Here is a 106793-nt window from a genome sequence, read left to right on the forward strand (position 1 = left end):
TTGAAACCTGCCTGTATTTCCTGGGGATTAGGCATCAGATGGGCGCCCTCAGAGGAGGTCTCAGGTCCCGGCCTCCCTGGATGGCTGGGAAACTGACCCCCATCTGACTTCCATGGTCTTCCCTGTTCCCTACCAGCATGTAGCCCCAGGACAGGACCAAGGCCTGGGCTCTATCCAATAACCAGCCGGCTCACCTTTTCCTGCATGGTGCACCAAATATAGAATGTTTATTTCATGTTTCTTTTATACCTTCAAAGACTTCAGGTTTAGTGTAACTGTTTTTACAGTTTTTCTTCATCATTTCTATCAGAAGTAACAATATGATTACTGAGAGCTGGGAAAATCACTGAAAAAAGACAGCTTGTTTGATTTTGTTGGAGCAATTTTCTTCAGTAAATAAGACCGACATTAAAATGACTGAAATGATCCAAAAACTATTAAACCTAGCCTGATTTAAATGTAAATAAGAGGGGGGACACAAGTATACAGTTGGTTTGATAAGTCTGATTCACAGATAATATACAGATGAGGTTGAAAAGCGTGACATAAACTTGACACAGAGGACGCTCGCCTTCAGAGTAATGTGTTGACATGTGTTGGCTGAAGCACTGAGGCACAATTTTGACCTTTGTGTCAATTTTGTGTCACTTTTTTTTTCTCTTACAGTTTCTCTGCTCATAGAACCATTGGTAAGTGTTGGTAGACCAGTCTGTGTCTTCCAAAGCAATCACACAGCGGTTTTCGGTACAGAACTGTATGCCTCACATCAGCCAGCTTTACCTTGGGACAGCAACCATTCAATCGGGGAATGCCAATTTTTCCTGTGGTTGCCAGACTTCCACCAACTGGTCTCCAGGCCTATGTCATTGAGGCCTAATGATATAATCATACGAGGGAAGCCAGTGGTTGGACACGCCAGCGCAAACAAATTACTGCAACTGTGAGCAATGTTGCCTATGACAAGGTTGCTTTAGTGACAGGTACCAGGTCTGTAGTCAATCACCATCAGCTGCTGTCTTCAAAGCAACTTGGGCATCAAAACAGAGTTACAATTGCAATAAAACTGAATTTGCAACAGAATGGAGTCAAGTTGGCATTTACATGCAGTCTGTTTGCGATAATACAGCTAAAATCCCAAATCGTTTGCTGTTTAGCATACAAAAATTAACATTAACTATTGACATTCAGACTCCAGCCTGAGGCTCACAGATTTGAAATTCAGAGATTCCTTCACAAATAGTGAAGCAATTACTATAGAAACTATCAATTCAACTTTAAACTCGTAGACAATCTGCAACCTTGCTTTTATACAGGAATATAACCAGAAAACCACCAGTTGTTGAGTCCCGCAAAGAAACACATCACAGACAAGCTGCTCACCCCATACTGACTCAGATTGATTACACTTTTGGCAATCTGTCTGTGTTTATCACGTAGACCCAAATTATTTCCAAACCCTAACCAATCTGTCTGAGAGTGGTTGCAGCCAGTCCCAGTCCGACCACAATTGTTGGGGGTGTTGCACGCTCAAACTCTGGGCAAACAGTTGGTCACTGCAACCACTTGGAGTCACTGTGAAAAACACTCAGTGCAATCACTGAGCAACCACCGATTTTTCCTGGGTGCAAGGAAGTTGTCGTCTTGTTTTTACTATAGTGTGACGGAGACATACCACACATTTTTTACCAGCAATTTTAATGAATTTTATATTGCAAATATATTATTACTACTGTACCGACAACATTTGTAGATCAACAATGGATCACATGGTGGTACAATATCCCAGTTTCCTTATTTTCATCTTTCAGCTAATTTTTGATTTTACCTGCTTTACATGCCCAACACCAAACAAGCTAGAGACAAGATAGCACCTGGTGGCTGAAATCAGTTGAGAACATAACTTCAATTTAATTGAATTTAAGTGAAATTTTATTTATATAGCACCAGATTAAAATAACAGTCATCTCAAGGCGTTTTAATGAATTTGTTATAAAGAGCTTTTAATATAAGAGTGAGAACATCAACTATATGACAGTCCCCTGTGAACAAACTCTCCTCTCTAGTAGGAAGAGATCTTGAGCAGTAGAGTCAGGAGATGAGAAAAACAGATGAGAAAAAGGGGAGTTTAAAAAGTAGAGTGAATATTAAACCTTTTCACCACGTGCCAAGTAACACAACTCTAAATGACTCCAAATGTTTTGTGCTTGTTGAACGAGTCGGCAGAAAACACACACTACTTTAAAAATGATGGTGCATCATTATTATGCATAGAGGCTTTTTGCTCAAAACACCAAATGAGTATTTCAGAGGGCCAGCTCAGGTTGAGCTAAGATGGCTTGGACATGCAGGGCAATGAAGAGCAGGGATAGGGGAAGAAGAAGACTACAGAGAAGGTTCATGGATGTAGTGAAGGAGGACATGGAGAGGGTTAGTGTGATAGAAGGGGATGGTAGGTGTAGGGTGAGATGGAGGTAGATGATCTGAATGTGTGGCACTTGTAGGTCGCTTTGCTTTCACTCTTCTGTCCAGTTCATCCCAAACCAGCTCGATAGGGTTTAAGTCTGGAGACTGTTCTGGCCACTCCATGTTTTCAAGCTTACCATCTTGTTCTTTTTTCCTGAGGTAGTTCTGGCATAGCTTAGACGTATGTTCTGGGTCATTATCCTGCAGTAGGATGAACCCCTGATCAACTAGGTGCATATCAGAGGGAACTGGATGGCGCTGCAGGATGCTGTGGTAGCCCTCTAGTAGTAGTTTGGTTCAGAGTGCCTCTCAGTCTATTCAAGTCACCGACCCTGGATCCATCATACGTCCTCGTCCATGTTTGACGGTGGATGCCACACACTGTGGAGCTATCCTTTCACCTACTCAACAGCGTGCAAAGATCCTGCGTAACGATTTCAAATTTAGATTCCTCAGTCCATAATACCTCTTCCAGTCTTCAGTAGTCCAGTGGCAGTGTTTCATTTGTCTTATTCTGACATCTTAGCAGTGGCTTTCTTGCTGCAACTCGTCCTGTCAAACCTGCAGCTCGAAGTCTTCTCTTCACAGTTGATACTGAGACTTGCTTACCACGAACACTATTAAGCTGTTGTCCTGTGAGTCACCTATCATGCAAGCTGTTAACTCTCAGAAACTTGTCCTCTGATTCAGTTGTGGCTTTGGGCCAGACCTCCTCCTGTGACAGTTTACCCCATTTTCTGAGTGCCTTTTAACGGTGAAGGTAGCTGTACTCACTGACACCTCGACTTTCCTTCAAATTTCTCTGTAGGAAAGATCGACATTTTTAAGTGTTACGATGGTCTGTCTCTCTTCCATTGTTAATTGCCCTTTTCTCACCATTTTTGTAGCAACACACTACTTTCTGCAGTACAATATAGTGCAACTGATGCTCACAGGGGTATGGTACCGCAGTGTTTTCCAACACTGCTTTCATGCAGACAGAGGGGGTTGTAAGTAATCCAGAAAAGTTGGAACACCTGTAAGAATTAGTAGCACCAGCTGTCAAGGCTTAATTAACCTCCAGCTTTAAATTGTGTTCCCTGAAAAAGGCCTTTTTGTATAATTCTGAAATGTACATTATTTTTCAGTTTTGAGTAACCTTACCCTTTTTTTTTAACCTCTGGCCGTTCACCACTAACCTTCGTACCATTTTAAGCTATTGATTGGACTTGAACAACTTGACTTGCAATAAGTAACTGGAAAAGTTTGGGTTTTCTATGATTATTATTTTAACATTTGCCTCCTTATGTTATACTTTACACTGATGAAAATGGGAGATATGCGAGAAGCTCATGTGAAAAATCTGTAGGGAAATAAAAGTTAAGCAACGATGACAAACTCATCCTAACCAAAAACAGTTGCTTTAAGTCTTTTGGATTCATGCACAACTTGAACCAATCTTAAACGTGTGACCCTAAATTAAATTAAAAGAGAAATTAAAACTACTCAGGATTTCTTCCAGTGAAAAACTCGTTTGGTCCTCCTGAACACAGACACGCATATGCTGAATGAGCCGAGGTTCGTGAGGCTTTCGCTGTGGCTCTCAGTCAAATCAAATAAATGTAGCGTGTCATCTTTTTGCCATTTGTTCTGCAACACTTACAATTATGCTCACTTTAATACAGTGGAGAGGGATTTATTATTACATCCAGCACACACACACTCTTTTCCAAAGGGGACAACGAAGGCTTCTATTTCAATTAAACTTCACGCTCACACATGCATTTTTAATCATGAAGCTCACAGTTACTGGCAGCATCCCACAGATCTGCATGAAACACAAAATGATCTCAGAATTTTTGAAGGTATTTTATTACCGGAGTGTGTACAGACCTTTTGCAATCATCAATTGTAGCAATTATTTAGAAAGCACCTTACTTTTTTTTCCCATAAAAAGTTAGACTGTTGAAAAGTCTAAATGCAGCAAAACAGTCCGGTTCCTCATATACGTTCAAATAGTCCCAATTCAAATCCAACCTCAAATCAACCGCTGTCTGTGTGAAGAGGTCTGCTGCTGCACAAGAAAATGGCTGAGATGGAAAGTCCAATTTGTGATTATAGGGCGCCATCTGGTGGTGGCTGAATGGAAAGAACCAAAAACCAAAAGCAACAGCAAGACATCCTCTGAATGAGTACATACTGTATGTTTTATGGCTTAACAAAGACAAACACACTTCTACATTTTTTTTTCCTTCCAAATACCGTGCCACTTAGAATCAGTCAGAAAATTAAAATAGAAAATAAAAATCTATGTTACAGTTCATTATTTTACTATAACATTTCACAAATACTCCATCTATATAAACACTTATAGGAACACACAATATGACCCATTGTTGCTCTGCAAAGACCTCCAATCTCCACTTATTGAATGTAAATGTACATTTTTCCAGGTGCAAGTATAAACTCTTAATAGTAGGGTCAAGACATATCAATAAACTCTTTCCAATTGGGGTTTTTCTTGGAAATTGAAGGCATCTGCAGCACACTGCAAAAGCATCTTTTGCCTGTGGAATCAAAGGCAAAAAAAAAGAGGAATTTGCAACACACAACACAAAAACAAAAACTCAATCCTTTAGTCTTTAACACAGGTCTCGTAAAGACCAAACCAAACGGAACTTTTCTTTACACTTTTCATTACACAGTGCGATACCAACAGAAATTATCCAAAAATGTAGAATTAATACCCCAAAAAAAATACAACACACAATTAAGTGTCCTGTGTTACTAAGCACGAAAGAATGAGGGTAGCTGCTTTTATTGACTGTACTGTGTTTACATGCATTGACCCGTATTTATCGGCCTTTTCTGGAAGCCTTTTGTACTTGAGGTGTAGCAATGTCTCATAGCATCTTTTTAAACTGTATATGTTCTGAAAATTAAATCTTAGAGTGAGTGTTCTCACTTGTTCAATCTGTTTTGTGTGGCACTGTGTGTTAAAAGACCGCAGAATGAACAGTGCACGTCTACATTTAAATGCCAGTGATGACAAGTAAATAGGAAATTAAAAACGATATAGGAATTTTACAAACTTAATGCAAAAACAAGTTCCCAGCCTTAAGAAAATTTTTTCTTTTTCTTCTTCTTCTCTTCAAAATTAACCGATCACTAGTAAACGCCGCCTTCTTTCCTTGCAGGTAAAAACAAGGAGGGGAATATTCCGCAATTTTAGCTTGTCTCCAGCTTCGCCATTTCCTGCACGTATATCCCGATGCTCTCGCTGTCAAACAGCACGAAGTAGACGGTCTTGATGGTGGAAGACATGGTGGCCACAAAATAACTGGAGATGGCCTTGAGGATCAGCTGGGCTGCCGTCTGCTTTGGGAAACCATTCCTGACGGGAGAGTTCGCACACACTTAGTGAAATGTGGTCTCACACGCACACACTGCAGAGATTGTCATTAGTGGTAAGGATACACATGAAAGTAGCTATTTACTAGGCACATATTATAGATTGAATTTGGAACCAAGTTTTCCTGCTTTCAACTCAGGCACTAATTTTAAGCTGTAAAAGGGTGAATGGCGAGCTAAAGTTTTTCCTATAGCTGTTCAAACCTCATGAACCTGAACTTTGGCTGCTCCCTGTTATTCGCTGGTTTCCAACCAGTGGCTTCACAAAGGTTGGGAAGATCAAATCTGAGCTGCTGATTATCAAGATAGGAAATGAGAAAAAAAAGGTTTCAAGCTAAATGCTAATGAGAACAAAAGTAAAAGTGCTAAAAAGTTTAGCAGGCTAATTACACATCGTTAGCTAAAAAAGTCAGACGTAGCCAGTATAACATCATCCACTGGTCTTGAAATTGTCGTCTTGTCGGCATTTTGGTCTTTAGATACTGAATGCAGCCACATTTGGATGAGTGGGTGGTGTGGGTTAACTAAAGCTTATGCTAACTATCTTGTTTAGACCTCAGTAACACAGGCCTAAACTGTGCGACCGTCCGACAAGGTTAAAATAAGCGTTGACTAGTTTGGAGTACATGCTGAAGGTTTCAGCATGAAGCAGAGTTAAATCTGTTGCAAAGAAGGTGCAGCACCAAAAAAACCTCCATGTGATTGCTTTAGCAGATTGCTGCAGTTGTCTGTAGTTTGCATAGCATTTGTTGCTTTATTGCTTAATTTTGATGCTACAACATGCAGAGTTACCTTTTCAATCAAACCTTTGTTTGAACCATTGTCAAATATTCAGTAAAGTAATTCTGAGTAATTAATATCAAGTATGTAAATCTAAAATGAAGATTTCTGGCACTACAAGCGGGTTTGATTTCAGCTTTATAGGGGAAAAAAAACGCTTAAAATGCAACATTACGTACAGTCAGGATGTCATGTTGGTCATCTCCATCTTTTATATACAGTCTATGACCTCATTGTGCTGCTCTCAGTGTTTTCTGTGGGATCAAGCTGGATGTGTTCACCTCTGTTGCCAAAGAATTCGTCTCAATCCCCATTTTAAGTTACAAAATAAAAGAAGGAAAACTGTATGGGTACGCACATAAACATGAGCATGAACAATATTTTCTATAGCCGAAGATCCAAGAATGCTACTCAAAGATGTTATAAGGAGATCTGAGACGTTTCTCCCAGCTGGAATGTTATTTCAGGAGAACTCAGTGCAGTTTTTTGGGTTTCCAAAGTGTTCGTATTATCCCCCTTTTTTAAAAAAACACTTTTAGCTTTAGACCAAAAAAAAAGTAAAAAAGTAAAAATGTCCTTAAGTGGATAATCATACTGCATACTGGTGATATACAGGATGTGGACCAGATAACATTACATTTTCTAAGAGTGTCTTGTTTTTACAGGCGTCTTTCATCTGCGTGTTTTCTTACCTTCCACTCCCGATGGAGGGAAAGGCCACAGACTTCAGTTTCTTATCATCTGCCAGAGCGAGGCAGTTCTTCACCGTCTTGTCCAGCATCTCCTCGCACTTGTCGGAGCCCCAGCCTGGACTGTTACAGTGGATAACGTACTTAGCAGGCAGGCCAAAGCCAGCGGTCAACACGGCTGAGAGAAGGGGGGAGGAAAGAATGGTTAATCACTATGAAGGAAAGAGGAGAGGAAATAGAGACACCAGGCAGAGAAGAACTGGGAAACAAGTAAGGATAAATACTATGCTTAGACAACATGCCAACATTTTTAGTCTTGTTGCAATGATGAGACTTTTTTTTTTTTTTTTTTAACACAGCCCGAGATTCATTTAGTCAGAACAGTCAAATGTCAAAGCTTCTTTCACTCCGTTTTGTCAGAAATCAAAACCTACAAGTTGTTTGGAGGCCAAAGGTGCTAAAAGATCACTGCTTAGTGAAAAATCTCAAAAATCTCCAAGATATTTCAGTGAGGTGGGCTGTTCCTCCAGACAGCAGGGAAGAAGGGGGAAAAAAAGAAAAGTAGAACAGCAAAGACGGGGAAGAAAAAGGAATGAAGTGAAAGTAAGAGAAAGAAAAATGAGAGAAGCCTGTACTCTGTTGTTTAACATTTAGCGTAGTCTCCCCTCAAACCCAGCAGCTGTAAAAAGTGTAACTCAGCCAAAGCCTCTGATTCTGTGAAGTGCAAAAGCCTCCAGTCAGAGTTTATTAGCCCACAGCGAATGTGTGACTGGACCGAAGTCAAAGCTGAGGACGAGTTCATTTCCAGATGGCTCAGAGGACGGAGAGACTTCACACAGCTAAGCGAGAGCCAGTCACGCCGCATGTGTGATCTGGTTGTGAGGTAAAGTCGAAGGACGATGATGATTATGGTTTTCATGACTGCCTGCCGAGTCCAATTTGTTTTATGGTTTGGGTGGGAGGAAGTGTGTGTGGTGGTGTTTGTGCACTGCGCACAACCTGCCGATCAAACGATGATGAAATCCAACCCTGCAACATTTATGTGCATTTTCTGCATCTAGGTGCAAGGAACTTATCTGGTTACGCCAATGATCGCTGTCTTTTAATCAATCTGCCACTGAAATATGAACACCATCACATTGCTGCAAGAGACGAGAACCTTCAGGAACCCAGCATGTATCTGTGGGTCTTATACTGCCATTTACAGGCTAATAAAAAAAACAAAAAACACAGGTCTGTCAGTCTTAATTTCTCCTAGAGACCAAATTCAGATGTTTCGGAGAGAAGAACATGCTTTTACCACGTGCACTCGCACATTAGCTTACCCCTCAACCATTTTGTGCTAGAGAGAAAATTCAAATGGTTTCTGAAAAGAGGAAACTAAATTTTTGTTCAATTTTACAGACGAAATTCATCCATCAGTTCTGTATGAAACTGTTGATTATTATATGCATCCACTGGAAACATATGACTGGCATTATGTGCTGTTATCTGACATATATTACAAAAAACAAAACAAAACAAAAAAAAACACTAAATATTTTTATTACATAAACACCTTACATTTTTTATTTACCCTCAGACCTTATTTGTTTCATCTCTGCTGGACTAGGATGACCCATCAAGCTGCCTTAGGGTTGCATGGGGCCATCTAGAGCAGCAGGATGGTGTTTGTGGGACTAATTGTGAATCAAGTGCAGTGGCAAGTTCCTTCATTAGTCACGCAGGAACATGTGCAAGAGTGTGGCTAATTACTGCGCTGTGCTGGACAACAATGGAGCTTTATGGCACTGATGATTAAGCCATATCGAGTTTTGGCTACTTGTTAATAGATAAACCCACTGCTGCTTTTCGTGCAGAGTGTATTACAAATTAATCGATTTATCCTCTAAGAACAGTAAATAGTAAAGATTTAATGAGCCAACTGTTAATCAGTAAAATTATCAGTTTTGCTGTTTACTCAAGCCAAAATTCAGAATCTTGGCTGCTCATTTATAAAATCCTCTATAATCAGCAGAGCAAGTCAGGCTTCGCAGAAACCTAATGAAGAGAAATTTCATGCACTCTGAGCTTTGCTGTATAAATAAAACAATTAGCTTTTACTTACTCAGCTAACGTTTTATTTTATGTTATTATGCAGGCAGCAGCAGTAATTCTAGAAATTACCACCTAAAAATCCCTCGTAATTTCAGAATATTAAACTAAATGAATTACCTTGGGTTTGAATAATACACTTTAGTACCTGCCTGGACTTAAAATGTGAAACTTTGCTTGCAGAGAGACAAAAATGTTGGTAAAAGACATCACTGAGAACTTTTTGGACAGCTGTCCTGAGGCAGGTGTGATCAGCGTGACCACAGGGCCGATCCAGGAATCCCCGTCAGGCTCTGCTGGCTTGGTGTTCAGTCACCTGGTTATCTATTTACGAGCTCCGCACAGAAAGCAGGATTAGGATACTGAGCGAACTTGGCTGAAGGTGGGCAGCATTTGAAAAAGTGAGTGTGAGTGACGAATAATGAGAGAGATAAAGCGAAAGAACCAGAGACAGATGGAGAAAGAATAAGAGAGGCACTAAGAGGGAACAGACTGAAAGATAAAATAATCTTTAAGGACTAAAATAATATTGCTCTCTGAAGGCCAATCCCTGTAGCTGCAGACTAAAGTCGCCAAGAACAGATGTGATGTGCCAGTGCTAAATGTCTTTGATCACAGTCATGACCAAAAGGAAAAAAAAGGTTCCTGGATTCACGGTTTCAAGTTCAACACTGAGCTTTTAAGTAAAGAATGAATTAGTCCAAGTGTGTAAAATCTAGGCTTCCATGTCCAAAGAGCTAATCCTGGCTGCGGTGTCATTTTCTTAAGCTGGAAGGCCAAAAAGACCCTGCCCTGCTCTGCATGGTGTGCGAGATGAGAGATTTATGAGACACGCTGACATCACTGTCATACGAGCTGGGTGGTGCTCGAGTGGATCAATATGCACTTTTCCAACCCCTTTCAATCATGTAATCAGATCAAAGTGTGGAAAAATCGGATGCACAGTGTGTGAATGTTAAAGCAATTTTTAAAAAGAGGCAGTTGCAGCGCATCTTGGTGTTACGCTCATACTTCCTTTCCAGCAAACCAAATGTTTCATTAAAAAGATAAAAAAAAAAATTTTAAAAAAAAATCTAGAAACAACACTGATCAAGAATATTTCTGGATACCAAATTACAATAAACTTGTTAACATCGTTAAAAAGACCCACGAACAGTTACAATACACTTCGAAAAGAAGTGAGAACGAAAAGGTGGCGAAAAAAGTTGTTATTGAGCACTTAAAATGTTGAGCTAATCCTGTGAGGTGACAAAAGTTTTGTTTTGTTTTTTCAGAGTGTGTGTGAAAGCGAGAGATTGTTTATTTGCTTATTCCTAAATAAAAGGAAGACTTTGAAAACACACAAGACCGTCAGGGTAAAGAAAATAACTGAATAATCATGCTGGATTTCTCAACTGACATCATGAACTGGGTGTGTTCAGTGAATCAGTGGATGCCACTTTGATTGATGGAAATCAAAATTGTCAACCTACAGGGGCCCGAGTTCAAAGACACACCAAAAATATTTTGGCAGGTTAGTCAATTTTGCTGTATGGATGGACCAATCACTGACTTCTACAGACATGGAGATGGACCCACGTGTTTATTTGCATGTTTGACAACATCAGGGCGTGCTTCTAACGAGACAATGTCATGGATACAGTCCTGGGGGGGATCTGGAGGTGCAATCTGACAGCATCGGATCGGTCCAAGGATGTCATTCTGATCCCTAACAACAGTCAGGGTGCCGTCGCCTAGCCCGTAGAAGCCTGTGCGTCCCTCGACTATCATTGACCCATCAGCAAACCAGTCATGCTGAATGTTACAGGCAGCACAGCGTTCTCTGTTGCTTCTGTGTGCTGGGAGGTGCAGCAAACCTTCTGGAAAAGGCACCCTTTGATGTATCAGGAGTTGGACTACCTGTGCCACCTCTGTAGGGTCCAGGTATCACCTCATGATATCAGTAGTGACACTAACACTAGTGGCAGCACCTATGGTATGAATTTAAAATTCTTACATTGCTTTGTTCTCAAGTTATTGCATTCACAAATTTGGGTGTCCATGTCCTCGCCTGCCCAGAGGTGGTGCACCTGTAGTTCATTTCTTGTTAACACCAAAGCAGCAACAAACCGCTCTGCCCTTTATCTGACCAGATCAATATCCCAGATTTTTAAATGACTTGATGCCACAGCCTTATTAAAAAGTGTTCCTCTAATTTTTAATCGAGTAGTTTAAACGTTTCAAGTTGTTACTGTACAAGCCAGTAACAAGAAGACAGTGAGAGGAGCACTCTGATGTGATTGGAGGGTAAGGTTAGTGTAGGCAGGTTAAAGCAGTAGACCTCATCCAATCAGCAACTTTTTCAGACTCCAAAGAAAACTAAACTCTGAACCTGCTGGCTCATCACATGGTCTCATAATCATTACCAGAAATTATAGGAGTTCTTGTCACTCTTTCAGGCTTGATAAATTATAATTTATTAAAAAAAACAACAACAACTCAGTAGGATTATCTGGATATTCCATCATTGAGCAGGCATTTAGTTTTAAATTTCTGGATTTGGATCTTGTATTTATTTCTAAGTAAAATATAACATTTCCCCTTGTTCAGCTGATACTCCTCTTACTCAGTGACGATGATGTTTCAGTTCACCGGTGTTGCCAGCCTAGCATCGTGTAGCAGGTTTTTATACCCCTGTGTTTATGGCGATTTATCTTCTTATATCATTAAAATACACCGGCGTTTATTTGAAAAAACATATTCTGCCAAATTTTTATCATTTCCACATGTTTATCTGTATGTGGTGTTAAAATAATGGTGATAGAATGATTTAATGTCTTATTTACAGTACCACAGCAAAGTCCGAGCCAGATCTTTCAGGCCTCTACTTTCTGTGTCCAAAATACAAATAAAAACAATCCTCTGTGCACTTACCACCAGCCACCTCCAGAGGGCCGTTTTTCTTCTTCAGCTCTTGCACTGCATCGGTGAACTCTTTACCCCCCTTTTTCTCCAGAGCAGAGCCTGCGAGGGGAGAGAAGACTGAGGTGAATGCATCCTCACATACTGCAGAGAGAAAAACAGCAGGCAAGAAGAGAGCTGACTGGTGATCATGCAGACAGACAGACAGGCAGGCAGGCAGACACACAACAGACAATGATGCTGTCAATCATTTCCCCCGGCCTCTCTCTGAATCTCTGCACTCACATTTATAATCAAACATACATGTTCCTGTTACTTTCATTTTAAGAGTCTGGGAAAGTCTCATAAATGAAGTGTACGGATTCAAAGCTGCCATTTTCAGAATGACTCATTCTGAGAGTTAAACTAATGTATTAAAGGTTCCGTCTGTAATTACTTCCCTCTGTCCTTCCATAGTGGCTTATATGCAGTGAGGAGAGTATTTTCTTTCACTCTCAAAATAGCAACAAAAAAAGTGGGTGAGGGAATATTATAGTTAACAATGTAAAAGCTTTGCAGCACTGATGAATGGACTTACAGGAAAATAGTCCTAGCAATTTAAGTTTAACTAGGATACTTGATTTCATGTGTATTCATGTCTCACTGACGACATTTATACCACTCTAAAATGCACTCAGAGCTAAAGAGAGAAGAGGGGAGGCAATTTAACGTCACCAGAAGCAGACACATGAATGCTCTGGCTGCAACAATATTAAAAACAGGCAGGGGGGGGGTAAAAAAAAAAAAGATCTGGAAGTAAGAGTAAAAGTCAGCATTTTAAAGAAAAGCCCCTCAAATCATTTAACAGTCATTACAAGAAAAGCAGACAAAGGTTGATGGTCCTCGTAGGTAAAGAGCTAGTTAATATTTGTTCAGTCATCAATCCAAATTGCCACAAATCAACCCTCACGGGTTTTAATATGAAGCTTCGGGAAACAGCGTCTTAGACATTTTCTCTCTTTCTAACCGTCTGAACTGACAGCGCAGTCAGAGAGGTTAAATGTCACAGGAAATGAAGCGAGTCCCAGACTGTCTGCGTTTCAGTCGAGTGGAACAAAGCAACAACAAGCAGCAGCACTGTTTTAGGATCACACCGAGAAAGTGTGTGTATGCATTACTTGATGCACTCAACTGCTCCGTGTGCGTCGCATTTCTGTTCTTCTATAGGACTAAGAGAATCACTAGGAGTAGCATAAACATTGTGCACATTGTCTTTGGTGGGAATAACTATGAAAGGTTGTTGGAGAGAGCGCAACACAAAAATATGCGCTACCCAGGTTAATTGTTACACATTCTGCAGGCCAGCTGGAAATAATACCTGGATGATGTGATAATAAACTGGCAAAGATTTGAAAGTTAGCCGAGACCATGAACGTTTACTGCAGTCCGATTTAAGATTTTGTGGCAAGGAGCCAGACTCAAAGCAGGAGGAATAATTTAGGGAGAAGATATGATATGACTCTGAAAGCTTGTTGAACACGCTTACAAAAAGCTTATAACACACTACGCTCCAGATACATCTCTGAAAAGCTGTCACAGAAGTATGTGGCGGTCCAGCTTTTCATCCACATATAAACCTCACACAGTGTCAGCGCTTCGACCCCTGGTGCTGACGTGGGACTTCGAGGTCACCCAGCTAACTACAGTTACACTGCTTCGCGAATGAGAACGAGCGGGAACCAGTTTCGAAACATTCTGAATCGAGATGAAAACCAAAATTTACATGAAGCAATTGAGTTGAGTGTCCACATTTTGTTTGCCTACTGGCTTCGGTTTATGGAAAACATCGCGTGTGAATGCAGAACATTTTTTTGGCAGCCAACTTTCAGATCTTGGCAGTTACCCACAAGTACCTCATTGCACTAATCTTACAGCCTTTACTTGCACTTTTCAAGCCTCTGCAAGTTAATTTTTCACTGATAATGAAGGATGGTTTTTCCTCCCTTTTTAATTTTTAACCATTGAGCAATTCTGATCATATATTCTGTGGTTATGCTTTAAGAACAGCAGGGAGCTTGGTCGTGGTCTAAAAAGCGCTTCATTAAAGAATAAAAACTGTGCTGCTGCTGTGATGTTTGCCCACAGACTGCAGCGCTGACCATCTGGATATGCAGAGGGAGAGCAGACAGGCAGTCGTGGTGTCTGCAGTGTCAGTGGTTCCTTTACCTACTTCACCACCTGTATAGAGGGAGGAGTTGGTCGGGTGAACGACAGCGTCGCTCTCCACGATGGAAATGTCGGCTTGGACAACTTGCAACTACAGACAACAACAACAGGCAAACAAACATGGTGGTAAAAAACACAGTGAGTGACCAGGAGCAATAAGATGGCAAAAAGAAAAGAAATAAATGAATGAAAGAGAAGAAGAAAAGAGAAAGTGAGCACGCTCCTTATTGGCTGAGGACATCACAGGGAACAAGGAGGCAACTGAGGAAATGGTAGGTCATGTTACAGTATGTAATTAGGAAGCAGGACTGCACAGTTGGCTAGATTTGCTTAAAATAAAACAAGAATAGAGTAAATAATCCAAAAGCGTGTAATCGTCAGGGCGTATAACCACACCCCAAAGTGTTTTTATTCCTACAGTTTTCCAGCAGCAGAATTTAATCCGTCCAACTGTGTCATCCCGAGTCCTGAATGTTATGATCGCACTCCAGGTGAACAACCTCACAGTCAGGCTGAAGTGAGCGCCTAAAAGAGGCTCGTGTCGGGTTTTCTCTCGCTCTACTTCAGTGCACTACCGTGATCTTCAAGCATTACAAAAGGTCCTGCAGCCCTTTGAAAGGAGGACAACCTGGAATGAACCGCAACACATTTACACAACAGGAGGAGCAAGCAGGATCGCTGCTCTGAGGAGCTTTGAGAAAATCCTTGAAAGTCTCCACAGAAATCGCTTTCTTCTCCTAGAAGCGGCATTTTATCCATGCTTTTCTGTTGATCTGAAGGGAAATTTCCACCTTTCTGCTCTTATATTCACAAGTCAAAGAGCAGGAACGGCTACTTTAAGAATCAAAGCATCTCATTGTTTATTCACACTGTGAGCAGTTCTGTTGCTTCCAAGGAGGTGACCATCCAGCAAGCATCGAATAAGTCTACTAAGCAACATTTACAGGAGCATTAACCAAGTAAATTATAAGCATAAATAAAAAAGACGCAGTTATTTAAACCCACACCCAAAAAAAGATCTAATCTAACATTTGGCGTTTACTAAGCTTTAATATAACTGATCTTCTATTTCTATTAAATAGAACATTATACAATTATAATGTTATATTTCATTTACATATAATTTAGAAAATTTCATTACTTCAGTGTTTTCAGACTGCTGCCACAAACGCTGTGTCTCCCCATGAAACCAATAAACAAAATTAGATTATTGATTTTATTTAATTTCCCTAATTTGTGTGCACTAGTTTCATTTCAGTGCATTGTGAGTGTATCTACTTTTAAATGCTAGTTTATCCCACAGTTCTCTTTAGTGCATGTATGAAGGAGGCACAGGAGAAGCCATTTGCTCCATGTAGCAGAAAAGAGGCAGTGTTACTTAAGTTTCTCTGAAACTGTTGACCTAATGTCAGCAGAAAAAAAACTATTAAAGTATTAATTTGCCCCAAACCAAAGACGAACAGCTGATGTCATACAAATCTTATGGCAGGGAAGTTTTAGCTACAGCACTAAACGTCTCGATGCATTCTCAATCATCCAGGGAAGTAAATCTCCAAAAAGTTGATTCTATTCATCTGGACGTAGCGTTTTGTGGGAGAAACGTTTCGTCACTCATCCTAAATTCACTTGGATGAGTGACGAAACGTTTCTCCCACGAAACGCTACGTCCAGATGAACAGAATCAACTTTTTGGAGAGCTACAGCACTAAAGAACCTCTGCCTTTGAATGACAGCTGAACAGTGTAACCGCTGCAGAGGACCACCTGCCACATCAAAGCAATCAACCCAGAGGAAACAATGATAAAAATCTTTTCTGATTTTCCCCCAGTGGCCATGGGTGAACATCACTAAAGCCTTTTTGCAGCAGCGTCAGCATAGAAATGTCTTAATGAACAGAAAATGTAGATAAAAATGCATCTCAAATACCTGCTGATTAGAAATCACAGTTTAATACAATTTATGTCGAAACCACAGACTGGTTGTGCTTCAAATTGCATTTTAAAAACCTGATTTTCACCTTCTGTTAAACCGAAACCTAAAATATCCACTGTCCACCATCTGAACCGAGCTGCTCACAGTGTGAAAGAATGGAACGGGTGGAAAAAGGCCCTCTAAGAAGCTTGAAACTTTGATATTTTTAACCCAGTAAGGATTTAAGTTAGAAGAAGCTGTACTGTTGAACCTTCAATGATTTTGAATATCTAAGCCCACGCGGACGAGAGGGGGTGAAGGAAGGAGGCAGGGAGTTGAGGAGCTCACCTAGATCATCTTTAAGTTCAAGTTCAGCATTGGTGGGGTTGATGACCCCCTCCACGTCAAAGCCAGCCAAGTTACTGACCTCGCTGTGGATGAGGTTGAGCTGCGAGGCGGAGAGCAAGGGGGAGGGAGCAGGCATGCCAAGGAGGAGGTGGACAAGAAGGAAGAGGTCAGGAAGCAAAGCCATTAAAACCAGAGTAACACTGCAGCTCAGCAGGGATACCTTGACTTTCTGGTGAATGGACACAGTGCACTTTGTTTCCTAAATTTAGATTCAAAGCCAATTTTGCACAGGGCATGCAAGAAAACACCTGAAAACTCCCTGAAAAAGATTTAGTTTGCAAACCTTATATGCATTTATTAAACACTACTTTAAAGCTGAATGTTACAGTATCTAGTTGAAAGCCAACTATAAGCACACTGGTCCCTTAAATGACATGATAAAGTGCTTTCATTTGCAACTGTATATTGTCCAGAGGGGATGCAGCCTATGGTAATCTAAATGCAATGACTTCTTTTTATTGAACGCATATAAACAAGCTTATATTAGTAGGATGTCCCGTGGTGTCCCACAAGGTTTCCAACTCCTACATGTCTTGCAATAATCTGTGTAGAGTACAAAGGAGAATCCCGCTGCATTAACTGGAAAAGATAAATTTGCTTCTTTGTTGACTTGATTTTAAAGTTTTATTTCATGGTAGCAGGACCAACAGTTTCAAGAAAATGAATCAAAAATGTCAAGGTATTCCTCTGAATGTTTATCATTTCAAACAGAGTATCATCCAGTAAAAGCACCTCTCAACTTAAGATTCAATAGTCATCTGCTATTCCCCAGACACTATATTTCAGCAACAAGCATTTGAAAGTCAGAGTTGATGATAAACGCCCAGATTGTCCCAAAGAAAAACAGAAGCCAAGAAGATCAGAAAGAACGATAGCAGTTACAACAATTGAATCTTAAAAACACACACAGAATAAAAGACTAGATTTTCTATTAATGACTTCATTATCACAGTCAGTGGGAGGTTTATTGCATTCATCTGATTAATTATCATCCACTGATGATAACTGCCGCTGTAATCTTTGGTCAGCTACACAATCAAGCACTAATACTCTGCTGCTGCCGAGTATAATATTTCCAATCTGCAAATGAAAAGCTGAAAGCTTTTAATATTTTCAGCATCTAATCATTTTTTTTAGTCCTTCACTAAAACACTACAGTACACTACATGCATCATCAAGGAATGCAAGCACTTCATTGTTCTTTGTTCATTGTTACAGCTCATAAAAGATTCACAAGCACGGTGCCAAGAGTCATTATGCTTTTAAAGTACCAGCGGTAGCAGAAGACGGCAGCTAAATCAGGGCAGAATCAATTCTAATTCACTAGCAAGAAAATGTCAAGTTAATTAGTATGAAATGACATATTAGCATCAACATACGCAGGGCAGAACAAAGCATGCAGAGCTGCCAACTGCCAGGTGAAAGCTAAACCCTCGGTCACACCGGGACAGAGAAGCAACTCTCTGGCGCATTTTTCCTTCGCAACCGGTCGTTGCCAGATTGTTGCTGACTGGTTTCCAAGTCTGTGTGACTGAGGCCTGAGGTGAAACCTTAAAGTAAATTACTTCTCCCAATGAGGTTGTTTTTTTTTTGCATTAAAACAGTGTAAGAACGTATTTTATGATTCAAGAATTTGCAAAATAAAAACGAGTTCTACACTTAGTGGACACTTTGTTGGGTAAACCTGTTCTGCGCATGTAGATATGGTCAAAATGACCTGCCGACATTCAAACTGAGCATCAGAATGGTTGAAAGAAAGGTGATTTAAAAGGGGTACTGAATATGGCGTGGCTGACTTCCAGGTCTACCAGGATTTTCCTGCACAAGGATTTACAGAGAATAGCCAAAAAAGAAGAAATATCAAGTGAGCCAGGTCAGAGAAGACTGCGTTAAGCTGATACAAAGGCAACAGTAACTCAGATACACCCTTTTGTTACAACTTAGGGTATGCAGAAGAGCATCTCTGAATGCACAATACATCAAACCTTGAAGTAGATGGGCTACAGCAGCAGAAGACCACACCAGGTGCCCCTCCTGTCAGCTACAAACAGGAAACTGAAGCTTGAGTTTGAACTGGCTCACCAAAACGGGACAACGTGAATCTAGAAAAGCGTCGCCTGGTCTCATAAGTCCTGATTTCTGCTGTGACATTAGGCCTAAAAACAAAAGCATGGATCCACCCTGCCTCATATCGGCGGTTCTGCGTGGTGGTGGTCTAACTGCTACTACTGTCTAATATAAGTAAAGTGTCCAGATGTTGTTATGTCATTACTAATGTATGTTTAATTTGTGATAAAGTACCAAAAAATTTAGTGAAAGGTGAAAAAGGTCAGACTGGTGTTGTTCATTCAAATATTTGTCTACACATTAAAGAAAAAAAAGTTAGCACAAAGGGTAAGAAGAAGGGTCAGATTCATATTAAATCAGCAGTTATCTTCAATCCCCAATGTGTGAAATTAATAAAAAGGGAACCGGTGGCACTTCTTGCATCATTCTTGAGTCATTCATTCTCTAATACACAGTGTCACTTCAGTGCCTTTTATGTTGTGTTTTTTTTGTTTTTTTTAACCTCCAGTGATTTTCATGAGCATCTGATCTGATGACAGTCTTATGCTCTTGAAGTATATTCTGAAAAAAAAAAATCTTTTGAAGGGATTCTGATTATGACTTGTTGCAAACTTACTTTCAGGTTTCAGCTCAGCCAAAGGGTTAAAAAGCAGTTTTTAATGCTAAGCAGGACCAAAGCAATGGGAGCTAATGGATCACAAAATATGTAGACACAAAATATCTCTCTCTGTCATTCATATCTCTATCTCTATCTATCTATACTCCAATTTAAGCCTATTAGACCTTCACGTGAGTTACAGCAAAACTATCACAATGTTCAGTGTGAGGAAACTTATATTAAACAGAATAGCAGAAGCTTCCTTTTAAGAGACCAACTGAATGGCTTAGATGTTATCAAATCATCTTTGACGGATTTCCCGTGTTAGATCTAGTTCAGTCATGAGGGAGCAGCACAGATAAAAGGCTGAATAAAAACAGTCGGATGTAATATGGAGGCAACAGTTTGTAGTCTATTGAGTCTACCAAGAGCCTGAGAGACCCTGTGGCAGCGCATGAACGATTCTTTTCTGCTTCTTATCTGATTTGAGTTATACACACAGAGCATTTGGTTGCTAAAGAACAACAGGTCACAATGAAAACAGAAGAAAACTCACAACTGAAATAAGAAAAACATTATCTCAAGCTGTCCATCCTTTAAATGAAAAGTTATTAAACGCTGACCTCGGCATTGCTTTTTAGCACAATAGAGTCCCCTTAAAACCCTCACCGGCCTTTAACATCCAACATATGGCTCCACGTATGTTTTACTGCATCTATAAAAGATTTGTGTAGACTTTCTTCGTAAGCCTCATGAATCACCATCTAAAACTTGAACTCGACTCTGTCAATTCAGACATGCACTAACCTCAACACGGGTCACCGCTAATTATACAGAGGACTGACCTTTTGACCCAGGAAGAGGCTCTTGGTGGAGAGCACGGTGAAGCTGTCAGATGGCGATCCCTCTGTAGTGCTGTCTGCTGACGCCGCCTTGCTCACCTCACCCTGCTTCTGTTGAGGACACAGAATACATGTTGACATGTGACACTTCACTTCTAACTGCAGCAATAATGCCCCCACCATGTCAGAGGTCAGCTACTGCCTCTGTGTTAAAGCTGCAGATTTTAATAATATCTTGCCTCAGTTTTGTGCCTTCAGTTGCATTTATTTCTGAAAGTTAAAACAGTAAATCCTGCAGCGCCATTAGTTCCCGTTTTATTTTCCTACAATGTGGAAAAGGATGAAATCTCAATTTTTAATAATAATTTCCTGATGTTACCTGAATGCAAATTATTTTGTTCCAAACTTAAGCTCTAGAAGTGTTAAATCCACTCCAGACATAACTGGGGCACAAAGGTTTGCTTAAACATTGTGTATGTTTTGTTGAAGGTTGGGGGTTTTCTGCTCCTACTTGTCTTTCCAAATTTGATTAGTTTCAATCTGCTTGGTTTCTGCTGTCTGCGTGAAATGTAATTTTGTGTAAAGAGGGTGTATTTCCTCTCTTACAGCCACAATGGGTCAAATGTGTGTTTGTGAAGTGGTGCAGCTCCACAGCTATCAGCAGGAGAGCTGCAAGCACTGTGGACAGGAATAGCTTCCCTGCAATCAGCAGTGGAGTGTCTAGCATCTGCCGCTATGGTCAGTATGGATGCTTTTAAAAAATAAATAAAATAAACCCAATAGTTTGGACTGATTTTGAGACGTGCCCGACAATTAAGCGCAGTAACGACCAATGATACACATCAAACAGTTAAAATCAGCTACAGTCGCTCTTAACCTCCTAGGACCTGGCGTCCATATATACACACATATGTGGACATCACATTTTGGGTTGTCTAGATCAAAATACTACATTTTGCTCTACAAGGGCCTGCTATCTATTTAGGAGGACATTATACTGCCACTGTTCTATTTAAATTTTAAATAAATATCATCATATGTGGATCTCATTTTTCTCAGAAACAAAAATTAGGTAAAAAAATAAAATAAAAATAAAAATCTGGCAATTCTTTGTTTTTACATTCATTAGGTCCCAATCAGCCCTAAGAGAAATTAAAAATGCATGGCATGGAAGAGTTCGAGTCTTAGGAGGTTAAAGGCATCAGTCTTGTTCACATTAAGGCATACCTTAGCCTTGCCTCCTGCCTTTTTCCCACTCAGTTTCTTAGCTGTTGTTTTCTTGACCGACTTGGGTTTCTTCTCGGGGGCAGGTGAGACGGGCGTCTCCAGTTTCCCCTTGGCGCCTCTCTTCTTGGCCAGCAGCTCTGGATGGATGTTGGGCAGGACTCCACCTGCTGCAATGGTCACGCCTTTTAGCAACTGAAACAGTTGCAAATGTGAAATTAGACAAACCAAGACAATGTCCATGATGCCCTGCACCACCTGGAAGTTAGGATCATTATTTATAGAGCAGCTCACCTGGTTCAGCTCCTCATCGTTGGCGATGGCCAGCAGGATGTGTCGTGGTGTCACACGGCCTTTTTTATTGTCTCTGGCCGCGTTACCTGCCAACTCCAGAATCTCAGCTACATGGATTTTTTTTTTAAAAGAAGAAGAAAAAGAAATAATCAAGGGTGCTTTAAAAAAAACAGCTTTGTGTCCTGAATGCTGAATGTATGAGTGAACCTGATTAACTTTCATGAGGTCTTCAAAGAGTAAATGTGCCTCCGAATGTGATTTGAAGCAAACATCGGGACAAACATGGGTGATCTCTGAACTGTGAAATCCCTCAATAAACAGATTTCCAGTGCTTCCTCATCAGTATCCTCTAGCAGCACCATCTCTAATAGCAGCTAATCTGCAGCACTTTGCATTCTATTGGATATCCATCTATTGCTATCCAATAGATTTACAAATATGTAAATAACAAAGCATGCATTTGTCACAGGGGTTTTTTTTCTAAAAGTGCCCTTACATACCCCTAAAATGATTTTAAAGTAGTCATTTGGTAGTTCTATTGTCTTGATTCTGGAGTCAGTCCTTGTGTTGCTGTCTGTTAATATTTAACCACTCTCTTCCATTGCAAAATAAATCTCACCAGTAAGATACTCGAGGACAGCAGCCAGGTAGACAGGAGCTCCCACCCCGATGCGGTATTTAGGCAATCCCCTCTTGATGTAGCGCAGCATACGCCCCACGGGGAAGATGACCCCGGCCTTGGTGGACCGCGAGGTCTTGGTCGACTTCTTCTTTCCTCCTCGGCTGGACATGATGCTGTGACTGCTACCAGCGTCAGGCTCTGCACGGGCACATCAGCCACGATCCATTGACAAATCTGAACAACACTGATCTCCTTTATTACAAACTATTAATTTGTGCATGACAAAAAGACCAATACCCATTAGCCAAATAGCAAAAAGATTTATCTTTACGAGCTTCTTAAATTGCTGCAAACATTGCGGACCAGACCCAGTACTCTATTAGGCAATCTGCAAATAAACAGAGTAATCCTTTGATAGGAAAACATACCACTGCTTTAACTTTCTGTGATTGGAGCTCCTTTCTTGGATTTACATAGTAAAAATTATAAATAAATACACAGATAACAAGGACTGGGTGGAACAGCCATTAAATTCCAGACATAAATGAGTTTGATGTCATGGGGGCTTCATAAAGAGGGGAGGGGGGGGTGTTTTTTAGTACACACAGTATGCCGCTTTCCCTCGGGACTCTTACTCTTTTGACCATTTGATGGGAAACTGCAGAGGACCCAAATAAGCCTTTCATTTTATGTCACCATGGGGAAATTGCGCAACCCAAATGTGACATTTTACGGTCTTGACATCTCGAGAGAGGTCGCTCATCAAACGTAAACGCGACACGCACGCGGTAAGGCAATAAAAACTTCCCAAGTCACCCCGCCGCTTTACGAAACGTAAAGATTTACTGCGAGCGAAATCAATGCTGCTGCACCAGATGCAGACACCAATTAGCTGTGTGGTAATCAAGTAGCCCACAGCACAGGCCACGCCACCCCTCCCCAAAAAAAACCCTTCTCCCAACGCAAACACTCCGCGCGCGATACAGTGTCCAAGCCCCCGTTTCCCGCGGCTCTTCAGCTTTTTTTTCCCCACCAACAAACAGCAAGCACGTTTTATTTCTCCCGCAACATCTGCGGCATTTCTCCACTCTGACCAGGTGTAAGGTGGGCTGAACCTCCACTGACAGCTATTTCCGCGTGTCAACAGCCCGCCGGATGTCTTGCGCGCGTGCGTTTAATTCCCCCACAGTCCGTGCGCGTGACTAACGCCAAATACCGAGCTGTCAGACGACCGGAGGACGATTTTAATGCTCGGGTCAGCGGGCTCTACCGGGGTTATTTCCACCCGAGAGTGGCGGCAGCTGCCCGCTCCTCCTTCCCTCCCCTTCCTGCCCGTCAGCCCCAGCAACACGGTCTCCCTGTCGGCCTCCATGCCAGGGAAAGAAAAAAAAAAACACGAAATGGCAACGTTAACGTCTCAGCCGGGGTAACGGAGACCGGCTCGATCGACACGAAACGCCAACACCAGAGCTAACACGGCCGTGCGCGAAGCTGGCGGATTACTTACAAATGCGAGAGAGGAGCGGAAAAATTTTCCTCTCGGTCTCCGGTAACAAGCCTGGGCAGTGTCCCCGTCTCCCACAATCCACAGCGAGTTGAAATATCGGAGCGAGCCAGCGCTGCTCGCAGAGCGCGACTGCTGAGAGCAGAGAGCAAAGCTGCTGAATCTGAATCTGCTGCTGCTGAGATTATCCTTAACCCTTTACACCTTTTTACTTTTGTCAAAAAACACGTGGTTTGAGTGGAAATACTGGACGTTTCCCGCGCACATCGATAATAACACTACTGATAATAATATTAAGCAGATTTAAGCGGAGTCTTTCACTGTGCACCAATTAATCCAATATAGGCTACCTTGATTATTTTCAAGGGTACAAATATTTTCGTCTACATCAGACTACAATATGTTTATCTTTTAATAACTTATTTGAACATCCTTTAAAGACCCTACCTTGTGAATTTATAACAAGTGTCCCACATGGACATCATTCTTGGACGTTTCAGCTAGCTTTTATTTGTTTACCTAATTTCTTTTAATAATGATTTCCCCAATAGTCTTAAATCTGGTGTACTGTTGGATTCATAACCCTTTGGGCAGTTAAATTTCCACCATCACAGTGGATTTTAAATCAAGCTTGCATAGTTGTAGAAAAAAATATGTGTTTGGAGAGATGAAACCCAGGTTAACTTGTACCAGAATGGTGGAAAGAGAAAAGCATGGGGCAGGAGAAAAACAGCTCCTGATCTGAAGCGTATCACATCATCTGTCAAACATGGTGGATGCAATTTTATGGTAGTGGCATGCATGGCTGCCATGTAGAGTTTATTGATAAGGAGATTTCTGTTAGAAGTAGCAGGATAACTGAATAATGGCCAAAGTCAGTCATCCAATAGAGTAGCTTTTTAGTTAATAAATACAGAAACTGTCACACCAACCCTCTGCATCCATAAATCTTCTCTGTGGTCTTCCTCTTTTCCATCCTTTGTCCAGTGTATCCACTATCCTTCCTCTGCACATGTCCAAACCACCTCAGCCCTGCCTCTCTAACTTTGTCTCCAAACTGCTCAACTATGACTCCCAATGAAAACCTTAACTCTGCCATCTCCAGCTCAGCCTCCTGTCTTTTTGTCAGTGACACTGTCTCCAAGCCATGAATCATAACAGGTTGCCCTACTTTCTCTTTCCCTCTTGCTGCCAACCTTCTGTCACAAATCACCTCTGACACTCGTCTCCACCCACTCCACCCTGCCTGCACTCTCCTGTTCACCTGCCTGTCACCACTGCGAACAAGAAGGAGCTTAAAGCCGATCCCTGATGTAATCCTATCTTCACCCTGAACCCATCTGTTACTCCTATTGCACAATGTCTAGCCATCCTCATATATATCCTCCACCATCCTCACACACTTCTCTGCCATTGCTGGCTTCCTCATACAGTATCACATTTTCTCTCTTGGCACCCCACTAGGTCTTTCTTTATCCACAGACACAGTGCAACTCCATCTTTATACTTCTCCACCAACACTCTCAAAGCAAACATCACATCTGTAGTGCTCTTTCTCTGCGTGAAGCCAGACTGCTGCTTACTGATCATCAGCTCTTTCCCATATCTTCATGTTATGAGCTATCATACCATGTCGTTCCTGCTGCTCTGCATATCACCTTTGCTTTTACATATTTGTGCCAGTATGAATGAAAAGGGCTGTGGTTGCAAAACAGTTAATGCAAACCTTTGTTTAAATGTTAAAGTCTGCACTTCGACCACATATTGAGTGTTTGATTTAAAATACACCGATGTGCAGTGTATGATATGAAAACACAACAGAGGCTTATACAGCTTACAATTTAAGCACAGTCCAGAGGCCTGTAGTAATAAGGTAGGTCCAGGAATACAATACATATGTGCACATGCTCCATAATGACAGAAGAGATGATGTAGAAAAAATATAGCACTGATTTGCTACATATTTCAGTTGATGTACATGGACTTTTAACTGTATAATCCTAACGTGTATCTAAATATTACTTGCAGATCTCCACTGGATTTTAGCATCAATGCTGCTCTAACCAGACGGGTGTGCAAAGCCAATGATGTGGTGCAGTGCTCAGCAGTGCTGCAGAATGTTTGCTCACAGGATAGTCTGAGATTCTGTCTGTACGGAGAGAAAAGATTAGCTCATTGGTCCACTTTGTCAGAAATGTAAACAGCAGAAGGAGGAGGCTCAGTTAATAGACTTATGGGCTTCATCATTTGTCTCACTTTGGTCAGATTTCTGTCACTGTTATTGAATAGTATCTTTAATAGTTTAGCTTTTACACGTGAGACCTGAACCTGAGATCCTGCTGTTACCTCTGCAAGACGCTTAAGATCACTGAGTGCATCAGAAAGGTCTTCTTCTTGGGTGTCACTCTTTTTTCCACTTAATCAGGCAGCTCATCACCTGAATTCAGGGGTGTAATTTCCAGGGGGGTTAGGGGGGTTATGACCCCCCCCCCCCCCCCAATAATCAGACCCAACCAATATATATTTTCCAAAGTAAAAAAAATGCCTGAATTACCACCACTGTCTATTGTAAGGTTGACCGAAGCATGCTGTGTGACAAATTTGGTTTTTCAGATTAGTTTTTACACTCCTAGACCAAAGATTAAACACATGTCATCAACAAGTATGAGCTAAATCTTCAGTGCATCTCCTGGTGCTGAGAAAGTTATGCAGCTAATCCATCGGCAGAAGTCCCAAATAAAATATGGCATTTATTAAAGTGTGGGTGATCGTGGCTCAAGAGTTGGGAGTTTGCCTTGTATTCGGAAGGTTGTCCGGTTTGAGCCCCGGCTTGGACAGTCTCGGTCATTGTGTCCTTGGGCAAGACACTTCACCCGTTGCCTACTGGTGCTGGTCAGAGGGCCCGGTGGAGCTAGTGTCCGGCAGCCTCGCCTCTGTCAGTGCGCCCCAGGGTGGCTGTGGCTACAATGTAGCTTGCCATCACCAGTGTGTCAATGTGATTGTGTAAAGCGCTTTGGGGTCCTTAGGGACTAGTAAAAGCGCTATACAAATACAGGCCATTTACCATTTTTACCATTAAAGCATTAATACTCCAACGGTGGAATCCCACCACCATCCACGTGATCTGAATAAAATATTTAAGCTGCAGGAAAAGCATAGAAACAACCATAAAAACAAACAGATAATGCTGCTGACCACCCTTCTTCCAAAGGTTTATCAGCTGTTTAGGTAAGTAGTTAGGCAGGTACCAGAAATCATCTAATATTTCATGACTGTTAAAAACTGTAAATGTGCAAATCAAACCTGAAAAAAGGAGATTTAACTCGAAAATAAACAAACAAAAAAAGCTGAAGGACATTCAAAGACAGTCAAGGCTGTGCAGGACTCACATCCGATGGATGTGTGCACCATACTGATGCAGTGCGCACAGTTTCTCACCAGAGGTCAGACCTGAGCTGTGTAGTAAATTTGTATCAGTGTGAAAATACGCTGCAGGGACCGGATGAAATCGGGCTGACTAGATCTCATTTAGTGCATAAAAATCTAAATCAGACTTAAGATGAGTTTTACAACAAATCTGTTGATCCGTCAAAGTCTGCTATGCAGCATTTACAGTGAAACTATTTGACCTAAACTTGTGATGCATACTTCAGTTTTCTGATAAACCAATTAAGTTATTTATGTGTGTAATATAATAGAAAAGTACTGAGGATCATGTCTCCTCTTTCCTGTGATTCCCAACCAAAAGAAAGACAGAAATAACAGAAAACATAATATAATAACTAATATTATAATTTTAAAAAATGCACTGTAAATTTATATTTATTAAATCAGATCCTATGGCTTGAATAAAATTTGGTCACAGCATGAAGGTGGGAGTAGAGTGAGTGGAAATCTGTCGCCCCCTCCTGGAGGGTCTGAGTCTGGATCTGAAAGTGTAGGCTGATAATACAAATAAATAATAAATTAATTAAAAAATAAAATCTGCCAAGACTTTCATTTAGTTCTGGCTAACTGATATCAACAGTAAAATAGTAAAAGACTACACTGCTGATATCCAAAGGAAATAATGCAGTTGCCAATTTCATCAGTACAGGATATCATAAAATGTGTCATAAATGCATTAATTAAATAATTTAGAATCAAAGCCAATAGATGAATAAAACAGCAATAAATCTTCAGACTACAGATGAGAGAAGCTCCTCCGGGATGTAAGAAGAGCGTCACCTCTCTTTACACATTTTCTACATTTTATCCGCAGAAGTGTTTAAAGCATTTTTTTTTTTACAGTGTGCTGATTGCCTGTTTCACAATGATTGGTGATAATAAAAGGAGCCACATGTTGCTGACAGATCTGAATGTCTTCTTGATAAGGGAGTATTAAATGATAACTGCACGAGCAGTTACAGCACAGAAAATAGGGAAACGTGCATGCACGTGCATCCTGTAGACATTCATGTCATCTCTGTAAAGCTGCAGTGTTGTACATGGAAGTACAGCATTGTGAAAAAGTTTGACCACCCCTCATTTGTTCATATTTTACTAGAAAATTTTAAAAGATTTAGAGATTTATTGAAAAGAGTGCACATATACATGGGAATGCATATACAGAGAGCTTTGTAACGAGCTTGAAAGTAAATATTTAGTACCTTTATTCTTCGTCACCATCTGACATTTGTTAGGCCGCTTTCTTGTAATTTCTTTATGTAGTATTTAGGAACAGTTCTCCGGGCTTCTTAAAGGACATCCAAAGCTCTTCTTTGGTTCTTGGCTGCCTTGTGTTCTATTCTCTATCAGCTGCTTCAATAATGTTGAGGTTCGGGCTCTGGGGAGGCCAATCCATGACTGATAGCGTTCCGTTGTGTGTTTTTGGTTTTTCTGCATTGGCAGTGTGTTTGGGATCACTGTCATGCCAATTTTGTCATGTCAATATTAACAGGAGGTCTCATTTTTTTCTAAATGATAAAGCAATGAAAGAAATCTATCAACATGGCTCTTTGGACCTAAATTGTGATGAATAAATGTTTAAAACTGCAGAAAAAGCTCTGGTAGCTCATCACCAGCCTACCCAGTGATTAAAGAAAATGTATTATCTATTTATTTATTTATTTATGTTACTGTGGAATCATTGTAAAAACCTGAAATATATAAGTAATTGTTTATCTCATTCATAATTACTTTGGTGCCGTGTGAATGATCACATGGGAGATCTTTATTAGTAGCAAAAGCTGTAAAACTTGTGAAAATACAGTTAAAGGTCTAAAGTTTATGCCTTTCATCACATTTTCCAAAGCCGTCCTGTGGGCCAGATTGGAGACAATTACTCTTGTAACTTTCTCCCGACCTCCTCCGTACATGTTGATGTGTTGATCCAGAAATGTTACATTTTGATTCATCACACCATCAGACTTGCTACCACTGATTTTTAGTCTGGCTCTTGTAATTTGGCATACCTCAGAGCCTTTTCTCACTGTTTCCCTTTCTTAAAAATGGCTTCTTGAAAGCCACCCTCACACTCAGGTCATATTTAGGGCCTTTGCAGGATTTTTTTTTCCATTTTCTAAGGTGACTTTCAGATACTGTTTATCTATTCCAGATAGTTTTTTAGGTCTGTCTTTTCCTTTTTTGCACTCCACTTGTCCAGTTTCAGCTAATAGTCGTTTGGAAATCACCCTATTGGTACAAAAACACTATTTTATTCCTGTCAAACTGTGTTACCGTTGGGATTTTTCATAGGTTCAACTAAAGAAAGTACGACTAAATCATATAATAACAAAATGTCTAAAGATAAAATTTAAGATGGGTTCTTGACTAATTTGTTATTATGTGTAGCTTAACACTGGTTCATCCCTTGAGTTTTGTTTGTTTGTTTGTTTTGTTTTAAGCGGTAAGTCTTAAAAAACACTGATATAAGAATTGGATTGAAAAAGCAGCCACAGTCCACAGAAACCAGGTATGCTTTTACTCTACTGGACCTTTGAAACCTTTGAAAGACCTTCAAAATGCCAGAAAGACTGTTGCACAGAACTGTCCTTCCAAACTGAAGGTTGGACTTTCAGAGTTAAAGCAATACTTTGAGTGATTAGATAACAATATACTTTGCCTTTAGGATATTTTTACTATAATTGGAAGAAACAAAAGGGATAGTTACAGGTACCATCGGTGCAAAGCCTTACCTGTTATCTGTGCATTATAGCTTTATTGTTGTTCAGGCGAGGGGTGGAGCAAAGGTACGACCACAGCCACCACAGACTAACGTCTCACCGGCCCTCTGACCATTTTACACAACCAATGGTGAAGCCCATTAGGATCAGCAACTCACATGAACCCCACCCACCAAATTTTCTTTTTCATTGCAGTGTTTTGCAGAACTATGCCTCTATAGCATTTCTTTGTATATGAACACATTTTAACAGCACACCCACTCATTTAAATTGCAACTATGCACTGTCACCATGCACTGCCATGTTCCTCCATTGCCACGATCACTGTAGTTTATTTGGGGTTAGTACTCTAAACTGCACGTTCACAGTTAAAATAAAAATATTCACTGTTAACTCTTGTTTTTATCTGTAAGTTGTAAAAATAAGCGAGAGCTAATTTCCCTCAGGTGGTTTTTACAGTAGGGAATGCTAGGAGCACAATGTGTACAGCATACAGACCCATAGTGTAGTACAGCATTTTCAGACATACCACTAACCTATTAGGAGATGCTTTCTACAGTAAAACACAGTCATATCATATATGAATATATGTAATATTTATGCACCATTCTATCAAATACGCTTTTGATGTATAGAACTTCAGCCACATTTTCCTAAAATCTTCTTTGGAAATTTAAGCATCTCCACTAGAATGTCAACTGGAACTGCCTGCTGGCGCTGTTAGGAAAGAGCATGGTTCTGAATGAAGCGTTGAAGATTTTAATTCAGTTTGAAAGCACAGCTGAAAGAGTTCCAGGTCTGCGTTCACTGAGCTGTGTGAGAGTGAACGTGGCTGCACTGGTTTTAAATGGTTGGAGTTTTCTTGCATTAATGAAATGTTTGTTTTTTTATGCTTTTTTTAAAATCATGTGCCCCCATGCACCTGCAGTTTCTCAGTCATCTTGGTCATGGTCGTCTACAGAGTTCGAACTAAGAAGACAAGTGGAAGAAAAATATGTGCTCTTAATTTGCAAATTATTATTGTTTTTATTCTTGTTAATATTAATTTTTTAAGGGTTTAGGTCATGTTCATTTTTTTTCCATTTTTTTTTTTTGGGGGGGGGGGGATCTTACACATTTAGTTATTTTATTTCATTTTATTTTTTTTGTTGAAAGCTAATTGCCAGCCTATTCATTAAAAGCTTTTTTTTTTCTTTTTTTCTTTTATCTTGGCTGCCTTTGGTTCTGTTTTCTGTTCAGATGATCTCACTGTTCAGGTTAAGGTTCAGGTCCGGGCTCTGGGGAGGCCAATCCATGACATCTAGGTATGCTTTTACTCTACTGGACGTGTGTTTGGGATCACTGCAGACTATGGTGAAAATTGAAGCTGCTGACAGTCAGATGCCTTCCAGATGGTATTGCATGTTGTTTTAAAATCTGGGCTTCGGTGAAAAGTAGAGAGATCAAATGAAATTCCAGATGCATCTCTCAGGTCCTGTGGGCTTTGAGCTTTTCCTGTTTCTTAAGGACATGACTTTCAGATCCTGTTCATTTGCTGTAAATAGTTTTTGGAGGCTTGCCATTTCTTTTTTTCTCCTCTATTCTTTGAGTTTCCTTGTTTTGAGGACACATCGCACACCATGCTGAAAAATGCATTGTGTGCGTATATTAGCGTTTCAGCTAATAATTGTTTGGGAACAACCTTGTGCAGAAATATATTTTAGGTCGGTTAAACTGTGTTCTTTGGCATTTTTTGCACATTTAACTGAGGAAATGAGAATACATGATGTGGTTTATGACAAGCTGCTAATAATAAAGTGCAATAAAGAGAATTGATCCTGCAGTGAACAGTTATTATCATTAATGATTAATCTGGTGGTTGGTTTCTGTTTTTCTCAGCAAATCCAAATGAAAAACGATTTCCTAAAGACGACAATTTTATCGTGTTGAACAAAGTACGAAAATAAAATATCCAAGGACTCTGACAGCGGTATTCACTTAATGAGACAGCTATCTAATGCACTGGATCACAGCACTGACCGGACTCCGCTGTGGTTTCAACCTTCACCTGGATCTCACGTGGACCGCAGGAAAAAAACACGGAGCAGGAAGAAGTCTTTTCCGGGCTTGGGTCAGCTGACCGGGAGTCAGCCAGTGAGAAGTCGATGGCTGTTGTAAATAAACTGCTTCTTTCCAGAGCTGCTGAACAGCAGCGGCCGGTGCGGGACTGTGAGCAACGGGCAGACATGTCGGTGGAGACAGCAGCCAGCGGTAAGTCACCGCAGACTTGAAGCGCTAGCACAGCGTCAGGTCAGGTTTGGTCAGCGTGAAAAAGCTATTACTAAAACTGGGCACAGCCGTCTTTTTCCTCACCTGTAGGCCCAGTGATGCAAAAACAAAGGCACCTGGTGCGTTCAGGTACACGCAGTTCAGCTCGCAATATATAAACTCTGTATAACACTCCTGTAAGGTGCACAGCTGAGCATCATCTCAGTTGTATTAACGATTTTTTTAATATATATATTTCTTTTTAGGATTACATGCCTGTTAGTTTTAGTTGAATAATGGCGTTATAATAATAATATAGATCACCATAATTTGCACGTGATTTAAACTGTGATTTTAAAAAAAAATTCTGTGAAAGTAATTATTAGTTGGATGGATGTTTGTGCTTTTACACCGTTACTGCAAAAAGAGATGGGCCGAGTGGATGTAGGGCCGCCTGATCCCCAAGAATTTCACTAAAAACGTCCACACTCTAATAATAGGATTATATTTAATCCTCCTGTGGTACAAATTTGCACATGCACTCGGATGATTACTCTACACTGGAAAGATACAAAGACGTTTGAGACAAAAATGTAAAAGTTTTTGAGTAATGACAACATTTCAAAGAGAAACTTAATCTCTTAAATGTAATCACAAAAATGTAATAAAAAAATAAATCTCCTGTTATCAAAGAGTCTTATTTTGAAGGACAGCTGGGGTTAGACCACTTTACTTTTCCAATAAACCTTTTTGCTCTGTAATTAGTTATTTTGAGATGGTACACTTCCTTTGGATTTTTTGCTTCCAGAATCATAGTTTGATTTTTTCTTTATTTTAAAATGTGCTTCACTGGTAATTACTGATAGATCATAGTGCCTTACAATAAGCGCCTTGAGGTATTTGTTGTTGTGATTTGGCACTATGTGAATAAAACTGAATTGAAATTGAATTAAATAATTGCTGTAGCATCTACATGTTTTAACTCTTGTATGTAATTTTGTGTTTGCAGGTGCGAGGGAAGCTGAGGAGAGCAGAGGAAGCAGCGGCCGACAGGTAAGAACAGGTCGTCCTTGCAGCCATACATAAGGCGGCAACACAATACAGCGAGTCATCGACAACACAGGCACAACCCTCGATCCGTTATACATTACATGACTTTTTTTCCCTCTTAGCTGTCCGATGTGAATTGCCGGATTACTGCTCATCTGTTTTTGGGGAGGTCGTTGTTATGTGTGTGTTATGTAATGTAATTTAGCCAAACAACTGCAGATACTTTGATGCGTGCAAAGCTTCAAATGAAACCTGTCTCATGTTGCCCTACATATCTCTATATTTCCCCCCGGGGGGAAAGCTGATGTTTGGCAAATCCTTTTAAAAAAAATCAAATCTGGATTTCTCACCCTCCCTGTGGCTAAATACAAGTCAAATTTTAGCTTATTCTATTAGTTTTCTGCATACACTACTTGTTCGTGCATATTTTTCTAAATCACATCTTTAAAGGTTTAATTTTAATTTTTATAGCTGCAGCCTGATGTGTCTAATTAGGAATCTTTCCATCTGACTGCTGTTTTTAAACCGTGACTCCACCGAGACTTGCCCTCTTTGCTGTATGTTGTTGACAACAGGCTTGACCTGATAGGCATGTTCCTTTTTTTTATTTTTGAAACTATAGAGGCAGCAAACAGACAAAAGCAAATACTGGATTGTGTGTATGATCGTGAGAAACTGAGTGTTTTGATCAGTGAAGCAGTAGAGATGGGTTTTGTTTTCATGTGGAGCAGAAAAGCAAAACGACAGTGTAGCTCACAGGGAAATGATAGCTTAGTTACTGAATTTTCAGAAAAAATATATGGGTAATAAATTTAGTAAGCAAAAATGTCACAATAAGTGCACAAGGAAGCATAGGTGTATTTGCATCTTCGTGATCACGATTGCATCTCTAAAAACGACCAGCTGAGGCGTGAGACCAGCACGGCATTTGTGTGACATTGTTCTCTCTGTTGTCGTGGCTTGAATGAGGGCAGCTGAGGTGAAAAGCTGGCATTTAGAGAGTCTAGTGAATGTGACATCAATCCTTGGGCTTACTTCCTGCTGAGTGAACTGATCCGCGTTTCTCAGTGCAGATGCATTTTGTCAGAGTCATCGTGCACATTTTCTGTGTAAACAGCTACATTTAGACCTTTCTAAACAGGTGTAAAATACTGTTATCCTTTTAACTCAGACGCTCTTTATGATGATTGAAAATGCACTATAAATGTGGGCTGTAATTACCTATGTAATAAATGAATAATGCCACACAGTATTTTAAAATACACAGAGTTTTCAGAGTCTTACTGTTTCCCCTCCTGCTGCTTTGCATTCTGGGTTATTAACTTCAGGCAGTTCCTGAAAACCCCACACTCAACAGGAACCACTCAGATCCACAGTGTTCTCATCCTCCTGGCGAGATAGAGGTTTCAGTGACAGTCTCGCTGTTGTTTTTGAGTCATTTCTGTACCAGGAGAGGTTTCTGTGGGGAAATGCTAATAAAGCGAAACATCATGAGATTGCATTCTCATCGCCGAAGCAACAGAGGGCTTCACACAACGCTGTTTCTTTTTCTGTCTCCCAGGAGGGCCCCGGAGGACTGTGGGACTCTGTGAAGAAAGCCGGGTTTGTCATTGGATCTGGGATCTTATTCTTGGCTGCGTTCGGGAACTCACTGACATGGTATGTCACATTTGCAAAACAACAGTTTCCCCTGACATAAACTGGAGGAGTGGCATTGCCAGGTTGTTACGTTATGCATAGTAGAAAGAGGCAGGCGCTACATGACAAGGAGTTGGACCCAACAGATGAGAACTGGATGGGAGGAGTGAGAGCAGGATGGTGCAGAGTCAGGACTGGATAGACAAGGACAGGACAGTACATGTCAGGCTGGTAAAGGGTGTAAAGAGAACACAGCATTACATGAAATTACAAATTTCATCACCTGAAATTGTGTAATGTGTACAAGTATTCAGATTGGAGTCTTTGTTGGACTAGTTGTAGCTGCAGGGTCTCATGTTTGACACACTGTCCATCCCTGGGCGTTTTTATTGGTGGTTAGATTTTTGTTTGGAGGGGCTGCTGGAAAGGAGAGAGCATGCAAGCACAAGATGTGTAGACAAGTGTGTAACGAATAGTTTCCACAGAGGTTTGTTTAACACGTAATCAGTTTTGTGAATTTAAAACTGAGCTGTAATTCTTCCTTCAGGCACCTTCAGAGATTCTGGGGAGCTTCGGGAGATTTTTGGCAGAACTTGTGGACCAAGTTGTACGTGGCATACGAGGGCCACGACGCTTCTTTGTTCTTCCTGGGTAAGAAATAAAACCCGAGTGCAACATTGCAAATGACTGTGGATTTGCAAGCACTGCAGACTGCTTTAAACATGCAAATAACTTAAATGACCTCCTTTTGTATCATATCATTTAGGTGGTTTCATTGATGCATGGATTTTTTCCCCTATATTTTGGATTTATGGTAACCAGAGGAAAGCAAGGTCACATTAGCCAGCACAGAGGAAAAATCATGTTTGTGGAGCACTAAGAACACATTAGTTCAGATTTCTCACTTGCTGTCTCACAGCGAGCAGCTTTTGCACAATAGGTGGTTTACCTCATTCAGATGTTATCTAGAGTATGTAGGACATTAGATGTGTGCTAGGTAGGGTATGTATTTTCAGTTCAGTGTTTTCAGTCCACATAACATCACACTATAATAATAACATCACTATAATAACATTATCAACTATAATATAAAAATTGGGGGACCGTGGTTCAGGGGGTTGGGAAGCTCATCTTGTAACTGGAAGGTTGCCGGTTCGATCCCCTGCTCGTTGTGTCCTTGGGCAAGACACTTCACCTACCACCTGCTGGTGTTGGCCAGAGGGGCAGATGGCACGATATGGCAGCCTCGCTTCCAGGGCAGCTGTGGCTACAACTGTAGCTTGCCAGTGTGTGAATGTGAGAGTGAATGAATAGTGGAATTGTAAAGGGCTTTTACGCCCTGGATTAGGGTGTAATGATATCATCAAGGGAATGTTTCCATTAATTTTAATTAATGAAAATAATAATCTCAGTGAATCATTCCAAAAATTTCCAGATGGAGAGGCGGATCGACTCCAAAATTTAATCACTCCTCGCCATGCTGGAGGTGAGGAGTGATTAACCTTTGGTGATATAATTTAATGCAAACAAACAAAAACAGCAGGGTGCACAGTGATGATGTCATTGTGGAAGATTTTGCCATGGATTTAACTTGAAATCTCCTGATGTGTTTGGAGTTGTGCGTAAATGAACGCATAATGAAGGCCCCAGTTGAGTTAAGATAACTATTAGAGAACCTTTATTTATCTCCATAGGGACCATGCTTATTCCCACTCTGGCCTTTTGGGGGTCAAATGCTCTCCTGCTATGGGTGGACATCACTGGCACACCCTCCTTCATCACCCGCTACCGTATCCAGTTGGACAAGAACAACCCAGTAAGCTCCAGATTTGTTTTAGATTTTGTCTTATCTGCACTGTTGTTTTGTTTTTTCATGCCATCTACACAAAATGTACAAGCTTATGATATGATCACATGATATCTTTTTTTTTTTAAAGTGAATGTGAGATTTAAAAATGAAAACAATTACATTTTAATTTTCAGTCCTGCTATTGGGCATGCTGCTGTAGGCCGCTGCTCTACTTAAAGATCCACACCATGCGCGTGTGTGCAGATGAGGTTGATAACATCTGCAAACGATGTGGCTCTCCACATGCCCGTCTGACCAAAGTCCTCTAACTGTATTTGATTAACAGATGTTGTCAGACACCGCAGAGATAAAGAGGGGCATTCCTGATAACCAGGGGTTACTGTGAAAAGTGTCCTTGTTAGTGATTGTTTTTCCAGTGCACAAACTGGAAACTCACTTTACCCAAACGAAAAAGACTTCCAGTCTTTTGTTTTCACCCTATTTTCTCTCATTTTCCCTTCAGCGAGTGTGTTATCGCTTCAAAAATCACTCCTCCTCTTATTTGCATGTACTCAGTGGAATTTGCCGCTGTTACAGCTCGACGTATATTTCTGCGGCCCTTAAATTTTATATCTTTAATGATGAGGTAATCTGCGAAAAGCTGCTGTCACAGTGTTTCTCAGTGACTCCGAGCATAAATACTGCAGGTCAATGATCGAGAATAGCTGTCCGAACTTGGGATCTACTGGTCATAAAGAAACCAGGATGTGCTATAATGGAACAAGATTATAAAATTGGGTAAAAGTGCTTGTGTACTTTAAAAAGCAATATAACTGGTTAAGAATGATAAAATTATATGACTTTATCAAGTAATGTAACTGCTTATCTAAATTATCTGATCAATGTGTCAGAGCCCATGTAGTGATCAGATTTGCTTTAGAAATGGCTAAATAACAAGTGCATGTCACTGGTGAATGAGAAGAGCTGTAAATTTGAATGTATAGTCACACTATCTCTAAGTGTAGGAACATTTATTTATGTTAAAATTAGACCGCTGGATTATAGGCAACCAACGTTTCCCTTGGCAACAGTGGGGAGAAAAAAAGGGCTTTCTAAATGGAAGAAAGCCTCGTGGAGCTATCTGCTGCAGCTGGTTCAAGTAAAGGGAAAAAGATGTCAAATAAAAGAACATTGAGAGAGAAAACAAAGAGCATTCGATAAAGAGTCTACACAGAAACAAAGTCTGCTGTTCAGAGAGCGTGCGTGCATGTTATGGAAAACACACAGATATACAAAGGTTCAGTGTAAACTTCAGAGACACACTGTTCTCACACTTCATTATGACATGGCATGAGTTTATAACTGAGTTCCAAAGGTTGGAGGTAAAAGGGTAAATTAGCTGATACAGTTATCCACTCAAAGACCACTTTATTAGGTACATCTTGCTAGCACTGGGTTGGACCCCAACAGAAAGGCCATAATTCATCATGACAACAATTCAACAAGATGCTAGAAGCAGTCTGCAGAGATTTTGGTCCATGCTGACATGATTGCATCACTCATGCACATCCATGATGAAAATCTCATGTTCAATCACATATCCAAAGCTGCTTTATTGGATTTTTAAGGTTATAATTAAGATCTGGTATGGAGGCCATTTGTGATGTGTGTGTTATCCTGCTGCACGCAGCCATTGGAAGATTGGTACAGTGTGGCCATAAAGGGATGGGCATGGTTGGCAACAATACTCATCTTGCTGATTTGGTACCGAGGCACTCTAAACATGCTGAGAAAATGTCGTCTAGGGCTTTACACCACCACCACCAGCCTGAACCGTTGATACAAGGCGGGATGAATCCATGCTTTCGTGCTGTTTACACTGAATTCTGACCCTTCCATCTGCACATTTCTGTAGAAATTCATACCAGGCAATGCTGCTCAATGGATATTTTCTCTTTTTCACACATTCTCTGGAAGCACGATCTGATATCCTCGTGTTGGTGTTGTTCCCAGATCATCATACTAAAGGTTGTTCCAGGATCAACATTGCAAGTGACCAATCAGAATGTTGTGATGTCATACTTTTGCGACTTCGGGAAAAAACGGCGTAAAACAAAAAACTGTACTTAAGCTGCGAGAAACCGCCTTTGTCCGCCGATCAACGGACCCTAACCCTGACCCTAACCCTTTAATAAACGCTAAGCAGAATTGATATTGTCCTTGCAACATTGGAATTTCATAAATGCACGAATGGGTTGGTGCGCAAAAGAATAACGTCACAATAATGTGATTGGTCACTTGCAATGTTGAACCTGGAACAACATTTTCATGATGATCTGGGAACAACACCAACACGACGATATCAGATCATCCTTCTCTGGAAACCCTAGATGGTCATGTGGGAAAATTCCAGTAGATTGGCAGGTTTCAAAACACTTTATGCCTTATTCAAAGTCACTTCAGTCGCCTTTCATCCTCTTTCTGAGAATGAACTTCTGCAGATCATCTTAACCATGGATAAATGTGTAAATGCACTGAGGCGCTTTCATGTGATTGGCTGATTAGATAAGTGCATTAATGTGGTTGGACGGGTGTACCTAACAGGGGGTGTCAGATGAGAGTATAAAGACTTATTTATAACACACTTTGCAGCATAAACAGAAACAACAGTATGGAAAAGGATAAGACATGAAATAAGAATATATATCAAGTATTAAGTGAAGATGATTAAATATGCATGATATAGAATAAACTAAATGAATATAAAAATACAAAGAACTGGTTTAACCTTGTTATTGGTCGTTCTTTTAAAGAGAAAAGCTTTCAGTTTTTAATGTTTTCCTCTCTCCTCACTCTGTTTGAAAGTGTCTTTCAAATGAACGCAGTGTCATGCCATGTAAATTACATTTGTCAGTGGAAAGGGAAGCTTGGTAGTTTGAATACTTTTGATACCTCTTTTGACCTCTCCATTTGTCCTCCAGGTGGATCCAGCTAAGCTGCGCCAAGCCTTGAAGTGTGTCATATTCAACCACGTGGTAATCTCCGGGGCCATGGCGGTGGTTGTTTACTACCTGATGAGCTGGAGAGGAAACCCCTGTGGCCCCGAGTTGCCCACCTTTCACTGGGCCCTGATGGAGCTGGCCGCCTTCGCCATCTTGGAGGAGATTTTCTTCTACTATTCACACAGGTAAAGAACATTTATTTTTTACTTTAAACACCCATGACACATCAAAACAAAACATGCACTCAGTGGATCGTTGGCAGAAGATGACATTTCTTCCTCATTTCAGAGATGGAGGCGATTGTGATGTTAACAGTACGCTGATCTCTGCGTTTCTTTCACGTGCATGCAGCCACTCTGTTTTATAGCTATATACTGTTTTAATTCACCATGTTAGACTTTTAGTGACAGGACATGGACATTAGGTGCGATCGGTATAAACATTGCTTGTAGACTCACCCTACATAAAGCAATGCAACCTGCAACATCGTCTATCAGCGTATATCAGATTTTTCTTATGTGAGCTCACAGCCTTTGCCAGCGCCAGTGTTGGGAAGGTTACTTTTAAAATGTATTCCATTACAGAATACAGATTACATGCCCCAAAATGTATTCTGTAACGTATTCCGTTACGTTACTCAATGAGAGTAACATATTCTGAATACTTTGGATTACTTAATATATTATCATGCTGTTTACAACTACATGAATGTACTATTGCTGTGATTTATTACTATTACGGAAGGTCCGCGGCTCCGAACCGTAGTAAAGGGACCTCTGGCTAATACGGTGAGTTCCCTGTCTGGCTCGTAGCCGAAAACTAGCTTTACTTTGTTGTCTGGGTCAACTTTGCTAGCGAGAGACAGAGAGAGGCGTTGAAAGGCTGCTTCAACGGAACTTACTGTTTTTGGAGAAAAACACGAACACGGTGTACAGTCGAGTCTTAATAGCTTACTTACAACTGGGCTCGTCAGGCACTCTTCTTGGCTGCAGTGGTTATTATTATATTTACATGCTTCCAGCTCCCGTTTTTGGACAGTTCGTACTTTTCCTTTTTCTCCCTCCCTTGATCACAGACACATAACGTGTATGGCAGTCCATTCTCCCTGCAGCACGGACTACACTGCCTATGATGCTACATTCTATAGAGCTATACCGGTAGCATTCTGCCTGTTAGCTTAGCACAACAACAACAAAAAGGCCTCTCTCATCCATGAAACACGCAGAGAGACCGTCACCCTGTAACCATGGCAACCGTAACGCTGCCACCTGGAACAACAGAACATAGCTCTCAAACAAAACCCAAACAGTCCTGACCCGCCACAATATGAAACAGGGAAGTACCGCCGTGTAATCCATTTATTTCAACAAAGTAACTGTATTCTAAATACCACCTTTTTAAACGGTAACTGTAACGGAATACAGTTACTCATATTTTGTATTTTAAATACGTAACGGCGGTACATGTATTCTGTTACTCCCCAACACTGGCCAGCGCACAGTACAAACCTTGACGCCGGATAGGGTGCAGTCGTTTTATGCGTTCATTTTGTTTCTTTGATTTTCCTCAGGCTGTTCCACCACCCCAGCCTCTACAAGCATTACCACAAACAGCACCACGAGTGGACCGCTCCCATCGGTATTGTCTCCATCTACGCTCATCCTCTGGAGCACGTGGTGAGCCTTCCTCTTTCTCCTACTCAACAAAGTGAAATGAACTGTTTTCCCTGTGAGTGTCAAAGCAGCTGGAACTATCTCCCATAAACCAAACAGATTCTTATTTATACCTTTAGGAATCTGGTCAGACCTGATCCTGAAAGAACTCCCTGCACTCCTAGCACGTGACTTTAGCACAGTTAGAGCTGAGCGGATTAGTCCCTGAATATCCTTGCTGGCTCGGTGATTGCCACTGTAGTTGATAATTGTGTTAAACAGCAAAAATGGATCAAACGTGCAGATACGGATCACACGTGTACATTTGCTGTAAATCACAGAGACTATTTCATCTTTAAATATGCAAGAGAAGAATAAAAGAAAGAAAGAAGAATTGATAATTCACACTTCCAAGTCTCGCAGCACTTTACTCCTGCTAAGGGTAAGTGTGTTTCTGTTAAACGTGCTGGATTCTTCTCTGCTGTTAGATCTCCAACTTATTGCCGGTGGTAAGCGGGCCGGTTATTCTGGGCTCCCACGTGTCCACCACCTCTATGTGGTACTGTGTAGCTCTGGTCAGCACCACCATCTCCCACTGCGGATACCACCTTCCTTTCCTGCCTTCTCCTGAGTTCCATGACTTCCACCACCTCAAGTGAGTTTACCTGTCCTGTCTTACTGAGGTCCTGTTCTGTTGTTTTGAAGGTGATATCTTAGAAATGCTGCTTAAAAGTTCTTTAACTGGTGCAAATGTTCAGTTGGACTCAAACAGGATCTCACACAAAAGTCTGCTGGAAAGAAATAACAATGACTTTGCAAATCCGAAAGGTCAAAGTTCACAGTAACTTGACCGGATGGGAAGGCGGTGATGCTGGTACAGTTATGTTTACCACACGCTGCTTATCAAAGCAGCGTGTGGTAAGATAAGACCCGTGAAGGCACACAGAACCTTCACATGTGCAAAGACTCGGGTGAAGCTACTCCAAAAACCTCGACGAGATGAAGCTGATAAATGTATAACTTTGAAAAAGGCAATGTTATGTACTGCACTTTGTACACAGTGTTACTCATACAGGAGAAAGTAATTATGTACAGTCTGGGAAGTCTTTCCATGTGGCTTAATATGGCATAAGCAAGACACCAGATTAAGCAAAAAATATAGTATCTTGGTGTTTATGCTTGTATGACTGTGTGGCTCTGAAATGATTTTAATAGTTAGTGGGACAGCACTGTAGGAATAATCCACTATCATTGGACAAGTAAATCAATGAAAATGTCCCAACAAGAGGAAGATGAGTAACACTGAGTTGGGGAAGATGCCAAATTACAGAAAAATGCACAAGAGTATTTGTTGTGGCATGCACTCTATAGCTGTAATATTGTAAGCAGAGATGATATAATAATACAGAGAATTCCCCAACAATCAGATGAAACCCTAAGAGCAAGCACCTGGCGACAGTGGGAGCTAGAAACTCAGTTTTAACAGGAAGAAACGTCCTGCAGAACCAGGCGATGACCGGAGGAACAAATGTTACTGCGTTTCCCCACATTATTTGTAAATTCTATGCAAATGTGAGTTTGCTTCACAAAGCAGAATGTAAAAGCTTCAAATTAGTTTCTGAGTTTTCACTTTGATGCACAACAGCACTCACTGTGCAGTGCAGTGAGGATGACAAACTGAAGTCCACTATTATTCAGCTTTTTATAGGTTTCCTGTAGTTGAGTTGTTCAATCTGAATTTGAAAATTATTATTATTGGGGCAATTGTTTCTAATTCTGCTTGGTGGATAACTAACAGTTGCCCTCACTTGTCTCGCATTCCAGGTTCAATCAGTGTTTTGGCGTTTTCGGCATCCTGGACAGGCTCCACAGCACAGACAGCAAGTTCCGTCAGACCAAGCAGTACGAGCGCCACACCCTGCTCACCAGCTTCACCCCGCTGAACGAGAGCATCCCTGACACACAAAAGAAGGGCCAGTGAGGACCTGCGACGGTCGAATCTTATGCGGGGATATGCAATTCCCAATCGATCTTAAAAACTTTAATTTTTTTTTTTTTTATTTTGAATCTTCAGTCAAGTTTGACTGTCAAAGTTTGCCCAGCCTCTGCAGTCACCCACCTCACTTTTATGTGCTAGTGTGTGGTCATTGCACTTTAATATACAGATGTGATTTTACTTTTAAGCTTGGTTACCTGTTAATTTTTAACAATAAAAAAATGAGAGAAGTCAGGATGAAAACAAGCTTTTCCTTTTTCTTGTCCGTTGTCTTGACATTTGCTTCATTTCACATCTTTGAGTTTAGTCTGAATTACAGTCATCAGTGACTTAAGCTACAGTACATTTGAAGTCTTTCTGTGATTAACGGGGTGAAAACAGGAGTGGACCGCACTCTGCAGTCTCACTGTTTGCTGGCACTCGTTCTGAATGCATTTTTACTTGTACCCAACTGTTAAACCGTTTGAGGAAACCACTACAATTACTTGGTTTGGACAACAAATGCTCCCTCGACGGATGTAAAAGAAGCGATATTATCACCGCAAGAGCATGCAAGACAAAAATGTAAATGTTCCTGTTTGTATCTTATTGTAGTTTTAAATGCAATCGTTAATTTCTAATGAATTCTTTAACTTTTTGTAAGTTTAGTAAAAGCACTTTCACCTATTCAGACTGTTCTGATGTGTTCATGTATTCCAATGTATTGCCAATGTATTCTTTTGCAAATGACAAGCAATTCCTTTGCACTTTGCATATCTGTGGCACTTATACTTTCAGAATATCAATGTCTTTTTGGATTACCAAAAAAGTGATTAATACAGATGTAACAAATGTTCTGATAGAAAGTATTAAAAAAAGCCTGAGGTCTTTCTGTGGGTTTCATAGACAATAGGAATGATCACATGACACCTGGTGTTTGAGGTTTTTTTGTGCGTTTTGTGGTTTTTTTTCTTTATTAAAGGAAAAGCATAATTACTAGAAATTACAAATAACACTAATAGCGAATCACGTCAGCCTACAAAGCAGATATTATGAATATTAAATGTTATAATACAAGATCTCATTCAAGTATTTTACATTTTTCCATTTTATATATTTTTTTGTTCCTTTTTTCCTCGTTTTCATCTTTTTTTTCCTCATGACAAGCCTAGGATACTGTAATGTAATGAACTATTGATGTTCATATACAGTTATTTCTTATTCATATGGCTTTATGGAATTTTGTCCTCCCAGTCTCCAGACATCATAACCAGCCATATTCCTCTGAGCGACATCACATCTTGCTCATTTTCCTCTCTTCCTTCCATATGTCCATCTTTTATCCCGCACAGCTGGGAACTCTGACCAGCTGAACAGGCAGCGCCCCCTAGAGTTTATATGGACAGCAGCAGTTCAATGCTGATAGAGATGGATGAAAACTCCCAAAGCACCTGAATCCCCTCAAATGTCCCGAGACGAGTGATGATCACATCAAAGGCTTTGCCGGCTTTGGGAAATGAGTTTTCAGTTCTGAATTATTTCTTAGCTCTTTTTTTCCTCCTCTCCAGTAAACACTTTGATGTTTCAACTGAAACTGATCCAAATCTCCCTGAAGATAAAAGATTAAAGGGGAGGGTGGGCAAAAAATAAAATAAAAAGCAAGTACAGCTTCACTTTGCATTTTCATACAACTCTAAATTTAAGAGGAAGAAACTGAACAATATAACACTGACAGGACAATGTGACATCCACCTCTGGGGGGACTCCCCCCCCCCCCAAAAAAAAGAAAAAGAAACACAGGCACAGGTGTCTGATGCAGTTTCAAACTGAAGTTATGACTGGAGCAAACATATTAGCTACAAGCACTCAGTAGGTCAGCAGGAAACACTTCTTCCCACATGTCTATTTGCACATGTGCATTTTTTTTTTATAATTTCTTTTAACTAGAATTTGATGAACTTCTGGTTGAGTTCAAACCCAAATATCAAATAATTTTCTTCAGTTTTTTTTAGACTTTGCATACATTCTAATTGTAGAAAAACTGAAGGCTGCATAAAAGAGTAATATTAGAGATGTTTCTCTCATCTTCACTAAAAAGAAAATATCAAATCAACTGATTTCAACATGAAACACTAGAAGCTTACACATTATTTTTTCGTTTTAAACATTGAAGACCCGTTGACGCCCTGATGTCAACTTTCCCTTTTGCGATGTGAGCTACGTTCCCATTTCTGTTTTTATATCAGCCCGACACAGAGCGCTCCTCCAGCATTACAACACTACAAACACTGCAAATTGAAATTAAAATGCATTAAAGATAAATCATGAGACCATTAAAAAAAAAAGTTAGAGTACGTACACATGTAAGGCAAATATATATCTGTACTATAGACAATAAAACAAGAGGTGGGGAGCTGTTATCTTTTCTGTTCATCTCTCAAATTTCACATTTACACTCGTGGAGGAAGAGTCGCTCTTCTGCTTGATATCATCAGATTTGATCGTCCTGCGCGAAGAGTGACGACTCAAAAGGTTGTGAACAAACAATCCAGTCCACGGTGAGGCAAGACGTCGAGCGGTGCGTTTTCTACTGAGCGTGCCCACGCTGCTACATCAGTACCTGCCTGTCAGTGTTTTTGCCTGCACCTTACGTTTGGATCCGTGTGAGAACCGGGAAGCGGTGGCGGGCAGCTCGCTGAACGTCTTAGCATCGTTAGTGTCTCCACCCAAAGCACCTGCGTCACAGGACGACGGTCCTCTTTGTAACCATCGCCTCTTCAAGTAATCCAGATTGTAATGATTTCCAGTCCTGTAGCGTCACTGATGATCAACTGATGGATGGATGGACAAACGGATGGATGCAGCTCATCTGACGGGAAGGTGGAGGATGACAGAAAGTCAGGTAGCACGACAGAAAGTCAGGTAGCACCCAAAGGGAGATCAACCCCAACTCTCCATCACGTTTAAGTGTTTTATTTTATTTTTTTTCGCGAGGGGTGGGGCGCTGACAAACTTTCACCAGGTTGACGTGTTTCAGCACAAAAAGCCACAACTTGCAATCACAGCGATGAATTACAGGACTTGTAACAGACCAAATGACACTTGGAAGACAGATGAAAGGGGACTGAGGGGGATGGAAAATAATTTTGGCAGAGAGCACCAACTAGTGGCCTCAGCTGGAAATGGTGGTGAGATATATGGGTGACTGATGCTGTACAATCGACAATAAGGTGGCGGGCACAACTTAGAAGCAGTAAAACCATTAAAATAAGGCAACTTTCAATGATCTTGTCCATAGCAAGGGGTTGATGCAAGTCTCTCTCTCTCTTTTTTTTTTTTTTAATCATTTGCTTCCTTAAATATTTTCCCCTCAATGTGCAGCCATAAGGTAAATTATTTTTCTCATATATTAGCCCTTTGAAAACTCTCAGGGCGCTGCGGATGAAAAAGTTAGTTGCTCGGTTCTAACCACTTTGGTCCGACTGGATGTCAAAGAGCAGTACGGCCTCCAGCGGGCCGTTACTGGGGCTTGTTTTTGTGTTTTTTTTAGATGCTCAGTCTTGTTCAAACTATTTCCACATCTCAAATTCCCCTTCGTGCTGAAGAAATAGTCATCATTAATCTGAGATTTGGATGAGGGATCAAAGATCTTTCAACCAGCAGGACAGTGACGATCAAAGAGGGTCCCAGAGACAGGGAGGGAGGAGCCAAAAACAAGGAGGGAAGAAAAAAAAAATCCAGAATGTTAAACCTAAACCATCCGGCGAAGGTCTGCACAAGTGTTTTGCAATGGATGGGGTTTGCCGACCCATCCATTGCTTGCCTCATTAAGACAAAAAGTTCAGAAACCTTAGCAGTGATCAATAAACCGAGGCATTATTTATTGTCTCTCTTATTCATCAAACCTTTCACAGGCGCAAAAAAAAGAAAAAAAAAAAAGAAAAAAGATATCACATGCTTGAAATGAAGTGCTGGATGCCCCTCCCCCTCCTGTGGCGCAGAGAGAACCGGCGACTTGCAGACTTGGTTAATTTAGTCTGTGTGGGCCAGTGTGTTTGTGGAGTTACTTCAGTGTTTTGGCATTTGATGCGGGATCAGGAGTGGGAGCCGGGGCTTTGTGGCTGGTAGGTTTGGCATCATCCTTGGCTGTGGGAACCTGGGTGGTGGTGGCGTGGGTGGGGCCTGAGCTGGCCTGACTGTGGGGACGGCTGGAGGGCTGAGAGGGGTGTCGGCGGCGACCATCCCCACTGGACGAGTGTCTTCGGCGACTTCCTTCCTCCATAGGCGGCTAGAAGCAGAAATAATCGCGTTAGATAACACGCCTAAGGCAACAACATGCTGCGCTTCAACAAAAAAACCCAAAAAAAAAAACCCTTTAAGCTCTTATTGATACAAACAGGAGAAAACTTGAAGCACGTAAACTCCTGATAAAACAGATAAAACTTGGTGAATTAGCACCAAGAACAGTATCTGTTTCCATGGGACGCCTCAGTCAGTAAGATCATGATAACAGTATAAGGAAACATGCAAACAGCTTCTGCTGCTCAGGCTCAACTCCATTTTCACATTTCACTTGCATCCATTTGGTCCGACTTTCCTCCCTGTCCTGTAGACGCATTGTGAGACCATCATCCTAAATCGAAGTTTTGTTTGTTTGCAAGACACCCAACTTTGAAACTCTGTCCACAGTGTGACATAGGACCACACATCTTTCATGCTCATCTTCTTTCACCTGTCAGAAGTCACATCATCTTCCTGAAGTTAGTTCGTGAACCAATCTTAGCATTTAAATATCATCAGATTATATCCTTTATTATCACAGAGAGCTTAAATCTGATATGACACTTCATGTGTGACCTGAAATCTTTTCAGGATAATTTCTTATGAACTTTTGTATCTCAGTTAATCTTTCTTACCTAAGAACTGATCATCGATACTGGAAGTAAGACCATGTCTCTTCAGCCCTATTACACACCTTACATCCTGCTTATACCTACAAACTTCAAAGAACATTTAACTTACGTCGATTCTGAAATCTTCGAGGCGTTTAAACTTGCCCAGGCACTCCTGCAGCTTGGGTTCAATCTCCAAGTTCTTGGCTTTGGAGTATTTAAGGAAGGCCCAGAACTTCTCAAGTCCATACAGCTGCCCTGTGGTCAGAAAACAAATGTTGTTAAATGTGACTGTACAGAAGACAAGAGCTTGTTCATATAAAAATCTCTGCTCAGGTGCCTCTGAGAGTGTTTTAAGGTTTCCTCACCAGCTTCGTAGTCTTTCATGGTCTCCTCCTGGAAGTCCTTAAAGATGTCTGGTCTGAACTTCTTCTCTAAACCGTAGCTGTAGTACCTGAACAAGCACTCTAAACCGTACCTGCAACACACGCACGTCGAGAGAGGAAACACAAGAAAAATTATATCACACCGAGCTTTGGAAATAACAAAAGCTAGATTCAGACAGCTGCACAGAGCCCTTTCCACTGTGCTGCCAAAGCTTTAAATCTACTCTTCTCCCCATCACTTAAATCCAACTGTCCAATAGTAATGTCACTGCTACATACACAGGTTGCAGATCTTACCTATATCCTTCTTTTCCATCCTCGACCACCAGCTGTCTGAATTCCTCGTACATTTTCCTGTTGAAGTGGTCCCGCAGGAAAAATGACCAGAATCGGAAGAGCGTGTTCATCTCCTGCGACTGGCCGATTCCCAGTCGTTTCCGCTCTGTGATGGAGAAAAAGTGGTCAAATACATGAAGATAAAGGACATAGTTTCAATTAACTTGTAATAATTAATGCTAAACAGTCTCTGATCAGAACTTAAAGGATGTTTAAAAACGAGGAAACGCACCGTTTAGGCAACGCCGGCGGTACTTGTGGTAAACGTGTTGCGTGAAGCCGTTCTCCTTGAGCAGCTCGTGCGATGGGTGCTGGAACTTGGGGAGGGACTGGGGAGTGCAGCCGATGTTACCCAGGGCGGGGGTGCCCTCCGACGGGCTTGCATTAGAGCTGATAGAGAGAAAGGTGGAGGATTAGGTGGAGATCTACTAAAGTAAGTCCACCTTCAGTAAACCTTAAGTCTTATGATCATTTTCCTGTTATAAAAACCTCTAATACTGAATGAAGACACTTGAAACATCAACATGTCATCTTAAAGGACAGTACATAATATGAATATCTTCTATGCTTTTCCTTTTATGTTCTGGTATTATCAAAGCTGACTGCAGAGCGTGTAACAGAGAGCAGAGGGTCTCACCTGACGGAGGCGGTACGGGACCGATGCTCTCTGGAGTCCATCACCCAACCGACGTGGCACTCCAGGGGCGGGTTGGAGCTGTGCCGGGTCTTCCTCTTCCTAGGCGTCTAAAACGGCGCGGAGAAAAATCAACACGTTTAGTCGCTGAGCTTTTCATACTGAACCCAACAGGTTCTGGGCCACTAAAACACAATTCCAACGTCTCACCTTGGCATCGACGGGCCGACTTTCCTTCACGACTGGGTAGAAGCGAGGCGTCATCGTCTGGTCCTTCCGGTGAGGCGTGCGAGGCGTGCGAGGCGTCCGGGCACTGCGGTAGTTGGGCGAGTCAGGCACGGTAGTTGGCAGCGAGCGAGCTATTGAGGAGGGCTCGGGGGCACCGAAGAGTTTGTTTGCCAAAGCGTCTGTGGGGACTGTGGACGGAGATAGATTTGTTGTAGAAAAGAACCGAAAAACTTCACAAGCAAAGTTTTTAAATCGGCAATCCCGACACACACTTAAACACTTTAAGAGACATCTAATGTCACAACATCTTTGATCTTATAGCTTCATTTATTTCACAGTGTGATGATAATGAACTACAGATAAGCCACAGCTGTTACCACAGAACCAACATGGATTCAGAACTTCTTAATGTCTCTTTAATGCGAGTGATGTTGAACAAAAATGATGACTCAATGAAAATAATGAGCGTTATTAAAGCCGTTTACAGCACATTTAAAGACTGCAGATTTTAACTGGAGACCAGTAACAGTTCCTACAGAGTACCACCAAGTTGCTGGAAATTGGGTCGTCTCTGTCTTGTAAGTCATAAAACGAGACCGCATTTCTGTCATTTTAGGCCGACCTCTGGACAAAACACTCAGTGGTTTTCCACAGTAACGTGTGGAGCGCTGGTGCTTTAACAGAGCATGTTTAATGGCGAGGTGGTGAGTCGATCACAATAAAACTAATTTTAGAGAAAGATCAGAAGAATATGACATTATTTAGAGCAGCATGCTGCCTCTCTTCTACCCAATCCTTTGTCATTCCATCCAAATTTTCCTCTCAAGAAACTGTTCCAAAGGGAGTTCAAAGATTCCTTCAGACCATTGTTCACATAGGACTATGTCGACATGTTGGCATATTTATTAGCACTGTTGAATGTATCTGCTGTAAAATAAAAATGTGATTTCTATGAATCACTGCTCTGGAAATGAATGAAGAGGATGGGCGTCAGCAAAAACAGTCTGTTTCTGTCTCGCGTCAAATCTTTCTTTACACAAGCAGCAATACAATAATTCCCCCAACAACTATGGTTTATTTTATGTTTTTATCTCTTCTAGTTGTGTTGCCATTCTTCATCTGGGTTCTGCTAGGTTGCCTGGTTTTTAAAAATGGGTTCATCTTCTTAGACTTGAGCCCCATCTAGGAATTTTTCCAAGATGGGGGTCCTACTCGATGTGATTTATATCGATAACGATATAAATCACAAAAATGTAACATTTTCTGTAAATTCTGTGAATCTCGGGCAGCTCGACTTGCGTGAAGTGTTTCCAGCTGTGCGTCATGTAGCTGGAGTCGAGTGTTTTAGCCGAAGCATGAAACTATACATTTTTAGACATAAGTTGTAATGGGCTCCGTTTTCTTTGTGAGTATTTATTACATGGCGTGCTGCGGGGAAAAGGCTGTTCTAACGTTTGAGTCAAAGGTTTATTTTTTTTTAGCACCTGGCAGCTCTTTTTTAATTCTCATCCGTAAATAATCTGCTCTTTCACGTGATTCAGTTTATTTTGAAAAGTCTCAACAGGATCTTGAGCTTTATTGTGAAAGGTTTATGTGGAACATATACAAGCGGACACGCGATGCTGTTACCGTGGTTGTTGCTAACCACAACGCATAAAACAGGCGCTTGTCCGTCCGTAGTGTGGTTATATTAAATATAAGAGAAAGAGAGAACTTTAAGAAATTTATATAGCCACTACAGTGACCATCAAAACGATGAGAAAATATACGTTTTTATATCGTCATCCGATATATATCATTATATTGAACAGCCCTAGTGTCTCTGGTACATTATGTGTTAATAACCTTGTGGTCACGAGTGTGGGGTCATGTGGTGCCAGCCACTTGACTCTTTGTTGTGGACAATTTGTTTTGTTTTGGGGGGTTTTCACCCCAAAAGGCATTCCTCTTTTATTTTCACTTCTTTGTACACTCCTTTGTGTTCATTTCAATAGTTTTGGCAATCTCCATCTGGGAATTTACTAACATTTGTGAGTCCTCATATTGATGCTATGATTGTACTAAGACGATGATTGTTATTTTCAATGATAAATTCAAAAACTGCATTGAAAAGGTAGCCAGAAATGCAAAGGAGAATTCAACAGCAGTGAACAGGCCTGTCATGGTATTTTCCAGATGTGTAGTTTTCCTTCTAGAGAGGTCTCTAGAGTTTGTGGCATGTATACAGCATAGATTTCCCTCAGAATCCCCAGATTTGGGTGTGATAATTATTTAAAAACACAAAAGCGTTGTATATTTGGCTGTGTTTTTGAGTCCTTACTCTGCTGCGGTCGTGGGGGGCCTGGTGGGACTTCCTGGTTGGGGTCGACAGGCGGCTCCGGGGTCAAGCAGTCAAACTGTTCACGGCTGATCAGGTGGACCTTCTTGAAGTTCTCCACCTCTTGCTGTAAAAATGAGAAAAATCACATGTTAATGCACGAGGCGTGACAAAATGTCTCTTTCTGGGAACCGTGATACGAAAACGTCACAAATTAATTAAAATATAAAAGTTTAAAGCAAACTCCAGTCTTCCAGAAAAAAAGCACATAAAGTCATTTTCATATTATTTCCCTGTAAACTCCAAAACACCACAGGAAATGTCTCTTACATTCTGGACAAAACCGATTATTAACAGACCTTATCTTCAGCAGTCTGGAGAGTGAGATACAGCTGCAAAAAATAGCTGCTAGAAACACTCTCTTCGCCCTCATATCTGACATCTGACTGCTCTGACACGAGCGCAGCAGCCAGCAGGTTCACATCAACACAAGTACCCTGAAGTTTCTGCACATGAATGCATCCCTAAAGCATGTTTTCTTGTTCCTTCTACAACAAAAGCTAGTTTAAAAATGCCACCAAAACCAAACAGCGGCGAATCATCCTCCCTGCCAAGATCATCAAGCGCGACTCACACTGGCTCTATCCCTCCGAGCATCCTCAGATCTCTGACCTTCCATCTTTAGCTCCCCTGCAGCCCATCAGCTCGAGCCCTCAGGCCGAGGCCTTGCGTGTGGGGTCTATTTATAAACAGCAGCACTCTGTTCCACACGACACAGGATTTGTGCCGGCGAGTACGTGAAGGTCGCCACAAAGAGTTCAACAATGCAACAATGGGCAGCCACGACAACAAAAAACACAAAAACAACAAAAAACTCTGTTGGGTGTTTTGTTTCCATATCCAGAAACAGCTGAAGGATCTACTCATCACCAGGCTGCCATCACCAATCACTCATCACCAGGTTGTGACGCTATCCGACTTTTACATCAGGACGTCGTCGTCTCATAACCAGATTAAGTGCAGAATCAAGCAGAACATCCTCACCTTGATGGTGGCGTATTCGGGCTCGTACGTATCGTCCCACAGGTCCTGCTCGTAGTAGAAGAGCCCGTCGTTGATCACCTTGGCCAGCTCGCTGGTTAACTTGGCGCGCGATGTGTGGTGGCCCGTGCGGTCGCCTCCCGGGTGCTTCCTCAGGTACGGCGGCGTCTGCGTCACGATCAGGATCTTGTTGACGTCGTGGTCGTCGATCTCACCGTCCGTTTCCTCGTCGGACCAGTCGGTGAAGGTGTTGCGGCGTCCGTCCATCTGCTCCATCTCCTCGTCGAACATGAAGTCGAGCTCCTCAGGTTCGTCCTGCTCGGCTCCGTCCTGAGTGACAAAACAAAGCACAAAAATATTCAAACGTTAGCTGATTATGTAAGTTAACTGAAAAACTGATAAAGATTAAAAAGGTGCAGATTGAAAATCACAGAGTTGCAGAAAGATGAAGCTACAGTCTCAATCTCAACAAGACTCTAAATAAAATAGCACAAACACATTATATAAAACACATTTCCTTCCTCACCTTATTTCCTGAGGTAGCAGCGGAGGGTGAGGAGCCAGGCTGGGGCACCGGGGAGCGAATCGACTCATCCTTTTCCTTCTGCTGCTGATGCTGCAATGAGGAGGACTTCATCAGTCAACCGATCAAACAAGGGGAAATAAAGGAAGGAGGTGGTGGAGGAGGGTACGGAAAGCGAGGTTTGATTAAACCAGTGGTTCCCAAACCTTTTTTGCTGGGCCCCCCTTGTTTTACAAGAAAAATGTTCGCGCCCCCCCCCCCCCCCCCCCCCCCCCCCTCGCGCGCACGCACGAACGAACACATCCTCCAACCACACACACCCATATTTTGCTCCATTGTGGTTGATTTCACACCTCAAACATTTAGTAAACAATTAAGCAAATACAAGTAATCTGCAATAAATTACAGGTAGTAAAAAAATAAACTACTAAGTCTTTTACGCTACGTCCACACCTACACGGGTATTTTTGAAAACGCAGCTGTTTCATCCACACGTAAACGGCGTTTCGAATCCCTCTGCAAAATGGGTTCAAAAACATAAATAACTGTAGGATGCTGTTTGTCCGTGATTTGAACCGGGGGAACAAATCGTGGCAGGATCAGCCTGATGTTATTTGTATCCCGCTGTAACTTTACTGTATAAAGAGCCAACATCTCCAAAATGTCAGGAGTAGTTAGTCATTACAACAAGTGTTGGTGCACTACAAATCAAGAATGTGGGATACTGTTTGTCCGTGATTTAAACAGCCCAGCGCTGCTCCCAACAAAGGGAAAACCAATCCTGCAGAGAGACCTACCTCGGCACTTGTGCAGGTGAAACCAAAGGGAAGATTTGCTTCACCATATTTTCTAGTCTTTGGCTTAGAATGAAGTTGGTTTGGAAACATATTCAGCTATGCTTCATCTCCTGCTTTGCGTTTGTGTGGGCGCCCGTGCTAGCAGTGTCCAAGCGTTTTGTTTTTTTTTTTCCCCTTTTCATGCCGCGCCCCCCCTGCAATGGCTCTGCGCCCCCCCTAGGGGGCGGGCCCCACACTTTGGGAACGTCTGGATTAAAGAATGAAGAATGATGTGAAAAGACTAAAACAAAAGGAAAGTGATGCAATGGGGTCATGCAAAAATATATGCTGCAGTTAAAAGAATAAAATAAACTGCAGCGCCTGCTGCTGTGAAGCAAAAGTGATATGACAGACAAAATGAACCTCTAATATAATGACTAACAACCACACATGATCACTTCCCTCTTAAAACGTTTTTAATTCAACATCTCGTTTGTGTTTTGCTCTGAATTTCACCTTTTCTGAGCTGACCTTGGGTCTGGCCGGGGAAGGTCTGGGTCTCTTCTTAACCTCGATCCAGGACTCAGAGTCCAGGTCAGGGAGACTAGCTGAGAGGCCCTTGGGCATGGTCTTGAGGTTGGAGATATCCGGTTCAGCCTTGGTCTGTTGTTGCATTGGTGTGGAGGCCCTGGGCGAACCTGCAGCAGAGAGAAGATTACAACATTAACTTTGATCACCAGGCAAGGATTACTTATCTTAAAATTCTCACTTTCTTCATGTAAATGAGGGAAATGCACGTTTCAAGCGTGATGCAGAATTGAGGGTCAGTAAATGCTAAACATTACAAAATGTGCAGCTTCAGGTCAGAGTGCTCACCTCTGGGCTCCTCAGCCATCTGTCTTGGAACAAACTCGGGGCAGTTGATGAGCTGGGAGAAGTCCGTATGCGTGTGCGGCATGTTTGGCATGTTCAGGCCCGGCAGCGGCCACTTCTCCGGGTCCACCTTCCGACGGATCTTCATGTCGATAATTTCCACTTCCTTACTGTCCTTCAACGCCTGACGGGACAGATGAGGGACCGGTTAGCCCAGGTGATTAGTGGAAATTTGCGACCGTTCATGTACTGACAAGAAACGGGAAAACTACCCAGACTGACTCTGTCCAAAGGTGAAAATATCCCAGTAGCAAATCTAAAGGTCACTAATTAGAGCTGCCAAATATTTGTTGTTTGGTACCCTCGAGCTAGTTCTGGACAGAAAATTGTTTCACATAATGAACTACAGACGCGTCTGGAAAACACAGTTTTAACTTGAACGCTGCTTCACATTATTTTTTATGCAATTTAATTGCTTGTTTTTCTGTCCTACAGCTGCTTTCAGACCAGTTCTGACTGCGTTTAACATGAATTTTTAAATGTCTTCACTGACTGACATCATTCAACCAGTCAAAGAAACGCGCTTACATCCAGAATGATGTTGACGTCGGTAGTGAGGGCCTGAACTCTGTGAAAACTGGCGATGAGTCCGATGGGCAGGAAACCCTCCTGATCCATCTTCCTCCGCAAGAAAAAGTCTCTCTCCAGGTTGTCTAGGCTGAAGTAGTACTCACTGGAAGGAAAAAAAACACAGGGAGAAAAGTGGTCAGCAGATGCTGGTATTTCATGCCTAGTCTTTGACATCAGAGGGACTAAAACTAAAGACGACAAGTAAAGTGAGAAAAGAGACAAAAAACAAAATCAGAGGGAAAGACTGAATGAAAACCAGTTGTAACAAAAATAAGTGATGTAACATTGTCTAGATGTCAACAGTCATCACATATCTTCCAAACTAAAAACAGAGGATTTAACAAGGTTGCAGAGCCTGAGTAAGTTGGCCAAAAATGTATTGTTTCGACACGCACAGCATCTCCAGCAGCAGGTGCTTTACTGGACTATGTCAGGTATAATCTGAACAGCTTCAGTAATGTTGAAAAGAGATACTTTATTCTTATAAATGAAGTAAACTTAACCACTTATCGACAACAAGACTGTCAAGCATGCAGACCGGGGGCCAAATGTGGCTTTCTGAAAGAGTCCAAAATCAACTAAATGTGTGACTTTCCAAAGAGTGAAAAATGACTCCAATTTCATCAGTGAAATGCACTGCTAGTCCTGCTGTGGGGATAACAGTCTTACAACACAGGAGTGTAAACGTATGAAAACTTTGAAGGATTTCTAGACGTCAGTTGAAATCTGAACCTCCCAAGATCAAACTGGGCCCTGAGGAGCTGATCAACTTCAATCAGTTTAACAGCTCTGGTTTAAAGCAGTTGACTGTAATGGGAACAAAGATGTGATGAAACCAGTTTCTTTTTGATCCATCATAGTTTGGTTCGTTGTGTGTGTCCGTGTCACACAGATAATTTGCCTAAAACAAAATCCAGACTATGACACGATAAGGCGGAACAACAGCCATTTAAATCTGGTGCCAGACAAATGAGGTCACAATACTCAAAGAATCTGGAGAGTGAGATGCGACTGCAAAGTGCTGAAAGATGAACGCAAATGATCAAAGCTGATGTTGCAGAATCAGAAATACTGTCTTTTTTCCATGTTTCCTTATCAAGCAAATCACAGTGCAACTCGGCCACCAACCAGATTCAAGTGTAGAGGCTCAAGCTGCTAGTGTCAAGAACAGATGATGTTTAGCTCCATCTCCAGCGCCACACCACAAATGTCTAGTAACAGTTTCTACCAGTAGAACCCATTCAACTGACATTAGTGCAGCAATTTCCCAAACTAAGCAGATCTAATGTTAGGAGGAAGAAAAGCCAAGCCATGAAGTCAAGATGTGACATCATGCAACCTTAAGGTCTGCCATCTTTGCAAAAGCCAATCATTTCATCTCATTATGCTTCAATGCTGAGATCAGAGTTGTGAAAAGTTCTCTCCACCGTCATTTAGTCAGAGAAGAGACATGAAGAGCTCATCACTTCTGCAGCACATCTGCACATAATGTCTGACCGCGTTTACCCCCGACATTGACCTATTCCTGTGACAGAGAAGCTAAACTCACATTTGCCGCTTGATGTAGTCCTTCAGCAGATCCTGATCGACAGAGTAAAGGTCATTGCTGCTCATGTTGTCGTAATAGTAGGTCACTGAGTTGCTGAACTTCTGTCCGTAGGGTCCGTCTTTTACGTCGTAGGACTTGTAGCTGTAGTGATAGTCGTAGTGGCCTTGAAGGGAGAGGAGCAGTCGGTTAGACAGAAAGCGTGCAGCACGGCGTGCATACATTACTCGTGTGAAAGACGGTGCACGGAACAGCAGATGCTCTCTGCGTTTTGAACCTTCTCAGCTATCAGTGCTCACATCGTTTTTCCCCTTTACTATTCATTTCTTGAAAAACCAGCCAATCAAAAGATTAAAATTCTTCCACTTGCTATTAGTAGGCAGCAAAATTGATTGGGAAGTGCATCTTTGTTCTCAGATCGATGCTATCTGATGGCTCTCACATTGAAGACCTGAGAGAAGACTCTTATACTGACACTCACCCCCAAAGCATTCATTCTTATTCAAGTACTGTTAATTTTGTTCTGTTTCACCATTTCTATTAAAAATCCCCTAAGAATAGTTTTTAAATGTTCCATTTATTGCATCTCTTTCGTACCATATTGTCACTTACGCTGCTAGTTATAGTTAGGAGTAAGACTTATCGAAGGTTACACAAGAATGAAAACAGCAGACTGACACTCAGTAAGTACAAGCAGATTAATGAGAATAAGTCTCAAGTTTAACTCAAAAGCTATTCAAGGCACAGCTAAGAAAAAAAATGTGTTAAGATGTAAATCATAAAGAGCGCAGAAGTGAAGGAGCAGTGAGCCTCTTAAAATACAATTACACTGTGTGTGTGTGTGTGTGTGTGTGTGTGTGTGTATTGGCATATGTAGGAGGGCACCCACTTGAGGGCTGAGTAAATACACAAAGACAAAGTTCATGTGCTGAGCATTAACTGAAAGTCTCTTCAGCGCTGCTCAAAGTCAACAACCTCAAAAACGTTTTTTTAAAAAAAAGGGAGAAAAGTGGAAATAAATTTGCTTCACTCACATTTTTGGGCACCGTTATAAAGTTTATGAGTAGCCGGTGCTTCTGGGAAGGAGGGTGTAGGATAAACGGAGGAAAATGAGTACATGAAGAGAGAGGTGGGGGGGCAGGAATAAGGGACGATGTATGTATGAAAAGAGTGAAAACAGCAGGGAAGTGGGAGGGAGACTCTGGCCAAAACCAACAAGCCTTTGGGAAAAATCAGTTTCTCCTGCTGGAGCCAAGGCCAGTCCTCATTCCAACACTCTCTGGTTGTTATTGCACTTTTCTGTTTTTACTCTAGCCTTGGTGGGGGCCAGATCAGGGTCATCAAACACTCGGATTCAGAGCCGTGGCAGCCAAAGCAACCAAAACTAGATAAGACACTGTCTACCTGTACCAACTTAATTCATCCAGTTCACCAGCTTAAATCCTTGAAACGTTGATAAAGAGAAAGTTGCTGTACTCCATGATTGCAGATGAACAGAAGACTGGACTGGAAGTAAAACCCTCAAACTATACTATTAAGACAAGTTCACTAAAGTTCATGGGGAGTCTTTCCACAAACGCTGTGTGGGTAATGGGTTTGTCAAAGCACTCAAAACACTGACATCACCAACCAAACGGTACAAAATTAAAAACTGAGATGTCTCCTGTGAAAGTAATTTTGAAAAGATTTAGCCCAGGTAGCTTTACTTTCAGTGCTGAGATCAGAGTTGTGAACGTTCTCTCCACAGATGTTTAGTCAGAGAAGAGACATGAAGAGCTCATCACTTCTGCAGCACATCTGTTATAGTGATACCAAGCGCTCTGCCATATCACAGCGCCTGCAATAATAGCTGTAAAGTCTTAAGTGATATAAAAATGTTATATAGCGATACCCCACGTTTACGTCCCCTGGTGTGCACAATGGCACGTCCAAGATTGCGGAACACTCATGTGCCTCCAATGATGATTCAGTATCTATAAAGAGGCCTACTTCAACAATCTCCACACACAATACTCTGCAAAAATATGCATGAAAACAGTTCCTGCTAACAGTGAAAAATAAACTTGTTTCGCCACTTGGGGCTAAAAAATACACGGTAGAGTACAGCCAGTGCAGCTCAAATGTAAACACATTCAAACAAGCGTTGCTAGCTGCGGTCCATATAACAGGACAAACAAATGGTGGATGGAAGTTTCTGCTGCTGCTGGTTAAAAAGCTCCAACCAGGATACGCCATCCAAGGAAGAAACGCTTTATTATGTGACAATACTGTGCAGCTCGTTTTCTCCAGCATTAAGAAATCATGTTATACCTTTTACTTAGAATTTCCAGAGAAAACACTACAAGGCTACTTTTGTGCTGAGATGTGACTTCTGCTGTGTCACTGCTATTTCACTATTATCTGGCTACCACCTTGCTTCAGTGCATTCAGACCTCAAATTAGGAAACATGTCATGAATGACAGTGACTCAGGACAAGGTCTGAACATGCCCTTTGTTTACCTACATTTTTTTCTTGTATCAAATTTCCTTGAAATATTGTGATCTCTCTCTTGCACCAGTGCACATTCAATGAACCCACAGTGTACTGTATTTACATCACATTGTCAATTTCAGTGTGTAAGTATCCTGCATGATACTGATTTGTCAGTGCAGTCTGGTCAGCCTTTTAACTTAAAAGGGAAAAAAAAAAAAACTTACTGTGCTTAAAAAAAACAAAAGCGATGTTCATGACCACAAACCAAGAGAAGAAAAACTATATTACTTAGGACACCTGCCTAGCGGTGAAAAAAAAGTGTTCTTTTGATATTTTTGAGTCGTCTAAAACGAGTAAGACGTACCTCTCCCGGCACCTCTGCCTCGTCCCCGACCTCTTCCTCTTCCACGTCCTCGACCTCTGAATCCTCCGCGGAATGGCGCCCCCTCACTCTTCACGCTGGAAACCTCATCGTGGTCGTCACGCCACTCGCGCTCATACTTTTGGCTATGCCAATCTGCAGGGAAGCCAACCATATTCCTGTCAGCAAACACTAAACCAGACTGGATAAGTAGGTCCGAACAAATATCCAATGAGGCGAACTAATTCTCTTTCTTACTAGTTTTCTAAATTGTGATAAAACACATTTGAATACAATACAGCGTCTTCCTAACAGCGAGTAGATTTCATTTCCTGAACACAAGTGGAGTAATACGTGAAGTGCACAGCTGAATAGTGAAGCTATCAAAGCAGAAGTATAAAATTAGCAGTCGAGCATGCACACACACACACACACACACACACACAAATCTCTCCACATCCTGCTGCTGAGTCATGTGCACTTTCTCAACCAGCTAAATGTAATAATATGCTCTGTATTATCAACATCTAAAGACACGGCAGCAAAGCCCCTTCCAGTAGTTGCATATTCAGATGTGCTATCATGTGCAAGCACCAGAGATGACCGCCATGTGGAGCCAACTTCCTACTACCTCTCACCCAAAATAAACCTGTTACCAAGTGAAGACATCACAGACTGACCTCTGAGGTCGTTCCTGGCGTTGGGAGGCAGGCGCGGGTTTTCATTCTGTCTGCTGTTGTTCCTAGAGGCCGAGCGCTCCCTGGGCCCCTCTGACTTCACCTCGATCATCAGAGGAACCCACTTCTGCTTGTTTCCTGTTTTCAAATGACATGTAGAGGAAACACCGTTAAAAGGAAGAACAAATCCACAGACTGTTTCAGATGACTTTTTTTTATTTATTCATTCTTACATCTACCAAATGAATATCTTAATCACCACCATGCTTTTTGTGTTTAGAAACAGCATATCTGTAAGCTAGATGATTGGCTGATTCTAATGGCCTTTAGATATGTGCATGTGATAAACATACAACTTTTATTCTGAAAAACTGATCATCGCTTCCAGGACTTTCATAGATGTAAATGTATCCTGCAGTACCCTGGCTGTCCAGCAGGGTGCCTCACAGAACTGCCATCTGAAAGGACTGCTGGTTGTCAGGGTGTTGTGTGGACATGTGGTTAAGTTTGTGATAGACAGCACGTGCAATAAAGAAGGGAAGTGATGTGTCCCTGCAAATGTAAGAGATGTGGTCATCAACCCTCTTGTTCTTAAAATACTTGGTTGCTTGTACTTCGCAGCAGTTCTTTGTTTACTTATGCATCTCGCTTGAAAGGTAGCTTGTAAATATACTTATATTCCACATTTTGTGGCAATTGCCGTCATTTCCCTTCTCCCTCCCTCCTGCTTATGGTATCTGAAAACCTTACCCATGTGTCCACGTGACAATCAGCTGTCCTTTTAAACTGCAGCTCTGCAAGGCAGCCTGCTGGACAACTAGAGCCAATTAAACTCTACTTAAAACAGAGCCTGTTTTACTCAGAGTCCTGGTGATTTACCTGTGGCTGAAAGCCAAAACCTTTTTGATGGGCACGAAAAACACAATTCATTTGCTTCAATACTGTGATCAGAGTTGTTCAAGTTCTCTTCATTTTACCATTTTAGTCAGAGAAGAGACATGAAACTCATCACCTCCACAGCACATATACAAAAACCGACAAAAGCATCTCCAGGAACAAGAAGTTTTACTATTATAAACCCAACTGCTTTAAAATTGATACGAGTACATACAAATGTGCACTGTATGCACTGATCTTAAATACTGCAATTCAGTGTATAAATAACTTCATTGTTTAAGCCTCTTCATCAATACAACAACTGGCCTGAATTGTTAGGAAAAGAAAACGAACGGGCAGGTCGGTGCTAAAATTCGTGCCAGACCATTTGTATGCCGGTATGTTTTTTGAGGGGTGATGAAAACATGAGAGCCAGGAAACGCCCCCCTCCTCCACACACACGGAGCAAATTCAGCCATGCACACTGAGGGCCAGCTATGCTGTGAAGGTCAGAAAGCACTCGCTGGCTGCCTGGCTGGCACGGTTTAAACCTTTAACTGCTGCCAAAACTGCTAAACTATAACCAGCCACCACAAACTTCTCCTAAATGATCTCTTATGGGCATGAATTTAAAAGGCAACCTGTATTTGACTTCGAGTGATACAACCTTGTACTGTAACTGACTCTGCTTATTTAGATTTGCTCCCACACTACTAACGTGGTTATTACAATTAAAACACGCTTTAAGCAGCCATGAAAGACCCAACTTATCTTGCACTCACTTTACCCTTTACACGGAGTGAACGCATCAAGCGACGCATTTGAAACACTGATAAACGTAGGCAAAGGTGGACTTTTGTTCTCTGATATTACACGGGGAGTACGGCGTATTTGCAAAGGCACAAGTGGAGAGCACAAAATCATCTACCGCATAATGTGTACCCCTGTACTGGTTTGCATTAGTCATCCTTTGATTGGCCATTTAAAAGCAAAAACAAACAAAATAAAAAATAAAAAAATCCAGCAGCACAATCCTAACGTCTTTTAGTTCAAAGTTCTGGAGTCAATACTGCCATTTTTAGAGCTGCTTAACTGAAATCCTTTCATTTGTATTTCATCAACCTTACCACCAACTTTAGCACCAGATACTAATGAAGCCAATTATTTAAAAGCCATAACCCCAAAAGCTCAGAGTGGACTTCAAACGTTTTAATGTCAAAACCAGATTCTTTAGCAAGCACTATAATTATAGACAAATGATTAAATCAGTTTGATCATTGGTCACCTTTTTTCTTCGGTCCATTCTTCTGGGAGTCGTCGTCACCGTTCTTTTCCTCTCCCGAGTCGTCTGACTTGGCCTTCACGTTCTCCTTGCTCTCTTCATTGCTCTCCCTTTTCTCCTTTGACTCCTTTTTAACCATCGTCTTTTTGGTGCCCTAAGTAGACGGGAAACACATTCAAACCGCTATTTAGAGGAGGCGAAGAAAAGTCCATGAAAGGAGACTGAGACAATTTCATGTAAGACTTGAATTATATGGAACTTGCCACAATGAATTCTTAATACACTTGCTTAAGAAATTACACTGGCAAAGATTCTGTATAATGTTACACATTTTTACCATTTGATTTCAGTAAAATCTGAACTGGAAGCATTATTTAAAAACCTTTAACAGTTGGCACTTTGACTGGACAGGTTAGCTTTCAGTAACCAAGGGCTCATTTTCCCTAAACCAACATCACTTTTAGAATCTTGACCTAGAGTTGAGCAACTCGGTATATTGTACCGATAAAGAAGTTTGCAATAAATCGAATGCAAACAGGAAAAAGAAGCTCCTACAGCAGCAGTCTAGTGTGTAAAATCAAGAGGCTTTGGATTAATAAATATTGTGGGATTGATGTTTAATGAAGGCTAAAACTGCAAATACCCACCAGGTCATAAAGGTAATTGGGACAAAGGCAACTTTGCTTGTGGTTTGGGGTTTACGTGACCTTTTTTTGGGACTGCAGCAGAGTAACACACTGCTCCTACTGCCCTACACCCCAGCCTATCCTGGCACAGTAACGGACACTGGGTAGTTCACCATATATAAAGTGGCTCTTCTGGTTATCTTTGCTCCCAGAGCTGATATAGTAGTTTATTCAAATCAGCCGCTCCTCTGTGTTACGACAGCTCAGCTATCAGCAACATGCATATCTGCAAACTCTGGCACTCCTGAGGTCTTTGCACAAGAGTCACGTAAATTTGTGTTAAGTTGGATAAATAAAAGCAAGTTCATTTCCATGAAAACACACACACACACACACACACACACACACACACACACACACACACACACACACACACACACACACACACTTTATTAAGTTTAATATGATCATACAAACTCAATTCAAAGACCAGACCAGGTATTTCTGAACAACAGTAAGAAAGAAAGCAGTCTGTAAAAAAACGCAACATTAAAAAAAAGTGCAAAATATTAAATTATACTACAAAATAAAAGCAATTTGAAATTAAATTACACCAAAAGCTGAAGGAACCCATTTCAAATCTTGCTACTGAAAGCATTTGTATTACACATAACTTTATTTGTTTGTAGCATTAAGAGAGACAACTTGTAATCTGTCTTTTTAACTTTGTATCTCCAACAGAAAATTAAGAATCTTGCAAGGCTCGAACGCTCCACTTTGCTGAAAATAATTACCTCAGGTGAACATAAACCAGATCACTCATAATTCTTAATACGATTTCAGACAGTGACTGCACATCTGACCTTACACACCAGCTACATTCCTTTCAAATATATAACTGTGTACTATGCAAAGCTGACACGTGCTGGGCCTAAACATTACATACTGTGAAGTTTATTTTTGAGACTTACCCTACAATGATTCAGTCAGCTAATATATTATTAACCCCTTTAACCAATGTAAAATTCTTCCAAAGAAATCACTGAGCTATAAAGACAAAAAAAAAGTTAAACCAACTCCAAAAGAATGTTAACTTTTTACCTCAGATGGCATCCAACCCCTATATTATACAATATAGAGAACACAAATAGCACAAAGCAAAGAAGTCTGGCTTTATTGGGTTATCGCTGTTATCATCTTTTGCCAACTCTTTCTTTAGGCCAAGCTTAGAATGAACAAATCTTTTAAATCTAATTTGGAATAAAATGGGATAAATGAGAAGGAAAGAAAAAGAACAAAATCCTAACAGCGCAACAGGTTTTCCGAATTCAGTAGTGCAGAGTTTTGTAGCAATACTGAGTCTGAAAATCACTTTCTGTTCTAGCACATGTAGTACTGTTTTATTCAACAGTCCAAATTCTTGTCTACATTTATCTACTATGCTGTGCCCTTGATGGCAATCTACGATGCTCATTTCTGCTTTTTGGCTCCACTGCAGCAATTTTTATTTTAGCGCCTGTCTCCTTAACACCCCCTCTCCCTCTGACCCCACTTCCGATTGACTGCCCCTCACCAGGCTTCCGAAAAGAGCACAAAACTTGTAGGCTCCGCCTCCTCTGACATCAGATCATAATAGCTTATAAAACCCTTTGACATCAGCTGCTTTGAGCAGCCTGGAGCTTGAACATCTGACTCAGAGATTACATTTACAAATATGCTGACCTCATTATATGAGCTCCACCATCATATGTGACAGAAACAAAGGAACAACACAACAGGCCCCCCTCAAAAACTGCATAATGAATCAAAAACATGGCACCGGTGACCATTACATGACTCAGCAGATGATGATGATGATGATGCAAAATGACACTGACAGAAGAATCATAAAAAAATAAAAAAGTCATTAACTTACTGCTCACTGAGTAATGATTGTTGTTAATGGGAAGAAAATACTGAGATTTCCTCTGAGTTTAAATGGACAGAAGTTGACAGTTTGGCTCATAACAAAGGCTCTCCTAAGGTTACCATGGGATACGGCCACTTAAAGGCACAAGGCTTACCCAGTGTCTTAAAAGAAATGTTCAAAAACTTCTTTCACATACAGAAAAATTACAAATAACAGTCACAGCACAAATGTCTTTAGTCAAAAAGTGAGTTATCTGGATTTTTGTTTAACTCTAAAAAGGGTAAAGCGATACCTCTGTGAGTGTAATGCTAAGTTTTACATATTTCACTTGTTTTTGGTCTAAAAATCAGATACAGTTATTGAAAGTGAACAGGTAGGCAGGCAGCAGGGTTCATGGGTTGAACTTACAGTGAATTTCCATGAGTCTCTGACCTGCCTGACAGTCGGCGGGCAGGACACGGTCCGTGTCACTGCCTCGATCTGAACAGAGGGAGGGAAGAGCAGTTTAGAGAAGACAATGAGGTGGACCATGATGCACAGACAGACAAACACACACGTGCGGTATGTAAAGATGTTTAAAAAAAAAAAAGAAGAAGAAGCTCTAATGCTAAGCAGTTAAAATGGATCAAAGCTTTCTAGCACCTGACCAATTAACCAGTGTACTTCCCAACCCTATAGTTAGAATCTGGTAGTTTTCGGATATAGTGCAGATCAGACCTACTGGGCTTTTATAGCCTGCGCTCCTCTACTCCAACAACATCATGCTTTTTATTGGTGTTGTCAAAAACAATGAAAATGCCAAGTCAATGTTGCACAAGCTGTGGATAATAAGAAGCATCTGCTGCAACTATTAGTCGGCCGAGCTCCCTCTGGGCCTTCCACAGTACAGCCAAGCTCATCTCAGTGGAGACAAAGCTAATGTGTGTCATAACATCAAGAGGTTTTATTGCTGTGAAATCTGTGCAGCTTGGAAGAGGAGTGAGGATACTTTCAGCGATGACAGAATGGTGTGCGATAAACCATTAAAGGATCAGGTGTGAGCGGTTCAGTGAGTTTTCTTAATCAATAACACTGCTGTCTGCATTTTCAGCCGCACAAAGCTAGGATCACAACGATGCTGAGTCATTCTTCCTGCGCTACAGGAAGGCACTGGTGACGCGTCTGTTTCAGCCACTTTCATAATGAGACATTTCTAATCCCGAGCATAGGAACAGTTAACCAAAAACCCAGCCCAGAAAGCAGCACCGCCCTGCTATTTACGGTGGGTGAATGAAAGAAAGAAAATTACAGGCAGGACACTGATGAGATGATAAAAATGGGGTGAAAAATGAAAATACAATCAGGTATAGATGACATGACACCAGAAGCCACTGTGGACTAAACAGTCACATGCATGTATATGGCTTTTCTCCCCGGACTGCAGGGGAAGAGGGGCTTTCTTCTGCCTGCATGACTCAGACAACCTACAGTTATATATGTGGCAGTAGCTACTTAGGCTGCTGCTCTCTAAGAGGTGTGGAGTGGTTCTGACTGTAATGGCACAAAAGGGCTAATAACATGACACACTGAATTTTATACAATTATTTTTTGCAAATTTTTAAATATAAAAACATTAAATTGTAATAAATTAAGATGGATTAGGGAGATTTTTGCACTTCAGTGTTCATCATCATAATTATTCCCCACTAGGCAAGTGGGCCAGTGGATCCAATTTTTACTAGCCCACAAGCCAATTTAATTATTTTATGTACCAATATCCTCAATATAGCAACACAGCATAATTTGTTGATAGTGGAGTACATGCATGCTCCTACAAAAAGCTGGAGTGGCTGTGGTCAGCCTGAAGCAAAAAATCTGAAAGGTTAAAAATCTAGCACCTTCTTAATAAGATAAGATAACCTTTATCAGTCCCACACGTGGAAAATTTGTTTTGTCACAGCAGGAAGTGGACAGTGCAAAAGTTATGTAGCAAAATTAGAATATAATAAGAATAAATACAGTATACAACTGTACAGAATAGAATAAAATAAAATACTATATACAGTAGAATAAAATATAATAAAATATGTTGGTTGTGTTAAACAAACTGATGGTGGATGGGAACAACTGAGAAAACGGCTTTTCTTCACATGTAAACTGAGGGGCCAGTTCAGCAAGTTTGCATCACAGGTCAACCAATAAGTCGCAACGCTGTAAGTGACCCAAACAGGATCTGCTGCCTAATCAACTTGACTAGTATAAGCACGACAACAGTCGCCCCAAAGCATTTTATACTGTAAGGTAAGCATGAGCCAGCAAAATCCCAACAATCACATGACTCCCAATGAGCAAGCATTGGGACGGAAAAAGGGCCTTTTAAACAGGAAGAAGCCGTCATCTGCAGCAAGCGGTTGGGGGTGAGGGGAGGAAGACAACCTCTTTATTTGATGATTATTCTAAACATTTGTCCCAAAACAGAGGTGTGTACACGCTTTTCAGTTTTTCACTGATTTAAAAAAAAGAAAGAAGAAGAAATAAAAAAAAAGTGCAACCTAGCTTGATTAGTATTACAAAACTGTTGCTAAACTTGGATCCAATTTATTCATCTAATTAATCTTACAACAAAAAAGTAGCATAAACCCTTTTATTACTAATTCAAATCTACTTTCAGTGTCTGGACTTTACACTTTGTTAAAATATAGTTGTAATGTGTTTTGTCTAAATGTGTTATTGCACCGCACGTTTCTTTGAATCTCTGCGGGCTGCCCAAACAAGTGTGAAGTACTTTCTGCTTGCATTGCTGTGCTGTAGTTCATGTTGTATCATGGAAGACAATTTTAAAACTTAAAAAAAAAGCAGATTAACTTCATGCTTACTGACAGACCTTAGGTTTGACTTTAACCACAGCACTGGAAAATTAAAGTACACTATGCAAATTCCCCACCTTCTCTTAAATATCAGAGTCCCCTGCATGAGTAATCCGTGGAATTGAGTGACTGATTTACACCTTTGAATGTTGCATGATGGATGGCGAACTTCAGCCCCCCCCCCCTAAGAATAGCACCACCACAGATCCAGGGGTGGCTTCTTCGAGGGGGGATCCCTAAAAGGACATCCTTTCCCAGGCCTTGGCCTACCTCCAGACTCCACCCTTCCCACCAGTCCTGCAGGTTATTCCTGGTGCTGATGATATGACCCACATTTTCGTGCTCGAGGACACGCTCTCTCCTTCATGTTCCCTCAGACCTGCCTGCCTAAAATAGGGGAGGTTACCGGGGGTTGCTTGCCCAGTGACATACTGTCATCCAGAGACCAGAAATAGAAAACAGTTCTGGGGGGTGACTGACTGCTGGTGCTACTCTTGGTGGACACAAATTAGACACATCCCACAGCTGACCTGCAGCTCTAAGGGACAAGTGCAGTTTAGAGGGGAGGGGCTTAGAGTGTCATGGACCTCTGGGTAAAGCTTATATGCAGGCGGGTTTCAGGATGAGTTAATCACTAGCAGAGTAGAGACTTTTTTTTAATGTACATTAATGCAATTTTAACAGACTCCCACCTCCTTACAAGTTATTTTGCTACATGACAGGAGACAGCGCAGGCCCAACAAACCTGTAAACATCCCTCAAATTTGAAGGTTTAACACTAAGGTGCTACTGCAGGATCAATGACTCATTTGGACGTTTTTTAAGGCATTTAAGTAACCAAATAGGAAGCTTGAAGACTCAGAACAGCTTACTCCTAGAAATAGCTAACATTTTAATCACAATAAAACATGCAAAGTCATTTTAAACTCACTGAGTTTAAAATGACTCAGGCCTTAGATACTGTCACAATTTTCTCTTTTTGAAAGAAAAAAGAAACTAATCCTTAAGAGTAAAAAAAAAAAATTGGCAGCTGCTCGTTTTGTGGTCAGCCATCTGTGCTTTGTCTCCACAGATGGAGACATGGTGGCAAATCTTGGCTAACCCACACCTTAAAAGAAACAATCAATCCTGGGGACACAAAGTCAGGGCCAGCAGAAGCAGACTGCTCTGTCTGGATGTGCTGTTTAGCTGGCGTGTAATTACAGCCACTAAAATACCCATTGAAGAAAGCTGCAAACACCCACTACAGCAAAGTGTAGCAGGCTCGACTCCTCATTTTGCTTGGTGAATATTTTTAACTTAAAAGTTACTGAAATCTGCTTCCAACTCTAAACTGTTGCAACGCTTGTGTTCCCTCCGGTCTTCACCTTCTTCCCATTACTATAAAAAGGATTTCCTCCAGACCCCGTAACACCACAGCTCGCTTATAAAGGCTCCAGTTCGTACATTCGTCCCAGAGCAGTCTCTACATGCTCTACCTCAGATTTTGTGACCCTTTAACCTGCAGAAATTTTCTGCAATTTTGGTCCATATTTTTCAAAGACACAACAACTCCTGAACACAAATTTTCAAAAACCTTTCTGCTAATGCTTTTCTCTACAAGACAGATGTGCTCCGAAGGAATGGGTTGAAAGAACCAATTCTAAAAAGGAAAAGTTCTCTAACCAGAATGAAATGACATATCATCATATCAGTCTACAGCTGAAACCTAATGCACCAGCTGAGCGCAAAAGAAAAAAAAAATGCAAATCAGATATATCTCATAGTATAAAAAAAAACCTGTTGCGCACGTATGGATGTCGCGGCTTCTACTCAAACATCAAACAATGTAGTCAGCTGAAACAGAGCTTAATCTCTCCAGTGTATCTTCTACATGTACCAGGCTACAAAAATACAACACGCAGTAATAACAATAACAACAACCACCACCTACCTGCATGTCTTTAGTTGCAATCTCCCCTGGAGTTGGCCAGCTGTTCGTATCTCCGAAGTCTCCAACCTGAGGACAAAAAAACAAAGAAATTACGAAGAAATTGGGGAAAAGAGGGGGAAAAAACCCATCCGATTGCTGCTTTTCTGTTTAAAAATGTCAATTTCTTCAAGAAATAGAGAAAAAGGGAAAAAAGATAAACACCTCTCAGGTTAAAATGCAGTCTAAAAACTGATCATGTCTGAACAGGCAGTACCGCTGTAGTCCTTACACCTTAAGCTCAAGTATAATCTGGTTAAAAAACACTTTACATGAGTGTTTTTACAGCTTTTACTGTTTATCTTCAGCAATGTGTTGCCGGCTGATTGCCAGTTTCTGTCTTTTGTTCCTGGGACTGGGTAGTTAACTCCAAACCAGCCATAAAAAGTTTATGGTCAAGGTGTGGCTACAAACCACCAACTGTAGAGTACTACAGTGTCAGACAAAAGGGGTGGGAAGTTCTGAATGAAAGGCTTCATCTCGCATGCCATTGGTTCACTGCGAGCACATCTGCATTCCAGCATGTGAGAGGAGGTGACTGCACATTTCTCGAGGCATTAAATACCTGCGCTCGAGCTGTCACATGGGGGGGGGGGAAAAACAACTTTCCTTCAGCTCATGTCATAAAATAAAGGCTGTCATCTCATTTACACTCAGCAAATATTTCATTAGATACATTTTTCTAATACCAGGTAGGACCGCCCCTTTTTCCATCAGAACTGTGTTAATAGATTTATTAAGTTTATGGAAAGATTTCTTGGGTGATTTTCGTGCATATTGACAAAATATCATCAGGTTGCTGCAGATTTGTCAGCTGCACATCAAATTTGCACTATTGGGTTGAGATCTGGGCACTGTGGAGGCTGTGAGCTCATAATCATGTTCAAGAAACCAGTTTAGAGAAGACTTGAGCTTTGTGGCATGAAGACTGATCATGATGGAATAGCTTTACTCGAGCAGGCTGCAGTGTTTAGTTTCAACTAGGCATCATTTTAAAGGGGACCAAAGTGTGCCAAGAAATTACCCCACACACTTTACACCACCAGCAGCAGCTGAGACAATTGGATCTACACTTTAATGCCATTAATGCCAGTTTCTGATCCTACCATCCAAATGTCACAGCAGAAACAGACTCAGAACACAGATTTTGTTGATTCAATCTTCTAATTTCCAGTTTTGCTGAGCCTGTGTGAACTCTAGCCTCGTTTTGGTCTTCTTGCCAGGCAGGAGTGGCACCCAGTCTAGTCCCCTGCTACTGCTGACATTTTGACACCAAAGCAGAAAGCCTGATACTACAACAGAAATAAAAAGCCACTTCACCTATTATATAAAATCTTAATTTCTTGGCTGGGAATTATTACACAATGACAGACAAAAATAAATCTTATAAGCTTACTCGATGGGGGGAAAGTGTCTAATTTTTCCCATCAAGTAAGCTAATTTCCCTTTGGACAAATTCCCATCAACACAATCTGGATTTTAAAAGCACTGAATTTTCCTTCGAGATTTTTAAAAACAAATTGAGCCATATTAATACGTTTAGAGCTCGTAATTATTATAAACCCTTTACCTGTCCACTGCTTAACATTCAACACACGGACAAACGCATGCAAAGTATTACCTTGCCACCACGCCTGGCTTTAGGTGGGTTGCCTGCTCTCACTACCTTGGCAGGGCCGGTGGACTCTGTGGGGACACAAAGATGACTGACATTACAACTTGGTCTGCATACATGAACAGAGTAAGACAGAAGCACAAACATTTATATGCATTTGATTAAAAATGAAGAGTCTTGTAGGGAGGAAAAAAACCCTGCATAAGACAAACTTGCTTCTTTCTCCCACAGGTACTCGCTTGCTTGTCTTTCAAACAGTTCAATTTACATTCTCATTACTTGTCTTATCCACCAGCAGCAGGCAGGTTCTCGGTGAATAATCTGGCTTTATGCGTCTTATTTCCCCTTTAATAAACTGCTGTGGTGTCTGTTTTCACATAAACTAAACTACAAGCCGACACCATCATTCTTCTTTTCTGACTCTGTTGCATCCAGCGACATCACTGCAACAAACCCACACAACACAATCACTCGAATAAGCAGCCACAACAGGAGAATACAAATTCAAAAAGTGCATTGAACAACATGTCAAGGCATGTCAGAAACTCTTCCTCTTATATTTAATATAATCACACTACGGACGGACAAGCGCCTGTTTTTACGTGTTGTCGTTAGCAACAATGATGGTAAAACCATTGCGTGGCTCTGCTGTCCGCTTGTTTGTTTTCTACGTAAACCTTTCACAATAAAGCTCAAGATCCTGTTGAGACCTTTAAAAATAAACTGAATCACATGAAAGAGTATGCAGAGAGTTTACGGATGAGAAGCAAAAAAGAGCCGCCAGGTGCTAAAAAATAAACCTTAGTCTCAAATTTTGAAAATAAATTAAAAAAAAAAAAAAAAAAAAAAAAAAGGTGGCCGTTACAACTTATTTCTAAAAACGTATAGCTTCATGCATCGGTTGAAACACTCGACTCCAGGTACACGACGCCCAGCTGGAAACACTTCACGCAAGTCGAGCTGCCCGAGATTCACAGAATTTACAGAAAATGTTACATTTTTGTGATTTATATCGTTATCGGACGATAGAATTCTCATATCGGGATATGAGATTTTGGTCATATCGCACAGCCCTACTGGGAAAGTCATAATTCGACAAAAATCAGCCTTTACAGACGTTTCTTTTAGCTCCTGCACCTGATTAGACATTTTCTCAGCATTGGTAATAGGCCAACACACAAATTTTTGTGATTTATATCGTTGTCAGGACGATAAATGTCTTATATTGGGATATGAGATTTTCGTCATATCGCACAGCCCTAGTGATGGTGATAAAATTCTTGGCAATAAAAGCGAAAGATTTTCAAGAGCTTGAGGTTATGTTAAGTTAAAGTATAAAAACCAACAAATGTTTTATATTTTTCCTTTAAAAATGGAGCACTTAGCATACCGAACACACAAACCAACCAATAAAGGATTAAAATATATATATTACTCAACTGAGGCCTGTCAGCTAATGTGTTGTGTATTTTGTTGGCTCTTCCTCAGAACAATAAAATAAAACATCACAGCAGGATCTGAATTATTCCTTAAAATAAATACATAAAACAGCAGGTGATCTCCATACAACATGACCAGCTCAACAGCAGCACACACCACCATCTCTTACATGAATGTAAATTAGTAGATATAGGATTTAAACAAAGGGTTAAACGCTTAGTAACAAATTATTGCTACAATCCAGCTACAATTACAACAATTATCCATAAAATAAAAAAAGAACACAGAGAACCTCGGAAAGATAGACACAAACGTGTTACCTTAAACCAGTTCTGAAGAAAACGTGCACGTTATTATCAGCCTTTAAAGTGAGTCTGGTATTGCTGTAGTTTCCCCCCCCAATGAAAATGATAGTCACACTCGCCACCTCATTGTCTGGCTCATGCCCTGAAATCAGAGATGTTTCCTCCTTTCCATCTCCTCCTGCACTGTCACCAGCCACAGTGACACGAGCGAGGCAACCAGCTCCCAGGCATCAGTTCACACCAAAGAGTAAATCTTACTAAGCGCCTTGAGGACAATCACCAGGAAGAAAGAGAGCAGGGGGAATAAAAATCCTCTGGCGGATACATCGCCAAAAGCACAAAGAGAAGCAGCATGCCGGGGTTTCAGTAGAGGCGTCTATGCTCTACATGTTAATGACAGCAAGATATTTCCGGTTTGGAGGACAGTACAGCCAAACAGGAATTTCTAGGCCCAGAAAACCTACTTATATTTTCAATGCATATACCTTCTGAATCGCATGTCCACATAACACCCATCACTCAAATCTTGTCTTTTCACCGTTCAAGTAACCGTAAACAAAAGAAACTGTTTCCAACTTAGAAAAAAAAAAGCATCTAACCTCACATTTAGGAAGGAAAAAAAACAAACAAACAATACTTGGGAATCTGTATGAAAATGGCACAAACTTATAAAGACCCAGGCAAACAGTATTGCTGATTTCATTGCCATTTTTCAAATTCCCAACGACCTCCAGTAATGACAAAGCTTCTGGTGTCTAAAAGGTTTGCAGTCACAGTGCATGAATGAACATTTAAAAGTAGAAACAACAGGAAACAATGAGATTAAAACCTTAACCAGTGCAACATGTTTAGCTGCTGTAAAGCAGCTGTGTACAGGCGCCTTCAGTGGTGTCCCCTGACTCCAACTCCAAAGGGACTTACCATACTCCTCGTCTCAAACTATCTCTCAATGATCTAATAATCTCTCAAGGTTAAACACCATAGTGTTTTAAAATAAAATGAATAGTTAGCTTAGGACATGGTCAAAGTTGGCATTGGTTTTCAATACCGATGTTTGCAATTAACTAACCAACATCCAATATCAACCACCGATTTTCTATTTTGTTTTAGCTTTGTTCATTTAGCACCGGAGAAACTGATAAGAAAATATAAAGAACAAACCTCTTGTTTTCCCTTGTTGGTTCATCTCACTGCAGCTGAAAACTGATAGACGGACAACTGGCAAATGAGATGTCTAAGAGCAGGCAGTAGGGTCTGGCATCAACTGTTCTGACGATATAGCCTCAGTTTAAAGTACTTAAAATCTAATTGGTGCTTAGACAAACGGCAGACAGATACCCAAAACAAACCCATTCTTAATCACGGTCCACTTCACAGGTCAGAGCGTTTGCATGTGTTAGAAACAGAACAACACTACGAATAACAAAAGGTTGGGCTGGGTGAGAAACCTACAACTGCTGGGTAGAAACTGACCAAGAACCTACAGTTGTTCCCTGGGTGGAAATTTACCATCAGAAGAGTTTCAACTATTTAATAATTTAATAAATAGAAATATTAAAAGAAATGTGTCATGACAGTGTAAGAAGCCAATTCAGAGGCATACTGAGATTTTAAAAGGCCATTATGTACTTAAAGAACACTGAATGAACTCTAAATGGACACAAATTTACAGCCTTTTATTATTCAGCTCTGTTAAGAAGTGCAGTAAAAGTGTACGGGGGAAGGATGAGGGAGATAAGTGCAAACACAAGAGTCTACAGTATAATATAAGTTGGTCTTATAAGCATTCAGAAAAACAAACTAAAGGTCACGTTTACAGAGAGCATGACTGTAGAGAATTCTTTTCCCCTTAAATCCGCTATAGGTAGTAAATATGATTTTTGATTTGGGTATCTGTCTGCCGCTTGTCTAAGCACCAACAAATTTCCCACGTGTGGGACTAATAAAGGTTATCTTATCTTAAAGACAAAACTAAACATCAAAAGAAAGAAGATCCAGAATTTAACTAATTCTCCTTTAGTTTGGCTTTCCGATTGTATTCTCTCATCTCAATGCTTGCTGTTGTGCAGTCTCTTTTTCCCAGGCTGGGAACGCCGTCATAAGCCGATTCTGAGGCATTTTAAGTACAAGTCAGGATGAGGAAAACACTGAAAGCCACAGCAAATGCTTCGCCAGCTAATCGCATGGAATTATATTAAATTAGCCACTGAATTCAAAATTTCTATACAGAAATGTGTGTACATTACCCATGATGCAAGTTGACCAGTTTGGTTAGCAATTCAATGCTAAAGACCTCAAGATGGTCACATTAAGCAGATGACAAAGAGGAGGCGGCAGAGGTTTTCTTTTTCAACATCACTCTTCAGCCCATGTGGAGCCACAAATATCCTTACACACAGGCTTAATAATCAGAGTTAACCTTCAAATCAGTTGTTTTTAATCAAATAGAGCACTGCAAGCTGAACCTCATGTCTCTTTACTGTCCCGTAGTATCCCTGGACTTCATTTACATGATTCCTGGACTTCAAACTTACACTGTTTGTTTAACTTTGAGCCATGAATTTAGGAGATGGTGCAACACTGGTTTAATTTGAGCTTCCTGACACTACAGTCTTTAACTTTTGCTTCATGCTAGGCCGTTTAGGAGCCTTGTATCCCCCAGGGATTACTCAACAGAAGTTGCGTAGTAAATAAAAAATTATTTCTTGGAGAGATCAAAGATGGGACGCAACATACGACAGCAATGACACAACATGAGCTAACAAACAGGGCGAGGGTGTGGTGTCTTTCTGATCGCTACTACATTTGTGCAATGCCTATTTAGATAAAACGGTATGAAGAACATTCAAAAACCACATTTTCTTTCAACATCAACCAGCCAGGAGAATCACAGTGTAACTGAATTCTGTGAAAGGTGTGTATATATATATTTTTTTTTTATATATATATATTTTTTAAACATCCTTCCTTTAAAAGAACAATTTTGAGGAGCAACAAATTTGCAGATCTTCTCTAATAACAAAGGATTTGTTGCAGATGCAAACAGCTCAATTTTTAGTCAGCCCCTCATTAGCTCCAATCAGAGGACTTCAGGTCTATCTCCCAGGCTACTACTTTGTTTTCATCAATGCAGTCTTTCATAAAGAAGCTGTGTGAAAATAATTAAACAGCTAAATGTTTGCTTTGTGAAACTGGCAGCTTTTTACCCTTAAACAAAAGCTTCTTATAACCCGGTGACGTTTCAGGTGGCGAACGCAACATCCCACACTTAGCAGGCATAAAGTTGCGTCAGCAGCTGGCCGCTTACACTAATCGTGGCTGATAATGTCACATGAATGTGCCAGTCTGATAAAACTCACTAATGGCAGGTGGAAACCGAAGGATTTCTCCAAATAGGAACCTGATTCTGCGCTAACCTGGTTTGCTATTTTAAGCTGGAACCCTCCAGTGCTAGTCGGCCTCATGACCGGACTTTTCAATCATCCTGGCCTGTAGTAATTTTACCACATTTTACCGCCAAAATTAGGAAAATTCCAACAGATACAATTTGAGACACAAGTGAAGTCAAGAAAAAAAAAATCCCTGAAATCTGTTTTGCTGTAATAGAATTTAAACCTGCAAAATCACTAAAAGTAGAAGACTTTTACAATTAATGGAAGAAAACTTTGGTTTATTTTGACCTAGATTTGTACATCCTTGTTCCTGACCTTCATAGGAAAATAGAAATGTGCAGCCAAAAGTGGACAAAGTGTGAACTATTACCCCTGCCTCTTCAGCTAAAGAATAAACGTCTCCACAGAAGATCCCGCAGAAAGTTATGAGACCAGCAACTGCGCAAAAAGCCTGACATCAAACTAATTTTCCTCCAAAAAAAATCCTGCAACTCTTCAATTAAAATTTGTACTCCCCTAATACCTAGGAAGAGCAAATGGCACTCCTCAGCTGGATAGTTTGTTCATGGTATGCTCAGCACCAAAAATAGCTTTAACTGGCCTTATAAGTAAAGATCCAAAGACACATGGATCATTTTCTCGTGTCACATTGTTCTGTGACCAAGTCTCAACTACCAAACAGGATGGAACATATCCTCCTGAACACAGGTAGGCATCTGCAAACACCTAAGATTTCCACCCACCCACCCACTTAAACTCCAGCCACATTTGGGTCAGGTTAATGCATAACTGAAACTCCTGCTCTCCTGTCAGCAGACCCATGTTGAAACACTGACCAGCGTAACAACTTTGCACTTATTTAGTCAAGGAATCCGTGTTAATTCCTCAAGCATTTAGCCCTCTCTTATCTTCTTAGTTTGCTTAGTGTATGAACAATAGTAGTTACAAAAAAATTCTCACTGCTCCTTGTTGTGCATGATTGTTCATTTTGTGCCTAATCACAGGAAGTGGGACAACGGAGGAAACACTCAACTTTCCTCGAGTCTTTCTACCTCGTCATTGTGACAGAGCACTCTGACGTGGCCTCCAACAATCAGGACTCTAGAGGAGCTGTTTCAGTTGGGCAAAAACACCAACTTTTAAAGTGCATTTAAAATCAAAACTCAAAATACTTTATTAATCCCTAAGGAAATTATGTTCTCTGTAAAAAATTATGGTCCTCTGTGAAAGGGGTGATGGCTTGCCCATTTTTGCTATACTCCGTACTGCTTCTGTGATTCATCTGCTTTTCTGGGAAATCAGCTGTTCGGTGGTATTAGGATTATTAAAGATAGATTTGCATGACCATTACATCAGTGAGCGAGTAAGTGCAGAACAGAAGCGGTAAGTGAGAGGAAAAAAAAGTGTGATTTTCTCTGGACGTAGTATCTATTACAGGTTCTAATCTTAAAAAAAAATAATAATTGACAAGTGACATCAGGAGCCAGGTTTACCATTAACAGCATCTATTAAGTTACTTATGTTTTGATTACCCCTCCCTTACCTGTGTAAGTGGTAGTGCCCAGGTAAATGAGGCTGGTAATGCAAAAGCAATGGGATTAGAGAGAAAACGTGGCGTCTTCCTGTAAGTGTGCATTGTGTTTAGTTTCAATTTAGAGTCACATTGTTTGGTTGATGTTTCCAATTTTTCCCCCCTTTTGATAATAACTACCAGATTTTTAAATATCGCTTCGACCACTTCTGGGAACCCAACAGCAGCAATGAACCAGACTAGTTCCTGAAACTGTAATTACATTTCATAGTCCACCAAACTCTGCAAAAAGTGGACAATCAAGTGTTGTTCAGTAGTAAAAAGCAAGCTGTTGAGCTAAACTGCCACCTCATGATCATCTGAGCCGCATGCTAGGAATCCTCCTCGACAGACATGTAAGCATTCCTTACAGGGCTGCCCAGTGTTCAGTGCACGTCACATGATGATTGCAGATGATAGTTTAAGGTCAGAGGAGAGCCTCCCTGGGCCAAGATGTTAGGCAAACTATAAGCTGATGCTCCTCAGGCAGTCACATCGTCAGTGGGTTCATATAAGATGTTCTTTGTGTATCCGACTACCTTCCAGGGAATTTAAGTAATGCAAGCAGTGACTGATTATTGCAGCAAGACTCCGTGGTATAGCCATTACCTTAACCTCTCTACTAATTTAATGCTTCAGCCCAAGAGTACAAACAAATGCAACATTTCCCTCATTAACAATTATTTCATGATACTTTTATAGTTGTAATGTCACTTGAGAAGCTAAAAATTGTATTGTTAACTGTATTAAGGGGACTCAATTTAAACCACAGAAATCCATCACAAATTTCATTGCTTCTGCCCAAAAGCAGAAAAAAAAATAAATAAATGTGATGTGGCCTTGTGTTCAGGTCTTTGAAATATTAAGGACGCAACTGTAAAATATTTTACCACAGGAATTATTGTTGATGTTGGACAGTGTTTGTGGTTTTGTTCACTATTGTTCTGACACAATAGCAGCTGGACAGCATCTTATCACACAAAAGTCACCTTGAAGACGGCACCTGAACGGGCGTGGTTGCACAGGTGGTCACTCCTAATTTCACTAGTGTGACTCTAGCATCAGTTTGAGCATTTAGCTGAAACTGATGACACAACCCTTCAGTTTTCTTCGTCCTGTTTGCGTCATAATGCTTCAGAATTATTACACAACTACTGTAACACCTATTTAAAATGCTCTCATAAGCCAAATTGTAGATTTTAATCTCTTTAATGTGGCCCATTTCACAATACTTTACTACACCACATCAAAAAGTTTCCATCTGTGATCCCAAACCTTCACTCCTGAGCTTTGCTTCATGAGTTTTAAGTGTTTTTGACTTTTGGTAACTTAAAAACCCTCTCTGCAGGTATGAGAGGCTGGTTGTTTTTTAAGTTTTATGGGGCCAACTGTAATAAAGTTCTGACAACTGTGCTACTGAAAGATGGGTGTAGGTATGACTATGTGTTACAAAGAGAAATGGCTAAATAACAGAAACCCTACAGAGAAAAAATGAGTGAAGATGTAAATGGGGGAGGAGGAGAGGGAAGTGTAGGACAATCACGTCATCAGACCATGTGGTGCCAACCTGAAAAAAAGCTCAGAATTAAAAAGAAAAGAATTTTATTTTTCCTGCGCATAAAGAAGAAACAAGAAGAATAAAACTCTGGCGAGAAGAATTAATCCGTGAGCTCATTTTTCATTAAAAGTAAATCAAAATGATACAAACAACTTCACCATTTGCTGTTTGCCGATCCTCAACATCAGCTGTATATGAACTGAGGCAAAGCCACTTAAATACAATCTAAATGCACAACAATTAAACAACGCTGCACTCGCACACAAACAAATGTTAAACTACTGAAAGCCAGTCATAAACTAAAACTAACTGAATTTGACTATAAGAAGGAGTGTCCATATTTTGTTTACAGTGTACACAAGACTAAATTATATGTAGCTTGAGCTGCGCATCAGCTGATCAAAGAAAGCACAACCTGTGGCACACCATTATTCCCCTTTTAAGCTTCACAGTTTGAGTGTTAGACCCTGATGAAAACTCTAGTCAGTAGGTCAAGTTTTTCTTTGCTGTGCTTCTACTCATTTTATTAATTATTTTTAATTTATACTAACAGAGTACCTCACTCTGTTAGTATACATGTCCTAAAAGTTTCTGCTTTTGAGGAGCACCTATCTGGGGTATATGCTTTAGAAACCACACAGCACTTCCATTTACCAAAAAACAAAAAAACAAAAAACAAAAAGACTGCTCCATGCTGATGGCTACTTAAGTTAGCTAGACCTATTCTCATGCATGTTACAGATGAGTCACCGACTGTTACATTTTTAAATGCTTTAAAAATAAATAAAATAAGATAGACAATGAGTTGAAAGGTGAGTCTTCAGAGTCGGGTAACACAGGGGTACTTTCAGCCTCCGGGAACCTTTTTAAGACTTCTAGGAAGCGTTACAGATAATTGTTCCTGTGTCTGCGTGCCAGATACTGGGAAATAGGTCTGTTCGATATAACGATATATATCGGATGACGATATAAAAACGTCTATCGTTTGTTTCGTGGTGTCGCAAAATAAACTGTTTACGGCAATATTTTTTCATGGTTCTGATGGTCACTGTAGTGGCTATATAAATTTCTATAAGTTCTCTCTTATATTTAATATAACCACACTAAGGAAGGACAAGTGCCTGTTTTTATGCGTTGTCGTTAGCAACAACGATGGTAACAGCATCGCGTGTCCGCTTGTTTATGTTCCACATAAACCTTTCACAATAAAGCTCAAGATCCTGTTGAGACTTTTCAAAATAAACTGAATCACGTGAAAGAGCAGATTATTTACGGATGATTAGTAAAAAAGAGCCGCCAGGTGCTAAAAAATAAACTTTAGACTCAAACGCTAGAACAGGCTTTTCCCCGCAGCACGCCGTGTAATAAATACTCACAAAGAAAATGGCGGCCGTTACAACTTATGTCTAAAAATGTATCGTTTCATGCATCGGTTAAAAACACTCCACTCCAGCTACATGACGCGCAGCTGGAAACACTTCCCGCAAGTCGAGCTGCCAGAGATTCACATAATTTACAGAAAATGTTAATTTTCGATATTCGATATTCAAAAATTTAACGATATAAATTTTTGTGATTTATATCATTATCGGGACGATAGAATTCTTATAATGGGATATGAGATTTTGGTCATATCGCACAACCCTACTGGGAAAGTCATAATTCGACAAAAATCAGCGTTTACAGACGTTTCTTTTAGCTCCTGCACCGGATTAGACATTTTCTCAGCATTGATAATAGGCCTACACAAAAATAAAGCACTGGGGACATCCACTTAGACAAAAGTGGAGCCTAAACACAAAAATGGGGGGGAAGAAAGATTTTGACAGAGCAAAATGTGATAAATATGCTGTTTGCAATTTCTCTCAACTTACTACTTAGCATCCACCAATGAAGAGGCTGAAACAACACCACGAGAAAATAAAATAGTCACAGCTGACTGGATTTACACCATTACATAATTTTTATTAGTGGTTTGACGGCAGCATGTAGTTGTAGTTGGATGTTCCCTGCAGGTAGTCCCCGAAACCGTTTGCTCCAGCAGCAGCTCACAACTAAGTACTCATAACAACTGCACAGACTGATGACATCCATTAATACTATAGAAATAGCCCCTAAAGGTTTGAGATGCTTGCACTCTCATGCAAACTGTAATTTGCTCACATGCTAAATGTAAATTTCTTCAAATCTGTTTAAACAGAGGGACGTTTAACTCTTCAGGACCATTAAAAGATTGCTGTTGTAACCAACAGATTATTTTTAGACACAGAATGTAAAATGATTATTTACATACCAATGTGAATGTTTGAGAAGCTCCAGCTGCTAGAGGAAAAAAAAAAACCCATTCACTGCTTAACTGCTTCACCAAGACCAGCGTGCTCTTGTCTAAAGACATTAGTATGTAGTGACTCTTCTCTCAAGCACTACATCAACTACTTCTTTCAATTCTCTCATTTCACCCACTCCTTCTATGTTTATTCCCCACAGTGCTCACTGGAGGTTGTTGCAGCCTGCTGTGCATGCTGGATTGCCAGAGGCTACCATTAACATTAGCCACTACCAACCAACAGTTCAAATCAGCCATTGTCTCTTAAAGTTTCTCCAGTGGGAGCTTCACATCTGTTCATTTTGTAATTCTAATGCTTTACTGTAATATACACTTAAACCTATTTTGCAGTCAAGTGCTCCAACTTGACAAAACAGATTGCTGCACATTTCTCGTCCTCCTTTCCGATCAACAGCCCCAAGAGTGCCTCCCCCCCTCCCCATCCTCACAAACCAAACAACCACTCTACACAACGCACATGCCTCATGGGAATTTGTGTTTGGCCTCCACCTGAATCCTACAGCAGGGAGCAGCTTTAGTACCTGCCGTAAGATCCCACGGGGGCTCTCTTGGTGAATCCTATAAATAAACTTTATGCCACGTCGGCTCTGCAGTCTTATACAAATATAGTCGCAGCGTTGGGAAACGGGCCCATTCCTCAGCCAAACGCTGGGGTTTTTTTGTCGTCTGAATCACACAGGTTTTTCCTCCACTCCCACATGTGTTGTATCATGATTTCGAGGTTGTACATTCAAAAGATTTGTTTTTTTGACTCCATATTTGGCTTCGGGAATTTCCCCCATAACTGTCACATTCTTGATATATGGAGAAAAAAAAGTGTTGAACATAGAATCCCCATTATGATTTCTTTAATTAAAATAAATCCAGGCAGACCTTGTTTAAATGTTTGAGAGACACCACATGCATGCAAGAACCAAATATGGAGGAAACGCGTACAATCGCAGTGCATGCACAGTCGAAGACTCCCTCTGAAGTCTGTAGGGTGATGACATCACAAGCTCACATGGAGTAAAAAGACTAGGAGGCGTCTCGCTCAGTATTCTGTGCTGCATTCGCAGCCAGCACAGAGACACACATCAAATGAAGCTCATGTGAGCAACCCGGGCTCCAACTTCACCTCAGATGTGGAAAGGGTTCAAGTTAAGAATAAGATGAAAACTGTCCAATCGCCAGAGTCACGTATAGGCAGGACAGTGGTGACAGATGATGGTGGTGGTGATAAACAGTAGACAGAGCGAAGAACATGTGACTTAAAGCTTCAACAATTTTTAAATGAACCAAAACCAAAGCTGCGAAACTGTAACAGTAGAGTATCCACAGTATCCTGAAGGGTGATGATCAGCTATGATGAAGGGCTGAACAATTATACCAACTTCAACTGCTTAAAAAGCTGTGGCCACTTTATGAGTGCCTGACAACGATTTCTACATCTCAATACACTGTGTACAGTACTTGAGACACCCCACATTTCTTTACTTTTCCCCCCTTTCAAGGAGTGAGACTTTCTTATTGTTTTAAACGTGCGCTTCAGCAATATTTCTCCATGCTATCCAAAATGTATTCAGATACTTTTCCTTTAGATATCAGCCTTTTCAGTCCAGTTCCTCTGCCTAACGTCTTGCACAAAACTGCCCTATTGATATGTTCCAGATTTAGGTGGAATTTCTGAGTTTCCAGTCAAAATTTTCATCTGGAATAATTGCAACATAAAAAAGGCACCTAAGTCAGTCGATGAACCAACGTTACAAGAAAATTTAAAGTATCTTAAGACACTGAATCTACCAAATAAATAAAAATATGAAACAGTCTGACAGGGACAAAATTAATAAAAATACAGGGCTACAGTCATTTTCCATTTTCCTAGCAAAATATAAAGAAATGGTTAATCGTCCAAGGCTTCACAGAACTATAAATGCCAAAAGTGATTCAACGTTTGCATGAACATTACCACAGTTATTTCCCCCCATAATGTACACACTTCATAACAAAGGAATAAGATGAAATATAACTGGCACCCACCCACCCTTCAAGCCAATAATAAAAATACAGAGGAGCCAAGTCATATTTCAACGTGCCACCAACTGGACACGTCCTCGATATAAACTGTCCACACCCGAACCTTCTTGGAGGGATGTGCCTTTATCACAGGGTCCAGACGCAAGCCGGTGATAGATAAAAGTAACTCGAGCTGGACAACCTAAGAGAGGGACTATAGTTTGTATGTGACACGCGTGTAGTGTGTGGGGAGAAGTGCAGTACAGTGAGTACAACAGACACTAGGCTGCTACCTAGCTTAGCAATGCTACACTTCGTGAACAAGCCATGATGCTCTCAGTTTTGATATCTGGCACTTTTAAAAAGTTTTTTTAAGAAAAAAAAAAACAACAACAACACAGGATTGGTTATGTTGAGACTTCCATTTTCAACTTTTGGTTTTAATTCCTTCTTACTACAGAACAATGTAAAACTGTGCATTACATCCTACTCGTAGCCCAAGAGCACACATGTTAAAATGGCTTATTATGCAGTGGCATTAAAGAGGGAAAAGCAGAAACTCCTAAAATTAGAGACACTGTTACCATATGCATTTCAAACATAAACATTTTTGCCAGTCAACTCATTATTTGACTATGACAGTAATGAAATCTTCAGGGGGAAAAAAGGAAAACTCAGCAGCACCAGAGCATTGAGATGCTTCTGTAGGTTCAACAGAAGCTAACAGAAGCTATCAAATTCCCCCCTAACCTCCAACACAGTCTCATTTACACAAGCTCAGTCAGCTGAGCTCCCATTAGCTCCCATTAAGGACCCATTCAGCAGCTGAAGCATGGTGGCAGCCTGGTCTGCAGCTGTAGTTCCATTTTACCCATTCAACTGTTAACACTTGTTCAGGGATGGCGACCTTTGCTGGCTCCCGACACCTCGTAAAACCCGCCAACAAACAGATCCGTGGTGTGTGACTACACAAGAAGGGGAGTTTTGTTTTTGTTTTGTTTTTTTTTTTTTTGGGGGGGGGGGGGGGGGGGGGGCTCTTCACTAGTGGCATCAAAGAGAGCTATGGGCTGGGACAAATGCAGGAGACAGAGTTGTCCATGCTACTTTTAAAACAGCAACCCCCTACAAAGTGCTGAGCAGCTCTGAATATCCACAGACTACCAGAGTACTTCAGATTTACAACTGAGAGGTGAGATGAAAACCATACCATGCTACAGAAACAAAAACAGCACATAATCTTATACAAATAGTGTGCTAAAAATAAACAATCTAAAGTGGTGACAATAGAAAGTAAATAAACTAAAGGCATGTGATGCAAATTATAAAGAGAAGACAGTTTAACTGCCTTCCTCTACTCAACTACTCTACTTAAAGGTTTCTGTACGTGCTATAGGAATGCTAATGCACTGAGCTCAATCTATATTTGCATGTATTCTGTAGATCTGCCGATTGTTTCCGACTCCCCAACCAAGCTAAGGTCACACCTCAGCTGACAATTACCACAACAGCAAAAAGAAAATAACACTTTAAATCATTTAGGCGCTTCGAGCTGAAAAATGCATAAATCACCTCAAAAATTGTGGCTGTGTACACCAATGTCAGCACTAAACCACAACTCTCCAGGTTATACTTTTAAATGTGCCAATTCTCAAAAACACAAGAACATTTGAGTAATTAAGGACAATTCAAGACTATGATTAGCTGGTGTGTTCATGTTAGCATGACTTCATCACACAACGCAGCAGATGCACAGCACCTCCAGTCCTACTACAACTACGTTTAACTGGAAATAGGTAAATGGAACGCAACATTACACCCACACAAAACTCCCAAGTGAAGAAAAACACCAACTCCTGATCTCTAAATGAGAGAAAGAGTCATATCAATGTTAGGGAGATCCACAACGAGTCAGCCCTGTTACTGTTTCGACACCATTAGCCAACACTGAATTCTCAACAGATGACAGTGTCTCTCTTCCATCTGTGAAGTTGTAAATTTGAAGCTCAATTATAGAAGAGTATACCAACATAACCCTCCAAATTGTAGCTCAGGGAGTGGACGCAATGTTAGGTACAACACAAAGTGCAACACATTAAAGCAACATTTAATACACTTTGATTATTAGACAGCATTAACCTTAAATACACACGAAATATTTGCATTACCAAAGTTTAGCCATTAGTCCGCCCTCAGTTTATTGTTTTCTGACTTTTAGACTACACTAACTACCAGGAACATCCATACTGAACGTTTTGAATCTGTTATTGCCAATCACATTAAAATTATGTAGTGACCCAAAGAATAAGACTGTGGATACAAGTGGTGGAAATTAATTTCCTCTAAAGGGTGTCTGGCTGTTCGGGAAGGGCTCAGTATAGAACAACTCCTGCATATTGAAAGGAGTGAGTTGCGGTGCCTCCTAGATGAAGCGTTTCATATATGTCCTGCTAGGCGGCGGCCCAGGGCAGACCTGGTATACACTGGAGAGATTACAGAGCTGAAGAAGAAGAGCTAAAAGAGAAGGTGGCTAAAAGTCAGGTCTGGGCTTCTCTACTTAGAGTGCTGCTATTATGACCGTTGAAAACAATGGATGGATGGTTGAAATACTAAAGTCATGGTAAATAACTGGAGTGAAATCTCTCCAGAAAACAGCCCTGGTACTGCAAACTAAACTTGTTTAAATTTATTAGTACCAGAAGCAACACACACACAGAGCCAGAACAGAGCAGTGAGGTGTTGTAGGAGGACAGGAAACAGAGTGGTTTAGCCAAAGTGGCTGCACTTTGCTCCTAATTACAGTTCATTTTATGCACTGGACATTGGTCAGCTCTCTATATCACCTTGTTTTTAGCTAATTGATTTTTGTTATCACCAAAACTACTTTGAAAATTAGCTGGAAAAACACTTTTTTTGTTTAATTGCCCTACTTTGCCTGAGAAAGACACAAAACAACATACTACAGATGTTAAAGAAATCTAAAGGTCAGCAGCTTCAGCTTCTCCTAGGTCAGACCTCTCTCAGTAATAGTGAAGGTAGACTGGATTTTTTAAATGTACTTTGCTGAAGTGGAAAAAAGTAAACAGGACAGGAAGTAGAAACAAAACAGCTCATGGGGTTGGCAGGGCTGACAACTGCAAGCCACAAAGTTATCGCACCCCTCACTCTCACCTGGTTTTGTTAAATTTCCTACAGGCAGCAGTGGTGGGGTACACATGCAAATGTGTGCATGTTACAAATGGAGCTTTCATCGTTTCACTGTTTCTCCATCTAAAATATTGCATCGGCCAACTACTTTGTGACAAAAATCAAATATAATCAGCTGTCTGTGAAGATTCTCCGCCCACAAATGAACTACAACTCCACCCCGTCTTGTACTGCAGTCTTTGTTAAGCCACAGAGTTTCTTGTAATGGCTCAACCCGTCACTAGAAAAGAGCCCATCAGCATGAAGTCCATGGCAGTGGAGTCAGACTACGTCCAACTCAAACGAGGATACGATCCTCATTTGATGAGCAGTTTAAATTTATTAAGGACCAATACTGGTACCTGGTCATTTATTTGTCTGGTAGGAAAGAAGAGACAGGAAGCTCTGATTTTTGCGCTACTAGTAAAAATCAACTGAGAATGGTGGTGTTCCAACAAGTGGATAACAGATGCTAAAATCAGATGCCACACACATACACAACCACTGGCACAGTCCCACCCTGCTCCACAAAGAAAGTGAAGGAGATCAAGATATAGTGTACACTGTGGGAGTTTTGACTTCCAGTAGGTCTACAGAGCAGTTGTGTCATGCATGTGGACAAAAAAAAACAAACATACAAACTTCTCCTAAAGACATGCCAAAGGCACTGAAAAGCATGGATGAAATTAAGGAAATCCCAAAAAATTGATTCTGTTCATCTGCACACACTAAATCACTTGGATGAGTGATGAAACATTTCTCCCACTGAAAACGCAACGTCCAGTTGAACAGAATCAACTTTCTGGGAAGTCTCAATTTAAATATACTCAACAAGCCATTGTTGGAAATGATTGATGAGAAAGGAAATGCTTTAAACATTTGCCATATCTTAAGGAGCCCAAGAAAGTGCTTTGGTACACAACACTGGATGCAAACATAATTTGTGTGCTCATGGTAACTCCACAGTGCACATTTAAGCGTGTGGTCATTACTCTTACACGCCAGCCTGGGGGAAACTGGTATGGTGTGCTTGAGCGCCAGTGGTGGTTTGGGGAGTAAACATGAAGCCACACTCCCTGAAGAACAGCCTACAAATATTAACAGTCTTACACTGAAGCTAACAAACAAAAACTGCGCTTTACTAATTTTGATCCATCACCTCTGAACAGAAAGGTTACACATGCCTTTAAATTTCAACCAGAGTGTCGTCTCGTATTTTCTCTAGGACAGCAAATTCAAAGGTCTGATAAGAATGTCCGCTCTGAACTCTGTACGATGACATGGAGCAACTACCCAGCCAGGTCCTTACTGGGTCAAACATTTTATCTCTCACTCCTGTTAAATGTTCATAATGAGTCAGCTGATGATCTGTCTTTTAAATGGTGGATGGTAATGGTAATTATGGCGGTATATGTAACAGGATTTATGTTATGCTACTTTGCATACATTAGGTGTGGTTAGAAAACTCCAGGTAAACTTGACATTAATATGAAACCCAATCACTCTGAACCATGGGGGGAATATATATATATATATATAGTCAAAATCTGCTTTTAACATACAGCAACATACTCCCACTGTGACATGTGGATAACCATTCCCAGTCATGAAGGTTCTAGCTTTATCCATAACAGGATTCCAGGATCTTGTTCAAGGACACACAGAGTACAAACGGCTGATAAGAAACTACAGTGTGATCGCTTACAGGGTTTTAAACTCAATTTCCACCTTCTGTCTTACCAATTTCCATGATGGAGGGGATCCTAGTTTCCCTAAATGACCACTTGAAACTAATCATAAGCCTACTTCTATTAGCTTTTAAGGTGACACTGATGCAAAGCCAGACCAACATAAAGGTTTGCCAGGGTTTGGCAAAGTAACATCGGTTTAACGGCCATCAGAGATGGCCAAAAAACACCCACAAGCATCCCCTGGCTATTTAAAATATCCCACTTACAGAACTCCACTTAAGAGTAGTTTTATTCCCACCAATGGCTCTGACTAGCTAAGGAGCAAAATCTTGACCTATTGTTTTGTTAATCAAAAATCTACCGTTTTATGACAGGAATTGGTCTGTGTGGTGGATCAAACTGAGCCAAAAGTTCTGGAACCACACAACCACAAAGACTTATTTTATCATTTCTTCAATTAATATAAAATAGCTTATTTGGACCAAACTCAGTCCTTGTGAAACATCTGAGTCTTTAACATCATAAATGTGTGTTATTAAAACTATTTTGCAGAAGCAAACACTTGTATGTTGACATATTTTATGCTAAACTTTCTCCAAGTTTGTTTTTGTACATATTCCTTATGTGCTCTCATTCTTCTTGGCTTTTACCTGGGACCTGTGTGCAAAAATTAGTTTCACTTCCTGCGAATGAACATGTTGGAATTACAAAAAAAAAAAACACAGAAGAATTAAAAATTCCTCACGGTAGACATATTTCTATATCACTGCCCAACCCAAAACCAGGGTTTACCTACATCCCCAAAAACTGAAATCTATTTCCTGGGAACTGCTCATAAGTCATGGGGACAAAAACCTGTGACTAGAACTTCCCAGCTACACTGGTAGTGGCCTTGAATCATAAGTAAACAAGAAAACAAAAAGGTTTAGAGCCACTGCCTCAAAAAGTCAACCAGCAAACCGGTTTCAATCAGGATAAAGAAGGGGTGGAGGGGGGCTATGCTGCCTGGCAAGCTACAAACTGGCTCTTCATGTGCTGATGTGACAGATTTAGGAGCAAGAAGCAATCCAATCCACCCTGAGTACAGGCTGAAGTCTGCATGAGTTACACACGCTTTCAGCTCTTGTGCAAACAAAGACTCGGACCTGACTGAGCGGCTGCAACACAGCCGGCGTGCAGGAAATCACACATGGCTGTGAGACATGAAAACCACGTTGCTTTAACAGGACAGGGAACTGTCCCCTACGTGTGCATCACCAATTATCACTCCACCTGATAGATTAGCGACAAGCGGTGTGGATTCTGGGGCAACTTCGTGTGAATTGTCACAGACAAAAACATAATAGTAATCCGTTTTCTGGATCACTGATCGATAAGATAAAATCCACGATGAAATCTGCCTGCTAGCTTCCAGGCTAACGACACCTAGCAGGGTGGAGGAGCATACTAGGTACCGGGTTTTGCTCTGACAACACATGCACGACGTGACAACCGGCTTCTTTACCACGAAAACCCCCGGACCGCCTCAGGCAAGACCGCCACATGCGACATCTGCCCTCTAATGCAGCGAAGTCGCCCAAGCAGACAGCTAGCTAGCTAACAGCTCTCATGCCTTTCTCTAGGGGAACACGTGGAGTGAACACGTGACGTCTCACAACAAACATGCTGGTTTTTAGAGCTTAAACCACCAAATGTTTCAGGTTTGACGAGAATTTTAGCACCGAGGAGGGCTTTCTAAACGACTGAGAGGCTGACGTGTTTTACACGGGCTGATCGGAAGCGAGTATTAGCCACATGGGAGCTAGGCTAACATCTGAATGAGAAGGGCCCGGCGAAGGACTAGGCCAAAAAGGGAGTCCGTGTGCTATTGTTAGCCGGCTAAGCTGCTACACAACCGAGCATACTCGTGCCTTTAATGCTAATTGATGCAATGCGAGAGACATGGGTGGATGTCTCGATCGACTGATGCGGTTGACGCTGTGTCGAAACCGGTCCCAAAAGCAAACAGTAGTAAATACTGGTTATATTTGGCAAGCTTGGTGTGTGTCAGCAGAGCAGAGATGTGGCTGTATGCAAGGGTGGGTGTCAGCAAAAGAAGGGGGAGGGAGATCATCAAGACAGGGGAGCTTATTTCAGTCTTCTCCTCCTAACTTGAAAGTTTACTCTATGCAAGCAAGCATGCACGATGACATTGCTAAAAATTAATACTTCTCCTAAAAAGCCCCAAGAAAGAGACACCAAAACTCTCTCAAGTAAAAGAAAATGCACGATCTGATGACACACCAGTGAGCAACTTCACAACCTTTGCACCACAACACACAGTGCCTATAAAACGTCCACACAAGTGAAGGGCTATTTGGGGTACCGGATACCTGAACTGCACCTTTAAATTTCAGAAAAGCTGCAGGCACTTTGGAGCACCTTTACTTTTTTGGGGGAAGGGTGTGCTCACTTGTGCAATCAACCACCCATGTCCCCCCAAGAATAGCTTTCACTATGAGGTGGTGGAGGGAGGGCTTTAACTCCAAATATAACCAGCCTGCAAAATACCACAGTTAGAGCTTGTTCATCAATTCTGTTGCCTCACTTTTTTCCTTTCTTTTTGGTTCAATAAATCACCCCCATGACTCCCCCTGTGCAAGCAGGACGACCACACCTGTGCAGGCAGACACTAAACACAACACTGACAGCCAGTAAATCAACACATAGGGAGGGTACAGACCGTGGTGTGCTTGTCCATTCACGCTGACCACGGTCACAGCATTCATTTTCCTCGTCCACGGGTTCACCTTGGGCGGGGGAGCTTCAGTAAACTCCTTTTTGTTGCCACCGCCGCCTTTAACTCCCTCCTCGCTTTGCTTGTCTTCGCTGTCACAGCCGCCTTTGCTCTCCTCTGTCGCCCGCTTGGAGGTCTGCTCCTCCGAGCCGGTGGTCCCTCCCTGTCCTGGACTGCTGCTGCCGCCTCCGCCGCTCCCCTGATCGGCGACACCCGTCTGCCGCTTGGCCCCGTCGCCCCGGCCGCTCGCCTCCTCCTTAGGCTCACTGCGGATCACTTTACCGTGCTCCTTCGCTTGAGCAAGCGGGTTGCCGGGTAGGAGAGCCTCCACCTGAGTGGCCATTTCCCACCACCGTCTTTCTTCCCCCCTCAGGATTACCAGTCCTCCCCCCCGGCCCGAATTCGCCTTCAATTTCAGGGAAACGTGAAGTTTTTCCGCAGAGTCTACCGCCTCTGTGTCGCTCCGAGACAAAAAGAGCTTCAGTCCACGACGCGGAGCAGTCAGCGCCGAGTTAGAGCATATACAAAAACCCAAGAAACGTCTCCGGGGCCTCTCAGGATTACAACCTTATCTCCACCACTAGTAGCAACATGGATGATCCCCACCACGCGATAGAAAGGTGCGCGCACGTACAGTGTGGAGGGGGAGGAGACACGTAAAACGCAGGGAGCGCGCTTTTGGGTCAGGTCGACGTGCTGCTTTCATGCGCTTCCTCGTCATAAAACCTCTTAATTTCCAATTTAAAGTGGCTCTTTGTCGGGCGCATTCAAGTGCGATCAGTAACGAAATGTATCACTGAGTCACGCTGTGTGTTTTGGACGAAGTTAGCTGTTGAAACCAAGGACTCACACCAACGACAAAGACATTTTTATACATGAAAAAATAATTAATCATTTTAATGCATTTTTTCCACAATGAAACGGGAATAAAAGTGAAACACATCATTTATATATATTAATGACTTTCACATAACAATTGGTTTAACCCAGCTGTCTCAAATTTTGCTGTTGGGGTGTGACTCAGCATGTAAGCCCACCATGCATGAAGTTACAATATAGGAATGACCAATCAAATGCTCCAAAAAGGTTTCCCATCATGACTTATGACCCTCAATCACATGCTACATAAAAAAGCTAGTTAAACACCTGTAATGTTTAAGCTGTATTTAACTAAGCAAAGGAAGTGTAAAGGCAAAATAAAATAACTTAAAATAGCAGTGCCTGTCCCACAGAAAATACTATCAGTGTGAAATGTGTTACAAACATTCAGTCAGCAAGTCAGCAACGTCTGTTTATATTACTGTTATTGATTTTATACAATTTTATTAGTAAAAGACAACAATGTTGGATGAGATGTCTTTGGACTTTAGGAGGAAATCCAAGCACCTGTAAAGGTGAACAATTAATTTTCCCAAGAGGCCACATGCCAACCAGGGACTGTTGTGCAGGGCTGGACCAATGACCTTATAAGGAGATTAAATAAACTTGTGCGGCCTTCTGCAGTTTCTCATGTGGTATCTCGGAAATATGAAGTGCCCACCCCCTGATCTTGGAGGAAACTTATGCAATTATAACCATCATCACCATCTATCATTCCTTATACCCTCGTCTACATCCACGTCAGATTTTTCCGATAGACTTAAACGCACCGCGGATCTTTTGATGACGTCTGGCTCGCTCTTTGGACGTGTCACCGTTTCATCACCTTTACCTCACTGACTAGCTGACCAAAACACAAGCTTATTATTGTAACAAGTAGTTTACAAATACATGTTCGTGGGTACCACGTGGAATTTGTCCTTTTATATGCTTGTATAGATTGTTTTCTCTTTTTTTAATTTAAAAAAAAAAAGGAAACGAAAGAAAAGGAGAAAAAAGGTGGGCATGCAAACCCCCTTCTCAGAGTTCACACACTATACACACACGTGTGCATACCGGAGCTGCACGTGTGTGCTCCCTCCTGATTTCCCCCCAAAACCCCAAAAAAACAAAAACAAGCTCTTCCTATGAAGTTTTCTACTTTTACCGAAACACACAGATGTCCCAGTTGACTATGCGTCCGTTGTTCTGCGTGTGTTTGTGTTGTGTCTTTAGCGACATTACGCGTGGGTCAGCATTACAGACCTTTTTTTAGCTGGTCTGGTTGATTATATAATGTGCTACTTTATACTCAGCGTGTGTAAAAGCGAGAGTATGGGAAAGAGGGGACGCGCCTGTGCGTTTGGAGAAAGAAAATGATGACTTGTGTTGAACGCAGAGGGGAAAAGTGGCTGTGCATTAGCAAGCTGTCCCTCAGGCAAATATTCAGTTTACTGAATACTGAATACTCCAACATTAGATTAGAGTCAGAGGCTCTGAGATATAAAATAGCAACATAAAATATTGCATTCCAACTCTATAGTAAAACATTATCTGTGCAATATACAGTATATGAATATACTAATATAATATATAAGTACAAAAAGCAGTCATGTAGGGCTTGGAAGTACTTTTAGAGTGTTTTTGGACTGTAGAAATATACAAAACCTGGATCAACCCCGGTTTCCACAATAGGACATAGTTAAAGTTGATTTACTCTAAAACATTTCAAATGAATACAATTTAATTTATTTAGTACTGAATCATAACAGTTGTTGCTTCAGATAACTTTATATTGTAAGGTAAAAGCCCTGCTAAACCACTGAAAACCCCAACAATCAGACGACCCCCTACGAGCAGCAATGGAAAGGGAAAACTCCTTTTTAACAGGAAGAACTCCAAAAGAACTAGAACATTGTATAATACATAAGTTAATGGACGTAAATATCGTATCTATTCGTATTTCTTGCAGCTAAAATGTGAAATGTACAGGACTGAAAAATACAATATTTCCTTTTCAAATGTACTCCCTGGTGCGGTGAAGTGGCAAAAAACTAACCTAATATGATACATATAATATAAATGTGATACAGTGCAAAATACCATTTAAATTATAAATTCTGTACACTGTAAAATAAACATACAAAAGTACAGTACTGTGCAAAACTCTCGAGCCACAACTCATGTCGTTATATTCTGCTTTTAAGAAGCAAGACTTTCTTGTAATTTTTTTAAAGTGGCTTTGAGCAATAGTTCTACAGGCTTTCTGAAGGTCAGTTTTTCTTTGGACATTTGCTGTTTTTTCACTTATTTTCAGCCCACTCCTTACACCTGACTATTTTCAGATGAATGTTTTTGTCTTAAGCCACTAAAGACTGACCTATGAATCATTCAAGCACAAAAAAGGCACCTAACTCAAGGAAAACCAGTGTTGTGTCTGCACAACAGGCAACTTAACAAAGAAACATTTTTACATTGTATCTTTAGAAACGTTGTTACCAGCAGCTTGCCACAAAAACATAATGAACAACGCCAAATAAAACACAGTTTGGCAAGCATAAAATAGTATTTTTTCAAGCAACAAGTTGATTCTCAAAGAGCTCTTAGCTCAAAAGTTGACATATCTGGATATGGTGTGCACAGTGTCCTTAAAAAAATTGAGGAAATTGGAAAAGTGGAGGAAAAAAGAAGAGATGGTAGGCCCAAAAAATATCTACAGTAGATGAACAGTATATTTGTTATATTGCAAAATCTATCAAAAAAAAGAAGAAGCAACAAATAGCAAAACAAAAAATAAATGAAGGGTTTAAAAAACAGCAAAACTAAATCTGAGTTAGCTGATTCTTGATTCATGGAAAAACGCTTTCCAAATAAATATTGCAATCACCAGCTCTACTAAAACACTAACTTCACCAGCTTCACAAAGTGTTTAAAAATAAAACATATGTGTTACAATAATTTATGTGTCAAATTTATAAAAAAAATTTGACACATCAGCCCAGGAGCTGTAGTTGTTGCACACAACCGACAGGATTCCTGGAGTATTTTCTGAGTAAAGCCAGAACTATGCTGTCAGCCAGCACTGATCATGGCATGCACATACTTCCTCTTAGCCTACTAATGGTTGCATTATTATGAAGGGCGTAGCATCAGTTGCTATATTTGAATGACGGGTGTGTGCAAGAGAAAACAGTTCTGCGACAAGAGAAAGTAATGAGAAAAAAAAAGTTTGGTTTGATTTAAATTACACCAACCATATGAATGAATTCACACCCATCACATTCCTGCACGCACATTCTCCAGCTCTTCCTTAAAACGGGTGGTCCTGACTACTGAGATCAATAAAAACTGACAGGTCTTTTTAAAGCTAGCACCACCAATTCTGCAGCATTCATATAGCCATAAATAGTATGCTATTTTTAAACCGACCCAGTAGCAATGTGACCTCACTGCAAAGAAACCAACCACATGTTCATTTTTAACATCAGACTATCTCCCAAATCCTCTATTAGGGATGAATTTTCATCTAAGCTGCCAACATTATTGTGGTTTTTTTTCAGTCAGTGCTTCACCACAGGGAATGCTTTAAAGTTAAAAATAAAAATAAATGCTTAGTGGAAGAGTATTAATTAGTAGCTGTTACACCAATACCAATTTGTGATACCAAAACTGTGAAACTTCAGACACCAGCTTATGTAGACCTAAATCTCCCACGTGAATGAGGGCATGGTGGACAAAACTGGACCAGCTGCTTTTCTCTAGCTGTTATCCACATTATAATCATATAACTGTCAGAAAAGTCAGTCGTCCTGCTTTAGTCCTGCCAGAACACAATGTGTTTAAAAAGTGTGTTCAGGTATGTTAATTAATAAAATACTTTCTTTATTCATAGAGTTGAATATGAATGTTTCCAGCAATACATTTTTTAAATAAGGAACATTAAAGGTACAGTGTGCAAAAATCTCAGCACTAGATGTCACTAGATTGCAGGTTGCAGTCGATTGGATTCTGTTTTCTTAACCCTTCCAGTTAAAGTGCAGAATCCCGGGTAAGGTGGCCACCGTTCTTCTGTAGTGAGTGTGGGCTGTCAGGCCACTCTTCACCTCAGCTGTCAAAACGTGTTCACATCTGTTTAGTTTGCAGGAGGTTGTAAAACTATTGTGTTGATGAGCCAGGGACGTTCGCTTCTGTCTGATGACAGCAATACTGAAATGAGTTGTCGAGGATATCCTGAAGTTTCCTGTCAGTAAGCATCACTGTTTTTGCTACTGTTAGCCAGCGTTTGTGAAACTATCTTTGAGGTGGATTTAACATTTTTGGACTCTCTCATGTCTTTTGTCTTCTTCCTCTCACCTGAGCCTGGTTCTGCTGGAGGTTTCTTCCTGTTAAAAGGGAGTTTTTCCTTCCCACTGTCTCAAAAGTGCTTACTTATTGGGGGTCATATGAATGTTGGGTTTTTATCTGTATGTATTATTGTAGGGTCTACCTTAGAATATAAAGCGCCTTGAGACAACTGTTGTTGTGATTTGGCGCTGTGTAAATAAATTGAATTGAATTGATTTATACGAGAGGGAATAAACCCTAACACAATGTGAGAATGTAATCAAACTGTTCATCAGAGGGAAAATGTGATTTTTGGGACACTCGGGTCTAACATTAGCATAAAGGTAGCTGATAACCAGCTGTGTTGATGTTTAGCCAGTTTGTTGTCAGCTTTGCGCAGAAGAGATGGCCACATGTCTAATCTGCTGTCAATGAGTAATTGTAACAATACTGAAAATAAACAAGCATGTTTTGTGCAAGTTTGTGTGTGTCACAGCCCTGACTTCAGTTTAGGAGACGAAGAATGAGGTGAGGAGAGAAAGATGCCGTTTTTTCTTTTTTGTCCTTTTCCTTCGAGTCTTTGCTTCTTTGATGATCCTGGGCATCTTCAGTCTGAAGGTGCAGATATAAATTAATCAGTTTGTTTTGAAGATATAATTACACACTAATCAGTGTGTATTTATGAGTATAATTTTTTCCCATTAAGTAAACTTAAAAAACAACTGAGTGTACCTTTAAAATACGACATGCCCAGACAGTTACACACACACACACACAAGACAAAGTCTTGTGTTTGAATAAATGCCCTTGCTTGTCTTATAAGAACAGTATGCATGACTGCATACAACTTGATCATGTTGTGGATACCACTAATAACCACACAGGGATGGACATGACACAAAACTGTGACATGAACCATAAATTCAGAGGTCTGAAGTGTTTTAGGTCATTTAGATATCAACAAAAGTGATAATATTTAGCAAAAATGAAAAGTGAACTCCGACAGCATTATACATAATTTCACTTTTAATATATGAGCCAAATAATGTGCAATTCCAGTGGCTTTCTCATGTCGCATGTCACAGCATTCAAACAACACAACAGTGTCTGAATGACATAAATGCATCTGCACAGCTGGATGCAGCCTGTAATGTTGCTTATTCCACAAATGAAAAGCAATAAAAATTGATGACCAAAGGTTTTAATGTGGGGCACTGGGGCGCTTTGTTTACCATCACAATTATAACACTTGATGGACACTTTCCCAATTTATCTCATAAAGCACGAGACCTAATGAATGTTGTGCAGCAAACTTGGATGAAATCAGCATCTAAAACAAACAGGAAGTAGCTTACCTAAGGTCATCTAAGACCCTCCTGAGACATTAAAATAGAGAGTTTATATTATGAATCAATAAATGAAACGAGGGAGGCAGTGATAATTGAAAAGAAAGGGAGTATGAGGAAAGATCCCCAATTCTTTGAACCATCTCCCTAGAATCATTGGCCTCTGAGAAATAGTTTCACCCCAGGCAACTCTTTATCTTTTGTTGTGCGACTCTGGTGTAAACAATGCGACACTTGAAACTGTAATATCTAATCACTGTGTAATTGTAAATGATTGTCTTTGCAGTCATTTTATTATTACACTGACATCATTAATCTCACTTTCTGGTGTCAGGTTTTAACAGTGCAGTGCTGATGCTTTTGTGGTTTTGATTGAAAATAGCACATGACACATCAGCATCAGACCTATGTTGATGATACTTCCTAATCTCCCTCTCTCTCCTCCTCTCTTTTGTCTCTGAAGGGCTACTCAATTCATGACAACAACACAACACACAGCTGAGTAGACATACACAAAATACACAAAATGTGGTAAAAATGTGTGTGACCGATGCTGTCACCGCAGCATCGGTCAGATGGTGGCTTAGTCTGCTCATTAAGGGATGTGGCTTTCTGAGTGTGACTGTGTTCACCAGCTGTGCTCAGGAGGACTACATACAAAGCATAATTAGTTCAGAGCAGTGTAACATGGTAGTTTTGTCATTGTCCTCCAGTCCTCCTGTCCTCTCTCGCCCTTTGTTCCTGCACATCCTGCTACTACTTAAGACAGAAGTCGTTCGGTTGTTGCCTGAGTGTTGGATTACCATGTTAGTGAAAAGTGACTCTGTTTTGCTCCACGCCTACAACTCACCTGTTTCCTCATCTGCACAGAGAGCCTGATGTTATCCTGAGAGCCAGTGATCAACGAATGTGTGGAGGTGAAATTTGACTCTGACCTGTCCTCGACCGAACTCTCAACCTCTGGAAATCCTATTTCAATGTGTGCTCTTTTGCATTTTGGGAATGTGTTTTGCTGCTACAGTTCATGTACATTAAGCTGAAAGAAGGAATTTCTGTTGGTATTATAGGCAAATATGTCACATACCCTCATTGGGCACTTTTTTAGGTACACCATGCGTGTACTGGATTGGTCCCTCTTTTTGTCTCCAGAACTGTTTCAGTTCTTTGTCGTATAGATTAATTTGTCACACAGTTGCTACAAATTTCTGCACATTCATCTCCCATTCCAAAAGAGCAGCTCTTGTTTTAAAAAGTGCTCTTTTGGATTGATATCTAGTAACTCTGGAGGCCATTCGAGTACAGTGAACTCATTGTCATGTTCAAGACACCATTGGTGATGATCTGAGGCTTTTGATGACTCGAGGTGGATTATCAGAAGACACAGACACGGTCAGCAACAGTTCTCAAGTAAGCTGTGACATTTAAACAATTTTTAGTTGGTGCTAAGGGCCCCAAGTTTACCAACAAAATATTCCCCATGCCATCACACCACCATGAGCCCAAACTGCTGATACAAGGCAGGATGGATCCATTCTTTCATGTTGTTTGTGTCAAATACTGATCCTACCATCTGAATTTTGCAGCAGAAATCAAGATACATAAGACCAGGCAATATGTTTCCAAGTCGCTATTGTCAAATCCTCTGCAAATAGCCTCAGGTTCCTGTTCTTGGCTGGCAGGACTGGTACCCAGTCTGGTCCAGTGGTCTTCTGCCGCTGTTGCTCATCTGCTTCAAGGTTCATTCAGAGATGCTCTTCTGCATGCCTTCGTTTATACGAGTGGTTATTTAAGTGACCTCTGGCATCATTAAGTAACTCTAATCACCTTTCTTCCTTATTCTGATGCTGTTTGAGCTTCAGCAGGGTCTCTAGATCATGACTGCATACTTCAAATGCATTGAGTTGTTTCCATGTGATTGGCTGACTACATATTTGCGCTAATGAGTAGTTGAAAACCTGACAAAGTGGCTGGAGAGTGTATTTATCATTGGTCCATGTGTAGTTAGAATTTTAAATTCTGGCTTTTATTATATGTTTGATGATATAAAGTTCAGCTTTTATAAACTTTTAGAGTCTGATGGCTATATTCACATTATAGTGGATGCTATTAGCATTAGCAGTGATCTATCACAGATATACTGATGTTGGCACATACGGTAGTTCTCTGATTAGCATCAGTAAAGAAACATTGTTTTTTTTTAATTTAACATAACAAAATGCAGAAAAAAATGCCAAAAAAGAAAGGTTTTTAGGTTTATCGTTTATAAATTTGGCATTGTTTTTGTGGTGAAGTGGATCTGAATGCACGGTTTACAAGTTTCTAAGTAGTTTGTGAAATATATCCTGGACGATAACATACAATGAAGCCATATTTTTCCTTTTGCAATGTAACTCTTAACATGTTGTTCTAAAACTAATATCGACCAGATATATGAATACTGGAGGTGTTTTTCTCTGAGACACTGGTACTGGCATCTGTCTGAAACATCCAACATGGTTAAATCTCTAACATGTATTTCCACATTGTTAAAAAAGTTACATTAGGAGTAACGCAGTTAGGAGCAGTGACTTAGCTGACTGAAAAGATCGAGGAAGGCACTGACTTTGGAGAATGCTGTGCATAATATAACCTGATCACAGGTCCAGTTCCTTTTCATTATGTTGCTTTCATTCTCAAGTTTTTCCATCCCCGGAATCAAACCATACATGTCACAATAATGGGGCGATCGTGGCTCAAGAGTTGGCAGTTCGTCTTGTAATCGGAAGGTTCGAGCCCTGGCTCGGACAGTCTCGGTCGTTGTGTTTTTGGGCAAGATACTTCACCTGTTGCCTTCAGTTAGGAGCATTACTGGTGGTGGTCAGAGGGCCTGGTGGCTCCAGTGTCCGGCAGCCTCACCTCTGTCAGTGCGCCCCAGGGCAGCTGTGGCTACAATGCTCCAAATAATGAGGAAGGAGGACCTGAAGCTCTCCCAGCTGACTTTGGCCAAGAGTCAGCTGCCCCGGTACACTGTGGGCAGGTTGATAGTCTATCAAAAGGCCGACAGGGCAAAAACGCTTGAAACCTTGACACAATGACTGATGACATGTGACGACTTCCTTTACAGCAGATGTGATCACCCTGTCGTCAGGGTACGCTGACTCTGAAACTAAAACTTCTAATAACTTAAACTTAAAGCTTTTATTCTGTCATTAAACACTGACCGATTGCTGTGTGTGCTTAAAGGCATGAATGCAAAAAGTGTGTGTGTGACAAACAGCAGAATGGCAGTTTGTCAACAAACCACCACAAGGTCTGTTGTGGAGCTGCTTCTTGACTCATTGGCTTTTAGGTCATTGTGCAATTGAATGAAGCTGCCTCTCATTTTTAGGGTCACGTAAACACGTGTGAATGACCGAGGAGTGAGGTGTGATCCACTATCTTTGTTGGCAAACCAACAAAACCCCGCTCTATTAAGTTCCAGCAATCACCACACACCTTCATACCACATAATCTCTGCGCATTTGCACTCAGTCTCCTGTAGATACCGACATACAGACACAGACACACACCGGCAGCCCTGCTCCTCCCCCATCACGGCCTCACACTGTAAACAGGCTCAAATTTTGTTCATTGGCGGCTGCCTATTCTTTGCGGCCGATGACACTGGTGACATGTAAAGCTCTCTGGCATTGTCCAGCTCGCTGGAGCTCTTTAGCAGTGTAATCACCAGTGAAATGGCAATGGGCCACTGGGATGAAAACACAAGTCAGCAGCTGGTCAGCAAATCACAGCTGAAAGCCGTTAAATGGTGGATTTGCCCTGTAAGCAAGACGAGCTCGGGGGCCCTTTGTGGACCCAGTTTGTGAATGCGCAGAGCTGAAAGGATATTTTTTGTAACAGTTAACGGGCATTTTATAACTCGGCCTTTCACACGTCTGACACATCAAGCTGATGAAAATAGTTTTGAGACTGTCTAAGCAGACTTCATGTCAGGGCTAGCAGGGTACTGAAAAGTTTGATTAAGGTGTTCAGACAAGACAAGCAGAATTCTTATCAGAGTCGAGTGTATTTATTTTAATTAAAACTTGACACAAGCTGAGCACCTTCCGTACAGATAAAGCACAATTTCCATATATGACTCACAGCCCAGATTTGCTAACTTTACGCTGACAGTGATTAGAAGATGCTGAAGAGAAACACTTTCACTGTCAAATCAATTTTTTTAATTCTATTTAATTATTTAATTAATTTAGTTTCAAAAACAAAATAAAAAAGATTCAGGCAATAAAGGATATGACACTTACGCCTCTCGCCAAGGCTCCCGGCAGCAGAGAGACAAAACTGTAATTATCGTCTTGCGGTTGCATGCCTCCAGCAGTGAAGTTGCAGTTTACGTCCATTACTGTCCTGACTCATAATATGGTGGAGGCTTAGGAGGAATTTAATACGCGGGCATTAAAGATTAGTGTCACTATTTCAGCATCCCACCAAAGTATGATCGCAAACTCTAAGTATGGTGCTAAATAATGAGCAGAATTATTGCAGTTTCTTTTTCTTCAAACATCATGAATCTACAGTGGTGATGAACTTTAACCCTCTGAGATATATTTAATGTCATCACTTAATTTCATGCTATTTCACGTTTACCTGTAAAGTTGAGTTAGATCTCCTTTCAGTCTTAGTGAACATCTGAGCTAAATTTAAAGTCCAATGGCGTTCATGAATGGGACACATCTATAGACAACCCCCAAAACATAATGATTCCTGCTACAAGAATGAATATCACAAACAATGTGTGTGCCTGGGGTTTGACAAAAGGCAGGAATGTAATATTGAAAATATAAAAGTGGAGCAATTTTAGCAAAATATGCCCCGTCAGTCTTAAAGTTTGATGTTTACATCAGCTGCTGGTCTCATGATTGTTGTTTCTTACAGTTCAGCCAATAAAGCAGACTCTATCAAAAAAAAAAAAAAAGAAATAGAAGGAGAAAAAGTAATCTTTAAAGCACCGGATAAGTATAAAACTCATGTTTTATAATTTCTGTGAAAGGTAGAAGTTAGGAGTCTGAATGTCAAAGCAACTGATATCTTCCATGTGTTTATGGTTACAAAAAAGTGATGAAATTACTTCACTGAAACAGGCAATCAATCACCATGTGGCCACCGCTGCTATCAACTCTCTGCTCCACCTAGTGGCAGTTCAGGACCAGAGCTCTGCAAACCTCTCCACACCAGAATGAGACATGCTGCATTATGATGTACAGCTGTGATGTTAGCCTGCTTTATCTGTTCAAATCCAGTTTTGATGTGTGTTTGGGACCATCGTCCTGTTGGAGCACCCAGATGTGTTCAAGTGTCAACCATCTAGCTGTTCATCCGAGGTGCCGTTGAAGAATTTGGAGGTAGTTCTCCTTCTTCACAATACCACCCACTTTGTATAGTGTACCAGAACAACTGGCAGCAAAATAGCCCCAGAGCATGATGCTGCCACCACCATTAATAAAAAGACAAAAAAAAGAGGTGCTGGCTCGGATGTATATCAACAGGTGCGCCTCAGTAGGGCGAAGAAATTCAATAAAAAAAGAGAAATTATTTTAATTGCTTTACCTTTAACAGAGTGCCTCAGCTACCAGCATGACCCTTGACAGGTGGCATAGTTTTACAAGTTTTGAAAGCCTCACCTTTACTCCACATTTGGCTCGTCTACGTGGGCAGCTGCAAATTTCAGTCGAGCTTGATGGTGCCAGTTTTGGAGCAGGGACTTCTTCATCAGTGATGTGAAATCTACTTCAGTGTGGAGAGTGATGCTGGTATTCCAGCTGTTTCCAATTCCAGGCTTGATCTTTCTACATGGTTTCTTTTAAAGACTCCTTTTTGCATAAAATGATTGAAAACCAGAAGCATTTCATTAGAACATTTTAGAATATCTATCATAGATATATGAAACAGAGCCGTGACAAAAGTATTCTTATATAATGGGGTCATTAATGACATCACTAGTTCACTTAAATTCCTAAAAAAGCACATACCTCAGTGACACAAGGATGCAGAGTATCCACGCTGCAAAAACTGCTTTCTTTGAGCTGCTGTTCAGTTCAGGACGGCTGTTGAGTCACATCGCATTAATACTTGAGGTTCCCACCCTGCCCTAACAGCAATTATGTGTGTTGCCGGAGCTGCAAAAACAAAAGTGATGCAGTTCATAAAACTGTATCGGCTACTGACCTTCCTGCTTAATGGGCTGAACGAAAAAGAGAAAATATTTCAAGCGCTAAGCATCATCATCGTTATCAGCATCAAGTGTGAGCAATGCGCCGCTTCTGTTGCAATACTTTCTGTATATTTGTAGCGGTTGTGACAGAAATATTTTGCCAGAAGCCCACACAATGAGTTCTACAGTTCTAATCAACTTGCACAGTCTTGCCGTCTACGTTTATACTCAAAACCCTTTAAGCAATATGTGTCCTGAGCACGTGCGCGCGCACACACACACACACAGCTCAGTATCTGGCTCAGTATTTATAAGTATGACTAATACACTGTATATGCATAATATCATGCGTGCTTAAACCTGCTTTCTCTGCCTGGCACTGAATAAAACTAATCAGACAGCTTCTTGACCTTTGATGACAATAACCCCTCCTGTGTCTCCTGCAGAGCAGCAGAGGAGCAGTAAATGCAATAAAAAGCAGCTAAATTAGCAAGAAAGCATCCAGCTTCATTAACCATTACACCTAAAAATCTAATCAGTGACTCATTGTGACTCCTCATAATAAGTTCTGTTTGTACTGGAATGTTTTTCCAGACCCCTACAGACTGCATGCCAGATGCTTTCCCGTGCACTTTGTTCCACACTTGTTCATATTAAGGAGCTTTAACATCAGTGTTAGCTCAGAGTGCTGCTGGTCTTGCTTCACTGCACTGGCTTAGTATCAGATTTGGGATTGAATTTAACTTCATGCTTTCTCGGGCTCCACAAAGAGTCTCAGGCTTTCAGCCTATGACCTGCTAGAAGCTAACTTTGGGATAACCGGGCTTTAGTTGTGCTGGAACCTCTGTTAATGGATCAGTTTGACTCATCAGCATTATTAAATGCTTCATTAATGCTTAAATATTAAAGTCAGCATATGGAGTATTTGAGCCAGCCAGTGGAGTGTCATATCGGTCGAGTGGGCTCAGCTATCTGGACCAGCTGATAGCACTGCTGCTCAAACTCCTTCCTAAAAAAACTTTGGGCTGTTTATTTGAATGCACTCCTCATAAATGCATGTGGCTAATTGGATTTGCCACTTGAAGGCCTTAGAAAAAACCCACTTACAATGTGATTTTAAAAAAACAACAACTTTACATTGGGCTACTCTCCTTGAATTTAAAAACAAACAAACAAACAAAACATTAGGTAAAAGCAGAAAAAAGCTGAAAATCAGGTGTTTTTGACATTCTCTTTCACTTTTCTGACAGTAGATCAGAGACACTGGCCACAAAGTTGCACAGCTCCATACCTCCATCTGCTGGCCACATGCAGCTCCACTAATGGCTGTGGGGATTAAGAGATTTATGAACGTCAGGCCAAAATAGATTTCAAACATTTCCAAAGTATTTCATTGGTCAAACTGAAGAGTGACTTATCGTGACGGATTTAGCTCAAAAATATTTAACTTATTTGTGTTGCCTGTATCAAACACATCGTACTAAGTTAGGCTG

General features: G+C 40.9%; 3 protein-coding genes across 12 annotated transcripts; 1 reads left to right on the forward strand and 2 right to left on the reverse strand.

The window, feature by feature from the left end:
- Nucleotides 1–4298: 4298 nt before the first annotated feature.
- macroh2a1 (macroH2A.1 histone) lies at nucleotides 4299–24163 on the reverse strand. Of its 4 annotated transcripts, none has more exons than XM_085174947.1 (9): nucleotides 23996–24163; nucleotides 22486–22686; nucleotides 21867–21973; nucleotides 21576–21767; nucleotides 20352–20456; nucleotides 16782–16881; nucleotides 12330–12419; nucleotides 7326–7500; nucleotides 4299–5836 (listed from the first exon to the last, which is right to left on the reverse strand). In XM_085174947.1, exons 2-9 carry the CDS (start codon nucleotides 22655–22657, stop codon nucleotides 5671–5673), a joined length of 1107 nt encoding a protein of 368 aa, XP_085031073.1. In that variant the 5' UTR covers nucleotides 22658–22686; nucleotides 23996–24163; the 3' UTR covers nucleotides 4299–5670. The 4 variants fall into 4 exon arrangements, with proteins under 4 accessions (XP_085031073.1, XP_085031075.1, XP_085031074.1 ...); XM_085174949.1 differs by lacking the exon at nucleotides 16782–16881 and adding an exon at nucleotides 14523–14613 and having other exon boundaries at nucleotides 23996–24162; XM_085174948.1 differs by lacking the exon at nucleotides 16782–16881 and adding an exon at nucleotides 14523–14613 and having other exon boundaries at nucleotides 20352–20459; nucleotides 23996–24160.
- An 8116-nt stretch (nucleotides 24164–32279) lies between these two features.
- On the forward strand, nucleotides 32280–45304 carry faxdc2 (fatty acid hydroxylase domain containing 2). The gene is made up of 9 exons (XM_085174755.1): nucleotides 32280–32406; nucleotides 33413–33456; nucleotides 35015–35112; nucleotides 35639–35742; nucleotides 36786–36907; nucleotides 39862–40067; nucleotides 41453–41558; nucleotides 42023–42189; nucleotides 43359–45304. Exons 1-9 carry the CDS (start codon nucleotides 32301–32303, stop codon nucleotides 43513–43515), a joined length of 1110 nt encoding a protein of 369 aa, XP_085030881.1. The 5' UTR covers nucleotides 32280–32300; the 3' UTR covers nucleotides 43516–45304.
- Nucleotides 44446–93246, reverse strand: larp1 (La ribonucleoprotein 1, translational regulator). 7 transcript variants are annotated; one of them, XM_085174749.1, is made up of 21 exons: nucleotides 92530–93246; nucleotides 72333–72397; nucleotides 70676–70741; nucleotides 66305–66376; nucleotides 63365–63515; nucleotides 61207–61341; nucleotides 60530–60682; nucleotides 57695–57857; nucleotides 56104–56248; nucleotides 55519–55699; nucleotides 55174–55340; nucleotides 53870–53974; nucleotides 53347–53673; nucleotides 52306–52429; nucleotides 49968–50173; nucleotides 49761–49867; nucleotides 49356–49513; nucleotides 49085–49229; nucleotides 48770–48879; nucleotides 48532–48659; nucleotides 44446–47797 (listed from the first exon to the last, which is right to left on the reverse strand). In XM_085174749.1, exons 1-21 carry the CDS (start codon nucleotides 92924–92926, stop codon nucleotides 47573–47575), a joined length of 3330 nt encoding a protein of 1109 aa, XP_085030875.1. In that variant the 5' UTR covers nucleotides 92927–93246; the 3' UTR covers nucleotides 44446–47572. The 7 variants fall into 7 exon arrangements, with proteins under 7 accessions (XP_085030875.1, XP_085030873.1, XP_085030876.1 ...); XM_085174747.1 differs by having other exon boundaries at nucleotides 55159–55340; XM_085174750.1 differs by having other exon boundaries at nucleotides 53870–53959; nucleotides 92530–93245.
- Nucleotides 93247–106793: the final 13547 nt, after the last annotated feature.

Source organism: Neolamprologus multifasciatus, chromosome 10, assembly GCF_963576455.1.
Source record: "Neolamprologus multifasciatus chromosome 10, fNeoMul1.2, whole genome shotgun sequence".
In the NCBI taxonomy this organism is placed as follows: Eukaryota; Metazoa; Chordata; class Actinopteri; order Cichliformes; family Cichlidae; genus Neolamprologus; species Neolamprologus multifasciatus.

What these genes read in the sequence shown, in the direction of transcription:
- macroh2a1 (XM_085174946.1), bottom strand. Translation starts at nt 22,657, where the DNA reads ATGTCCAGCCGAGGAGGAAAGAAGAAGTCGACCAAGACCTCGCGGTCC. An exon ending in GCCTCTTCCTGGGTCAAAAG is followed by an intron (nt 16,882 to 20,351) that starts GTCAGTCCTCTG and finishes TCCGCCTCGCAG; the next exon opens with CTCAACCTCATCCACAGCGA. An exon ending in CCCTCTGGAGGTGGCTGGTG is followed by an intron (nt 7,501 to 12,329) that starts GTAAGTGCACAG and finishes CCCTTCTCTCAG; the next exon opens with CCGTGTTGACCGCTGGCTTT.
- faxdc2 (XM_085174755.1), top strand. Translation starts at nt 32,301, where the DNA reads ATGGCTGTTGTAAATAAACTGCTTCTTTCCAGAGCTGCTGAACAGCAG. An exon ending in GAGGAAGCAGCGGCCGACAG is followed by an intron (nt 33,457 to 35,014) that starts GTAAGAACAGGT and finishes TCTGTCTCCCAG; the next exon opens with GAGGGCCCCGGAGGACTGTG. An exon ending in AGTTGGACAAGAACAACCCA is followed by an intron (nt 36,908 to 39,861) that starts GTAAGCTCCAGA and finishes TTTGTCCTCCAG; the next exon opens with GTGGATCCAGCTAAGCTGCG.
- larp1 (XM_085174747.1), bottom strand. Translation starts at nt 92,926, where the DNA reads ATGGCCACTCAGGTGGAGGCTCTCCTACCCGGCAACCCGCTTGCTCAA. An exon ending in CCAAGGTCAGCTCAGAAAAG is followed by an intron (nt 53,975 to 55,158) that starts GTGAAATTCAGA and finishes TGACTGATGAAG; the next exon opens with TCCTCCTCATTGCAGCATCA. An exon ending in CATGAAAGACTACGAAGCTG is followed by an intron (nt 48,660 to 48,769) that starts GTGAGGAAACCT and finishes TTCTGACCACAG; the next exon opens with GGCAGCTGTATGGACTTGAG.